The sequence below is a fragment of the Motacilla alba genome, chromosome 27, assembly GCF_015832195.1.
Source record: "Motacilla alba alba isolate MOTALB_02 chromosome 27, Motacilla_alba_V1.0_pri, whole genome shotgun sequence".
Taxonomy (NCBI): domain Eukaryota; kingdom Metazoa; phylum Chordata; class Aves; order Passeriformes; family Motacillidae; genus Motacilla; species Motacilla alba.
In genome coordinates, this window is record NC_052042.1 from 2,055,782 (window position 1) to 2,189,529 (window position 133,748).

Genomic DNA, 133,748 nt, shown 5'->3' on the forward strand with positions numbered 1-133,748 from the left:
ATTAGTGGGGGACATTACATGAAATTGGAAAATAAAAAATTGTCAGTCACTGGAAGGCTTTTGTATGCCAGATGAATCAAGGATGTGGAATTGCTGCTTTGGGCAATATTTGAAATTGGGAACATAGAAACATTTAAGCAATGATTGGCTACTTACACTGATGCCAGCCCTGTCCCACTGGGATGAGTTCTTGCTTTAGGTCTCTTCAGCTGGGATGTGTGGAGGGAACAGGGCAGGACAGAGCCTGCAGCAGCTTTCTGCAGCCTGCTTGAAAAACCTTGCTCTGGCCATGGCAGGATTTTGGCCCAGCTAACCCAGGACACACCCAGGGAGGCAATTCCCAGCTTCACAAGGATTCATGGCCATGCCCTGTCTGCTTCTCCAGTGCAGTATCTCTCCTTCTGAGGGCACATCACTGTCCAGTCAGCCTATACAGCAAGACAATCCCATCCCAAAGACTCTTGATTAAGTGCTTTGCCTTGATGCCAATTCCTGCTTTCTGCAGTTTGGCTTCTAATGTCCAGGAGGAACCATTCCCTAGCAGCAGCCTCCAAGCTGTAAACTTTTGACCTGAGCTAATTACTGAATCCACTTTATAGAAGTAATGAGGTTCTGAGCCTCTGCAATGCCTTGGAGGCTCTAGAGAGTCCGAGCCAAAACCTGAGCTCCCTAATCAGTTCTGACTGTTTTTTTATTCATTTACCGAGTGCCCCGAGGCACTGCCGCTCCTTGAGCTCCCTGGGAGGAGCTGCAGTGCTGCTCTCCCCAGTCTGCAACTGGGCAAAACATCCCAGTCAGGGCTGCAGGAGCACTCAGTACCTCAGTGGTGAGAGGAGGAGACACCAGTGGGGACCAGCGGGCAGAGAGCAGGCCCAGGAGAGTTGTGCTCAAGTGTTTCCTCAAATCTACTATTGGGCAACTAGAATCTCCTCACTCTGCCTCAAAACCTCCAAGAAAGAAACACACAGAACTTTGCTATCTGTGGGTGATCACTTGGATGGCTGTGGGCAGTGTAATGATGAGAAGAGGGGAGGTGTGGACCATTCATGGACACTGGCAGCAGGAGCACAGCAGGAATGGGCAGAGGGAACACTGCAGAGATGTTCCTGTGCTCTGGGCAGCTTGTGAAATCACATCTCCCTTACTTTGCTGAGTTCTTCCCACCCAGTACTGCCAGGTCCTAACCAGCAGTCCAAAACTAAGCCCTGGGAAGTTGTGGATGCCCCCCTGCATCTGTTCAAGGCCAGGTTGGATGGGACTTGGAGCAATCTGGATTTTTTCTTCTGGAAGGTGTCCCTGCCCATGGCAGGGGATTGGAAGTAGATGAGCTTAAAGGTCCCTTCCAACCCAAATAATTCAGTGATTCTATGACTCTGTGATTCTGCCTTTCCCTGGGAATATTCAGGAGGTGTCAGCAGCTGAAGAAGAGCTGGAGACCTGCAATGAACCCCTCAGCCCCAAGCCCACCACTGGTCTCCAGTTGCTCATGGGGCTGATGGTCCCAGCTTCCCCTCTCAAAGGCTTCCCCTTGCCCTTGCGCTTGTCCTGTTTGTCCTTCTCTCTTACATGCTGAGGCACTCCCAGGGCTGACACTGGGGAGAAGGTGACAGTGTCACCCAGGTCAGGACCCTGCTGACCAGCTCCACCTCCAGCCCTCCACTCCAGCAGCCCTGGGGCTGCGTGGTGAGAAGAGCATCCCCACTTCCCAAGATGGGAATGGAGAAGGGAAGGTGTGCTGTCCCTGGCATGACTAGTTTGAGGCATGAACAGTTCTGCAGGCAGATGTCACCTCCTGGTGCCAAGCCAGCTGTGCTGTCATGGTGGCTCCTGCTGAGCCTCCCTGGGCCTCGTCTGTGGGCAGCGGGGGACCCCAGGGTGAGCTCTGCCCCACAGAGGGACCCCAAGGTGAGCTCCACTCCATGCTGGGCAGAGGGGGACCCCACCCTGAATCACCCCCAGCCACGTCCTGCCTGCCCATGGCAGAGCCCAGGCAGACAGAGCTTGCTTTGCCTGCCAAGCCTCTCGGTGCCCAGCCCTGCAGTGTGGGCAGGAGCAGTGTCACAGGGGAGGCAGAGCTGCCAGAATGCAGGAATGGCCCTGCTGCTGCTGCTGCTGCTGCTGCTGCTGCTGCTGCTGCTGCTGCTGCTGCTGCTGCTGCTGCTGTGGATCCCAGGGAGGCAGTGCTGGCAGGAGCAGGGAAAGGGATTTACATTGCAAATCCACGCAAGGCTGAGCTGGAGCACCCGGGGCCAGTGCAATCATTGTTGTGGTCTCGGCAAACCCAGCTCTCCTTGCTGAGGGTGATGTGCTTGGTAATTACATAAGAGTGGCTCATCTCTTTCTGCTGTTCCTCTGTCTCCCTTCAGACAGATGGTTGGAGATTTAAAGTGGGGACTTTGTGAGCATCCTTGTGATCAGCCTGACAACTCAGATAATGGCATTTATCACACAGGTTTGAGGCATCACCTCACCTGACACAGGCAAGAGCAATTAAGCTGCAATGCAAATGATATTTTTATTTTGAGTATCAAAATTCCCCAAAAAATACATGTCACAGTTCTAATTTTAGCTCATAGTCATGCAAATGAAGGCTGTGGCATCTGAAACACTCAAAATTTCAGTGTTTTAAAATAGATGTAGCAGAAAAGTAAAGTGGGGGAAGCAAGAGTGGTTCTCCCATAGCTCGTGCTATGGACACTGGGAAAAAGGTATTGGCAGGTGGAAATGCACCAAAGTCTTTTGCCATCAGTGAAGATGGCCTGAGTTTGCACCACTTGCTGTGAACAGAGAACTTACTTGGTTTGGAGGCTGCGGGGAAGTGATGCAGAAAAATCTGTGAGTGGACAGGTAGGGATAAGCTGTGAGTGCCTGTTACCAACACACATTTATAATATCCTAGAGTAATACAATTATAGTATATAATTTTATAATATTACATATTTTTTATAATTCATCAAACTATCCAGCAGGGGTTAAAACTTTATCTTGGAAAATTCAGATCGACAAGAGTAGGCTCAGGACACATTGGTTTACCAGGGCCTAAAGTGATTATGGGATAATCCAAAACACTTGGAGAGACCAATAAATCTTGTTCCACTTCTCATGTCCCCAGTTGCTGCACCATCATGCTTAGGGCAGTGGGACAGTGTTGGAAAACTTGTTTTGTGGAAAACACAAAAAGTGTTGGAAGGAGCTATAAAGGAAATTAATTTCATTAAAACAGGGAAGAGTGGTAGATGTAATTTTGCAGATTTCATTTGGTGTTGAACCCACCTGCCTTTTAGTGGGGCAGATAAAACCCTACTGCCAGTGAAATCGGTAACTGGAGTGGGAAATGCAACTGGACCTGGGAGGAGTCAGAAATGTGAGGTAAGACGTGCAAGGCTGGCTGCTGGAGGTAGATTTTTTTGTGATTAGACCATTTAGTCTGGTCAGAAAAAGCAGATAAGCTGTAGGGAAAACAAGCCTTTCTCTGAATTTGAAATAGAAGCAGCAAATTGACAGATGGCTCAGGATAGCAGGAGCAGTGCAACGGGGCTAGCTAATCACTGGAGATAAGATCTGCAACACAGGCAGACTCCCAGCCCCGCTGAGGCACCGTCCCTGTCCCTGCAGATGGGAAAATGCCACCACACCAAGGAGTGACCCCATGTCCCAGGGGACACGTGCAGCTCCACCAGTGCCTGGTGCAGCCCTGCTGCCAAGGAGGCTGAGCCAAACTACTGCCAACCTCAGCCTCAATCTTAGGGAATATAAAAGCTCATGAGACACAATCTGCCTCTCCATCCCTTGGCAGGTGTTTTCCAGCCCCAAGGAAATACAATTCACATCACCCACAGGTATCCACAGGTACCCACAGGTACCAAAACCATCTTGTGAGAAGATGGCAAAATTAAATTCCTGAGGAAATGTTTGTAAGATCATCAGCAGGGTCAATGCTAGAGCAGGATCTCCTCTTCAGTGGGGTCTGTTGGATACTGTGTGCAAACTTGGTAAAGAGATCCACTCCAAAGGGATCCCTGTCTCCTACTGTCTGTGCATTCCTGAGTGTCACTACAGTCCAGAACTTCCTGGGCTATCAGAAATCCTGGGACCCCTCTCACAGGGGCACCTGACTTACCTGGGCCTTGGGAAGTGCCTGGAAAGCACCACCCTGCTGTGGTTACACTGAGCAACACCAGGCTGGCTACTATGGACCCACAGTAGCTACCCGGAGAAGATGTGGTGTGGCTGTCCCATCCCCAGAAGTGTCCAAGGCCAGGTTGGACAGGGATTGGAGCAGCCTGGGACAATGGAAGGTGTCCCTGCTCATGGCAGGGGGTGGCACTGGATGGGCTTTAAGGTTCCCTCCCACCCAAACCATCCTGAGATTCCAGGATTCTGTGACTCTGGCACAGGAGCTGCCAGGCAGGACTGAATGGTGAATTTCATCTTTTATGCCTCCATTCTGTCCCCACACCTTCTCCTGGTCTCCATTAACACAAGAGCCTTGGGAAGGTTTTGTTCAGATTACTGGGGAAGGTTTTAGGAAAATTCTTCTATGACAGGCTTGAGAGAACTCTCCCCCTCACCGCTGCAGACAATCCCATTTTCCCTCTTGGGGGACTCGGGCTGGATTGACAGGAGCAGACATCCATCCTGTGGGTGCATGCAGCTCCTGGGGCCTCTTTGTGTCAGGCTGCTTTAACAACAAACAGAGCACAGCCCCTGCAGCATCCCAGCCAGCCCAGAGACACAGGGAGAGGGACCCGGCACGGCCAGCTCCGCATGCCTGGATTACCCCGTGGATGAAACGCAGATGAAAACCATTTTCAGGTGGTTTTTTTTCATTTTAAGGTCCCCCATGTTGACAAAATCTGAATATGAGGCAGATTGACATCCAGATTTGACTTGGGAAACAGTTCAGCATTAACCTATTAAGCTAATGAACTGCAGTTATCCGGATTGGTTTGCCAAAATTAGACCCAGGAAATGGCTGCTTATTCAGTGGGCAAGAGAACATAAAAGATCTGCCCCTAAAATTACCCAAAGCAGCTGATGATGTTGTCTAATTTCAATGGAATTCTTAACCTGACGCATTTCAGAGAGACTGACTGTCAGGGAACTGACCCCTGGAAAAATCAGGATAATGGCACATGGTATTGCTCACAGATTTAAAGATTTTCCTATGTAAGTGTTACATTATGCACATCCAGCCCAGGGTTAATAGTGCCCAGACAGAATCTGCCATAATAAACTTATTATTTATTATTATTAAACAGGGTTGTCCAGTAAATAAATTCAAAATGTTTTCAAAGCCAGAGCTTTTAAGGCCAAAACTCAGAGATTTCTGTGGGATTTGGAATTGAGGGGGGTTGCCATTTCAGTTGAAGGCTCCTAACAGGTTCCTGATGCTGGGCAAAAGGAAGGAGTAGTGGCCGGATTATTGGAATTTCATGTGTGCACTGTCTGGGGAAGGCAATGTAATTTCTTGCCCCTTCTGCCTCCTTGGCTCTGTTGGAGGAGGCTCTTTGCTCCTGTTTCCTGAATTTCATTGATAAGGTCAAACCGGCAGGATCAGCAGGGAAAAGGCACGAGGAACTCAGTCCTGCATGGAGAACTGAGTCGTGTTTAATCATTATTATGATAATATAACATTTATAGTGCAGTGGAGACATGGGGCTACTAACAGAGCCATGCAGTGCCTGCACCAAAAATCCATCAGGGTCAGTATTTCACCTCCAGCAGCCCCATGTGGCTGCCACCAGGGAAAGGATGAAACCATGAGGAAAATACACTTATTTGCCCAGGATATTCCCCAAACCTCCAAGCCATTTGTGTCTCAAAGATCCCTCAGGCTGGGCGATGCTGCAGTGTTCCTCACCACTGGGTGTATTTTGTTTTTATGCCTATTCCCATTTCTGCCATATTTCCCTGCCTCATTGCAGAAGGGAGGGAGGGAGGGAGTGAAATAGCAGAGATGCTCCTTGACTCCTTCCCTTGGCCTGGCCTTCCCCATCCTTTCCATATCCCTTTCCCTGGGGTATTTATGCAGAAGGGAATGATGGTCTGAGCATTTGTGACTCTCGTGGCCACAGATCAGTCTCAGAACTGACTGTGACAGTCGTGCAGAAATGCTCTTAATATCGGAAGATGAGCAAGAAGGTGCAATGTGTCTTTAAAAAGCTCCTTGCCCAAGGGAGACCTGGGTCCAGCACATCACCCAAGTGCCCGAGAAATTTGATAGATGAGTCTCCAACATTCTTGTCATGTCTCCCCTTCTCGTTTTGCCCCTTCCCCAGGCTGGAAGTGCTGAGAAGCGTGCTGTGAGGTCTGCCTTGTGTCCAGGAGCCTGTCAGAGCTGGGACATGCAGCCCATGGCCTGCAGCTGGACTCACAGCAGTCTCCATCAAGCACTCATCCAAACGTCTCTCCCGGGCGGAATGCCCTGGGGTTCGGCGCTCCTTTGTTTTGAAAGTCACAGTTATTTGTATCAGCAAAGCATGCAAAGAGTGTCCCAAAGCAAGAGGGAGGGGGAAGAGAAAGACGGAGGGGGGCAGAGAGCTTCTGTGCTCAGAGAAACAGGGAGAGACGCATTATTGGGGTCTGTTATCAATCAGAGCATGTGTTTTTGGGGAGAACCCCAAGTGAGGCTGTGAGGGGGACATGGGCTGGTGCAGGGAGAGCAAAGGAGGCTCTGTGAGGGTCCAGCTCCCCCTTGGGTGCTGCCAGGCTTCACAGGCAGAGGAGAGCAATGGGAACAGCAGTGGGGTTTGAAAGCTGCTGCTGAATGCACACAGGGTCTGCAGATTGTGTGATAGAGATAATTCCCCAGTTGGGGTTCTGGGAGAGCAGGGAATATGAAATCCTTTTTCTCCAGCAGATTCTACACAGGAATGACCTGGGGACATGAGAGACAGTGATAAGTGACTCTCTCCATCCCCTTTTATCCTGTTTACAATACAGAGGCTTTCCTTGAACAAAACCCTTTTTTTCCTCTCCATGCTCCTGGCTGTTGTGTCTAAATGAGCCAATTTGCTGAAGAACTCCTCCTGGAAGGACTTGAAGTCTAACAAGAACAGACGCTGGGTTGCAGCATGTTGTTTCTGGCAAAAATCAATTTCTTCACAAAAGAACAGAAATCTGCTCTTGTATTTCGCTGCTTGCCATTTCATCAGGGCTCCTGTGATACCTCTCACAGCCTCGGCCAGGAGGGAATCCCAGAGTCTATTTCCATTCAACCTATTTCCAGAAGTGTTAGAAAATGGGGTCTAATGGCTCAGGGAAGGGGGAGTAAAGGATGGAGCGAATGTGTTTGTTACTGCTGCAGTTAATGGTTTTGTTGATATGCTGTTTATCCTTGGGCTGATGTGGTTTCTGGGGCTTGAGTTGCTGTTTGACATCCAGGGGATAATCTCTTGCCAGAGGCCTGGCTGGCTGCATGGCAGGGCAGGGCAGACTAAGTTTGATGCATCATCTGAGACACAAGAGATGGACCCACAGGGACAGAATCTCTCATTAATTAAAGATGTGTTGTTGTTTCCCTCTTTTCTATCTGTGTGGTGCTCAGGGATGCGTTCTCCTGTGACAAGGCTGCATTCTTCAGGTGCTCACCCTGAACTGCAAATGAGCAACAACAGAATGAACCCAACACGTTGGAGACTGTTCCAGCCCCCAGGTTTCCCAATTTGCCCAGTCTCACATCAGGAGGTGTCTGCCTTCAGCTCCCCCACCTCTGAAAATATTTTCTCACTCTTCCTCCAACGTTTGTCATCCTTCAGTAGTCTGAATTTTTGCTGTACAGTTATTTTGGGTTTGCATAGGTCAAGTGCAGGACAAGGCTGAGGGTGCTGGAGAAAGTTTAGGATTTAAATCACTGTATTTTATTCAAAGTATGAGATCATTTTATCTGGATGGAGCCAGCTTAAGACATTATTCTTGTTGATAAAGCAGGTTTTCCTTCACATCACAGGTGGGACAGGCAGCACAAACCCAGAAAAGGGCTCAGCATCAGGGGGCATCCAAAGCCTTAGAAACAAGTATAAAATGACAATATTTAATAGAAGGAAGAAATAGTGGAGAAGGAGAGAGCTGAGTGTTTGTCTGGACCATGAGGACAGAGGCTACCGACTTTTCAATTATTGATTTTGTGGTATAGAGTTGAATGCTTTGCAGAATACAAGCCTTTCCCGATTTTTCCCAATCAAGCTCTTGTTACCATGAAGTTACATTTGTTGACAAGAACTATTTTCCATTAAACTACGGTGACAAGACAGAGTTATAATCCTAATTTGAGCTTTTTAATCAATCAGAGTTTGTACCTGTGCCTCTGATGTCCTGCTGCCCTGACTAACTGGGCTATACTGCCCCACCACGTTGGGGTTTTTTTATAATTCACCTTCTCCTTGCTTTTCCCATAAAGTAAAAGGTGACAGGAGTTCTGGTGGCTCAGCAGACTCTGACCATAAAGATATTGGGTGTTGTAGCCCAGTACATACAAGGAAGAGTTGTGGCTTCAACTGTGGTGGATTATCTGGTCCAAACAATGAAGAGTAAACTGAAAAGCAGTCTCTCATCCAGCCCCAGAGCAAAGCTCTGTAAGATAGGGCAGGAACCTGCAGGTCCACCATGAATGGGTGACATCCTGCAGGGGAGAATTTATTGTATCTCTAAGTGTGGAGAATAAACAGGATTATTAAGAAAGCAAATCAGGATGGACACCCTAAACTGACTGTGACCATGTGTGAACAAACCTGTAAGTGCAGGCAGTTCCCTGGCAATGAAACACTGAGCGGGTCAGCAAGGCACAGCGCAGGACAGGCGTAATGATGATGACAGAGCAGGAAGAGCTGTTTTAGAAGGGATACCTGGAGGTAGGATTCATTCTCCAAGGAAGGAGGTATCAGGTCAGGATCTGCATCTCCAGGTGTGTTGGTCACCTGAACTCCTGGAGGTGACCTCCGGAGGTCCCACCTGTAGAGCTGTGTCCAGCCCCTCCTCAGCATCAGGAGGGTGTGGAGCTGCTCAGGGGAGGAGGCCATGGAGCTGCATGGAGCCACGGTGGGAGACCTCGGGGTGTTCACCTGGAGAAGAAAAGGCTCCAGGGAGCGCTCAGAGCCTTCCACGGCCTATGGGGCTCCAGGAGAGCTGGATAGTGACTGGGGATGAGGGATGGAGGGAAAGGACACGGAATGGCTTCTGTCAGAAGCAGGGTGCGATGAGACATTGGGGAGAAACTGTTCCCTGTGAGGGTGGGCAGGCCCTGGCACACGTTGCTCAGAGCAGCTGGGGCTGCCCCTGGATCCCTGGGAGAGTCCATGGCCAGGCTGAACAGGGCTTGGAGCAGCCTGGGACAGTGGAAGGTGTCCCTGCCCATGGCAGGGGACAGTGGCACTGAATCCATTCCATGCTCCCGTGCGAGGAACGCAGTTCCGCGTCCCCAGACGGCTCTAGCAGCTCACACCCTTTTTCGGTGACCGTGCCGGGGGGCTGCAGCCGCAGTTTCCGAGACTGAGGACGGAGACAACCCCCAGGGGTTCGTGCGGGAAGGGCCGCCCGCGCACAGCCCCTCACAGCCCCACACGGCCCCTCACAGCCCTCACAGCCCCGCCCCGCCCCTCACGGCCCCGCCCCGCCCCTCACGGCCCCGCCCCGCCCCTCACGGCCCCGCCCCGCCCCTCACGGCCCCGCCCCGCGCGCGCCACGCCGGTCCTGCAGCGTCCCCTGGCGGCCGCGCGGGGCGCAGAGGCGGGACCGCGGCCCGCGGGGAGGCGGAAGCGGAATCGGAAGCGGCGGGAGGCGGCGGGGCCGGAAGTGGCGGGAGGTGACGTGTGCGGAGCGGAGCCGGTGCGGGATGGAGGGGCTTTACCAGCAAACCAACAAGTGCGTGAGGGACTGAGGGGTGTGAGGGGCTGTACCGGCACACCAACAGATGCGGGAGGGACTGAGGGGGGCGTGAGGGATTGAGGGGTGTGTGAGGGCTCGGGGCGGTGTGAGGGGCTGTACCAGCAAACCAAGTGTGTGAGGGATTGAAGGATGTCTGTAAGGGATTGAGAGGGGTGGAGGGGTGCGTGAGGGATTGAGAAGGGTGTGAGGGACTGAGGGGCGTGTGAGAGACTGAGGGGCGTGTGAGGGACTGACGGGTATGAGGGACTGAGAGAGGTGTGAGGGACTGAGAGGGGTGTGAGGGACTGAGGGCTGTGTGAGGGACTGAGAGGGGTGTGAGGGATTGAGGGCTGTGTGAGGGACTGAGAGGGGTGTGAGGGATTGAGAGGGCTGTGAGGGACTGAGGGCTCTGAGGGCTGTCCCGTCAAACCAGCGTTTGTCTGGAAGATCGCGGGCAGAGCCCCAAACCGAGTGTGCGTGGCCGGGGCTGTGAGGGGCCGGGCCGGCTGTGCGGGATCCCGGCGCCGACACCCCACGGATCTCAGCGCCCTTGAAAAGCGTTTCCCCGTAAAACCCCATCCCGGAGGGAGCAGAACCGCGTGTGCCACGTCAGCCCCGGGGGCTCGGCCGGCCCGGGGCACCGGGAGCGGGCATGGCCGCTCATTGCTGTCGGTTTATTTAAAGCACGCCCGTTCATGAGGAATTTTGCAGCAGGGTTTGAGGGGTCCGGTGCCTCAGTTTAAAGCACCTCTGGAGGCATGGGGCTGCTTAAGGATAAATTCCACATTTCACAGATAATGCCGGTCTGGAGAGGGAAGAGTGGTGTGGGAATTGCAAAATAAGGCAAAAGTTCTCGTGGTTCTGTTTGTAATCCATGTGGAATAACTCACGGGAAAGGGGCCAAAGGACGCAGTTAAGCCAATATTCCAAATTCCCATGTTAATTTGCATTTTCTGGGGCTCTGTTAAGGGAGGTGGGGTGGTAAGAGACTTGAATTGAATCTTGTTTTGAATCATCATTTCTCTGTCCCTGAATAATGCTACAGAGTGACCCTGTAGGGGAGAGCAGGACATCCTGCTGGAGATCTGGAAATGCAGGAATGTTACAGCAGCTGTTACGGATATGGGCGCAGTTGTTGTCCTGTTCCCATTTCTGTACTGCCTTCTTTTGTGATCGTTGAATGGTTCAGGTTGGAAGGGATCTTAAAGCCCATCTAGTTCCAGAAGAATTTAACAACTATCAACATTTTTTTTCCTTTTCTTTTCCTATGCCACTGCTTGTCCAGCAGTTTTTTCTCTTATAATTACAAGCTTTTGCTTTCAGTTGATGCCTGTGAATTCACACATTGTGAGACTGTGAAAGTCATTCCCGCTGTCATCTCCAGACCAAGCTGAACAGCTGCTTCTTGTAGAAAAGCTGATCTCTGTTTTTCATAACCTTCACCTTGATTTCTGTTTTTAAATAAATTTACTTTGTAGGTGCATATGAGGTGAGAGCACAGCTTGCTTCCTGCTGAGGACCTGGGTTGCTGGCAGGGATGGGCTGTCTGCTCTGACTCTGTGTTGCTGGTTCCTGTGCTGTTCTAAAAAGTGCATTTCAGTAAAAGAAGCTGAAAAGTGAGGTGCTGAGAAATGATTTTGTGTCTGTTAGCTGACTTTTCTGTTCATTTTCTCTTTATGTCCTGACAGGCAGGTCCATGAGGTCCAGTCTTACATGGGGCACCTGGAGACTTCAGACAAAGAGTCAGTGCACTGTAAGTGATGAGTGAGGTTGATTCAGTTTGCATCTTTAACCTTGTATTAAATTTACAGTCACTATTAGAACAAATGTAGCTCCTGAGCCACTGTGATCAGCTGCTGAGACACATCACCAATTCAGAAACATTGAAATCGTGTTGCTGTGTAACTTCAGCAAGGTGGTGTTTTGTAGGAGGACAGAGCACACAAGACAGGACAAGAATTTGCTTCATCTTCCTGTTATAATCCTTTAAGTGACAGAGTGGGCTTGCTGTGGATGCTTCTTTAATGCCGTGGTAGAATGCCAGATTTTTGGTGCTGTTAGATTTTGGAGCTCGTGGTCAGGGTGTCCGCGCAGGCCTCCAGCACAAACAGATCAAAACCCCACACTGATGCACTCATGGAGGTTTTTGAGCACCTGGAGTTAATGAACACCTTGGTGTGGGCAGAACTGCAGGCTGAGAGCATCTCTGGGCTGCTTTGTCAGAAATCATCTCAGAAAGCTGAGATGTGACTGAGCCTGCCCTGCTGTGGTGTTATTCCCTCAGCATCCCCCAACTGGCAGCTTCCCCCTAAGGATGCTCAGTGCAGTTTTGGGGAAGATGCTGTGATGTTGTGTGCAGAACTTCAGCAGGATGCTCCTGACAGTCCTGCTACATCAGAGTCAACCTGGGATTCCACCTGCTTATGGGAAGTGTGTAGAACCACTGGGTCTGAAATTGCCTCAGTAAATTGGACTATAACCCTGTGCTCATAAATGGCTGTAATAGTAAGATGCTCTGATATGTGTGGCAGGACTTTTTACCCCAGTGCACAACTGGCACATGTATTTTGGACCTGTGTTTGAACCCTTAATTCCTGCATGAGTCACTAATGATGGGTTTCATCAGGAACTTCTGAGGTGAAAGGACACTGCACTGACTGGATGCATTTCTGCACATGTTCACTGACTTCTCTTACCTTAAACACATCTCTGAAACAGGACTGGGCTCTGGGAAGGGCTGTGATAAATTTTCTATCAAGAAATAGCAACTTACTAATTCTGGCTGTGGTTTTTGTGGTGGTTGTACTACTCCTTCTGCAATACCAGAATTCCCAGACTTCTGTTCGCTGGAGGTGATTTTAAAAGTCCTGAAAATTAGTATAATTTGCCATTTTGCTTCTATTGCTTGAGACCATTTCAAGAGATAGGATTCTGTAGTTTCCATAGTTTACAGGTGGTTCACCAGTCTACACAGTTAATAAATGAATATGTATCTATTTCTCCCTCTATAAAGTTACTGGTGTGTATTTCAGAATTTATGGAAAGCAGGATTATCCATGGTTGAAGAGCAGGAATAGGGACCAGGAAATCAAACTTGCAGTTTGCCTTCTCCAGCTTTGAGCACAAATAGTCCCTTCCTGCTCAGAATGTGCAGTGCTGTAGTTTGGTGTGACAAAAGTTGCTGTAACTGTCTGCCAGCTCTGCTGTGTTGGATTCAGCTGCAGTAAATGATGGGGATATGGATTGGGACAATTTCATTGATTAGTCTCTGGATGTGAGGCAGTCACTCCTTGGCTGTGTGAGATCCAGGGCCAGAGACAAGGTTGTGTGTGCTCTTTGCTTCTCTGGGTGCTGCTGAGAGCAGTTTTCTGGGTACTCCTGGTGTGTGCAGTAGCTGGCTGGTGGTTGATGATGCTTCTCTGTGTTCTTGTGACAGCAAATCCTGCTGAGGGAGCAGGAAGGGGCTGCAGGGGGAATGTGTGGGCTCCTAATTCATGGAGCTGATGGGCAAAGAGGCTCAGATGTCTGGAACAAGCAGGGGCTTTCCTAGCTGCCTTCTCAGGGGAGGAGGGGAAGATGAGAGTGTCAAATCACTGAGCTAAAGAAGTGACATTTTGTTGTATTTATAGTTCTCAGTTACCTGATTATTTTCATCCAGTAAAGATTTGAATCAGTCAGGTTTTACATATTGCTTTGAATTCTTTTGAGCATTTGCCTTCATCAGATTGCAGTTGTCTAATTCAAGTCAAATCCTGTTTTTACTTCCTTGCAGTGGTAGAAAATGAGATTCAGGCAAGAATAGACAACATATTCAGCAACTTGGAACGTCTGGAAATCCTGTCCAGCAAAGAACCTCCCAACAAGAGGCAGAGTGCCAAACTGTGAGTTCACTGCTTTGCTGTGATTGTGCAGGGTAGTCTTTGTAATTATTTTAATTAAGTTTCTGAAGCCCTTTGGTTTTGATTTGTGTGAAATCTTTAGACTTTGCATAACTGATCTCTGTGCTCTACAATGGCAAAACTGAGGCACAGAGGCAAAATCACTTTCCTGCATTTAACCCCAGGACCATGAGAATCATTAAAGCTGGAAAGGCCCTCAAAGATCACCAAGTCCAGACTGGTGATGCCGCTGGATCCGTGGTTCTGTTCTCAGATGAGCAGAACATGGATTGGATGCTCTCTCTGTCACTTGCTTTTAATGGCATTTTGGAGGTAGAGAGTAAAATTCCTTTGTTTGGTGTCATTTTCTCTGGGCCATTTTCCAAGCTGTTTGTCACTGAAATAAAGAGTTTTCTAAAGTGAGCAATAGTTTGAGCAGGAGGTTGGACCACAGACATCAGGACTTGCTGTTCTTAATTAATTCTGTGACTCAGTTATTGATGTTCAGTCCAAAAAGGTCCTTGTAGATAGTAGGGATGGATTTCATGTCACCTATACTAAAGAAAGAGGCCAGTATCTGAAATAGTAATTGATTTCTTTGTAGAATCCTGGAATGGTTTGGGTTTGAAGGGGCCTTAAAGATCAGCTCCAGCTCCAACCCCTGCTATGGGCAGGGACACCTTCCACTAGACCAGGACAGTCTGGTGATCAAACATTAAATTTTATCAGTCATTTAATCAGGGCCAGTGGAGTTCTGGACATGATTTGTTTCAGCCCAGTGGAGATGTCTGGGGTGTCTCCTGTATTACCCACTAACTTTTGAGCTCCTTTTAATAAAACCTTAAACTTCAGAACACGATGCTAATTAAAGAAACTGGAAAGCATCATCTTTTATGTGAAGGGGGAGGGTCATAAATGGAACCTGTACAAATCCTACCATCTTCCCAAATCTGTGTTACATGAGAAATGGATACAGTTCTTTAACATCTGAAGAGACAATCCATGGGATAGGATGTCCAAGACAGCTCAGGAGTTCTGCTTCACATCCTGTCATTAGCCTGGAGCCTAAATAATTGATTAAAATGAATAATCACCTGTGTAGTAGAACAATGAGACAGGGAGGATGTAGGTGTGGAATTTCAGCCTAGCACTGCATGTCCTGCATCTTTTAGAGACGTAGAACCCATTGTTCCTTGTTATTCATTGCTGTTAATTTGCAATGCTCCTTTGCTGGTACAAAAAGCACCAGAAAAGCAGAGTGTTTTTGTGCTGCTGCTCCTTTGCAGGCGAGTGGACCAGCTGAAGTACGACGTGCAGCACCTGCAGACAGCCCTGAGGAACTTCCAGCACCGCCGCTACCTGCGGGAGCAGCAGGAGCGGCAGCGCGAGGAGCTGCTGGCCCGCACCTTCACCACCAACGTAAATATCCCTGCTGGGGCTCTCTGTGCTCCAGCAGCTCAGTTCCTGCAGGGGGGAGGCAGGCAGCGTGTAAACAGGATTGTTGGAACCTGCTGGGAGTGTGAGTAAAGGTGGAGAGGAAACAGAATAAGTGGGGAGAAAGTACAGCTCTCGTGAGGAAAAGCTGGGCTCTTAAGGAAGCAGGAAAAGGTTCCAGAAGCTGCTGCTCCTGTTTTATCCACTGCGATCCACCTGGATTTACATAGCAGTTGTGAAAGGGTCAGTGAGGTAGGTACCAAAGTGTACATTTCGCTAGGATTTGTGTCACATGTCTGCCAGATCCTGAGATCTGTGTAAAGCCTGACTGTTACACACCCTGCTGGCAGCAGGTGTCAGCAAACTTCAGGGTAGCCAAACACAAATCACACAGCTGGGACTAAGCTCTTGCTTTTTGCCTACATATGAGTCAAAAGTTGGTAATAACATGAATGTAGTCTGGCTGTTCTTGTTAGTTCCTCCACTGGGAAGTCCTCTCAGTGCAGATTGCTGGGGGAATTTTGCTCTCAATAATGTAGGTTACTTTCAGATTTCACTTTTCTGCCACTGAAAAGTTGGTCTTGGGGTTTTTTGTGTGTGCTTTAAAAATTGTCTTTGTTTATTTTTGTTTTGGTTTTTTGTTTTGATTTCTTTTTGGCTTTGTAATGCTATTTTAACATTTTTGTTTGATTTCCCTCTTTACTTCCTTTCTTTGTTAAAGGCATCTCACCTAACATTTTATCAGTCATTGTCAGGACAAGAAAGAAAGAATGTGAGCAATCCTAATTAGCTGGGATTTGGGCAGTTTGATGCATTTCTCAAAGCCTGCCATAAAGATAATGTCTGGTATTTTGTTGACTATTTCAAAATTATAAACAAGGCTTGAAGGAAACACTGCAAGTTGTTTTTAAACACTGTGGTGTTTCCCTGCAAGTAGGGACAAGTTTTCCTACAGGAAAATCTGCTGTTCAGAAACAAAAGGTGTGTGAATGGAACAGTTTTAAAGAGCAGTAACAGGCTTACAGATGCAAAATATAGAGCAAATGGGTAATTTTCTCCTTCAGATGTTAAAAGGTATGGTAGATGAAAAAAACCCCACACAATTACTTTGTATTTCTTTTTCGCTTGCTACAAAAATGTGTCTTTAAAATGATCCTTTAATAGGAAAATGATGATTTATTTATCATTTATCAGCCTCTCTTGGTTACATTTTTCCACAGTTCTATTCATATCCTCCCCTATTCTATTAGAGATGTCAGCTGAGTGTGTGAGTAAATCACTGAAACATCCAGAAAGCATTTGGAACACAGCTGTTCAGTGTTCTGAACAGTTTGCTTAATTCAAGAGTTAAAAGTGGTCTTTATCTTTAAAGCCTTTCCTTGTACCTGGAGAAAATCATAAGCAGCAAAACAGAGCTCTGGTGCCATCCCATCTCCTTGTGGGGGTGGTAACAAATCTACTTCTCTGTTTTTATTGCTGCCTTATAGAGGATAAAAAAAACCACCTTGTACAGAAATGAAATCTGCTGGTTTGAAGGTAGTTAAATATCTGGAATAAGAGCCATTCACATGGAAATCTAAATGCTTCTGCTCATACACTTGTGTGAGCCTTGTGCTGCCTTCACAGGGGCCCAGGTTTGAGTGTTCTGCCCCAGCCCCTTCATCCAGGGCCCCTGAGAGCTCTGTCCCTGGCAGAGCCCCTGCCCAGGCAGGGCAGCACCACACCCTGGGTCCTACAATGGCATTTTCAGATGAACATTTGGGGTTTTTCCCAGAGAGTCTGTTCAGAGCACATTGTGCTGTATCTGTGTGTCACCTGCAGCTGCTGGGCACACCGAGTGCCACTCATTCACATGGCTGTGAATTCTGCCTTTGGTGGTTCTTGTTCTGAGCTCCTAGAGCCGGTGATCAGTGTTCCCAACACTTGCCCTTTCCCAGTCCCCAGTTCCTGCTCTAAGCCATGTGGGGTAGTGAGCCATTTCCTATCCCCTCTGGATGGAGTGGTGTCCAGAAAGTGACCTGGAGGCCTTTGGCAGACAGGGGTGATCCCATCCCTGCCCTCCTGTGCAGATTAGAGTTTTACCCTGTTTTCATTTCAACATTCCCACTTCCTAGTTGAGGGAATGCATCTCTTCTGGAAAAAAACATGAAAAATACTAATTTTTAATAATTTTTTTTTAACTAGGGCCCTGGGTGATGAGTGAGCCAAAGCTCAGGGAGCCAGGCCCATGTCTGTTTGCCCTCTCTGCCAGAAATTTGCACTATTTTGTAAATGTTTAGAATGTCATCTCCAAACATTTTTCAGGCTTTTTGTTGCTCAGAAATGTGGTGTGAAATCTTCCACAAGTCTTTCACTTGCAGTGATCAATGACTAAGCACCTTCTTGGTGTTTAACACCTTGTTAAACACCTCCTGTTAGCTTTGATGTTCTTTCCTGCAGTACCCTTTCCTGCTGAGATTATCAAAATTCTCTGCTTTTGCTCTTTCCATCCTTGAGATCTCATTACAGTTGAGCAGCTGCTCAGCTTTGCCTCTTGGCTTCCTCCCTATTTTCTCTAAATGACTCTTTTCACTCAAATACCGATGTTGTATTTAAAATCATTATTAAAAAATAAAAAGGTGTAAGCACAGTCCTGGCAGTCCTGTCGGGTTCTGGCCGTGTCTGGTGGTGCTGGTTGTGTTTGTGAGTGAGCAGGTAACCGAGTCCCTGCTTTCCCCACAGGACTCTGACACCACCATCCCGATCGACGAAACCTTGCAGTTTAATGAATCCCTGCAGAGTGCCCACCGAGGCATGGATGAGCTTATTGGCAGTGGCACCAACATCCTGGCGGGGCTGAGGGACCAGAGAGTCACATTAAAGGTGGGGGCATCATTTTGTACCAGAAAGACCCCACATTTTTCTGTGTTCATGCTGATCAGGCTAAGTAAAATCAATATATGTGTTGTTTCAGTACATTGCTCTAAGCTGAGGGTGCTGGAAAGCCCCAAATTTCATTTAAACAACTTGAAATCTTTACATTTTACCATCCTGTTAGGAATACCTTTAAGATCTCTTGGGGCTGGCTGGCCTTCACCTGCAGGGCAGCATCTGGAGTGCTGAATGTTATGTTTGTTTTTCTTTGGTTGGTTGTTGTTTGTTTGTTCAGGTCCAGGAGGGGCAGTAAGTGGCTGGCAGGGAGATGTTGGCTCAGGTTAGCATCACTCAGAGCAGCCACAAAGCTGCTGTAGAGCACCTGTGATTAAGATTAGTAATGAAGATAATGCCCTCCACAGTCCCTCCTTCCTTGCTGATAACATCTGCATTTCTGCAAGTCTCTTCATAGCAAATATTTGCCTTTTATTTTACAGGCTGTTCAAAGTGATGGTCAATTCTGAGTGAAAAGCTAAGGATACAAAAAACTTTTTAATAAGAAGTGTGTGGGGAGAAACTGGACTTGTGAAAAATGTAGGGAAATGCCTGTTGTATTCACCTTCTGATGGGGATAACTGCTGTTCTCAGTTTTGTGACACTGCTTGGTTTTGGGATGTATTTGCCAGATTTAGGCATTTTTAATGACATAAATCCCAGGTTTGCTCAGGTCTGTCACACCTGCAGCTCCATGGTGTGGCAGGCAGTGCAGGCCTGGCCTGGACTTAGGGAGCTGAGCTGGCTGTGCACGGGCACTTTGCTGTCCTGGCCCCAGGGTTCCAGGCTGCCTGGTGTTCCCTGAGCCCTGCACCAGACCAGCACAGGTCCAAAGCAGGGCTGCAGCTCCTTCTCTGCTCCCTGCTCTGGTAACCAGGCCCTGCACCCACAGGTCTTACACAGAGACATTAAAGTGGAGTTTGAAGCTGAATTCTTTCCACGATGAGGTGTAGCTTCTGGTTCAGGTCACTTGTTCACTGACATACTCAGTGAGTGTGGATTTGTTTTAAGATGAGATCCATTACTAGAAAAACCTTGAAGAAAACTCAGTGAGTGGTTCAGTGTTCATTGCAGAGGAATGGTGTTGCTGAGCAGCCTGGCCGCTGGACTGGTGGGGAGAGGGAGAGGTTCTGCTGCCAGCTCATGAGGAAAAGGCTGGAAGGACTCATTTCTAGTGCCTGGAGAAGACTGGGGTTGTGAATGCTTTTTGGAAAGAGCACCTTCCTGAAGTTCCTGCATCCCTGAGAGGATTGTAGACATTTGTCCACCGTGTTGAGCACTGGGTTGCTCTGGTGGCTGATCACATTGGCCTTGTTATAGATTAAAAATCGAGCAAGCCAATTTAATAAAAAATTAAAAAATAAAATTTATTTTGCGACCACTATACAGTCCCGATAGCCAGACAATCGAGGGACAGAGCTGGGTGAACACAGGCCTGACCTCTATTGCATCGAGCCCCCACGGTTCAAGCAGAGTCCGTTTTTATACTCTTTTTTTCTAGCCCGAGGCTAAGTTCATTGTTTTCTTTCAGTGTCCTCCATATTCCTGCAAAACCTTGTGCTGGAAGCATGTGTGAGGAATCGTGCATTCAGATGTATCTTCCCGATGGCTCTGATTATCTATACTGGACATCTTTATGGCCCATCATCGCTGGGTGGCTCCTGGTCATTCCAGGGATGATGGTCCCTGGGCTAGGTCCTGTTCGTATTTAAATTCCCTTCCTGCCAGCTGCCCCGTGTGGTTGCTCTCTGTCCCGATCTCGGTGTTTCTCAGGATTTTTATAATTCGGACATATTCTATACACATACAGTTCTAATCAGCACGAATTACTAAATTACTGATAACAGCCTGGAGCATCCAATCATCAGTGTCCCTGTGCTGCACACAGGGAATCGGAGTTGATTCTCCAAGCTGGGAAATCACTGATCCAAGGTGTCTCTCATGAGGCACAGGATGAAGCACATGGATTCTTGGGGGTTCCTGAGAAGAAGGTGCATGCCACCCCAGGAGAGCTCACAGGTGCCATAGAGGAGCCCTGGCAGGACCTGGTGCCCTGCAGGGATGAGGAAAAGCTGTTCCTTGTAGCAGCACCAGTCCTGTGTGGCTGCTTTCGCTGGCTGGCTGGCAGTGACTGCCTGGCTCCAGCTGGGTCTCCCTGGGCCTCCTGGCTCTTCTCCAGCCTTTGCCAGGCACGTGAGCTCTGGGCCAGCCCTGCAGCTGGGAGTTGCTGGGTGTCTGTCCATGGCTGCTGGTACACACAGTCGGTGCTTTTGGGGCCATCACGTTCTTGGGTGTCCAGGGGTATGTTGTTTCTCCCTTGCAGGTGAGGAAAATGTCTGTTCATGTTCCTTTTCCCTTTAACTCAGCTTTTCTTACACTGACACAGACTTTGTAGCCTGAGAGCATCTGGCAGAAGCAGCTGGTATAGAGACAGCTTACGAAGAGAGATGGGTTAATGTGGAATCATGGAACATCCCATGTTGCGAGGGCCTCCCAAGGATCATCCAGTCCAACTCCTGGTCCTGCAGACACCCCAACAATCCCACCCTGTGCATCCCTGGGAGTGGTGTCCAAATGTTCCTGGAGCTCTGGCAGCCTCCAGGAATGACCATTGCCTGGGGAGCCTGGGCAGTGCCCAGCACCCACTGCAGGAAGATTATTTTCCTGATATCCAACCCAACCCTCCCCATGCCCAGCTCCAGCCATTCCCTGGCTCCTGTCCCTGTCCCAGAGCAGAGATTGGAGCTGCCCTCTGGAGGAGCTGCAGCCCCCAGGGAGGTCTGGCCTCAGTCTTGTCTGCTCCACCTGAACAAGGGACCTCAGCTGCTCTTCCTATGGCCCCTCCAGACCCTTCCCCACCTTCGTGTCCCTCCTTTGCACACTAACAGCTTTATTCTCTGTAACTTTGTGTATATTTGGTATAAATAGGCAGGTATGGAATGAGTATTCCTAGATTGTCCCTTTAACTGATCCAGTTGTACAATTTCACTGTTCCATGACTGCAAGAACTGAAGTTTTCTTCTTTTCTATTGTTTGCTTTCATTTTAAAGCTTCATATTTGGTTTCTGTTCTCCCAGCAAGGTTTGGTTTTGTTCTGAAGCACTGTGAAAGGATTCTGCAGAGACAGGGAGGTGCTGAGCCTGAGAGCAGTGTGCAGAGGGTTAATAGGAGCTGTGGGAGCTGGAGAAAATGGATTACATGAGACTAGCAGAGACACAACCTGACTTCAGTGAAGGGCCTGAACTGCCTGGAACCCAGGGCACTGATGATGTAGTTTGACATTGCAAATCTGTGTTTTATGGACTGAGAAACTTCTGCATGTGGGTCTAATATAGTTGGTCTAAATTCTGTCCTTGGAGAGCCTTCCTGATCTTGAGTCAGGTTTATACTCAAAAAAAATTTCCCAATTTTCACATTTTCACTCTTTTGAGACCAAAAATAATGTGGGCTAAAGAAGAGAGGCTGGAGTTTTTATTTCAAAGTCAAAGCATGGGGTTTCAGCACTGTGACAGGAATCTGTGCTGTTTACCTGGCTCAGAGATGAAGGCACTGTTACAGCACCCTGAAGTGGGGTGTTCTCTCAGGGGCAGCCCAGGTGTCACCATGAGGGACTGTCCCTTGTCCCTGGTGTGGCAGGGTCCCTCCTGGCACACGTGGGTGTGAGGAGGGTCCTGCCAGTGTCTGGCTGTGGCTCAGTGCTCTGCCTGCCCACAGGTGGGTCACTGTGTCCAGCTTTCCTCAAGGGTCCTTCTCACCTCCTGTGCCATCAGGACTCCTCAGCCCTGAGTCCTCTCCCTTTTCCCCACTCAGGGCAATGTCCCACCCTGACCTGTGCCTGGAGCACATCTCTGCCTGTATTTCATCCTGTTTCCTCCAGCCACTGCCCCAAAATAAAGCAGGAGGATTCCTGTTGTGTCCCTGCTGCTGATCTGTTGGTGGGATCCATATTCCTAGTAATAGCAGGTGTGCTGCCTGCAGCACCCTGTGCTTTTCTGTGGAAGGATTTCAGGGAATGGCATTAATCACACGTTTATCTGCCTTTTTTCTGCTGTTTACCTTGCTAGTGTCTGGACCTCCTCAGTCTCTGTTGGTATGAGCTGTACTTTAGCAAGGGGAGCTCTGCACGAAACCTTGGCTGCTCAGAGCCCTATTTAGACTGTGACTGGAACGGGACCAGCAGAACTCTTACTCCTCCTGAAGGAGTGCATTTTTCTGAGGCACTTTTTATCTTGTCTCTGTCCGGAGAGATTGTTTTGTGTCTCTAACCACATTCCTGTTCATGTGTATGGATTAATTAGTCCAAACACCCAGTTGTTTCCAGGGTCCCGTGGCCACCTCCTGTGGAATGGCAGGGATGGTTGGCTGAGAGGAGTTCCATGGATTAGAATCCATCACTCCCCACCCATGATGAAATACTCTTGCACTGTGGAATAAGAAGGCTCAGAGCATGAGGGTGATTGTGTCTTTGCTGTGTTGTTGTCTTCAGGGCACCCACAAGAAGATCCTGGACGTTGCCAACATGCTGGGCCTGTCCAACACGGTGATGCGGCTGATCGAGAAGCGCGCCTTCCAGGACAAGTTCCTCATGCTGGGGGGCATGGCCGTCACCTGCCTCATCATGTTCCTTGTTGTGCAGTACCTGACATGAGCTGCTGACCTTCTGCAAAAGGACTGTCTCCAGAACTGAATTTCCTCTGGCTGCTGCTTTGGATGAGTCCTTCCTGTGGACCTCAGAGTTTACAAATCCCACTGGGACATTGTCACGTGGAAGGCACGTCGGGAAATGGATGTGTCTGGAAATGGATTTGTCTGGGGACGCCGTGCTGGAGAGTGGCCCTGTGAAAATAACCCCTGGCCTTTACTGCTCTCCCCTCAAGCCTGCAGGTTTAACGGTCTGGTTAATAGGAAGCAGAAGTGAACATTGTGCCCAGCTGTAGCAAGGCAGGAATGTCCCTTTGTGCACACGGGGGTGGGAGGATGCAGAGGCACAGCCTAGGATGCAGCCAGTCTTTCCTGTGCTGGCCAGCACTGACCTGACCCCCAGAATTTTGCAGTTCAAGAATGGCACAGAGAATTTCACAGTGTTCATGGGCCTGAGTTCAGCCTGTGGAACTGAGTGTGCAAAAAGAGTTGGGAAGTGAAGAGCTCCTCTCTGTGGTTCCATTTGCTTGGAGGAGGAGGACGTGTGGGGGAGAGTCTTAGAACACGGTTATAACCTCAGTTAACTTCACACACAGTATTACCCAGCACACATCTCTCTGGTTTAGGCTGAAATGCTGCTCTGCTCCTCTGAGGGATGTTCTGGTGCCTCTCTGTGCCCTGCTGCTTCTCAGGGGGTGCTGAGTGCCACGCTCCCTCCTGCTTCCACTGGGATGCACGTGAGGCCTGTGGCATCTCCCTGGGCCTCCTGCCAAATCCAGCCTCCAAAACTGACATTGCTAATGCTGCAGCACACAGCTTTGGCAAGCTGTGTTCATTTCCTGGGGTGCTGCTTGGCTTTGGGGCTCTGGAGCTGGAACTTCTGAGTGGGTGGAGCAGGTGAGTCCCCCTGTACTCACTGGAGGTGTGGGATTGGTCACAGAGCTGGAACAGGTTCTTCACACCAGAGGAACGGTGGGATCAGCACAACAGGCCCCGGCACTGAGCATCAGCTTGGTCAGGAGAGTTTCCTCAAGTCTGTGCCTTGGGATGGAGATGTCCCCACCCTTGGGAAGGGCATTCCTGTGGTACCCTTTGCACCTGGAGAGTTCCTGTGAAGGACACTCAGATGTGTCACCTCCCGGGGGTGGTGCTGGCTCACACTCATCTCCTTTGGGGTCATTCCGTGTCCCAGTGAAACACTGGAGCTGTGAGATCCTCGTCTCAGCCTGGCACTGCTTCCCCTGCAGCCTGGGGGTGTCTGATGGAGGGGCCATCCTGGTGTTTGGGGCGTCATCCATGTCAATCACCCTGCAGATCCATTCCCATCCCCATGTGTGGCAAGTCTGGGGCATTCCCTGGTGTCTGACGGTGGCACAGATGGGTCATATCCCGATGATGTGGCCTCGTGCTGGCAATTCCTCCCCTCTTTCCTGTCAGGAATGGTTGTGGGTCTCTGGATTAGTAAGTAATCACAAGTTCTACATTCTGCTTGCTGCACTGAGCTTTGCTTTCATTATGTGCCCTGTTGCAAACTGGGAGAAAGGGTTTTAATAACTGGAAAACTGTTGGAAGGAATTTTAGGGAATATGGGCCATGAAACAGGGCCATGCTGGTGATCAGAGCTGGGGTGGGGCGCAGCCAGACACCCAGAGTGACCAGTGGCCCCTGTTCAAGGGCTTCTCCATGTGTTTGATACTTTTCTGCTATTTCTCCAAGTGTTTCCTGCTCTTGGAGCTCCCCATTTGTACCGGTTTTCCAAGGAAATACTGTAGCGAAGCAAGCGTGGAACTGGTTTTCACTTGAGCCCAAGGAATTAAGGAATTTAAAAGAAAAGAGGGAATCTGCAGTGATGGAGCATCCGTCTGGCTGTGTAATAGAAATCATAAATACAAATTTGCCTGAAATTTATTTTGGCAATGAAATCTGATGGATCCAGCCCTTGAGAGGGCAGCTGAGCACTTGCAAGGGGTCCCTGGAAATCTCAGTTCTGATGAGCTGATGCAGTTCCCCTGGACTTTACCGTGCTGGGGTTTAAGGCTGTCGTCGTTTCGAGTTTCTGCAGTTGTGACCTGCTGTAGCAGGGTTTGTCTTACGCCAGGGTGGGACTCTGGCCAGTCTCTTTCCTTTTGGGCTGTGGTAGGAGCCATAAGATGCTTGGAACTGGATTTTTCTTCTGCTTCTGAGCCTAGCTTGCCATTTTAATAGATGTTTTCCTGTTGATTTATTCTGGAGTCTCCTTGTCCCTGCACAGGCTGATTTCCCCTTGGTGAGCCAAGTGTCCTTGCTACCCGTGACATCCAAAGGTGACACATGGGGCTTGAAGGAGCCGCCTGGGGAGCTGGATTTGGGGACGTGTGACATCAGACCCGTTTGTGGTGCCTGTAAATCCAAAGAGATTCCAAGGGCATCTCAGGTGGTTTGTGTGAAACCCAAAAACCTCCATGGCAGTGGGACATGGCAGGGACTTGAGTGGTTCCTTCAAGCCCCACCTCTCCCCTTTGGATGCAGCGGGAAATGAGCTGGAGCCCTGGTGGGATTGTGGGCCCTGCCAAAGGAAATGAGCTGGAGCCCTGGAGGCTTTGCTGCTGCAGCTTGGTGGCGTTTCCTTCCTCAGCAAACACCTCACTTCTGCTTCCAAACTGTGGCACGAGTTCCAGCTCTGGGGTGAGCTGGCCTCAGGAGGGGACTCTGTGGGAATTCACTTGCCTCTGGAATAAAACTTTTTATTTTACCAGTATTTTATACATAAAGGAGCAAGGGTGGGACGTGATTCATGTGATGTTCTGTGAATAAAGACTTTTTTCAACCAAAATGAAAGGTTTTTTTTTTTTTTTTTTTTTTACATTTTTCCCCAACTTGTTGGGGCCAAAATAAACCAGCAGGACCAGCTCCTGGTTCACTGTGGATACGGGGCTGCTGTGGGGGCTCCCCTTGGGGTCACAGTAGGAAATGGTCCCACTGCACCGGGGTTGGATGTCAGACTGGTGGGATGTGCCAGCTGGGACAGCCCCAGAGCTGGTGGTGAAAGGGAAATGGGTGGGTGGTGGAGCAGGAGTGGGGGGCAGCTGGGGGCACGTCCAGGCCCTGCTGAGCTCTGCCCACTCTGCCTTAGGGCCCGAGAGGGGCCAGACCTTCCTCTACCTGCCAGTGATGCAGGTGAGGGGGCTCTAATTAGGACTTGGAGGGCAAAACATGGTTGTTGATAAAGAGATTGTGGATTTAAAATGTGACATCAAGGGGCTGGATTATCTCCCTCTTGCTCTTCAGTTCTGTTCTGAAGTAATTCCAGTCCCCACGGCTACAAAACACACACTAAATCAGAAAACACCCAGCCAAGAATGCAGAACGGTGTCAGTGCTGTGCGGATGAACTTGATGCCGAGGTGGCACCAGCCCGTGGCAGAGCTGGGATGGGGCTGCGCTGGGTCCTGTCCAGGGTGGGCCCCTGAGGGGCTTGGACACTGTGAGCAGCAGCTGGAAGTGGGATTGATGCTCCAGGAGTGTGTGTGAGTGGGATTGGGCGTGGGAAGAAATCCAGGAAAGCTTTATGCTCTGGTTTCACCTGGGATTGAGTTCATTTCCTCCCCAGCATCTGTTCCCAGGGCTGTGTTTGGGATTCAGTATGGGAGTGATGTTGATAACACAGCAATGGTTTGTGTTTAAATTCAGGACTTTTCAGTTTCCCAGGCTCTGCCAGTGAGCAGAGGCTCAAGAAGCTGGGAGGGAGCAGGGCCAGGACAGGTGACCTGAACTGGCCAAAGGGATGCTCCACACCACAGAGAGTCATTCTGAGTGGATAAACTGGGAATGATGGGCTGGGAGGGATCAGAGGGTGGTGAACAATGTACAGGCCAGCACTTGTCTGTCTGGGGTTGTATGTCTCTCCCTCTCTCCCTCCCTCCCTCATTATTTTTTTATTATTATTAAACTGTTCTTATCTCAACCTGCAAGTTTTAGAGTTTTACCTTTTTCTCCTGCTTGGCCCATCTCCCTGCATGGGGAGGCAGTGAGCTGTGATGTTGAGTTGCTGGCTGGGGTTAAATCTGAGAGGGAAACGTTTTTAAACAAAGAGACTCAACCAGTCAGTGTTTGAGCAGTGAAATGAGGGTAAGGTATGTGCAGAATAGAGGGGGAGATAATGAGTGATAAGAGATGATGATTGGGTGGGACAGAATTAATTTAGAAGGAAGATTGTGTAGATGAGTACCAGAGGATGTTTGTAGTTGGCCCAAAGCCTGCTCTGTGTCTGCCTCTCCTTGTTCACTCTTCCTCAAGTTAACCCTGGAATGTCAGAGCACACAAGGGGATGTGTTAAAGATCAACCTCCTTTAGAAGCCCGTGGTAACAGGGCCCAGGGCTGGAAGTCTCAGCTGGAGGAGGGAAATATCTCTTCGAAGGCCATAAAAGGTGAAGGTGTTGTGGTTTCCCAGCCCCAGTAAAGAGAAAAGCTCTGTCAGCTCCCTGCTCCTGCCTCACTATCTCTCCCCAAGATCTGTGGGTGATGGAGCCCTTCCCTCCCCAGCCCCCTGAGCAAGCCCTGCACCGCAGGGGAATGCTGGCATGGAGATTCCCCAGTCCCAGGGAATCCTGGCATGGAGTTTCCTGGCATGGAGATTCCCCAGTCAGTACTTATTGACTCCAAAGAAAAGCAGTTGCAGGGCATTCGAAGCATTTTTATTCTAAATTGCCAACAAGAACTTCGACATAAATTGGCAGAACTTTAAAAGAATATAAATTTTCCACATTTGAGTCAACATGTATTATTTTCTAGTGGTAGTATACAGATGGTGGAAATCCAGACTTTAGGGGAAAATATGAAGGCATTAATCTCTTTCTAGACAAACATCATGTGTGGCTTCTTAATTCTTTATGGTTGTATATTTAGATCCCATTTTGTACTTTGCAGGTTTAGAAATATACTGCTTGATCTGAACATTTTCAGTCCCAAACATGCATTTTTACTGATTTAAACCATTCCTAGTCTCTTCCTCCCCCAATACAGAACAGGTAACTGAGAGCTCTCAAACATGTTCCAACCATTAGAAAATTGCAAAACTCTAATGGGAGCTGGAAAAGCACCTCAGTGTCCTGCTGAAACCTCCCCTGTTTGGAGTTGTGTGCCATGCAAGAACTTGCAGAGGATTCTCTGTTAAGGTCTGCCTGGGGAAGTCCCTCACACGGAGGAGACAAAGGCAAGGCCTAAGGTGACAAAGGCAAGGCCTAAGGTGTGAAGGTACAAAAGTTAAGGTCAGGGTGCTCTCAAAGCAGTCTCTGCAAATGGCAGCACGGTTTAAAACCCAATCTGAACACCTGCCATATCCTGAGTGGTCAAAGTCAGACTCCAACAAAATAAAACCAAGATGTACATGCACAGTAAAGTACTTCTAAGTTTGCCTGTTACAAAAACCAGAGACTTGACAATTATGATGTTTTTCCGGTTTACAGGGAGGCACCATGACCCAGGGCTGGGCTGGGAAGGTTTCTGTGTACATTTATCAGTTTATTTTTTCAAAAACAGTAACAAAATTCACCGAGTAAAGGTAACTTTTAAAACAAGTGGCTGGGGGAAACATCTGCCAACCAAGGACAGTTCCACATATTCAAACATTACCAGAAACATATTAGGCAATAAAAGCCAGGAGCAGAGAGTCCTGCCATCAGGTCCAGAGCATGTCTGTCTTCTGCAGGAGCTCTTCTGTCCAAACCGGGGGACACTTACTGCTGGGGCAAAACTACATTCCAAGGGGAGGAACTAATACTCCGAATTCTGGAAAGGACAAGATACAATTTTTGCATGAGATGGGCAAACACACAACTTCCCCCACTCCCCCAAGGGACAGCAGCCTCTGCAGGGGCAGCACTTGTCCCCTTAGCAACAACGGACATTTCAGTTTGGTTTGCCAGACTCAGCCCAACACGTGGCAGTTGCACAGTCCCTGGCTGTGCAGGAGCTGTGGCTGCAGTGCCCTGAGAGCACCAGGTTTAGTTGCTCCCAGTGGGAACCTGGACAATCATTCCTCAAAGCATCTTTAAGCCGTTGCTTTGCTGCTAAAGGCAAATAAAACCCTTTGATGCTCCTTCTCTCCCTCCCCCAGATGGAATTTGATACTTTTTCTCCCAGTGGTTTGAGGACCCTGTTTCACCTCAGCTCTGACTTAGCTGGGCCTGACAGTGAACAGAGCACAAAGCAAAGGAACAACTTCGTTTAAGTCAGGGGCAGGGTAAGGGGTGAAAGGGGGTAAACGGGGATGCTGTGGAAGGTGTGTTTAGAGAGACAGAGCCAACGTGGCCAGGAAACAGCTCTGCCTAACCTGGCCCACAGGAATGAAGCAAGGAAAGAACAGAGAGGATGCCTCAAAGGAAGGACACAGAGGATGATCCCAGCAGCAGACTCCCTCAGAAGCTGCTCTCAAGAAGCAGCTGTTCCATACAGCTCCTCCTGTCCATGCAGTGGGAGCCCAAAGTGCTGCTACAGCCAGGGATCTCAGGAGCTGTCCCCAGCTCTGGCCCGGGTGCCTCAGCCCACGCTCAGTACTCACAGGCCTGCAGACACGCTGTACGGGAGGGTGTCAGGGGGCCGCATCCGCGAGGGCAACGAGTTGTTCTGGTCACTGATGGTGCTGGAATCAAGGGACTTTGGTTACTTCTGGCTCACATTTATGCATTTTACTGCAGCAAGGCCCTGGGGGATGGTGCTGTGCCACCGTGCTGGTGGTGCAGAGGAGAGCTGGATGTGCTCTGAACCCTCAAAGGTCTGGTAAAGGGTCTGACAGGTGGAACCAGGCAGTGCTGCTGCCAGCCCCCATGGAGGAGCTCACACAGAACTCAGAGCTGTCAGGGGCAGGATTTGTAAACAAACCTGTTAAATAAACCTTAAAACACCTTGGGCAGCTCTGGTGGTGCCACCACATCCCCTAGCCAGCCAGGGCAGCCCCTTCCTGTTCACAGCGGGGCACTGAGCTCCTTGCTCCCCCTGCCCCAAACTCTGACCACGCTTTGGAAAGGGCACGAGGGGAGGATTCTGCTGACACAGATCCCAACTCCAGCACATCTGCCAGGCCCCAGGAGGCAGGAGCTCGCAAGGGATCACCTTTCTCCCTGCACATTGCCCAGACGTCCATCAGCCCCTGAACACAGGCCATGGGCAGGAAGAGCAGCCTGCCACAGGCACAGAGAGCAGTATCAGTGCTCCTGAGGGTTTCCGGCTCTGGTCCAGGCCATATGAGGAAGCACGACACACTGAACCAGCAGCATCTGTCCTCCCAGGGCTGTACAGCAGCAAAGGCAGCTCCTGTCCAGCCATCGAGGTGAGGCTGGGAGATGGCTGCAGTATTTGTACAAACAAGCACTGATGTAAAGAATTAAACTTGCATTCCCTACCTGTTCATGGCAGAGTTGATCACACCCCACACAAAAGTAGACTCAGATCCCTCCAGCAAGTCTGTGAAAGAAAGCAGATGTTGTGGCTCAGAACTGAGAAACCCCAGAAACCACCATCAGATCAGTGGCTTAAAGAGCTTCCCCCTGCCAGAAGGCAGGGATGGATGGGATATTGGGAAGGAATTGTTCCCTGTGAGGGTGGGCACGCCCTGGCACAGAGTGCCCAGAGCAGCTGTGGCTGCCCCTGGATCCCTGGAAGAGCCCAAGGCCAGGTTAGATGGGGGCTTGGAGCAGCCTGGGACAGTGGAAGGTGTCCCTGCCCATGGAAGGAGATGAACTTTAAGGTGCCATCCAAGCCAAACCATTCAGGGATTCTGTGATCAGGAATATCTCTGTCATATTTTCACATGCTCAAGAGGGAGGGAAAGCTGACCTACGAGGAATGTGTCTGCTTCACTGAGGAACATGTTTCCAGTGCTATCACCACACATAAGGTACAAAAGCTCTTATGGGAGGAAGGGATGCTTGGAAATCTCTTCCCATGCTTGTTCTGGCAGGCATTTTGGATTGCTCTCTATAGCAAGCCAAGCCTGCTGGGTGCAGAGATCCATGTTCATAGGAAGCAGCAGAAGCAAAGTGTCCCACAATGCAGCCCTGAGCACTCCTGGCCTCACACTGTCCCCAGAGGAGCTGGAGGACATGGCCAGGAAGAAGGCAGCACATGGGCAAGTTCCTCACCTGCTTCCCAGTCTTCAGCACATGGAGGTGCCTGCCATGTGCTCCCATTATTCAGCTGCTCCTGCGGGGACTCACAGGACCGGCTCACTTCAGGAAGAGAGAAAACACAGTGACCAGCAGTCCTTAAATCCATTAAACACTTGGCTCAAGCTGTAAAACACCTCTGGGCTTTAGAGCAAGCCCCACCCAAAGACACAGGCTGGGGACAGCTGAAATGCAGCTGTCTTTTGCAATGAAAAAGAGGTTGAAATCTGAATGATGAAATGAATGAATGAAATCTGAATGATAAAATGAATGAAAATGAATGAATGAATGAATGATGAAAAAGAGGTTGAAATCTGAATGAAAATGAAATCTGCTCCCTAGAACTTTGAGCAGGAATGCTGGAGTGAAGAGGAAACCTGCTGACATGGATGCAGGCATCACTGCCTGTGCACCTCTACAGAAGACAGAAAACTGTGTGTCCTGTGGTGTGCAAGAGTTAAAAGGAGATCAGCTCTGCAAGAGGAGCAGCCCATCCTTGTGGCCATTAATGCATCCCACTCCTCCTTCCAGAGGCACTTCCTGCACAGTTTTGGGTAAAACCTTTCCATTCAACAAGCCTGGTAACAAAATGCATGCAAGGCCTACCCAGAGCATCTGCCATATTCTCAAGAAACTGCCCAATAAAGGCAAGCACATGAGATCAACTTTCCCCAAAGCTGCTGTGCCACATGAGACTACAGACAACCATTTGCCTCCCACTTTTGGGTTATTCCACAAGTGTCACCACGATATTTTCTGAAAAATCCCTTTGCCAGGATTTTTTCTCCTGAGAAGCCTCAGAGGAAAAGAAAAATAATAATTATCTGCTGCTGTGGAATGCAACAGGTGCATCTTTGATTGGTCCATGCTGGCTGTTTCTAATTAATGACCAAAGATGAAGCTGGGTCAGACTCTCTGAGAGTCACGAGCTTTTATTATCATTCCTTGCTTTTCCTTTCAAGCCTTCTGATGATTCCTTTCTCTCTATTCTTTTAGTATAGTTTTAACATAGCATTTTTAATATAATGTATATCTTAATATAATAAATCAGCCTTCTGAAAAATGGAGTCCAGATTCTCATCTCCTCCCTTGTCCTGGGACCCCTCGAGTGCCCAGGGTGCACAGCCTCCTGGGAGCACAGGGGTTCTCTTACCCACATCTTGCTCCACGAAGGCTTTGTCGTTGCACTTCATGATGTGGTCGCTGAGGTCGGCCTGAGGAACCAGGTGACGAGCATTGAAGGGGCACGTGGCCAACTTCTTCGCAATTTCAGGGTTGCTCTGGACAAGGGAAAACCAAAATTATGTGCCACATCTGTCAAATTCACTTACCTCTTGTTGATACATAGGAAAAAAAGACTGGGATATTTGTGGTGTTGCTTTGAAAAATATAAAAATGAACAAGAAATTGCAATGTATTGGTTAGACATTTGCTAAATACACAAGGGGAATTGAACATGACTTTTCTTCCAAACACAATTCACAGAAACTGAGCCATCCTGACTGAAGTGGAAAAGACCCTCAGCAAGCTCCCTACAGTTCCCTGCAGTGCTGGTGACATTGACTGCGTGGCTTAAAGCACAAACCATTTTAAAACCAGTAGGGGAGAGACATCAGGCAAATCGAAACCCTTCAGATGTATTTTAACTAAGTGGGCACACAGGCAGAGAAATTCTGTAAGTTTTTTAGAAGAGCCAGGGAGCTGGCAGCATTCCACCTGGATTTCCATTATGGCAGGCAGCAGTTCTAGTGGCAGAGCTCAGCTGTCACTACAGTAAATTACCTCCTGCAACGGACAGAGCATTACTGGGAAAACCCCAGCTCTGCCACTGGAGCAGGGCTTGCCTGGCTCTGCTGGTCAGGGGTTAGACTCACACCCAAGGCTGCTCCAGGCAGTTCCTCCTCCACCACTGCTGATCCCTGGCTTCAGCACACCCAAGGCCCTTGGCACTCCCTGCCTGGTACAGCCAGGGCTGCCATGTCCACAGGTGTCCATCGCTGCTGTCACCTGGCACAAGCGAGCGGCTTCCCTCTGCCAGGGGGCAGGCTCAGGTGGGATATTGGGAAGGAATTCCTGGCTGTGAGGGTGGGCAGGCCCTGGCACAGGGTGCCCAGAGCAGCTGGGGTTGCCCCTGGATCCCTGGCAGTGTCCAAGGCCAGGCTGGACAGGGTTGGGACAGGAACAGCCTGGGATAGTGGAAGGTGTCACTGCCCATGGCAGGGGTGGCACCGGATGGGCTTTAAGGTCCCTTCCAACCCAAACCATCCTGTGATTCCATGATTCCTAAACAGTTCCAGCCAAGAAGATCCAACTTGCTCTGCTTGCAGTGTCCCTGTCTGGGTGAGGGCTGTGTTCTGCACAGAGCAATGGGGGACTGAGCTGGGTAGAAGTGTTAATTGTATTTTATGCACAAGGGATGCAAAGGAAACTCAACAAACTTATCCTAAGCAAGAGGGACAATCTCCACCCAGACCCCTGCCACTGCAAATAGCACATTGTAGCATCTTCAGATGGACCAGTGACAATCCCCAAGCTCTTCTGCTAATTACTGAGACACTGGCTTTATCTGCTTGATGATCACTATCTCACCCCATCCTGAAAGTGGGAAATGGCCTCCCTGTGAGCTGCTGGAAGAGACCAAAGTCTCCTCCCTGAACTAACCATGAAGGATCTCTATCTCCTTCCAACAAAGCCAGACTGTGAATGGGTGAATTCCTTCGTGCCTGGAGCTATCACCAAACAAACCCTGAAGCTGTATGTAACACAAGTTAAACAGGGCCACTTGTCAGGAAAGGCAGGAACACAGGGAGCATTGGCAAGCACAGAGTCACTCAGTCACTGCCTGCCCAGCTCACCTCCTTGCACTTCACCAGGTGATAGGGAAACCGCCGTGCTCTGATCCAATGGTGTTTAACCAAGGGGCACTGGATTAACCTCTCTGGATCCAACATATCTGGTGGAACAGCAGAACAGGGAAGAGCATCTGGTTAGGAAGATGAGAATCACTCACACAGTGCACTGGGGAAAACCCCACAGCACCACATCAGGGCTGTGGTCTGAGGGAGTTAAACCAGTTGCTCTTAGTTTGAAACCATTCATTAAGGCAGGCACCTGCTTTGCATAACCAAATTAATTAAAGTTGAAGTTCTCATAACTGGGACATTAGTTAAAACAGAGGAGAGTCAGCACCAGTGAGTGTAATAACTCTTTAGGTTACCTTATTAGGGAGGCAACCACCCTTACTCCGAGGGAAAGCCAGCAGCACTTCCCAGCTCTCCTGGAGGAGGATCAGTGGGACCATGTCACACCCACCAGCACCTTCAGCAGCTCAATCAAATCTTTTTTCCATCAACAGCTTGTTTTGCTGGAGGCAGAATGCGAGGGAACTGAGTTACATTCTGGAGGCAGCAGGGTGTCTAACATGGTACCTGAGACTCTGAATGAAGCTTTTAATCATGTAATTAGTTAGGAGCTGAGGTGTTACTAAAGCAGCAAAAACACTGAGGAGCAAACATATTGAACATGAAGCACTGTGAATCCATGCATACATAATTGTCTATAAAATAGATTAAAATATAAATATTAATAAATATGCATATTCTCAGTGAGGAAGAGAGGCAGCCAGGAGGAGACACAAGGCCCCAGTCCCGCCTGTGGGGTACACACCAAGCAGCTGGGGCTGCTCCCATCCTTTCTGCTCTGCCACTCCTGCTGCAGGGGCTTTCAGCACATTTAGGATTTGATTATGCAGGAGCTAACCCAGCTCTAGGCACTGGCTGCTGCTGCCTCTGCCCTCCTCTCCCACACACGTGGCTCCATCAGGCCCCAGGCTGGCAGCTGTTAAAATGCTGTTCCAGAAGTCCCAACGAACAGAATTCAGGCTAAGAGCCACTTGGAAAGAGAAAGGAAAGACAGGAGTCTTGTTTCCATCTGGGCTGTGCAGTGCTGCTGCCTCTGAGCACCTCTCACCTCAAGAGCCTACTCGGGGGAATTAGAGCACCTGGCTTTGAGTGGCCCAGCTGCCCCTGGAAGAGCAATCACAAATGGCTTTGTCACCGAAAACGTTGTGAAAAATTAAACACCCTAACATTGTTATTTCAGCATTAGAAAGCAGCATTACTTTATTTTTTTAGCACCGGCTGCGTGGGGGATGCTCCTCCAAACATCCTCTCCTCCCTTCTGAGGGGTTTTTTTTTCTCCTTGAACGCATTCCAACTTTTGGGTCTGGCCAAGATACACCCTTTATCAGGAACACAGCCTTTATTCTCACGGCTAAGATACCCACTAGTGCATGTTAATCACTGATATACGTAAATACAGGACTAAGCACTGTCTGTTTAAGGAATTCACAAGACTAAACACTACTTGTTAGAGATTTTTCCAATGGGTTCTCTCTCTGAGCTGGTGCCACACAAGACCAAGTGTGTTGTCAGCGAAGGGAAAGGGGACAGAGACGAGCAGCAGGGGAAGAGCAGAGCCCTCAGCAGCACAGCAGCAGCTCAGGCAGACAAGCAGCTATAATTTACACACGGCTGAAACCACCAAAGGCACCACAACAACGCCACGTGCAGGGAGATCCTCGCACCTGCCTACACCGCACTGAAACGGATCCCAAAACCGCCTGGAGCGGCTGAGCCGGCAGACACGGCTGGAAGCCACGCTCGAGCCAGACAAAACAAAGTCGCTTTATTCACTCAAATCCTGCAGGCCGACCTCAGCCGCACCAGCTGCACCTGGTGTGGCGACCTGGGCTGGGATCACCGGGGGAGGCCAGCGGGGGCCCGCCCGGCTCGGGCACGGGGCGTGGGGACGGAGCCGGGCTGAGAGGGGACAGACGTGGCCCGGGGAGGGGGACAGGCCCGGCCCGAGGGGAGTGAAAAGCCCGGCCCGAGGGGAGTGAAAAGCCCGGCCCGAGGGGAGTGACAGGCCCGGCCCGAGGGGAGTGACAGGCCCGGCCCGAGGGGGAACAGACCCCAGTGGCGCGGGTGTGGTCCCGGCCCTGCCCGCACCCACGAGCGCTCTCCCCGTCCCTGCCCAACCAAGCCTCGAGCCTCACCCAAATCCTCCTCGAGCTCCATGGCGGGGCCGGCCGGGGTCCGCTCCGGGGCTGCGTCCGGTCTGGGGCGAAGCGTGGAGCCGTCTGTGGGTCCGAGTCCGCCTCAAGGTCGGCTGCGGGGGCGGGTGTGGAGTCGACGGTCGGTCCGAGCCCGCCTCGGGGTCGGCTGTGGGACCGAGCCCGCCTCGGGGTTGGTTGTGGGGGCGGCTGTGGGGCCGGGCCGCTCTCGCCCTTCCCGCCCAGCCGCGGTTGCCGGGGCAACGCCGCGCGCGGGGCCATGGAGGGCGGCCGGGCCCGGAGCCTCCTGGGCCCCTGAAACCCCCCTGAGGTGCTGGGGAATGTTCAGCCGAAATAAACCCACTTAGACAGAATGAGCTAGGCTTAGACTAAGGTTTTTGACTGGGACTGCTGCAGCCTTAGGCGCTGGTTATGAACTGACCCCAGACGGTGAATCAGAATTGTCGGGGTTGGAAGAGACCTTTGATATCATCGAGGCCATCCAGTCCAGCTGTGCTCCCACTGTTGTTATAAATAAGAAGCTTGACTAGGCCAATATTCAAGCAGCAATCAATTTATTAATTAATGTGGTAAAGTATGAGCAAAGCAGCGCTGGGTGCAGTGGGGGAAGTTTTCCCTCCAGCTGCACACCGATGGTTGGGGCGTACAGATATTTATAGGGGTGTATATAAGCTTTTTTCAGCAGTTTCTATTCCAAATTTTTACGTCACAATTCTATACACTGTTGTGAGTTAGTTTTTCTCAGGATGTACCCCAGAAAGGAGTATTCCCCAGATGGTGGGGTCTGACTTCCGAAAGAAGAAAGAGGTCTCCCAGCTGGTGTGGTCCGGACTCCAGATGTGGGCCCACCTTTTAATTGCAAAGACTATAAATCTCATAACACGTGCTACCCTCCCTCCACATGTTCCAGGTGAGAAAAACACCTTCACTCTCCTGTGAAAATTTAAAAAATTTAATAAAAAGGCTGTAGGAGACAGAAATAAAGCAAAGGGTTAAAACCATGGGTGCTTGGCATCCAGCCAAGAGCACCCTTTTATCTCCAAGATATCCTTTAAATACCTTTTAATTACATCAGCCTGATGCATATTCATAAACAATTATGCAGAGTAAACTTTCCCCCCAAACTAGTTTACTCCTTCCAGTAATTGTTTAGCATGGCTGCTTCTTGGATTCACCTTTTCAGAGCATGCACATTCCTTGGTTGTGCTTTTAGTCTTTTTTTATCACCTCCAGTTTTTGGGCCTTGGTCCACTCTGCCTTCAGCCAGTGAGTGCTGATGGTTGGCAGATCTGTGCAGGTGTCCTCATCCTGTGTTCACTGGGTGCTATCCCATCCCAGCAGGGATTTTAACACAAGCACACTGACATCAGCTATTTCACTATGTCTAAGCTTAATTAACAACAGCAATAAAAACTATCTTTATAACAAAGTTACTTTAACACCACACATATAAAATCCATTTTAATATTTGCAAAAAGCCAGTATTATAATATGTATCTATAACACAGGGTTGTCTGGTGGCAACAACAAAGAGGGGAGAAGAAAGGATTATAGGGCATACTAAAAGGGATCCAAAAGCAACCTACAACAACAGAGTCACACATCAAAAGAACTTTAAACCTTAACAAAGCTTGTTTTAAGAGACATAATATCCATTCCTCATCTGCGAGAGCCAATCTCCACACCACATAAGACAAATTATTTTGGCTGGAATAGAGTTAATTCCGTCTGTAATTGCACAGTAGCTGGCACTGTGCTGTGCTTTGACTTTAGTATGGGAAGACACTGATAATGTTGCCCACAAAAATTGCATTAATTTGCTGGTGTATAACAATACCAATAATTACACACTCGAGGGAAATATTGATTATTTACATCAGAGTTGCTCAAGCCTGGCTTCTCAGTGGAATTCCACAAATCAAGGATGCCAAATATTAAAACTTTTTACTATTTATACATTTTAGCCAGCAAAGGAATTAGTGTTCATTGGCTACACATAACATAGCTCTTTAATCAATTAGTATTCTATCTTCTGTTGGCTAATGATTCTCTCATTTCTCATGCTAATTAGTCCACACGCTCAGTCTTTCTCTTCTTCTGGGCCAGTGGTCTGTGTGTTGGTGGCTGTGATCTGCCTCTTACAGAATTATCTTTTACCCACTTGGAGCTGATTTTAGCACAATTGCTGAGTTGAGTTTGTTAGTTTCTTCCTTACCTTGGGAGTTCTGCCAGATATCCTTGAAGGCTGTAAATTCTACATTCCTGGTGTCCAGTGTAGTGTTTTGTCCCCCTTCACAAGCTTTGTTAACCTCTCCCTGGCTCTGGGATCAATGAAGCATGTCCAGCCTACACCTTAACAAGGCAATTCCAGGAACAAATTGTCTAACACCTGGATGTGACTTACACAGTTTGCTGGCTGCTCTCTATTTCACAGATTAAATCTCTCTTCTTGTCGATTAGTCTTGAAAGCATACAAAGATCACACATCAAAGAACATAATTGCTTAAGAAAATTTAACATGCTCCACATTTTGCAACAATAACACACTGATGGTTTGGGTGCTCAGTTTATCCTGTGTCTGGGGCTGTTTTAGTCCCCTGGTGCACCTGAAGCCAGGGCAGATCAGGAAGCTGCACCTCTGTCAGCTCAGAATGTCTCCCTGCACTGACTTGGAGAAAAAAAATAGCAAGGTGTTAGAAGACCCCAGACCAAAACTTGGACCAAGGGGTGTGTTGTGTGCAAGCACATGCAGGGGGGGCAGGTGCCCAAGTCACAGGAATAGCATTGCCTGGGTATTTCTTTGCACCAGCTTGAGCTCACCTGCTGTGCACTGCTCTGTTAAATTATTTGATTTTATAATTCTGATGCTTTGGGAAACCAAGGCTTGGGCCCATCATTCTGCCTCTGCTTCACAGAATCACAGTATTGTCAAGGTTGGAAAATCCCTCTGAGATCATCAGGTCCAACTATTCCCTCAGCAGTGCCAAGGTCCCCAGGTACCACATCTACATGTTCTTTGAACACTTCCAGGGATAGTGACTCCAGCACTGCCATAGGCAGTCTGTTCCAAAGTCTTACCACCCTTTTAGTGAAGAATTTTTCCTGAATAGCCAACCTAAACCCCTCCTGGCATAACTTCAGGCTGTTTTCACTTACTTTGTCCCTTGTTCCCTTGGAGCAGAGCCTGAGCCCCACCTGGCTGTCACCTCCTGTCAGGGAGTTGTGGAGAGTGAGAAGGTCTTTCCAACCCTCCTTTTATCCAGGCTGTCCACCCCCCAGCTCCCTCAGCTTCTCCTCATCAGACTTGTGCTCCAGTTGTTTCTTCTCCTCCCTGGACAATCCACACTCACAGCCCCCCTCTCCTCGGAGCAATCACCCTCTTTTGGATCTGACTTCAAATGAGGAGTCTCATACACATGTGAGCAAAGGCACTGACTTTCAATCCCCTGATTTCCTTTAAGGGAAGAAGATACACTAGAAGGTTTCCCACTGTTCTAGTTAGGAGTACCAGGCCAAGGTTTTTCTGATTTTGCCTAATTTTTTTCTGGATTTGCCTAATTTAATTCCAGCAGGTGATTGAAGGCTTACCAGTGCTCCCTGGTAGGAGCAAGAGTAGAATCATCTTAAGGTACAAGAGACAGTGTGTTTATAGAATTCTAACCATACATCAGGAGAGCAGTGTACACTTCTCTTGAGTGGAAATATGACAAAAGACATTTTCAACCATAGAGAAGCTTACCTCTTCCAGTCTGCAAAAATATGTAAAAAACTGTTTCCAGAAGTCAAAGATGGAGTTAATCTGTCAAAGCATTGTGTCTACCTATACACATGATATGCAGTGGTGTTTCACTCATTCCCAAAGGCTGAAAAGGGCTCAGTACACTGTTCCATCCTTCCTACTGGGAATAATGAAGGCTCTCCATATGCCTCATGCACCCCAAACCTTCCCAGAGAAACACCCTTCCTCCTGTGTGGGTCTGGAGTGTCTACAGGGGCAGGATAGTTAACAATCATTGTGTGAACAATCCCTGCTCAAACATCCCTGAAATACCCTCCCAGAACCACCCCTGGTCAACACGGCTCTGCGTGGGCATCTTGAGATCATACCAGAAGGGGAAAGGATGACACAGAGGCATGGGCTGGGATGCAACAGAAATTTAATGTGTCAGAAGAGATAAACAGGTCAATCCAAAAGAGGAATCCAGTGCAGGAAGCAATAGGGGCAAATGAGAGTTTGTGTCCCATGGCTGTGGCAGAGATCCCAGCAGGTGTCCACCTGCCTGATGCAGAGAGGGAGCAGGGCCAGCAGGTGCTCCCCAGGATGGCTGTGTGGGACTCACAGCCCCGGGGAGCACAAGGGAACAAGGACACAGGAGGGAAAGCAGAGAGTGGCAGGGGACAGAGGCAGGGATGGGCTGTGCTTGCCAAGAGCCCAGGCTGGGCCTGTCCCTCTGCAGGGGCTGCTGGGGTTGCTCAGCCCCTCCGGAAGCCACAAGCTGATGCTGCGTGCCCAGGGCGGCTCCATCCTGGGAGTGCCTGGGTTCCTGCCCCAGGGCCAGCGCCAGCAGCTTCAGCAGGGGAGGCACCTCGTGCCACAGAGGCCACTGCCCAAGCCAGACAGGCCAAAGCCCCCAGAGCTGATGGGCACTCCCTGGGAGCTGAGGATGCTGCCAACAGCAGCAGAGCTGGAGGATCCCACGGCGGTGTTCTGTGGGAAGGAGCTGAGGATGGGCCCGGGCAGGGTCACCAGCACAGCAGGCGGCTCAATGACAACAGTGGAGTCCTGGCACTGCCTGACACAGGGCTCATTGCAGCTGTTGGCCAGCGGGGCGGGGCCGCAGGGCTGGCAGGGCCGGCACGGCGTGTAGCAGGACATGGCTTGGGGCTGCAGATGCACCTGTGAGACAGGGAAGGGGGAAGCAGAGCACAAGGAGTGGGTGAGGATCAGCCTGTCGCCCCAGCATGAGGGACCAAAGGCATGAACTGGAGACAAGCCCAGGAGCTGTACAGAGAGACCCACAGGCTTCTCCTTTCCTCAGAAGGGCCCTGCCAAGAGCTACCCAAGGAAGATCCCTGTCTGGTCCATGGCTCTGGAAACACCTCAGACAGGCCCCAGCCTTTCCCCATGTTACACCTTCTGCCTCCTTCCCTCACCCATGGCAAGCATCCATAAAGGACCAAAAAGCATGTATAGACTGAGAAATCGCATGGGAGGAAGAGAAGGATGAGAAAAACCTTCAGACTCACCTTGTTCTCAAGGAGATGGAGGTGAGAGGAGTGGATGAGAGAGTGAGGAGAAGGTGCTGCTTTTATACTGCTCCTGCACTGCCCCAGGCCCACAGGCACTGCACAAGTACAGTAATTTTCCTACAGACTCATCTCAAAGCAAAACATTCTACCCAGTGGCACAGATTGTGGTTTGGTTTTCATCTCTTCTGCCATTTCACTTCCCCATTTCTGAGATTCCCACTAAGTCATGGAGGCTTCTACCATGTAGTGGGATGAGAAGTACAAGGATTTCTTGTGCAGGAACACAATAGTGTGGGCAGGAATCAAGGCTCAAATTGACCCATGTGGAGTTCTGTACTTCCGTACTGCCTGAGAGATGTTGACCCTTGGGACAGTGCCTTCTCTTCCCCCTCTTTTCACCCCATGATGCGCTTTGGCTGCAGCCTTTGCACCCTGACCTGGAGGACACACAAAGTCCTGCCACACATTGTCAATTCTGCGAACACCCTGAGCTGTGGCAGTGCTGCCAAACAAGTCAGGCTGAGGGCAATGGCCTTTGGCTGCCCGGAGCTGTGGGTCTGGGCTCAGCCCAGTGCTTGAAGATGGTTCTCCAGGGCCAGCATGGAGCTGCCCTTGCTGGAAGGGAATTCAGCCCTGCCTGGCACAAAGCCTGCAGACATCACGCACTCCTGCCTTGACCTCACACCAAAATTAGAGCGTGACTCTCCATGGGTCAGGAGAGTCTCTCCCTGGAAATTTGCCTACTGAAGGCATTCCCTTGCCTTCCTGGGACGCGTCCCAGCTGCCTGCATGTCTGCAGGGCAGGGAAGTGCATCTCTCCTTGGTGCACTTTGAAATCTGGTTTTGCATCCAGGGTGTTTCTGAGCACATCTCCTCCCTGAGCACTGCTTGTTGGATTTTGTAGTGATTTTCTCTATCACCTTTCCAGATATCGAGACAAGTCTGACTGGCCTGTTATTCCCTGACTCCTCTTTCATGCCTCTCTTGAAGACAAGACACTCACTGGCTTTCTTCCAGTTCTCAGGTGCATTCCGTGGTCGCTGTGACTTTCAGAGGGAGTTGAGAAAGGCTTTGTCCCAACACCAGTGAACACATCACATCAATTCACACACACTCATTTCAGACCAGTGTGTTTCAATGTTCCCCCATTGGATTCTGTTCTGCTTGGGGAAATCTTTTCTGTTCCAGTTGTTCCAAGGAGTACCAGGAACTTCAGTTCCCAAGAGCAATTCCTGATGGTAAAGACCAAGGGCATGAACCTTTGAGGATGTCCACCTTTCCTGTACCCTCTGTCCTCAGGGAAGCTGCTGTGTTGAATCCTGGGGCTGCCTGTGTCCAAGGCTTCCTTAAGTGGTGCCCTGTCTGGACAAGACCTTCTTATTGCCCCTCCATGTGCTCTGCCTGATCCATCTCCAGGTGAGCTTTGGCTTTCCGAATACCTGGCAAACATCCCCTGCAGAGCAAAGGGCATCAAGAGGAAGAGAGCAGAAACATTGCCACAGCCTGGCTGCCTGGACATGCTGCAGCTTGTGACCCTTGCAGAGAACAGAGAGAGAGGGAAAAGAGAGAAGCAAGTGAAATGTCCATAAAAAGCTGATTGTTTGGATGCCCTCTGGCATGTGCAGTGCGAGAGAGGGAGCCTTCCTACAAGGGGTACTGCAAAGAGTTGCTTTTCATTGCCCTAAACCAACATTCCCTGCCTTATCCAGCACTTGGGTCATGTGCCCTTGCTGACATGGCTCTGCCTGGGATATCCTTTGCTTCTCATCACAGAACATGAAAGGATCCTGCAATGCAGGGCAGGAATGTTGGAAATGAGGAAATGAAATGGCAGTGTAGATGGAAACAAATGTGAATCCATGCCACTGTGTGGGGTATTTTCCTTTGAAGATGACTGTGTTGAAAAATTACCACCCTTGTGCAGGACTGTGGGCCTGGGGCAATGCAAGAGCTGTATAAAAGGAGGCTCCTCTCCCCACTCTCCCATTCACTCCCCTCACCTCCATCTCCTTGGAACAAGGTGAGTTTGAAGCCTATTCTCCATTTTCTCTTTCTCTGGGATTTCTCAGCAGATACCTGTGACTTTGTCCCATGTGAGATCTTGCAGATGCTCTTTGTGAGAGGAGAATAGGAGTGGGAGGTGTGTGTTGGGTCTTGGCTGAAGTATTGCCCCAGTTTAGGGCTGGTTTGGGAAATCCCTGGGCTTGATCTCTTGGTGGGGTTTGTGTGAGGGGAAGAGCCCACGTGCCTCCAGAAACAGCCTTCAGCTCTCATTCCCAGCTCATTCTGTGGCTCCCTCATGATGAGGTAACAGTTGGATCCTTACAGATTCCCTGTGATTTCCTTCCCTTCCCTCTCTGCCAGGTGCATCTGCAGCCCCAAGCCATGTCCTGCTACACGCCGTGCCGGCCCTGCCAGCCCTGTGGCCCCACCCCGCTGGCCAACAGCTGCAATGAGCCCTGTGTCAGGCAGTGCCAGGACTCCCATGTCTTCATCCAGCCCTCGCCCGTGGTGGTGACCCTGCCCGGGCCCATCCTCAGCTCCTTCCCACAGAACACCGCCGTGGGATCCTCCACCTCTGCTGCTGTTGGCAGCATCCTCAGCTCTCAGGGAGTGCCCATCAACTCTGGGGGCTTTGGCCTCTCAGGCTTGGGCAGTGGCCTCTGTGGCTTCCCGTGCTGAAACTGTTCCACCTGGGAGTCTCCACCTGGATCCCCCTCTCCTCCCTCTTTTGACTCATTAAATTCTGCTGCATCCCAGCCTGTGCCTCTGTGTCATCCTTTGCCCTGCAGACACTCTCCCAAGGCAGAGCTGTTGTCCCAGGGGTGTTTCTGGGCGGGTGTTGTTGGGGCTGGTTTTGCACTGGCTGTCTCCACAGGCTGGCATTGGGAGTGCTCCGTGTGCACGGAGTGACCCTCTGGGTTCTGAGTTTCCCTGTGTGCATGGATCTGAAAAGAATGATAAAATCCCAGAATGGGTTGAGTTGGAAAGGACCTGGGTTGGAATGGGTTGGGTTGCAATGGACTGGACTCATCCAGTTCCATCCCCTGTCATGGGCAGGGACACCTTCCACTATCCCAGATTGCTCCAAGCCCCTGGCCCTGAACACCTCCAGGGATCCAGGGGCAGCCACAGCTTCTCTGGGCACCCTATGCCAGGGCCTCACCACCCTTGCAGTAAAGGATTACTTCTTGATATACAGTCTAAATTTACTCTCTCTGTCAGTGTGAAGCCATTCCCCTTGTCCTGTCACTGCATATTCTTGTAAATAGTCTCTCTCCATCTTAACTCTAGAATCCCTTCAGGCACGGCAAGGCCACAACTCCATCAACCCAAAGCTTTTCCTCTCCAGGCTGAGCACCCCAGTTCTCCCAGCCTTTCTTCACAGCAGAGCTGCTCCATCCCTCTGATAATCCTGGCTTCCTCTGGACTCGCTCCAACAGCTTCACATCCTTCCTGTGCTGGAATCTCTGAGTTGGAGGCAGCCCTGCAGGTGTGGTCTCACCTGTGCATGGCAGAATCCCCTCCCTTGTCCTGCTGCCCAAGCTGGTTTGGATGCAGCCCAGGACACAGTTGGCTTTCTGGGCTGCCAGAGCACAGTTCTGTTTCATGGCAGGCCTATCATCCCACAGGCACCCCAAAGGCCTTCTTGGTAGAATAGAATCGAAGAGAAAAGGATAGAATAAAATAGAATGGAATAGAATAGAATAGAATAGAACAGATTTACCCTGCATAGTGCAGGGACAACCATGCACCTCTGTCCACTTTCAGCTGAACATTTGACACAAGTACTCAGCAGTGACTCAGTTACTGACAAGACAAAGGACCAGCTTCCCATCAGACACCAGGAGGTCCCATCCTAACCATGGGATTCCCAAAAGGAGGGACACTGGCTGCCTTCTCACAGACCTGCGTTCCCATGGAATCACTGAATGGGTTTGGTTGTGTTGCCCAGAAAGTCACATTTGTTACCCACTCCACAACAACTCAATAACCACACGCTCGACAGGGACATTGATTATTTATGTCAGAGTTGCACAAGCCTGGGTGCTTGGTGGAATTCCCCAAATCAAGCATACCCACCAGACTTTTCATGCCATTATTTGTACTCAGAAGTTCAGAGTTAGAAGCTTTCCAAGTACAGCTCCCTATGGAGGTTGGTTGCTGAGTTCCATACTAGCTACACAACCCCAGCTCAATTCTACACATGCTCAGGGAAAGGCTCTTTACCTGGCCACGGGGTCTTTTTGACCCATAGGTGTGACTTTCAGTATTGCAATGAACATAATTCAGCTATAGGATACATGGACCTTGAATATTCTGCCTGGTTAGCAATGTATACATAGGCACACATCAACATCTTGATTTACCACATCCTTAAAAACTTCTTTTTCCACTGATGTCCCTGAGTCAGAGATGCTAACTGCAATCTGCTCCACTGGCACACAACATCTTGATTTATTACTGCTGTGCCTTAGGGATGGGGTTCTCCAATTTAATAGTCCTGATAAAAAAAACCAACAAAATCCACCCCAACACTGGCCTCCCCTTCCCCTCCAGTGAAAGGGACAAAAGTCAAAGATCAAAGGCTGAGATAAGAACAATTTACTGGAAACAGCAATGAGATAAGAAAACAAGCAGTAACAGCTACAATATTGATACCATAAGCTGTGAGACAGAGAAATTATTTACAGGAAAGTGAAACAATTTCAGATGGTTTCTCCCCCCCCCCCCCCAGGCTTCTTCCCACTGGAAGGAACAGCCTTCTTCCTGGAAGCAAGAGAGAATAAATATGGAAAGGACATGAGCTGGAATGATAACATGGAGGTCTTGCCATGCCCCTCCTGCTCACCTGGGCCAAACCATGACAATTACATCTTTAAGGCTTGTTAGTTCCCAGGTGTCCTTGACTAGGGGAGGCAGCTGCTGCCTGCTCCACTGGTTAGGGCTCCTTTCTTACTGAATTAGGCTGGAAAGTACAGAAAGGTCTTTGTCGTGGTTTGACAGTGGTATTCTCCAGTTTAATGCTCCAAATAAAGCCATGTGCTGCTCTCACCCCTTCCCCTCCTTCTCCACTGTGGAGGGCTGGAGAGGAGAATTGGAGTCACAAAAAGCAAAGATCACCGGCTTAGAGGAGTACAATTTACTGGAAGCAGCAATTAGATGTCAGTAGAAAAAATTAGAAAATGGAGTTACCTAGTGCATCATTGAGAACATTTAAATAGAGCCTGTGTTAACACCCTGTGAACAACCATCCTCCATAATCCCTTCCACATCCAGCCCTGAGCAACACCTCTCTTTTTGGGCATGGTGGGAGAGGATCTGCAGGGGAATAAATGAGAGGAAACCATGGAGTGCGATGCAAAAGAACTTTAATGAGTCAAACCAGGAAAATCAGGTCACTACAAGGTGAGGTGCCAATGCAGAGAGCAGCAGGGGCAAACAACAGTCTGTTGTTTTCCAAGGTGTGTTTTCCAAGCAGGTGCCCACAAAGGGGTGGAGCCAGCAGGTGCTCCCCAGGATGGCTGTGTGGGACTCACAGCCCCGGGGAGCACAAGGGAGCAAGGACACAGGAGGGAAAGCAGAGAGTGGCAGGGGACAGAGGCAGGGATGGGCTGTGCTTGCCAAGAGCCCAGGCTGGGCCTGTCCCTCTGCAGGGGCTGCTGGGGTTGCTCAGCCCCTCCGGAAGCCACAAGCCGATGCTGCGTGCCCAGGGCGGCTCCATCCTGGGAGTGCCTGGGTTCCTGCCCCAGGGCCAGCGCCAGCAGCTTCAGCAGGGGAGGCACCTCGTGCCACAGAGGCCACTGCCCAAGCCAGACAGGCCAAAGCCCCCAGAGCTGATGGGCACTCCCTGGGAGCTGAGGATGCTGCCAACAGCAGCAGAGGTGGAGGATCCCACGGCGGTGTTCTGTGGGAAGGAGCTGAGGATGGGCCCGGGCAGGGTCACCAGCACAGCAGGCGGCTCAATGACAACAGTGGAGTCCTGGCACTGCCTGACACAGGGCTCATTGCAGCTGTTGGCCAGCGGGGTGGGGCCACAGGGCTGGCAGGGCCGGCACGGCGTGTAGCAGGACATGGCTTGGGGCTGCAGATGCACCTGTGAGACAGGGAAGGGGGAAGCAGAGCACAAGGAGTGGGTGAGGATCAGCCTGTCACCCCAACAGGAGGATGACCCAGTTTCTCTCAGCTCCCCAAATCACGACAAAGTCCACAGAGATCTGCAACTCGCCAATAGCTCAGGAGATATCTCATCCAAGCCCCAGTGTCTGTCTATGCCTCACCTTCTGCCTCCTTCCCTCACCCATGGCAAGGAGCCGCAGTGCCCAGCTGAAGACAAGTTGTGTGCTTAGAAATGTATTCAGAGGAGGACAAGGAGGAGGAGAAATGCACCAAACTCACCTTATTCCCAAGGAGCTGGAGAGAGGAAGAGTGGATGTGAGAGTGAGGAGAAGGTGCTGCTTTTATACTGCTCCTGCACCGCCCCAGGCTCACAGTAAGTGCAGAGGGCAACAATTTTCCTACAGACTCATCTCCAAAGCAAAATATTCTCTAAAATGCCACAGGGAGTTTTTTGGTTTACATCAATGCTGTAATTTAATTTCCACGTCTCTGACATCCCCACTAGGTCATGAAGATCCCTTTCATGTTAAGGGATGAGAAGCCAAATGATTTTTCTTGCAGGAACACGTGAGTAATGGCTGGGCTCAATGGTCTTGGAGGTCTTTACCAATCCTTCTGATTGTGTGATTCATTAATTCTCTGATCACTGGCAGGAATCAAGTGTCAAACAGAGCCCTGTGCCATTCAGTTGCTCCTCAATATGCGGGGAGGGGTTGGGTGTCTGGACTGTTCCTTGTTCCTCCCTCTCTCCTCACCCACGATGCCCTTTGGCTGCACAATGTGGAGCCTGACCTGGATGACACACAAGCACAGGCCACTTTTCCAATACATGCTGTCAGTACTGAGAGCACGTGTGACCTGTGAGGGAGCTGCCAAGCATCCCTTTTCCCAGGCCAGCATGGAGCTGCCCTTGCTGGAGGGGGACTCAGCCCTGCCTTGGGCAGCCCTGCAGACATCTCACCCTCCTGGCTTGGCCTCACACCAAAAGGCTGACACAGAGCCAAGCCAAAACTAGAGCGTGACTTGCCACTGGTAGGGAGAGTCTCTCCCTGGAAATTTGCCTACTGAAGGCATTCCCCTGCCCTCCTGGGACGCGTCCCAGCTGCCTGCATGTCTGCAGGGCAGGGAAGTGCATCAGTCCTTGGTGTATTTTGAGAGCAGGTTTTGTACCCAGGGCATTTCTGAGCCCATCCCCTCCCTGAGCATCCCCAGGCATGTGGCACTGCAGTTTGCCCAAAGCTCTCCCATGTGGGGAAATGGAGGAGCTTTCCTTCCCTCTCCAATGGTGCCGGGTTGTTCTCTAGGCTGAGGAGGCATTTGGAGCACTGCAAAGTCCCAATGCCCTGCAGAAGCTTTGGACCCCAGGATGTTGAAACCTTTGACCCCATAGCAGTGGGGCATTGTTCTCTGAAACCCCTGCTTTCAGCTCCTGAGCCTCCAGGAGCGCTTCCCTCCACAGCCACGTGTCTTTGACCAGGAAGATGAGTCCTTGTGTCCATTCTGTCCCTCCATCAGCGTCTCCTTCTGTTTTCCTGTGTTTTGCCTTGATTTTTCATGTTTATTGAACCACAGGGTGCCCCTAAGATGCTGCCAGCTTTTCTGATCTCTTTTGCTCTTCATAGGTGTCTGTGAAGGCACATCTGACCTGCCAGATACCTGAGTGAGTGGAAGAGTTGGCATGTTTGAAGTCCAGGCTCTGTACATTGCAACTTGTATCCTCGCTGACCATCTCTTTCTCTCTGTCCTCAGCTGCATTCCCTCACTGCTGGCACCTCCCAAAGGGAGCTCAGAGGTGCTTTCTTGGACAGCAACACTCATGTGCCCATCGCCAGGTCACACACTTACATTGGTCCAGGCTAAATGCTCCCACAACTGCTCCTTCTCCTCTGCTGTGGGGAGGTTTTCCCTACCCCTATTTCTGAGGAATATCAGGAGGTTGATCCTGTGACACTAAAATGAAGATCAAGACCCAAAGCCCTGAAGAACTTTCCCCTTTCCTGTAACCCCTGTCCCCAGGCAGCCTTGGCTCAAGCCTCCCTTTTGCTGTTGCCCTGTGGGGATGATCTTCCTCTTTCCCACCACCAGCTTTCCTGATTCAGCTCCAGGTGGGCTTTGGCTTTCCAAGCCCAGCCCTGGAACACTCAGCCTGCCAAACAATCTGCATCAAGAGGAAGGGAGGGGAAAGCATTTGCCTGGAGAAGCAGTGTCCAGTGGGCGCTGGAGTGAGGGGAGAGGGAGGAGAGAGCAGCAGGCAGGAGGTGCTGCCAGGAGAGGAGCCTTTGGGTGCTCTGCTGCTCTTTGGGGCAGAGCTGGGGCTGTGCCTGCAGAGGCAGCTGCCAACAGTGGCAGGGCACTGCCCGAGCCAACATGCCCTGCCTGCACGGGACCCTGGGGCACGGGGGCACATCCTGTGCCTGCACAGACACGCTCTGACCCCGGGGGTGCTCGGGCCTCGTGTGGCACACGTGAAAGGAGCTGCAGCACAGAGCAAGCATGTCAGAAATGAGGAAATGAATTGGCAGCCTTGATGGAAATCAAACCACAACGTGTGGCGTTAGGGCGGATATTTTGCTTTGCAGGTGAATGTGTTGGAAAATTACTGTCCTTGTGCAGTGCCTGTAGGCCTGGGGCACTGCAGGAGCAGTATAAAAGGGGGACCTTCTCCTCGCTCCCTCAATCGCTCCTCTCACCTCCATCTCCTTGGGATCAAGGTGAGTCTGAAGCCCTTTCTTTCCTTCTTCCTTTACGCTTTCTGAACACATTCTCTGCTTAAAGTCCATGTGGATATTTGAGAATTGCTTGTTGTGGGAGAGGGAAGAGGCAGAAGTTTGGCATGGAGAGAGGTTGGGTTTGGTCTGAGATGTCTCCTGAGTTCTGGCCTAGGTGTGGAAATCCCTGGGCTTGGTCCCTCATAAGGAGATTCTTGGGGACCTGAGCAAACAGTGAGGCTGTCAGGCCTCTCTAAGCAGCCTCCTGCTGCTTTCTCTGTCTCTGCTTTTCTCCATCATGGTGTGCCAACAGACTGCTCTGACATAGCCCTTTCTCAGCTATTCCCTGTCTCACAGGTGCATCTGCAGCCCCAAGCCATGTCCTGCTACACGCCGTGCCGGCCCTGCCAGCCCTGTGGCCCCACCCCGCTGGCCAACAGCTGCAATGAGCCCTGTGTCAGGCAGTGCCAGGACTCCACTGTTGTCATTGAGCCGCCTGCTGTGCTGGTGACCCTGCCCGGGCCCATCCTCAGCTCCTTCCCACAGAACACCGCCGTGGGATCCTCCAGCTCTGCTGCTGTTGGCAGCATCCTCAGCTCCCAGGGAGTGCCCATCAGCTCTGGGGGCTTTGGCCTGTCTGGCTTGGGCAGTGGCCTCTGTGGCACGAGGTGCCTCCCCTGCTGAAGCTGCTGGCGCTGGCCCTGGGGCAGGAACCCAGGCACTCCCAGGATGGAGCCGCCCTGGGCACGCAGCATCGGCTTGTGGCTTCCGGAGGGGCTGAGCAACCCCAGCAGCCCCTGCAGAGGGACAGGCCCAGCCTGGGCTCTTGGCAAGCACAGCCCATCCCTGCCTCTGTCCCCTGCCACTCTCTGCTTTCCCTCCTGTGTCCTTGTTCCCCTGTGCTCCCCAGGGCTGTGAGTCCCACACAGCCATCCTGGGGAGCACCTGCTGGCCCTGCTCCCTCTCTGCATCAGGCAGGTGGACACCTGCTGGGATCTCTGCCACAGCCATGTGATGGAGATTCTCAGCTGACCCTGCTGCTCTCTGCACTGAGGCCTCCACTCACAGTGACCTTGTTCTCATCGTTTGACTCATTATTAAATTTCTATTGCATCCCAGCCCGTGCATCTGTGTCATCCTCTGGTCGGTCTCCCAAGATTCCCAGGGAGGGAGGTGTTGCTCAGGGATGGTTCTGTGTGACAGATTTCGGAAAAGGCATTTGGGTGCTTTTTAAGATGCAAGAGTTGAATGTTCTTTATTACAACACTGGTGCTTTCTCTCCTTCTCCATGTGTCATAACACGTGTGTCTGTGTCAGGAGCCACTGTAGAAGGTGAGGAGTACCCCAGGTTGTTGTTCATGCATCGTTTGAGATTGATTAGGGACAACCAACACTGAGTGATTGGTGTTTGTAAGTACACACAGAGGGTTCATTGTCCTGATTGGACAGGAAAACACATCTGTAGCCATTTTGGCTCTTATTCTCTAAAGCAATACAACAACATGAAAGCAGTGCAAGATGAAAATGCCAGCACATCACCCAGAGACATGCATAAGGCAAAAGGAAGGAAGAGAGATAAGGGGCAAGATTGTGAAGATCTCTCCAGCCATAGGCCATGTGATGAGCCTTGGTTGCTGCACAGTCCTGGACAAAGTGGTCCCAGATTAGACCTGTCAGGTGGTGGGGGAAGTGTCAAGGAAGTGGTGCGGGAAAATCCCTGGGAAAATCCACAGATCATAAAATCTATTTGGATTACATTCACTCAGTTTCAGGTGGGGACACCCAGGTTCTTCCCTTGAAGAGGGGAGCTTCACACTGGGTCATGTAATGCTGTGGATCATGGGACCCTTCAGGAGCCCTTGACACCTTCTAAGACAACACAGCTGCCCATCACAGCCAGCAGAGCTGCTTTGCTTTTGGCCCATTCTGGCCCATCAGCAGAGATGAACTCTGTCAGGCCACACGTGAAAGTCCTGCTGCTTCCCGTGGGGAAGAGAGGGAGCCCCACAACCCAGCAAGGCCTGTGCAAGGGAGGGCAGCTTAGAGTGCCAAGAGGCACCAGCACCCACCTCCTATCTCCTTCAAAGCCCATCATTCACCCTCTGTCTGACTAGATCAGAGGTTGGCCATTACACATCCAGAGCTCACTGCTCCCGCTTCACCAAAGCACCCTGGTCTCCACAAACGGGGGAATGACTGGAGTCATTATCCCTTCAGGCTTCAGGGTGTCACAGTCTGCAGATGGACAGAAAGAACCAATCCTCTTCACTGGCCCTGTCTACTCCAAGGATGATTTTCTGTCTCTGACCAAACCATTCTTGTCTCCATGCTCAGCAGATCCTCTGCCTAAGTCAAGTGCTCTGATCTCCTCACCATCCCGGCCACCCTGCAGTAAGCTCAGTCCCCTTGGTCCTGGTGGTCCTTGCATTACAGCCTGTGCCCAATATGGGGGTGTTGGATTATGCTCTTTTCTGACCCAGAGATGGGGCAACTGAGAGGCATTTTAACAACATTTATTCTATGTTCAGTCTCATGAGAAGGGTGAGAAAATACATATGTTTTAATTGACACTATTATAAACAGAAGGCAACTATTTCCTAATAACATTAGATTGTAAGTGTTTCTTGGCCTGTCAGCTTTTGTCACACCATGCTGTAAATGCCTTAAAGCCAATCACCTAAAATTACCCCTGGTGCATCGTTATACAATGCATCTTTCATAGCTCCATTTCTCTAAACTATTTTGTTTTATTTGCAAGGCCATCCTTTGAAACTTGTTTCTAGCTCCGTTTCTCTCCCAGCAATGTCCATCAACAGATGCACACTATGTGAGCCTTCAGTCAGGCTTTGAGAATTCCTGAATTCAATTCCCACACAGGGGAGGGCAGCAGGTGAGGGCTGAGCAGAGCAGCATCCACAGCTCCTGGTTCCACTCCTGCTTGCACAGCCCAGGCTGCTGCAGCCAGCCCTGGGTGTCTGTGAGCATCAGTGACATGGCCAATGGGATTGGGTGCACCCTCGTGGCACTTTGTCATGTGCTTTATTTGCCATAGGGGTATCTTGTGGCTGTGTTCGAGGGGTCCCAGGACGAGGGAAGAGACGAGAATCTTGAATCCCTGCTTCAGAAGGCTGATTTATTCTATTAGGATATATATTATATTAAAATGCTATACTAAAAGAATAGAGAGAAAGGATTCATCAGAAGGCTGGAAGGGAATGGAAAGGAATGAATAACAAAAACCCGTGACTCTCAGAGTGTTGACACAGCTGGACCATGGTTGGTCATTAAGTAGAAACAATTCATGTGAGACCAATCCAAGATGCACCTGTTGATAAACAAACTCCAGACCATATTCCACAGCCATCAGATAGTTTTTGTTTACATTTCCCTTCTGAGGCTTCTCAGCTTGAATAGGAGAAAAATCCTAGCAAAGGATTTTCATAAAAATATCATGGTGACAGTATCTTGTCAAGGTGATGGTCTTGGAGGTCTTTTCCAACCTTAATGATTTGTGACCCTCAGCAATGACCTGAAGCTGAGGGGAGCAAGAGCTACTCTAGATGGGAGGGTGTAAACCCACAGGGATCTTGACAGACTTGAGGAATGGTCCCACATGGAACTCGGGAACTTCAACAAAGCCAAGTGCAAAGTCCTGACACTGCCTTGGGGCAACCTCAGAAATCAATAGGGACTGTGGGGTGGATGGAAGGGGAGCTGCCCTGCAGAGAATGGTGACATGGATGCATCACCCCTGCTCTGAAGGGCAGCGGGAGCAGTTGAAGTTTTTCAGTCAAGAGAAGAGCAGGATCAGGGAGACCTTATTGCAGCCTTTCAGTACATCAAGGGGTAGTGCAAGGAAGTTGGAGAGAGACATTTTATCAAGCGATTGGACAAGGGGCAGGAGTTTTAAACTGGAATAGGCAAGGTGGAGCTGAGACACTGTCCATGGTGGGAGGGTGGGACTAAAGGATCCTTAGCAATCTATTCCAACAAAACCCATTCTGTGCTCCCATGATAACAGGGGTCTGTGAGAAGGCAGGCAATGCACTCTGCCCCTCCCTTTCAGAAACCATTCAGATCCATGGGATCTGCTGGAGTCTGATGGGAATCCAGTACCTCCATCTGGGCAGTAACACATTCACTGCTCAGTACTTGTGTCACAGTGTTGAGCTGAGAATGGAAAAGGAAAAGAAGTGCAGAATGGATGTTTGTCCCTGGACAATGTAGGGAAATTCTATCCTCATGCAAAGAGGCAGAGAAACTCAGACCCCAGAGGGTCACTCAGTGCACACGGAGCACTCCCAATGCCAGCCTGTGGAGACAGCCAGTGCAAAACCAGCCCCAACAACACCCGCCCAGAAACACCCCTGGGACAACAGCTCTGCCTTGGGAGAGTGTCTGCAGGGCAAAGGATGACACAGAGGCACAGGCTGGGATGCAGCAGAATTTATTGTGTCAAAAGAGGGAGGAGAGGGGGATCCAGAAGTAGACTCCCAGGTGGAACAGTTTCAGCAGGGGAAGCCACAGAGGCCACTGCCCAAGCCTGAGAGGCCAAAGCCCCCAGAGCTGATGGGCACTCCCTGAGAGCTGAGGATGCTGCCAACAGCAGCAGAGGTGGAGGATCCCACGGCGGTGTTCTGTGGGAAGGAGCTGAGGATGGGCCCGGGCAGGGTCACCAGCACAGCAGGCGGCTCAATGACAACAGTGGAGTCCTGGCACTGCCTGACACAGGGCTCATTGCAGCTGTTGGCCAGCGGGGTGGGGCCACAGGGCTGGCAGGGCCGGCACGGCGTGTAGCAGGACATGGCTTGGGGCTGCAGATGCACCTGGCAGAGAGGGAAGGGAAGGAAATCACAGGGAATCTGTAAGGATCCAGCTGTTACCTCATCATGAGGGAGCCACAGAATGAGCTGGGAATGAGAGCTGAAGGCTGTTTCTGGAGGCACGTGGGCTCTTCCCCTCACACAAACCCCACCAAGTGATCAAGCCCAGGGATTTCCCAAACCAGCCCTAAACTGGGGCAATACTTCAGCCAAGACCCAACACACACCTCCCACTCTTATTCTCCTCTCACAAAGAGCATCTTCAAGATCTCATATGGGACAAAGTCACAGGTAAGAAAGCTGAGAAACCCCAGAGAAAGAGAAAAGGGAGAATAGGCTTCAAACTCACCTTGTTCCAAGGAGATGGAGGTGAGGGGAGTGAATGGGAGAGTGGGGAGAGGAGCCTCCTTTTATACAGCTCTTGCATTGCCCCAGGCCCACAGTCCTGCACAAGGGTGGTAATTTTTCAATACAGTCATCTTCAAAGGAAAATATCCCACATAGTGGCATGGATTCACATTTTGTTTCCATCTACACTGCCATTTCATTTCCTCATTTGCAACATTCCTGCCCTGCATTGCAGGATCCTTTCATGTTCTGTGATGACAAGCAAAGGATATCCCAGGCAGAGCCATGTCAGCAAGGGCACATGACCCAAGTGCTGGATAAGGCAGGGAATGTTGGTTTAGGGCAATGAAAAGCAACTCTTTGCAGTACCCCTTGTAGGAAGGCTCCCTCTCTCGCACTGCACATGCCAGAGGGCATCCAAACAATCAGCTTTTTATGGACATTTCACTTGCTTCTCTCTTTTCCCTCTCTCTCTGTTCTCTGCAAGGGTCACAAGCTGCAGCATGTCCAGGCAGCCAGGCTGTGGCAATGCTTCTGCTCTCTTCCTCTTGATGCCCTTTGCTCTGCAGGGGATGTTTGCCAGGCATTCGGAAAGCCAAAGCTCACCTGGAGATGGATCAGGCAGAGCACATGGAGGGGCAATAAGAAGGTCTTGTCCAGACAGGCCACCACTTAAGGAAGCCTTGGACACAGGCAGCCCCAGGATTCAACACAGCAGCTTCCCTGAGGACAGGGGGTACAGGAAAGGTGGACATCCTCAAAGGTTCATGCCCTTGGTCTTTACCATCAGGAATTGCTCTTGGGAACTGAAGTTCCTGGTACTCCTTGGAACAACTGGAACAGAAAAGATTTCCCCAAGCAGAACAGAATCCAGTGGGGGAACATTGAAACACACTGGTCTGAAATGAGTATGTGTGAATTGATGTGATGTGTTCACTGGTTTTGGGACAAAGCCTTTCTCAACTCCCTCTGAAAGTCACAGCGACCACGGAATGCACCTGAGAACTGGAAGAAAGCCAGTGAGTGTCTTGTCTTCAAGAGAGGCATGAAAGAGGAGTCAGGGGACAACAGGCCAGTCAGACTTGTCTCGATATCTGTAAAGGTGATAGAGAAAATCACTACAAAATCCAACAAGCAGTGCTCAGGGAGGAGATGTGCTCAGAAACACCCTGGATGCAAAACCAGATTTCAAAGTGCACCAAGGAGAGATGCACTTCCCTGCCCTGCAGACATGCAGGCAGCTGGGACGCGTCCCAGGAGGGCAAGGGAATGCCTTCAGTAGGCAAATTTCCAGGGAGAGACTCTCCTGACCCATGGAGAGTCACGCTCTAATTTTGGTGTGAGGTCAAGGCAGGAGTGCGTGATGTCTGCAGGCTTTGTGCCAGGCAGGGCTGAATTCCCTTCCAGCAAGGGCAGCTCCATGCTGGCCCTGGAGAACCATCTTCAAGCACTGGGCTGAGCCCAGACCCACCGCTCCGGGCAGCCAAAGGCCATTGCCCTCAGCCTGACTTGTTTGGCAGCACTGCCACAGCTCGGGGTGTTCGCAGAATTGACAATGTGTGGCAGGACTTTGTGTGTGCTCCAGGTCAGGGTGCAAAGGCTGCAGCCAAAGCGCATCATGGGGTGAAAAGAGGGGGAAGAGAAGGCACTGTCCCAGGAGTCAACACATCTCTCAGGCAGTACGGAAGTACAGAACTCCACATGGGTCAACTTGAGCCTTGATTCCTGCCCACACTATTGTGTTCCTGCACAAGAAATCCTTGTACTTCTCATCCCACTACATGGTAGAAGCCTCCATGACTTAGTGGGAATCTCAGAAATGGGGAAGTGAAATGGCAGAAGAGATGAAAACCAAACCACAATCTGTGCCACTGGGTAGAATGTTTTGCTTTGAGATGAGTCTGTAGGAAAATTGCTGTCCTTGTGCAGTGCCTGTGGGCCTGGGGCAGTGCAGGAACAGTATAAAAGCAGCACCTTCTCCTCACTGTCTCATCCACTCCTCTCACCTCCATCTCCTTGAGAACAAGGTGAGTCTGAAGGTTTTTCTCATCCTTCTCTTCCTCCCATGCGATTTCTCAGTCTATACATGCTTTTTGGTCCTTTATGGATGCTTGCCATGGGTGAGGGAAGGAGGCAGAAGGTGTAACATGGGGAAAGGCTGGGGCTTGTCAGAGGTGTTTCCAGAGCCATGGACCAGACAGGGATCTTCCTTGGGTAGCTCTTGGCAGGGCCCTTGTGAGGAAAGGAGAAGCCTGTGGGTCTCTCTGTACAGCTCCTGGGCTTGTCTCCAGTTCATGCCTTTGGTCCCTCATGCTGGGGTGACAGGCTGAACCTCACCCACTCCTTGTGCTCTGCTTCCCCCTTCCCTGTCTCACAGGTGCATCTGCAGCCCCAAGCCATGTCCTGCTACACGCCGTGCCGGCCCTGCCAGCCCTGTGGCCCCACCCCGCTGGCCAACAGCTGCAATGAGCCCTGTGTCAGGCAGTGCCAGGACTCCACTGTTGTCATTGAGCCGCCTGCTGTGCTGGTGACCCTGCCCGGGCCCATCCTCAGCTCCTTCCCACAGAACACCGCCGTGGGATCCTCCAGCTCTGCTGCTGTTGGCAGCATCCTCAGCTCTCAGGGAGTGCCCATCAACTCTGGGGGCTTTGGCCTGTCTGGCTTGGGCAGTGGCCTCTGTGGCACGAGGTGCCTCCCCTGCTGAAGCTGCTGGCGCTGGCCCTGGGGCAGGAACCCAGGCACTCCCAGGATGGAGCCGCCCTGGGCACGCAGCATCGGCTTGTGGCTTCCGGAGGGGCTGAGCAACCCCAGCAGCCCCTGCAGAGGGACAGGGCCAGCCTGGGCTCTTGGCAAGCACAGCCCATCCCTGCCTCTGTCCCCTGCCACTCTCTGCTTTCCCTCCTGTGTCCTTGCTCCCTTGTGCTCCCCGGGGCTGTGAGTCCCACACAGCCATCCTGGGGAGCACCTGCTGGCTCCAGCCCTTTGTGGGCACCTGCTTGGAAAATACACCTTGGAAAACAACAGACTGTTGTTTGCCCCTGCTGCTCTCTGCATTGGCACCTCACCTTGTAGTGACCTGATTTTCCTGGTTTGACTCATTAAAGTTCTTTTGCATCGCACTCCATGGTTTCCTCTCATTTATTCCCCTGCAGATCCTCTCCCACCATGCCCAAAAAGAGAGGTGTTGCTCAGGGCTGGATGTGGAAGGGATTATGGAGGATGGTTGTTCCCAGGGTGTTAACACAGGCTCTATTGAAATATTCTTAATGATGCACTAGGTAACTCCATTTTCTAATTTTCTCTCCTGACATCTAATTGCTGCTTCCAGTAAATTGTACTCCTCTAAGCCGGTGATCTTTGCTTTTTGTGACTCCAATTCTCCTCTCCAGCCCTCCACAGTGGAGAAGGAGGGGAAGGGGTGAGAGCAGCACATGGCTTTATTTGGAGCATTAAACTGGAGAATACCATTGTCAAACCACGACAAAGACCTTTCTGTACTTTCCAGCCTAATTCAGTAAGAAAGGAGCCCTAACCAGTGGAGCAGGCAGCAGCTGCCTCCCCTGGTCAAGGACACCTGGGAACTAACAAGCCTTAAAGATGTAATTGTCATGGTTTGGCCCAGGTGAGCAGGAGGGGCATGGCAAGACCTCCATGTTATCATTCCAGCTCATGTCCTTTCCATATTTATTCTCTCTTGCTTCCAGGAAGAAGGCTGTTCCTTCCAGTGGGAAAAAGCCTGGGGGGAGGGGGTTGAAACCATCTGAAATTGTTTCACTTTCCTGTAAATAATTTCTCTGTCTCACAGCTTATGGTATCAATATTGTAGCTGTTACTGCTTGTTTTCTTATCTCATTGCTGTTGCCAGTAAATTGTTCTTATCTCAGCCTTTGATCTTTGACTTTTGTCCCTTTCACTGGAGGGGAAGGGGAAGCCAGTGTTGGGGTGGATTTTGTTGTTTGTTTTTTTTTTTTAGCAGGACTATTAAATTGGAGAACCCCATCCCTAAGGCACAGCAGTAATAAATCAAGATGTTGTGTGCCAGTGGAGCAGATTGCAGTTAGCATCTCTGACTCAGGGACATCAGTGGAAAAAGAAGTTTTTAAGGATGTGTTAAATCAAGATGTTGATATGTGCCTATGTATACATTGCTAACCAGGCAGAATATTCAAGGTCCATGTGTCCTATAGCTGAATTATGTTCATTGCAATACTGAAAGTCACACCTACGGGTCAAAAAGACCCCGTGGCCAGGTAAAGAGCCTTTCCCTGAGCATGTGTAGAATTGAGCTGGGGTTGTGTAGCTAGTATGGAACTCAGCAACCAACCCCCATAGGGAGCTGTACTTGGAAAGCTTCTAACTCTGAACTTCTGAGTACAAATAATGGCATGAAAAGTCTGGTGGGTATGCTTGATTTGGGGAATTCCACCAAGCACCCAGGCTTGTGCAACTCTGACATAAATAATCAATGTCCCTGTCGAGTGTGTTGAGTTGTTGTGGAGTGGGTAACAAATGTGACTTTCTGGGCAACACAATCAAACCCATTCAGTGATTCCATGGGAACGCAGGTCTGTGGGAAGGCAGCACTGTGTCCCTCCTTTTGGGAATCCCGTGGTTAGGATGGGACCTCCTGGTGTCTGATGGGAAGCTGGTCCTTTGTCTTGTCAGTAACGGAGTCACTGCTGAGTACTTGTGTCAAATGTTCAGCTGAAAGTGGACAGAGGTGCATGGTTGTCCCTGGACTATGCAGGGTAAATCTGTTCTATTCTATTCTATTCTATTCTATTCCATTCTATTCTATTCTATCCTTTTCTCTTCTATTCTATTCTACCAAGAAGGCCTTTGGGGTGCCTGTGGGATGATAGGCCTGCCATGAAACAGAACTGTGCTCTGGCAGCCCAGAAAGCCAACTGTGTCCTGGGCTGCATCCAAACCAGCTTGGGCAGCAGGCCAAGGGAGGGGATTCTGCCATGCACAGGTGAGACCACACCTGCAGGGCTGCCTCCAACTCAGAGATTCCAGCACAGGAAGGATGTGAAGCTGTTGGAGCGAGTCCAGAGGAAGCCAGGATTATCAGAGGGATGGAGCAGCTCTGCTGTGAAGAAAGGCTGGGAGAATTGGGGTTGCTCAGCCTGGAGAGGAAAAGCTTTGGGTTGATGGAGTTGTGGCCTTGCCGTGCCTGAAGGGAATCTAGAGTTAAGATGGAGAGAGACTATTTACAAGAATATGCAGTGACAGGACAAGGGGAATGGCTTCACACTGACAGGGAGAGTAAATTTAGACTGTATATCAAGAAGTAATCCTTTACTGCAAGGGTGGTGAGGCCCTGGCATAGGGTGCCCAGAGAAGCTGTGGATGCCCCTGGAGGTGTTCAGGGCCAGGGGCTTGGAGCAATCTGGGATAGTGGAAGGTGTTCCTGCCCATGACAGGGGATGGAACTGGATGAGTCCAGTCCATTGCAACCCAACCCATTCCAACCCAGGTCCTTTCCAACCCAACCCATTCTGGGATTTTATCATTCTTTTCAGATCCATGCACACAGGGAAACTCAGAACCCAGAGGGTCACTCAGTGCACACGGAGCACTCCCAATGCCAGCCTGTGGAGACAGCCAGTGCAAAACCAGCCCAAACAACACCCGCCCAGAAACACCCCTGGGACAACAGCTCTGCCTTGGGAGAGTGTCTGCAGGGCAAAGGATGACACAGAGGCACAGGCTGGGATGCAGCAGAATTTAATGAGTCAAAAGAGGGAGGAGAGGGGGATCCAGGTGTAGACTCCCGGGTGGAACAGTTTCAGCAGGGGAAGCCACAGAGGCCACTGCCCAAGCCAGACAGGCCAAAGCCCCCAGAGTTGATGGGCACTCCCTGAGAGCTGAGGATGCTGCCAACAGCAGCAGAGCTGGAGGATCCCACGGCGGTGTTCTGTGGGAAGGAGCTGAGGATGGGCCCGGGCAGGGTCACCACCACGGGCGAGGGCTGGATGAAGACGGTGGAGTCCTGGCACTGCCTGACACAGGGCTCATTGCAGCTGTTGGCCAGCGGGGTGGGGCCACAGGGCTGGCAGGGCCGGCACGGCGTGTAGCAGGACATGGCTTGGGGCTGCAGATGCACCTGTGAGACAGAGAAGGGGGAAAATCAAGACATCAGGGATGTTTCAAGGGTAATGTGTCACCCCCCTACACGAGGGAGTGCCTTTTCTTCATCTGTAAAGGACTTCACCAGGAGCCCACAGGCATCTCCTTTCCCTCAGAAGAACACGGCAAGAATTGCAGGCCCAGGGAGGACACCACGTAGCCCCTGGCTCCAGAGACATCTCTACAAAGCCTGAACCTTTTCTTCTCCCCACTGTCTGCATCCTTTCTTCTACCAGAGTAAGCATTCTTGGGGCCCCAGAATACGACAGAGAGACGTATGTGCAGAGACAAACCATGAGAGGAGAAGGAGGAGGATAAGGAAGAGGACAAGAGGAAAGTCTTCAAAACTCACCTTGTTCACAACAAGATGGAGCTGAAGGAGTGGATGAGAGACCGAGGAGAAGGTGCTGCTTTTATACTGCTCCTGCCCTGCCCCAGGCCCACAGGCACTGCACAAGGGCAGTAATTTTCCTACAGACTCGCCTCCCAAGCAAAATATGCTCCCTGATGCCACAGGTTGTGCTTTTGTCTCCCCCAACACTGCTAATTTCATTTCCTCATTTCTGACGTGTCCAATAGGCCTCCAAGGATTATTTCAAGCACTGAGATGAAAGACCCAAGGGTTTTCAGGGCAGTGACACATCAGTACATGCAGAAGATGAGTTGCATGTGCTGGAGGGTCTGTGCAGACAGCTGACACCTATCTGGGCAAATATGCTCTGGTTGTTTTCTACTCTCTTTGCCGGCAGCTGAACATACCCTCCCACCAAGCCTGTCTTCTCCTCGTGTGGCAGTTTTTATAGCAAGGTTGTCCCCTCTCATGGCTGCATTGTGGAGTTACCAATGTGTGCCACCAGCAGTTGTGAGGGAAGACAGCTTTGCTGTCCTGAACGCCGGGATTCCTGGAGATGCTCATGGTGTTGGGTCCCTTTCCACTCTTGTAGGGGTGTGTGGAGGATCAGTAAATACCTTGTTCTCCCCATTTTCCCCGGATCACCATACTCCTTGGCCCCAAGCTGTAGCCGAGGACACTTTTCCAAAACTAGCTGATTGTCCTGAAAGCCCCCTGAGCTGTGGGAGTGATGGCAACAAGTTCACACTGTCTGTTTGAGCTGCCTGGAGCTCTGTACAAGGAACAGCGCAGAGACTGGAGATGGTTTTCCTGAGGCGTGGGTGGAGCTGCCCTTGCTGGAGGGGGATTGAGCAGAGTGTGGGTCATGGGCCTGCTCACAGCACGTCACCAGGCTGACACACGGCCAAGCCAAAATTAGACTGAGACTTCCCACAGGTAGAGAGAGTCTCTCCCTGGAAATTTGCCTACTGAAGGCATTCCCTTGCCCTCCTGGAACGCTCCCCAGCAGCCTGCATGTCTTCAGGGCAGGGAAGCGCAGCCCTGCTTGATGTGGTTTGAGAGCTGAGTTTGCACCCAGGGCCCTTCTTGAACACGTCCCCTCCCCGAGCATCCCCAGGCATGTGGTACCACAGGGTCCTTCCAGCCCTCATTCACTCGGGAGCTGGGCATGTTTCAGCTTCTGCAGTGGTGCTGATTTGTGCTGCAGGCTGAGGCAGCCTTTGTGTCAGGAAAAAGGAGGCATGAGGAAGCGCTAATGCCAGGAGAGGTCATGTCACATGAAGCCCAGGGATGTGTCTGCTTGTGTGGGTTAGCTTTTCTCAGGCAATCCTTGACTTGGAGCTCACCCACTGCAATTACAAACAGCACTTCACTGTCCCAAGGCAACTTCTGCCTGCTCAGGACCCCTCCTGTTTTTCTGCACTCACTGGCATGACACTTTGTGGGGTATCTTCTCATTGTGGCACATGAAAGGATCATGCGAGGCAGAGCAGGAATGTCAGAAATGAGGAAATGAAATGGCAGCGTTGACAGAAACAAAAGCACAACCTGTGGTGTTAGGAAGGATATTTGGCTTTGGTGATGACTCTGTTGGAAAATTGCTGCCCTAGTGCAGTGACAGTGTGCCTGGGGCAGTGCAGGAGCAGTATAAAAGCAGCACCTTCTCCTCACTCTCACATCCACTCCTTCAGCTCCATCTTGTTGAGAACAAGGTGAGTCTGAAGACTTTTCTCACTCTTTCTATTCTCCCTCCTTCTATTTTCTGCACATACCTGCCCCTTTGTTCTATGCCAGGTCATAGGGCTGCTTATAATGGGAGATGGACAGGAACAGAAAGTGTGCACAGGGAGATTTTGGAACTTGACTGAAGTGAGTGATGGAATAGGTGGGATTACCATGGGCTTCGCAGCTCTTGGCAGGGAACTTCTTTGGTTAAATGGAAGGAGAAGCCTGTGGGCATCAATCAACACCAACAACACCTCGAGCTCTTGTTCCTATCTTGGCTTGATAGGGTATCTTCATGGTGCAGTGACAGGTTGCTCTTCAAAAACCCCTCATGACTTTTTCTTGCCCTCTCTCTCAGGTGCATCTGCAGCCCCAAGCCATGTCCTGCTACACGCCGTGCCGGCCCTGCCAGCCCTGTGGCCCCACCCCGCTGGCCAACAGCTGCAATGAGCCCTGTGTCAGGCAGTGCCAGGACTCCACCGTCTTCATCCAGCCCTCGCCCGTGGTGGTGACCCTGCCCGGGCCCATCCTCAGCTCCTTCCCACAGAACACCGCCGTGGGATCCTCCAGCTCTGCTGCTGTTGGCAGCATCCTCAGCTCCCAGGGAGTGCCCATCAGCTCTGGGGGCTTTGGCCTGTCTGGCTTGGGCAGTGGCCTCTGTGGCACGAGGCGCTTCCCCTGCTGAAGCTGCTCCCTGCAGTGTGGCCTCCATCTGGATCCCCCTCTCCTCCCTCTTTTGACTCATTAAATTCTGCTGCATCCCAGCCTGTGCCTCTGTGTCATCCTTTGCCCTGCAGACACTCTCCCAAGGCAGAGCTGTTGTCCCAGGGGTGTTTCTGGGCGGGTGTTGTTGGGGCTGGTTTTGCACTGGCTGTCACCACAGGCTGGCATTGGGAGTGCTCCGTGTGCACTGAGTGACCCTCTGGGTTCTGAGTTTCTCTGCCTCTTTGCATGAGGATAGAATTTCTGTAAGGAGTTCAGTAGCACACACTTTTTTCTTTGTCTCTCAGTCAGCTGAGCACTGCATTGGAAGTACCAAGCAGTGAATGTGTTGCTGCAAGGACACAGGTTCCAGGTTTTGCCAGGCAAACCCTTCCTACCAGTTCTGTTCCACTCTATCAGTTACTCAAAGTTCCACTACAAATCACCCTGAACACTAACTATGATGGGCCATGCCATTTTCCATTTCCCACCACATCATCAACTTCTTCCTTATGTCCCATCAACATCTACCCTACTTCAGTTCAAAGTGTTGCTTCTTGTCCAGTCACTGCAGGCCTTGATATCATGTCTTTCTCCAACTTCCTTATCCGTCTCCTTGGCATGTTGAAATGCTGCAATAAGGGCTCCCCAGAGCCTGTTCTTCTCCTGCCTGAAAAACTCAGGTCCCTCAGCCTTTTTCCATGGTAGGGGCAATGCATCCCTGTGATCATTTCTGCAGCCCTTGTCTGGAGCTGCTGTAACAGGTCCATGCCTTCTTTGGATTAAGGACTCCAGGCTGGATTCAGGGTTCCAGGTGGGGTCTAACCAGAGGTGACCTGCTGGCTGTATTTCTGTTTGTGCAGACCAGGACATGATTGAATTTCTGGATGTCAAGAACACATGGCTGGCTCATGTCCAAATTTTCTACCTCCGGTATTTCTGGTTCCTTCTCTGCAGGGCTGGTCTAAACCATTTCTCTTCCAGTGCTGGCCTTGGGGAAGTCCCTGGGTTTCACATGGGACCATTCTCAAATCTGCCAAGATCCCTCTGAATTGAAACACTTTCCTCAACGCTCAGCTCAGTGTCATTCACAAACTTGTTGAGTGTCCACTCAGTCCCACCATCTATGGCATTGATGAACATACTAACAAACACTGATCCCTGTATTGATTCCTGATGGACACCAGCCATCACTGGTTTCTACCTGGACATTGAGCCCGTGAGTATCAATCCTTGGATGCTCCCAAAATCCTCTTGAAAATCTCTCTCTTTAACTTGCAGGTGAGGAACGAAGCCACGACTCACCAGCTGATCCCCAACCATCAGATCCAGCTTTGCCCAAACCTCCCTCCTGGCCTTGGTGCTCATTCTGCAAGAGGAGCCTGTGGCCACTGCTGACATTGGTTGAGAAGCCTGGGTTGTGGAGGGCCCTGGAAGGACAGAAGTCCCAAAAGTCTCATGGAAGTGGATAGGAGGAGAGAGGAAGAGAAAGGAGAGAAGGAAAGGCACTTTGTCTTGCCTGGCTGCCACCACTCTTTGGGGGCAGGCACAAACCAGGAGAAGCTCAGGGTATAACAGGAGATGGAATGGAGGACCAGTTGTTTTGATCTGATTATTAAGAAGTGCCTCTGCCCAAATTAAGGTACAGATGAGACCAATGCCAAAGTTAATGGTATGAATTTTATTTAATGGTAAATGCGAGGCAGAGACAGAAAGAAATAGGAGATAGAGGAGGCTGAGAGAGAGGAAGAGAGCGAGAGACAGACAGTTTAAGTTGAAAGATATCACCACCCCATGGATCCAACAGCATCAGCATCCTGTTGGTTTTTCCTACTGGTCTTCTCAGTGTTGGTGGTCCCCGAGTTGTTCTTCTGTGGTATCTCCTTTGTACAGTCCACGTTCTGGGTATCCTCAGGGTGTAGATAGTTCTCATAGCTTGGGAAGGAATGTGTGTAAGCAATTGCTTCCTTTCCCACAGTCTGCCACAGTGGGAATTTTTGTCTGGATGTGTTAACAAGGATGCTCCCCAGATCAGGCCTGGAATGATCACCTTTCAGATGCAAATCCCTCTCTCTGGGCTTATCTCAAGTTCCCACTGTAGTGGTTTATCTTATTCTGTGGCCTTGACAGTGTTTAAGGCCACTGTGGTCTTTCAGTCTCTTACACCAGTCTGTACTGGCGCTGACTGGGCTGGAGGTCATTGTCTTCAGAGCAGCCAATATTGTTCTGTGCTTCAAATGTGTGGCTAAACCAGTGCAAAGAACACACCAAAACCTGACCCGCTGCTGCACAGGGCTGGCCCACCATCAAGACCATCTCTCTGTCTCACGCTGCATCACCCACGGTGGAGGCCAGGAGTGGGCAAGCAGCTGGAGCTGATACAACCAGGACAAATGACCTCAACTGACCAAAAGGCTGTCCTGGGTCATGTCGAATCATAGAAACACCTAGGGATGAAAAGACCTTTAAGATTAAGGGGTGCAAACATTAACCCAGCTCTTCCAAGCTCAGCACTAAACCATGGCCCCAAGTGTCACAACTAGATGTGTTTTAAATCCCTCCAGGGATTCCACCACAACACTGGGCAGATATAATATCATGCTTAGCAATAAATCTGTGGACAGTCTTCCCAGAGTAGCCATTCTTTGAACACTGCCTGGCCGTTGGTCTGCTGCTGCCACGTGATTGCCTTGGAACCACTTGGTTTTCTCTTTTTTTCTCCCACTCCCTCATAGAATGTCCCAATCTTGACACCAGGGTATGTCACTCTCTTGCTTTCCCAATTCTCCCCCTTCCCACTGGGTCAGCAGATCATGACAACCACTGCTCAGTGCTTAGTGCTGCTCATAACACCACACAGAGCCACAGGCAGTGCCTGTCCTCTTTGTCCTGCTCCTTCCCTGTCTCTGCCCAGGGCTTCCTAGGAAAGGTTTTGGAGAGATGGTGGCAGGAAAAGACATTGGGAAGGAAAGAGAGGCAGCAGGAGTGGGCTGAGTGACTCAAAGGTCTGTCCAGAAGCAGCTGACAGAGGGCTTAACTGCTGCAGGATATAGAAAAGCATCTTTGGAGTAGACAGGGCCGGTGAAGAGGATTGGTTCATTCTATGGGCTCCAAATATATCAACAAGGATAGAAAGCAACAATGTCATGATAAAGCCGATTTAACTCCCCCATCTTAAAAGGTGCTCAAACACCTTCTCCTGAATCTGTCACACAGAACCATCCATGAGAAACATCCCCCTCCCTGGGAATCTTGGGAGACCAACAGGATGGAAAGGATGACACAGATGCACGGGCTGGGATGCAACAGAAATTTAATAATGAATCAAACGATGAGAACAAGGTCGCTCTGAGTGGAGGCCTCAGTGCAGAGAGCAGCAGGGTCAGCTGAGAATCTCCATCACATGGCTGTGGCAGAGATCCCAGCAGGTGTCCACCTGCCTGATGCAGAGAGGGAGCAGGGCCAGCAGGTGCTCCCCAGGATGGCTGTGTGGGACTCACAGCCCCGGGGAGCACAAGGGAGCAAGGACACAGGAGGGAAAGCAGAGAGTGGCAGGGGACAGAGGCAGGGATGGGCTGTGCTTGCCAAGAGCCCAGGCTGGCCCTGTCCCTCTGCAGGGGCTGCTGGGGTTGCTCAGCCCCTCCGGAAGCCACAAGCTGATGCTGCGTGCCCAGGGCGGCTCCATCCTGGGAGTGCCTGGGTTCCTGCCCCAGGGCCAGCGCCAGCAGCTTCAGCAGGGGAGGCACCTCGTGCCACAGAGGCCACTGCCCAAGCCAGACAGGCCAAAGCCCCCAGAGCTGATGGGCACTCCCTGAGAGCTGAGGATGCTGCCAACAGCAGCAGAGGTGGAGGATCCCACGGCGGTGTTCTGTGGGAAGGAGCTGAGGATGGGGCCGGGCAGGGTCACCACCACGGGCGAGGGCTGGATGAAGACGGTGGAGTCCTGGCACTGCCTGACACAGGGCTCATTGCAGCTGTTGGCCAGCGGGGTGGGGCCACAGGGCTGGCAGGGCCGGCACGGCGTGTAGCAGGACATGGCTTGGGGCTGCAGATGCACCTGTGAGACAGGGAAGGGGGAAAATCAAGACATCAGGGATGTTTCAAGGGTAATGTGTCACCCCCCTACACGAGGGAGTGCCTTTTCTTCATCTTTAAAGACTTCACCAGGAGCCCACAGGCATCTCCTTTCCCTCAGAAGAACACGGCAAGAATTGCAGGCCCAGGGAGGACCCCACGTAGCCCACGGCTCCAGAGACATCTCTGCAAAGCCTGAACCTTTTCTTCTCCCCACTGTCTGCATCCTTTCTTCTACCAGAGTAAGCATTCTTGGGGCCCCAGAATACGACAGAGAGACGTATGTGCAGAGACAAGCCATGAGAGGAGAAGGAGGCGGACAAGGAAGAGGACAAGAGGAAAGTCTTCAAAACTCACCTTGTTCACAACAAGATGGAGCTGAAGGAGTGGATGAGAGACCGAGGAGAAGGTGCTGCTTTTATACTGCTCCTGCCCTGCCCCAGGCCCACAGGCACTGCACAAGGGCAGTAATTTTCCTACAGACTCGCCTCCCAAGCAAAATATGCTCCCTGATGCCACAGGTTGTGCTTTTGTCTCCCCCAACACTGCTAATTTCATTTCCTCATTTCTGACGTGTCCAATAGGCCTCCAAGGATTATTTCAAGCACTGAGATGAAAGACCCAAGGGTTTTCAGGGCAGTGACACATCAGTACATGCAGAAGATGAGTTGCATGTGCTGGAGGGTCTGTGCAGACAGCTGACACCTATCTGGGCAAATATGCTCTGGTTGTTTTCTACTCTCTTTGCCGGCAGCTGAACATACCCTCCCACCAAGCCTGTCTTCTCCTCGTGTGGCAGTTTTTATAGCAAGGTTGTCCCCTCTCATGGCTGCATTGTGGAGTTACCAATGTGTGCCACCAGCAGTTGTGAGGGAAGACAGCTTTGCTCTCCTGAACGCCGGGATTCCTGGAGATGCTCATGGTGTTGGGTCCCTTTCCACTCTTGTAGGAGTGTGTGGAGGATCAGTAAATACCTTGTTCTCCCCATTTTCCCCGGATCACCATACTCCTTGGCCCCAAGCTGTAGCCAAGGACACTTTTCCAAAACTAGCTGATTGTCCTGAAAGCCCCCTGAGCTGTGGGAGTGATGGCAACAAGTTCACACTGTCTGTTTGAGCTGCCTGGAGCTCTGTACAAGGAACAGCGCAGAGACTGGAGATGGTTTTCCTGAGGCGTGGGTGGAGCTGCCCTTGCTGGAGGGGGATTGAGCAGAGTGTGGGTCATGGGCCTGCTCACAGCACGTCACCAGGCTGACACACGGCCAAGCCAAAATTAGACTGAGACTTCTCACAGGTAGAGAGAGTCTCTCCCTGGAAATTTGCCTACTGAAGGCATTCCCTTGCCCTCCTGGAACGCTCCCCAGCAGCCTGCATGTCTTCAGGGCAGGGAAGTGCAGCCCTGCTTGATGTGGTTTGAGAGCTGAGCTTGCACCCAGGGCCCTTCTTGAACACGTCCCCTCCTTGAGCATCCCCAGGCATGTGGTACCACAGGGTCCTTCCAGCCCTCATTCACTCGGGAGCTGGGCATGTTTCAGCTTCTGCAGTGGTGCTGATTTGTGCTGCAGGCTGAGGCAGCCTTTGTATCAGGAAAAAGGAGGCATGAGGAAGCGCTAATGCCAGGAGAGGTCATGTCACGTGAAGCCCAGGGATGTGTCTGCTTGTGTGGGTTAGCTTTTCTCAGGCAATCCTTGACTTGGAGCTCACCCACTGAAATTACAAACAGCACTTCACTGTCCCAAGGCAACTTCTGCCTGCCCAGGACCCCTCCTGTTTTTCTGCACTCACTGGCATGACTCTTCGTGGGGTATCTTCTCATTGTGGCACATGAAAGGATCATGCAAGGCAGAGCAGCAATGTCAGAAATGAGGAAATGAAATGGCAGCGTTGACAGAAATAAAAGCACAACCTGTGGCGTTAGGAAGGATATTTGGCTTTGGCGATGACTCTGTTGGAAAATTGCTGCCCTAGTGCAGTGACAGAGGGCCTGGGGCAGTGCAGGAGCAGTATAAAAGCAGCACCTTCTCCTCACTCTCACATCCACTCCTTCAGCTCCATCTTGTTGAGAACAAGGTGAGTCTGAAGACTTTTCTCACTCTTTCTATTCTCCCTCCTTCTATTTTCTGCACATACCTGCCCCTTTGTTCTATGCCAGGTCATAGGGCTGCTTATAATGGGAGATGGACAGGAACAGAAAGTGTGCACAGGGAGATTTTGGAACTTGACTGAAGTGAGTGATGGAATAGGTGGGATTACCATGGGCTTCGCAGCTCTTGGCAGGGAACTTCTTTGGTTAAATGGAAGGAGAAGCCTGTGGGCATCAATCAACACCAACAACACCTCGAGCTCTTGTTCCTATCTTGGCTTGATAGGGTATCTTCATGGTGCAGTGACAGGTTGCTCTTCAAAAACCCCTCATGACTTTTTCTTGCCCTCTCTCTCAGGTGCATCTGCAGCCCCAAGCCATGTCCTGCTACACGCCGTGCCGGCCCTGCCAGCCCTGTGGCCCCACCCCGCTGGCCAACAGCTGCAATGAGCCCTGTGTCAGGCAGTGCCAGGACTCCACCGTCTTCATCCAGCCCTCGCCCGTGGTGGTGACCCTGCCCGGGCCCATCCTCAGCTCCTTCCCACAGAACACCGCCGTGGGATCCTCCAGCTCTGCTGCTGTTGGCAGCATCCTCAGCTCTCAGGGAGTGCCCATCAGCTCTGGGGGCTTTGGCCTGTCTGGCTTGGGCAGTGGCCTCTGTGGCACGAGGCGCTTCCCCTGCTGAAGCTGCTCCCTGCAGTGTGGCCTCCATCTGGATCCCCCTCTCCTCCCTCTTTTGACTCATTAAATTCTGCTGCATCCCAGCCTGTGCCTCTGTGTCATCCTTTGCCCTGCAGACACTCTCCCAAGGCAGAGCTGTTGTCCCAGGGTTGTTTCTGGGCGTGTGTTGTTGGGGCTGGTTTTGCACTGGCTGTCTCCACAGGCTGGCATTGGGAGTGCTCCGTGTGCACTGAGTGACCCTCTGGGTTCTGAGTTTCTCTGCCTCTTTGCATGAGGATAGAATTTCTGTAAGGAGTTCAGTGGCTAACTTGTACTTTCTTCACACACTTTTTCTTTGTCTCTCAGTCAGCTGAGCACTGCATTGGAAGTAGCAAGCAGTGAATGTGTTGCTGCAAGGACACAGGTTCCAGGTTTTGCCAGGCAAACCCTTCCTACCAGTTCTGTTCCACTCTATCAGTTACTCAAAGTTCCACTACAAATCACCCTGAACACTAACCATGATGGGCCATGCCATTTTCCATTTCCCACCACATCATCAACTTCTTCCTTATGTCCCATCAACATCTACCCTACTTCAGTTCAAAGTGTTGCTTCTTGTCCAGTCACTGCAGGCCTTGATATCATGTCTTTCTCCAACTTCCTTATCCGTCTCCTTGGCATGTTGAAATGCTGCAATAAGGGCTCCCCAGAGCCTGTTCTTCTCCTGCCTGAAAAACTCAGGTCCCTCAGCCTTTTTCCATGGTAGGGGCAATGCATCCCTGTGATCATTTCTGCAGCCCTTGTCTGGAGCTGCTGTAACAGGTCCATGCCTACTTTGGATTAAGGACTCCAGGCTGGATTCAGGGTTCCAGGTGGGGTCTAACCAGAGGTGACCTGCTGGCTGTATTTCTGTTTGTGCAGACCAGGACATGATTGAATTTCTGGATGTCAAGAACACATGGCTGGCTCATGTCCAAATTTTCTACCTCCGGTATTTCTGGTTCCTTCTCTGCAGGGCTGGTCTAAACCATTTCTCTTCCAGTGCTGGCCTTGGGGAAGTCCCTGGGTTTCACATGGGACCATTCTCAAATCTGCCAAGATCCCTCTGAATTTAAACACTTTCCTCAACGCTCAGCTCAGTGTCATTCACAAACTTGTTGAGTGTCCACTCAGTCCCACCATCTATGGCATTGATGAACATACTAACAAACACTGATCCCTGTATTGATTCCTGATGGACACCAGCCATCACTGGTTTCTACCTGGACATTGAGCCCGTGAGTATCAATCCTTGGATGCTCCCAAAATCCTCTTGAAAATCTCTCTCTTTAACTTGCAGGTGAGGAACGAAGCCACGACTCACCAGCTGATCCCCAACCATCAGATCCAGCTTTGCCCAAACCTCCCTCCTGGCCTTGGTGCTCATTCTGCAAGAGGAGCCTGTGGCCGCTGCTGACATTGGTTGAGAAGCCTGGGTTGTGGAGGGCCCTGGAAGGACAGAAGTCCCAAAAGTCTCATGGAAGTGGATAGGAGGAGAGAGGAAGAGAAAGGAGAGAAGGAAAGGCACTTTGTCTTGCCTGGCTGCCACCACTCTTTGGGGGCAGGCACAAACCAGGAAAAGCTCAGGGTATAACAGGAGATGGAATGGACGACCAGTTGTTTTAATCTGATTATTAAGAAGTGCCTCTGCCCAAATTAAGGTACAGATGAGACCAATGCCAAAGTTAATGGTATGAATTTTATTTAATGGTAAATGCGAGGCAGAGACAGAAAGAAATAGGAGATAGAGGAGGCTGAGAGAGAGGAAGAGAGCGAGAGACAGACAGTTTAAGTTGAAAGATATCACCACCCCATGGATCCAACAGCATCAGCATCCTGTTGGTTTTTCCTACTGGTCTTCTCAGTGTTGGTGGTCCCCGAGTTGTTCTTCTGTGGTATCTCCTTTGTACAGTCCACGTTCTGGGTATCCTCAGGGTGTAGATAGTTCTCATAGCTTGGGAAGGAATGTGTGTAAGCAATTGCTTCCTTTCCCACAGTCTGCCACAGTGGGAATTTTTGTCTGGATGTGTTAACAAGGATGCTCCCCAGACCAGGCCTGGAATGATCACCTTTCAGATGCAAATCCCTCTCTCTGGGCTTATCTCAAGTTCCCACTGTAGTGGTTTATCTTATTCTGTGGCCTTGACAGTGTTTAAGGCCACTGTGGTCTTTCAGTCTCTTACACCAGTCTGTACTGGCGCTGACTGGGCTGGAGGTCATTGTCTTCAGAGCAGCCAATATTGTTCTGTGCTTCAAATGTGTGGCTAAACCAGTGCAAAGAACACACCAAAACCTGACCTGCTGCTGCACAGGGCTGGCCCACCATCAAGACCATCTCTCTGTCTCACGCTGCATCACCCACGGTGGAGGCTAGGAGTGGGCAAGCAGCTGGAGCTGATACAACCAGGACAAATGACCTCAACTGACCAAAAGGCTGTCCTGGGTCATGTCGAATCATAGAAACACCTAGGGATGAAAAGACCTTTAAGATTAAGGGGTGCAAACATTAACCCAGCTCTTCCAAGCTCAGCACTAAACCATGGCCCCAAGTGTCACAACTAGATGTCTTTTAAATCCCTCCAGGGATTCCACCACAACACTGGGCAGATATAATATCATGCTTAGCAATAAATCTGTGGACAGTCTTCCCAGAGTAGCCATTCTTTGAACACTGCCTGGCCGTTGGTCTGCTGCTGCCACGTGATTGCCTTGGAACCACTTGGTTTTCTCTTTTTTTTCTCCCACTCCCTCATAGAATGTCCCGATCTTGACACCAGGGTATGTCACTCGCTTGCTTTCCCAATTCTCCCCCTTCCCACTGGGTCAGCAGATCATGACAACCACTGCTCAGTGCTTAGTGCTGCTCATAACACCACACAGAGCCACAGGCAGTGCCTGTCCTCTTTGCCCTGCTCCTTCCCTGTCTCTGCCCAGGGCTTCCTAGGAAAGGTTTTGGAGAGATGGTGGCAGGAAAAGACATTGGGAAGGAAAGAGAGGCAGCAGGAGTGGGCTGAGTGACTCAAAGGTCTGTCCAGAAGCAGCTGACAGAGGGCTTAACTGCTGCAGGATATAGAAAAGCATCTTTGGAGTAGACAGGGCCGGTGAAGAGGATTGGTTCATTCTATGGGCTCCAAATATATCAACAAGGATAGAAAGCAGCAATGTCATGATAAAGCCGATTTAACTCCCCCATCTTAAAAGGTGCTCAAACACCTTCTCCTGAATCTGTCACACAGAACCATCCATGAGAAACACCTCCCTCCCTGGGAATCTTGGGAGACCAACAGGATGGAAAGGATGACACAGATGCACGGGCTGGGATGCAACAGAAATTTAATAATGAGTCAAACGATGAGAACAAGGTCGCTCTGAGTGGAGGCCTCAGTGCAGAGAGCAGCAGGGTTAGCTGAGAATCTCCATCACATGGCTGTGGCAGAGATCCCAGCAGGTGTCCACCTGCCTGATGGAGAGAGGGAGCAGGGCAGGCAGGTGCTCCCCAGGATGGCTGTGTGGGACTCACAGCCCCGGGGAGCACAAGGGAGCAAGGACACAGGAGGGAAAGCAGAGAGTGGCAGGGGACAGAGGCAGGGATGGGCTGTGCTTGCCAAGAGCCCAGGCTGGGCCTGTCCCTCTGCAGGGGCTGCTGGGGTTGCTCAGCCCCTCCGGAAGCCACAAGCCGATGCTGTGTGCCCAGGGCGGCTCCATCCTGGGAGTGCCTGGGTTCCTGCCCCAGGGCCAGCGCCAGCAGCTTCAGCAGGGGAGGCACCTCGTGCCACAGAGGCCACTGCCCAAGCCAGACAGGCCAAAGCCCCCAGAGCTGATGGGCACTCCCTGGGAGCTGAGGATGCTGCCAACAGCAGCAGAGCTGGAGGATCCCACGGCGGTGTTCTGTGGGAAGGAGCTGAGGATGGGCCCGGGCAGGGTCACCACCACGGGCGAGGGCTGGATGAAGACGGTGGAGTCCTGGCACTGCCTGACACAGGGCTCATTGCAGCTGTTGGCCAGCGGGGTGGGGCCACAGGGCTGGCAGGGCCGGCACGGCGTGTAGCAGGACATGGCTTGGGGCTGCAGATGCACCTGGCAGACAGGGAAGAGAGGAGCAGACCGTGAGGGGTGTTTGAAGAGCAGCCCCACCACACCGTGAGGGAGATCCTTCCTCTCAGCCCCTGTGAGCACCACCAAGAAGGCCAAAGCCAGGGACGACCTCTCCCAACCCACAGCCAAGGAGACACCTCCGTCTATGTCCAGACTTTCTCCACGACACATCTGCCCTCTCCCATGCTAAGCAGCCTCAAGACACAGCAGGGAACAAGGACAGAGATATATGATCAGAAATCCCAGAGATTTACGAGGTAGAAGAGAAAGGGAAGGAGGAAGGGCACAAGGAGAAGCCAGAGGAAGACAAGAAAGGGCTCAAATCTCACCTTGTTCACAACAAGATGGAGCTGAAGGAGTGGATGGGAGAGTGAGGAGAAGGTGCTGCTTTTATACTGCTCCTGCACCGCCCCAGGCCCACAGGCACTGCACAGGGGCAGTAATTTTCCTACAGACTCATCTCCAAAGCAGACTGTCCTCCCAAATGCCCCAGGTTGTGTTTTGGTTTCTGTCAACGCTGCCATTTCATTTCCTCATTGCTGACATGGCCATTAGGCCACAGAGGATCTTTTGAAGGGTTGGGATGAGAGGCCTGAGGCTTTCCCGAGCACCACCACGTCAGTACAGGCAGAAGATGTGCCCCCGTGGGCTCCAGAGGTCTGTGCAGGCAGGGCATGTGGCTGTGGGCAAATATGTGGGGTGTGTTTTTACAAACCCCTCTGAGGAAACACGGCCGTGTCTCCCCACCAATGCAATCCCCTCCTGAGTACCCAAAGTCTTCCCTCCATGTGGGCGTGCTGCATGCCTCTCCCTCCCTGCTGCCTCCCTGCTCAGGCCACAACTCACTGGGCATTGCCTCTCTAGGCAGGTTTGGTACATTGCTGGTTTCAAATGGCTTTGCCCAAGGAAATCTTCTCTTTTAGGGAAGACATTTCCTGCTTTATTTGGCACAATTGTCTCCTCTCACTGCCATCTCTGGGGGACCCCAACCTGTGCTGTCAGCAGGCTTGTGGAAGGATGTTGTTGCCCTACCTAATCCTGTGATTCCTGAAGAAGCCCTTTTGGGTTGGGCCCCACTGTCCTCTCTGTCATCGGGGCCTGTTGGCTCCCGGGATATCACCATGTTCCTCTCTCTCTCCTCACCCCACAATGCAATTTCCTGCACGTTTTGTACCATAATCTGCAGGACACACAAGCACAGGCTGCTTTTTCAATACACATTGTCCTGCAAGCATCCCTGACCTGTGAGGGAGCTGCCAAGCATCCCTTTTCCCAGGCCAGCATGGAGCTGCCCTTGCTGGAGGGGGACTCAGCCCTGCCTTGGGCAGCCCTGCAGACATCTCACCCTCCTGGCTTGGCCTCACACCAAAAGGCTGACACAGAGCCAACCCAAAACTAGAGCGTGACTTGCCACTGGTAGGGAGAGTCTCTCCCTGGAAATTTGCCTACTGAAGGCATTCCCCTGCCCTCCTGGGACGCGTCCCAGCTGCCTGCATGTCTGCAGGGCAGGGAAGTGCATCAGTCCTTGGTGTATTTTGAGAGCAGGTTTTGTACCCAGGGCATTTCTGAGCCCATCCCCTCCCTGAGATCCCCAGGCATGTGGCACTGCAGGATCCTGCCAGGCCTCAGGACCCTGCCAGGCCTCAATCCTTTGGGCAACTCCACTTCTTTTCCAGGAAAACCATGTTCAAGCACTGGGCTGTCCCCACAGCCCACAGCTCCAGGCAACCCCAAAGGCCATTGCCCTCAGCCTGACCTGCTTGGCAGCACTGGGGTGTTCTCAGCACTGACAGTGTGTTTTGAAAAACTGGGCAGAACTTTGTGTGCCCTCTGGCTCAGGGTGAAAAGAGAGCAGCCATAGTACATCATGGGTGAGGAGAGGGGGAGAAAGAGAGCAATGTTCCACGAGCCAACACATCCCTCAGGTGGTGAGAGAAGAGGCACCGGAGACCACAGGATTTATTGGGTGATCAAGGCAATTTTGATAGGACAGTGCTTTCCTTCCACAAGCCTGCTGACAGCACAGGTTGGGGTCCCCCAGAGATGGCAGTGAGAGGAGACAATTGTGCCAAATAAAGCAGGAAATGTCTTCCCTAAAAGAGAAGATTTCCTTGGGCAAAGCCATTTGAAACCAGCAATGTACCAAACCTGCCTAGAGAGGCAATGCCCAGTGAGTTGTGGCCTGAGCAGGGAGGCAGCAGGGAGGGAGAGGCATGCAGCACGCCCACATGGAGGGAAGACTTTGGGTACTCAGGAGGGGATTGCATTGGTGGGGAGACACGGCCGTGTTTCCTCAGAGGGGTTTGTAAAAACACACCCCACATATTTGCCCACAGCCACATGCCCTGCCTGCACAGACCTCTGGAGCCCACGGGGGCACATCTTCTGCCTGTACTGACGTGGTGGTGCTCGGGAAAGCCTCAGGCCTCTCATCCCAACCCTTCAAAAGATCCTCTGTGGCTTAATGGCCATGTCAGCAATGAGGAAATGAAATGGCAGCGTTGACAGAAACCAAAACACAACCTGGGGCATTTGGGAGGACAGTCTGCTTTGGAGATGAGTCTGTAGGAAAATTACTGCCCCTGTGCAGTGCCTGTGGGCCTGGGGCGGTGCAGGAGCAGTATAAAAGCAGCACCTTCTCCTCACTCTCCCATCCACTCCTTCAGCTCCATCTTGTTGTGAACAAGGTGAGATTTGAGCCCTTTCTTGTCTTCCTCTGGCTTCTCCTTGTGCCCTTCCTCCTTCCCTTTCTCTTCTACCTCGTAAATCTCTGGGATTTCTGATCATATATCTCTGTCCTTGTTCCCTGCTGTGTCTTGAGGCTGCTTAGCATGGGAGAGGGCAGATGTGTCGTGGAGAAAGTCTGGACATAGACAGAGGTGTCTCCTTGGCTGTGGGTTGGGAGAGGTCGTCCCTGGCTTTGGCCTTCTTGGTGGTGCTCACAGGGGCTGAGGGGAAGGATCTCCCTCACGGTGTGGTGGGGCTGTTCTTCAAACACCCCTCACGGTCTGCTCCTCTCTTCCCTGTCTCACAGGTGCATCTGCAGCCCCAAGCCATGTCCTGCTACACGCCGTGCCGGCCCTGCCAGCCCTGTGGCCCCACCCCGCTGGCCAACAGCTGCAATGAGCCCTGTGTCAGGCAGTGCCAGGACTCCCATGTGTTCATCCAGCCCTCGCCCGTGGTGGTGACCCTGCCCGGGCCCATCCTCAGCTCCTTCCCACAGAACACCGCCGTGGGATCCTCCAGCTCTGCTGCTGTTGGCAGCATCCTCAGCTCTCAGGGAGTGCCCATCAACTCTGGGGGCTTTGGCCTGTCTGGCTTGGGCAGTGGCCTCTGTGGCACGAGGTGCCTCCCCTGCTGAAGCTGCTCCCTGCACTGTGGCCTCCACCTGGATCCCCCTCTCCTCCCTCTTTTGACTCATTAAATTCTGCTGCATCCCAGCCTGTGCCTCTGTGTCATCCTTTGCCCTGCAGACACTCTCCCAAGGCAGAGCTGTTGTCCCAGGGGTGTTTCTGGGCGGGTGTGGTTGGGGCTGATTTTGCACGGGCTGTCTCCACAGGTTGGCATTGGGAGTGCTCCGTGTGCACTGAGTGACCCTCTGGGTTCTGAGTTTCTCTGCCTCTTTGCATGAGGATAGAATTTCCCTAAATTTTCCCGAGGCAAACATCCGCTTTGTTTGCACTTCTTTTCCTTTTCCATTCTCAGCTCAACACTGTGACACAAGTACTGAGCAGTGAATGTGTTACTGCCCAGATGGAGGTACTGGATTCCCATCAGACTCCAGCAGATCCCATGGATCCAAAAGGTTTCTGAAAGGGCAGGACAGAGTGCATTGGTCTGCCCCCTGTTATCATGGGAGCACAGAATAGGTCTGGGTGGAAATAGTCATTATGGTTTATGTAGTCCAACCCTGTTGCCATGGACACGGACATCCCTCACTGCATCACACAAGGTTGGAACAAACCTGACCCTGAACCTTTCCCAGGATGGGACACCTCATCATTCTCTAGGCAATATTTCCCAGTGTCTTATCACACTCATCACTGTTAAATTCTTCCTTATGTCCCATCTGTATTTATCATATTTCAATTTAAAACTCTTGGTCTTTGTCCAATAACTACAGGCCTTGAGAAAACATCTCTCTCCATCTTCTTCATTCATCCCCTTCACATATCAAAAGGTTTCCCCAGAGCCTGCTCTCCTCCTGCCTGAAAAAATTCAACTCCCTCCAGCCTTTCTCCATGGTAGGGGCAATGCATCCATGTGATCATTTCTGCAGCCCTTGTCTGGAGCTGCCCTAACAGGTCCATTCCTACTTTGGATTAAGGACTCCAGACTGGATTCAGGGTACCAGGTGAGGTTTAAGTAGAGCAGATAAGAAGTGGAGAATTCGCTCCTTTGACCTGCTGGCCATGTTTCTGTTTGTGCAGCTGTGGACCTGGTGGAATTTCTGAGCTATGAACACACATTGCTGACTCATGTCCAGTTTTCATTCTCCAGTGTCCCCATGTCTTCCTTAAAGGTCTGCCCTCAGTCCTTTCTTCTCCCAGGCTGTTCTGATATTGTGGATTTCTAGAATGCAACTTTCCTGGGAGAGTTTCTGGGGAGAGGGAGGCAGGGAGAGCCATCAGGTGTGGGCTGAGGGTCTCCAAGGGATGTGCAGGAGCAGCTGAGGGAGGGCAATGGCTGAACTGCTGCAGGATGCAGGTGGGCAGGGTGACACACATCCTCAGAGAGTCCAGATTTGAAGTTGTTGCTGTTGAGACCCTCGCAACACACAGAAGAACACCATGCACTTCAGAAAGCTTCTCCCTGTTTATTTTAACAGCATCCTGTCTTTTATACCGTCTCACAAAATTTATACCTATTCATTGGCTACAATAAATCAACACAATGTTCATTGGCCCAAAGCAGTCTCCACCACTGTTTTCCACCAACATCCAACTGCAAGACCCCCCTGTTTATCTTTTCTTCTCCTTGGTTTCCATGCCAATGACCTTGGTAGAACTCCTTTCAGGGGCAGAGGTGACTCTTACCAGCTTCCCTTCTTCAGCTAACTCTTTCTGGCTAACAGACCAGCTGTCAGCCCCTTCCACGTGAAGTTGGCTTTGTAGCAGCCAACCCTGTCACATGGTTCAGTGTGGAAGATCAGACAGCTACAGAAGCTGAGCTGGGTAGTGCCACCGACCTTTTGGCCCTGGAACAGTGAAAGCTGAGGGAGAGATAAACTCAAGGCAAGATCAGAAGTGAAGACATCATGTCTGGTCACTCTGACCCTCTGATGCTGACCGTTCTGACGAGGGATGATGTAACAAGGACTTAGCTGGTGAAAGAGGTCACAAGGACATTTCTAGTGTAAGAAAGATAATCAAGAAGATTGTGTTTCTAGAGACACTGGGACAAAGGGGTCTGAGTGGAAGATTTTGTATGAATGTAGTGACCTAAAAATACTGGTGGACTTGTGTAATAAACTGGCTTTGCTCTGCTGGCATCAGTTCATGTCTGTGAATCCCCACACTTCAGTCTCTGAAAAGAATAAGGTGCTTTTGTGGTAACACCCTCAGAACTGGTGGAACTGCCAGGAGTGTTCCTGGACATCAAGGATTGTCATCAACATCCTGGGCTATCAGACCATCACTGTCAAAATGGTATTGATGGGAGCAAAGATTCCACTCTGCCCAACACTCCCCAGATGGCATCAAGCATGCTGTTCTGCCTACTGGACTGTAACTCGAAAAGATCTCCAGCAAGGGAAGGGAAATACATGAATATTGACCAGGGTGGTGAGTGAGGTGGGACATTTATTTGTGGATGAGAGGCTGAGGATGCAGGCGTGCTGGCAACAGAGAAAAGAAAGCTTAAAAGCTTAGTTAGGAGAACTAAAAGTATTTTTGGAGCATCTGTGGTCATTCAACAGTGTGAGGCAATTCTTGCAGGTAGAGAGAAGCAGAGTAATTTAGAAAGGTGACACTTAATATGAGTAATCAATCCTGTGTTAACATAATGAATGTGATGTTGACAACCATGGCAACAACACTTCCAACAACGCCATCCTGGAACCACACAGCAACACCTCTCTCGCTGGACATGTTGAGTGAGGATGTGCAGGGGAAAGGATGACACAGAGGCATGGGCTGGGATGCAGCAGAGCTTTAATGAGTCAAAAGGTGAGAAAGAAGTCACTCTGAGTAGTAAATAGAGCACTGATGCTCTGTCCTTGGGATTGTACCATCCTGTGAGTGCCTGGGTTCCTTCCCAGGGCCAGCGCCAGCAGCTTCAGCAGGGGAGGCACCTCGTGCCACAGAGGCCACTGCCCAAGCCAGACAGGCCAAAGCCCCCAGAGTTGATGGGCACTCCCTGAGAGCTGAGGATGCTGCCAACAGCAGCAGAGGTGGAGGATCCCACGGCGGTGTTCTGTGGGAAGGAGCTGAGGATGGGGCCGGGCAGGGTCACCACCACGGGCGAGGGCTGGATGAACACATGGGAGTCCTGGCACTGCCTGACACAGGGCTCATTGCAGCTGTTGGCCAGCGGGGTGGGGCCACAGGGCTGGCAGGGCCGGCACGGCGTGTAGCAGGACATGGCTTGGGGCTGCAGATGCACCTGTGAGACAGGGAAGGGGGAAGCAGAGCACAGGGCTGAGTGAGGGGACTCTGTTCGTCCATCATCTGGAGAAAAGCCAGAAGCACAAAATTGCAGAAGCACAAAAAGTGCAAAATATTGTTTAGAAAGGTCCACCAGCCTCACTTACGACTCAGCCATAAGGAATCCCCCCTAAGAGTGACCAAGCCCTGGGCTCCTCCACAGCTCAGGAGACAGTTCAGCCAAAACACAACCTCCTTCCATGCCCAACTTTTGCCCCTTCCCTCTCCCACAACAAGCAATTCTCAACAACCCACATGGGACTATAGAAGTGGATAGGCTCAGAAAACTCAAAGGAAGAGGGAAAGAAGGGGCTTCAGGCTCACCTTGATCCCAAGTAGAAGGAGGTGAGAGGAGCGATTGAGGGAGCAAGGAGAGGGTCCCCCTTTTATACTGCTCCTGCAGTGCCCCAGGCCCACAGGCACTGCACAAGGACAGTAATTTTCCAACACATTCACCTGCAAAGCAAAATATCCGCCCTAACGCCACACGTTGTGGTTTGGTTTCCATCAAGGCTGCCAATTCATTTCCTCATTTCTGACATGCTTGCTCTGTGCTGCAGCTCCTTTCACGTGTGCCACGCGAGGCCTGAGCACCCCCGGGGTCAGAGCGTGTCTGTGCAGGCACAGGATGTGCCCCCGTGCCCCAGGGTCCCGTGCAGGCAGGGCATGTTGGCTCGGGCAGTGCCCTGCCACTGTTGGCAGCTGCCTCTGCAGGCACAGCCCCAGCTCTGCCCCAAAGAGCAGCAGAGCACCCAAAGGCTCCTCTCCCGGCAGCACCTCCTGCCTGCTGCTCTCTCCTCCCTCTCCCCTCACTCCAGCGCCCACTGGACACCGCTTCTCCAGGCAAATGCTTTCCCCTCCCTTCCTCTTGATGCAGATTGTTTGGCAGGCTGAGTGTTCCAGGGCTGGGCTTGGAAAGCCAAAGCCCACCTGGAGCTGAATCAGGAAAGCTGGTGGTGGGAAAGAGGAAGATCATCCCCACAGGGCAACAGCAAAAGGGAGGCTTGAGCCAAGGCTGCCTGGGGACAGGGGTTACAGGAAAGGGGAAGGTTCTTCAAGGCTTCTGGGCCTTGGTCTTCATTTTAGTGTCACAGGATCAACTTCCTGATATTCTTCAGAAAGTCTGGAGCAGGGAAAGCTTCCCCACAGTAGAGGAGAAGGATCAGCTGTGGGAGCATTTAAATAGACTGGACTGACATGAGGGTGTGCAACCTCGTGAGCCTTGGTGTTAAAGAAAGCACCTCTGAGCTCCCTTTGGGAGGTGCCAGCAGTCAGGGAGTGCAGCTGAGAATCGGCAGAAAGAAGATGGGCATCCTGACTTCTAGAAGGCCCTGACTGAAATCTGGCTTGGCTGCAGGTCTCCAAGGGTTGTGATGAATGGGATGAAATCAGCTGGCAGAATCTGACTCTTGGTGCACCACAGGGCCCAGACTGGTGCCAGCACTGTTTAACCTCCTTGGACAAAGTCCTGCAAGGCTGGAGGGAGAAACTCCTGCCCCCCATAGGCTGGGGCTGTGGGGCAGCCAGAGAGCTTTGCAGTACAGAAAGGGGGTCCTGCAGGGCATCACGACACAGCCCTCTGCCTTTGTGGAACTGGCACCTGACAGCATCCAAGGCTGCTCTAGGAAGGGATTTGTTCTCCAACTGTGGAACGTGACCCCTCTCCTCTGCTCCACAATGCTGAGAAATCAGTGCCACAAAGAGCAGCTGCCCAGTATAAGAGGCACAGCCATACTGGTGCAGGTCCAGCAAAGGGCCTCAGAGCCCATGAAGTGACTGGAGCCCCTGGAACAGGAGGGGCTGCTTGATTGCCCACCCTGGAGGAGAAGGGACATCTGGGCACACTGCTCAGCAATGGCTAAAAGAGCTGTGTGAGGAGTCCAGAACACAGAGCCAGGCTCTCCTGAGTCTTCTCCAGAGAAGGGATAAGAGAAACAGGCACACTGGAAATAGGGAAATTCTGGGGAAACATAAGAAAAGATGTTGTTAGTGTGAGAGCAACAAAGAACTCGCCTGTGGTTGAGGGTTGTTTGTGCTTGTAGAAATCCAGGACTTGGCCCTGAGCATCGTCTAAGAACTGATCATGCTGTGCAGAGGGGTGGTTGGACTAGGTGATCTCCAGAGGTTCCTTCCAGTCTCATAGAATCTGTCATGGGGGAAAAACAAGGATGCACAGCTGCCTCTGAGAAGGAAGAACTGGATGTGAACATTGGAATCAAGGGCAGCCTTGGCTGTCACACCACAGAGAGTGGAGAGGAAGAGCTGGTGTCAGGGAGGAAATGGGCAGCAATGTACAGCCCCCAGACATCAAAAATCTTACACCCAGTCAGGCATCTGGCAGGATGGAGGCACCTGTGAAGAGTAAAAGAAGTTAGAAAAGCTGGCAGCAGTTTAGGCATCCTGTGGTCAAGGATAAAGAAAGGTCCAGGAAAAACACAAGAAACCAAGAGGAGCTCTGAGCATAGGGGATGTGCTCAAGAGGGCCCTGGGTACAAAACAAGGCCACATCAAGGAGTGCTGCACTTCCCTGCCCTGCAGACATGCAGGCTGCTGGGATGCATCCCAGAGGGCAAGGGAATGCCTTCAGTAGGCAAATTTCCAGGGAGGGACTCTCTCTACCTGTGGCGAGTCATGCTCTAATTTTGGGTTGGCTCTGTGCCAGCCTTTTGGTGTAAGGCCAAGCCAGGAGTGTGTGATGTCTGCAGGTTTTGTTCCAGGCCAGGATGAGTTCCCCTCCGGCAAGGGCAGCTCCTGCTATGCAAAGAGAAAACATCTCCAATACTGGGCTGTAGCCAAGCCCAGAGCTCCAAACAGCCACACTACACACCTTGCCCTCAGCAGGATCTTACTGTCTGCCTAAGGTGGAAATCACTGGTACCATTTTTCCCTGGTCCCATGATCCCTTCCTTCCAGAGACACCTCCAGCACATCTTCTGCCTGTGCTGATGTATCCCTGCCTGGGAAACCCTTCAGTCTTTCATCTCAATACTTGAAAGGATCCTTGGATGCCTAATGACCACGCCAGGAATGAGGAAAACAAATGGCAATGTTGATGGAAATAAAAGCACAGCCTGTAGTGTTAGGGAAGATATTTTGCTTTGGAGGTGAGTCTGTAGGAAAATTACTACCCTTGTGCAGTGACTGTGAGCCTGGGGCAGGGCAGGGGCAATATAAGAGAGAGCTCATCCTCACTCTCTCATCCACTCCTCTTGGCTCAGTCGTCTTGGGATCAAGGTGAGTTGGGTCACTTTCCTCCTCTCCTTCCTCTTCCTCCTCCTGTTTTCTGTGCTTACCTGTCACTTGGTCTTATGCTGCATCATGGCAGTGCTCTGTAAGAGGTGGAATGTGGGAGAGGGTGATATGGAGGGAGGCTGGGGCCTTGCTGAAGTGAGTGACAGTCTGGGCAGGAACATTTGGAAATTGGTTCCTCTTGGCAGGGAACCTGTGGGTTAAACCTTCTCACTCTCTACAGCTTCCTGAAGGGTGGTTGTAGTCAGGTGGGGTTGGTCTCTTTCTCCAGGCAGCACTGACAGAACCAGAGGACACAGTCTCAAGCTGCATCAAGGGAAATCTAGGTTGGATATTAGGAAAAAGTTTTCCACACAAAGGGTGATAGAGTTCTGCAACGGTCTGCCTGTGGAGATGGTGGAGTCACCATCCCTAGATGTGTTTAAAACAAGCCTGGGTGTGGCACTGGGTGCCATGGCTTAGTTGAGGTGTTGGGGCTGGGTTGGACTTGATGATCTTTAAGGTCTCTTCCAACCTTGTGATTCTGTGATTCTGTGATTCTGTGACTCTGTGAAACGTGAGGAAAATTCTGTGGGTATCCCTGCATCTCCAGCTCTTGTCTCCATCTTGGCTGGAGTCATGGTGTGGTGACAGGTTGCACTTCAAAGACCTCTCATGGTCTGCTCCTCTCTTCCCTCTCTCTCAGGTGCATCTGCAGCCCCAAGCCATGTCCTGCTACACGCCGTGCCGGCCCTGCCAGCCCTGTGGCCCCACCCCGCTGGCCAACAGCTGCAATGAGCCCTGTGTCAGGCAGTGCCAGGACTCCACCGTCTTCATCCAGCCCTCGCCCGTGGTGGTGACCCTGCCCGGGCCCATCCTCAGCTCCTTCCCACAGAACACCGCCGTGGGATCCTCCACCTCTGCTGCTGTTGGCAACATCCTCAGCTCTCAGGGAGTGCCCATCAACTCTGGGGGCTTTGGCCTGTCTGGCTTGGGCAGTGGCCTCTGTGGCACGAGGCGCTTCCCCTGCTGAAGCTGCTGGTGATGATTCCAGGGTGTGAACCTAAGGACTCAGCAGGATGGTTCTTCACTGGGGATGGAGGATCAGCTTGTTGCTTGCTGAGGGGCTGAGCAACCCCAGCAGTCCCTGCAAAAGGACTGTTGGCAAGCACAGCCCATCCCTGCCTCTGTCCCCTGCCACTCTCTGCTTTCCCTCCTGTGTCCTTGTTCCCTTGTGCTCCCCGGGGCTGTGAGTCCCACACAGCCATCCTGGGGAGCACCTGCTGGCCCTGCTCCCTCTCTGCATCAGGCAGGTGGACACCTGCTGGGGCACAGATTCCCTTTTGTCCCTCGTGCTCTCTGCACTGAGACCTCCAGATGGGCCAACTTTGTTTCTGTGTTTTGTCTCATTAAATTTCTGCTGCATCCCAGCCCATGTGTCTGTGTCATTCTTTCCTCTGCAGGTTCTTTCTCAATATGCCCAGGGAAAAATATGTTTTTAAGAGCTGTTTTTGTGACGGTTTGCTTGGGGTGAATATGCAGTGATGGATAATAGCATTGTATAGGTTCTGCAAGATGGAGTTCAATTTCAGCAAATTAACCCTTCTACAGATCCTTTGCAGTTGGAACTAGAAAGGTGCTGATAACACAGAAATATTTTGGGTTTTTCTGTGCAGTGCTTGCCCAGCATCAACCCTGTCTCTCCACCCTCTTCTGCAAAAGGTCATGAAGGTGGATGTGGTTCAGGAGGCTGTGAGATGACATAGCCAGGCTGCCTGACCCACCCTGATCAAAGGAATATTTGATACCATGTGACATCATGGTCAGCAAAAAAAAAACTGAGAGAAAGGAGGCGGGGAATGGCAGGGGAGCATTTATTAACAGATTGTTTGTCAAGGAAGAAACGGCTAAGTGTACTGTGTTCCTGCTTCCCAGGAGTGGCTGGACATTGACAGTTGATGAAAAGTGGTAATAGAACGATTTTTCCTGTGTTTTTGCATTCTTTCTTTGCTTTTCTTCATTAAACTACCTTTATCTCCACACACAGTATATTTATATTAATTTTATCTTGTCCCACCATACTCTCTGAGGAGAGGGAGTGATTGAACATTTTGATGGGCACCTGAGGGCCAGGAAAGATGACACTGTGCAGGGGATGAGCAAAGAGACCTCTCCATTCTCATCCACGAGTGATGCAGGTTGTTTTGTTGTGCTGGCTCACAAAGTCCTTTTTCATCTTACTGTGAGGTGTTGAAAAAATACTAATTAACTCTACTGACTTAATGTGAGGTTTGAGGTATCTGGTGTCAGGGTGGTGTAAGAAGAGAGAATTTTTTGGTGTGGCAACAGTGAAATTTATCCTGAGGTGGCTGGTGGCAGCTTTTAACACAGCTCTGGAGCTTGACCAGTACGATCAGAGGACAGGGTCCAGACAGGGGCCCAAATCACTTCTGAGAATGTCACCATGCATCTGAACTACTGTTAAGAACACAGTAGTTGAGGCTGACACCCAAATCACACATGAGAACACCAAGGCTGAGGTAGGGACCCAAACAACACCTATGGGAATTGTCCCAGTACTGGAAAAAAAACTGTGGACAAGGAGGTGAATGGGACCATGTCACTGGTGAATTGAGAGAAGGGGAGAAAGGGTCTGATGAGGAATCCAGTCCTTCAGCAAAGAGGATGCACTGTGTGTGGGAGAGCATCTTGCTGGCTCTTAAATTTAGAGAAAATCTCTCTCCCTGTGCTCAGAGGCCAGCACCTCAGCTGGGAGGGGAGAGGGAAGGGTGACCCATGTCACCTGTCCTCTCCCACTGAGGTCGGTGGGAAAGGGGGATCCGGGATCCCCCCCTCTGGTTCTTCATGCCTGAGCAGAGGGAGGATGGAGGAACTGGGGTGGTGAGAGCCTGCCTCTGAGGTGGAAGTTGGTGTATGTGAACTGGGGAGGGGAAGACAGTTGAAAGAAATCTGTCAGTTTTCTTGCAGGAGAAGTGTTTGAGAAGTGTAAAAGAATAATTCCAATTCTTCTGGAAGGTGAATTGCCCATGAAAGGAAGCCAGGTTGAAGGACCTGCATAGGAGATAGGTTTATTGGGAGTGAAATGGCAGGGGGGATGTTGTGGCATCTCTGTGGATGTGATCAATAAGTTAATAATTATGAATCTACCACCTGGTAGTCAGACAAGACCAAACTACCATAAGAATGATTGTTCACTGCCTCTTCTGTGGACATTGTAGGACCAGTGGTGAGGCTGATGGTGTTTCCCTGAGCCAGTAGAGCTGCCCTCCGACCCAGCAGGATGGCTCAGTCCAGGGCCCCCCTAAATGGACAATGACAGAATGGCTGGGCACAAGGGTCTCGGCTTTTCTGGGGTGCTGACAGACAAAATAAACACTAAGGGTCAAGGAAATCTCCCTTTTTTCACATAACAGCATCTCTGATGGAACTCTAGTCAATGAACTGTGTTGAACCATTCTATCCAGCCCTAGATAGGTAGAGAAGTTTGAGAAACAGAGGATCACCCTCTAAGCATAGTCAAAGCAATCCTGTGATAATGGTCCCTGTACAAGCATACCCAATAACCCCCCATGTCATTTTGTGAGGGCAAATATGGGGAAATGATGACAAAAAAGGCAATGGCTCAAATGCAGCAGAACTTTAATGAGTCAAAAGATGAAAACTAAGTAAATCTGAGTTAAAGGAGCACCAGAGGCAGATGTGAGTCTGCACCAAATAACTGTGGTGGAGAGCTCAGAAGATGTCCATCTGCCTGTCCTACAGAGGGAGCAGGGCCAGCAGGTGCTCCCCAGGATGGCTGAGTGGGACTCACAGCCCCGGGGAGCACAAGGGAACAAGGACACAGGAGGGAAAGCAGAGAGTGGCAGGGGACAGAGGCAGGGATGGGCTGTGCTTGCCAAGAGTCCTTTTGCAGGGGCTGCTGGGGTTGCTCAGCTCCTCAGCAAGCAACAAGCTGATCCTCCATCCCCAGTGAAGAACCATCCTGCTGAGTCCTTAGGTTCACACCCTGGAATCATCCCCAGCAGCTTCAGCAGGGGAAGCACCTCCTACCACAGAGGCCACTGCCCAAGCCAGACAGGCCAAAGCCCCCAGAGTTGATGGGCACTCCCTGAGAGCTGAGGATGCTGCCAACAGCAGCAGAGCTGGAGGATCCCACGGCGGTGTTCTGTGGGAAGGAGCTGAGGATGGGCCCGGGCAGGGTCACCACCACGGGCGAGGGCTCGATGACCACATGGGAGTCCTGGCACTGCCTGACACAGGGCTCATTGCAGCTGTTGGCCAGCGGGGTGGGGCCACAGGGCTGGCAGGGCCGGCACGGCGTGTAGCAGGACATGGCTTGGGGCTGCAGATGCACCTGGCAGAGAGGGAAGAGAGGAGCAGAACAGAAACTGTGGATGAAGAGCAGTTTTTTCCCCCACTAAGAGTGAGATAAGTCACAAGTGGGAGAAAAAAGCTGGGAACTTTGCAGTGAGATCCACAGATGTCACATTACTTTCTGCCCAAAAGAACCCCCTGGAGAGCAACTAAGCCCAAAGAGGTTCCTTCCTAGCCCATAGCTCATGAGACACTTAACCAAGTTTCAGCCTCTGGTGATTACAGAACTTCCTCCCATTCCCTCTCCCGTGATAGCAGTTCCAAGACTCCCCGTAGGAGTGGGGCAGGTATGAGCTGAGGTGCATTGGAGGAATATGAAGAGAAAGAGGGAAAAAAAGCTTCAGACTCACCTTGTACTGAAGGAGATGGAGGCAAGAGGAGTGGATGAGAGAGTGAGGACAAGGACCTGCTTTTATACTACTCCTGCACTGCCCCAGGCCCACAGACATTGCGTGCCAAGCAGTAATTTTCCTACAGACTCACCTCAAATCCAAAATGTTCTACCTAGTGGCGCAGGTTGTGTTTTGGTTTCTGTCAACCTGTGCTGCCATTTAATTTCCTCATTTTCAACATTCCTGCTCTGCTTTCATGTGCTGAGATGAGGCACCCAAGGATATCCTGGGTGATGCTGTGTCAGTGAAGGCAGAAGATGTGTTTGAATTGTGGTGGGGTCCCATGAACACAGGGGATGTTGGCTTGGAGCAGTGAATTGCAATTGTATACAGCTCCCATTGTAGCAAGAATTTTCAGCTCTCTTCCTATTATTGAGCTTTTCTCTGGGGAGAATGTTTGCCAGTTTGTCTGAGTATGCAGGACTAGGGACAACCAAAACCTGGCTGGGTTTGAACCAGGCAAATTCTTCCAGACAGATGAGAAGCCCAAAGGCTGACTAGAGCAGCTTAACTGAAGATGAGGGTTACAGGAAAGGTGCAGGTACTCAAGGGAGTCTTGGCCTTGGTTTTTGCTGGCAGGAATTGCTCTCAAGAGATTGGGCTCCTTGGAAAGTCATCAGCAGGAAAGGTTTACCTGCACAAGGTCCTACTGAGGGAACAAAAATCTCCTGCTGCACTACAGGCTGGAGATGATTGGCTGCCAAATTGCTTCGCAGCAGAGAACAGGGGTTCTGGAGGGCACCATGGGACAGGCCCTTGTGGAAATGGCATCTGACAATATCCTGGGCTGCTCAGGAAGGGAGTGTCTTTCAGATGATGGAAGGTGATCTCAGAAGTGTGGAGATAAAGGAGACAATGCCTCTCTCAGTCTTCACCTACAAGATCTCCCAGGCTGCAGCATCCCCTAAAAGAGTTCTGAGAAGGTGGGGGAGCTTTCCCAGCAGTGAATGGGTGTCAAAAAAAAAAAAAAAAAAAAGACTGCCTGACAAGAGTCAACCAGTGAAAGCCTGCTAATGCATTCCGGGACATGGCTTCTATAAAGTGAGTTATTGACTATCTGGAGAACTGGGCCACAGGGGCCCTCTAGCATTCAAGAAGAACAAACAGCAAGATCTGCACTTGGAAATGAAAAATCTCTTCCAGCAGTATGGGCTGGAGCTGAACTATGCTACAGTCGTAGAGCCTCAGCTCTCTTTTCTCTTGTGAGAGATGCCTTGGGGAGAGGCTTGGAGGGTGGAGTGGATGCACAAACCTCATCCTCCCGGCCAAAGAGACCATGCTGTGTTGAGGAGCTCTCCTGAATGCTCTGTGGAGTGATAGAAGGGGTTGCAGAAAACATCTCCCCACTCATTGGGACTCATCAATGGCCCCGTGCATTGAGTATTCTCTTGGCATCTGTGCTTCAGCATCCCTTGTTTACAACGCCCAAAAAGACTTGCTTGGAGAGCAACCCAGCAACCCTTGAGGAAGCAGGAACTTGTCCAACTCCCTAGTAAATGAGAGCTGTCAGTGACAACCCCTGCAGTGCCACGCACCTCAGAACACTGAGGGAGGGGATGTGCTCGTAAGGGCCCTGGGTACAAAACCTGCTCTCAAACCACATCAAGGAATGATGCACTTCCCTGCCCTGCAGATATGCAGGCAGCTGGGATGTGCCCCAGGAGGGCAGGGGAATGCCTTCAGTAGGCAAATTTCCAGGGGGAGACTCTCCCTACCAGTGGCAAGTCACGCTCTAATTTTGGCTTGGCTGTGTGTCAGCCTTTTGGTGTGAGGCCAAGCCAGAAGGGTGTGATGTCTGTAGACCCATGTCCCTTGCAGGGACACAGTTGCCCTCCAGCAAGGGCAGATTCATCCATAACCCAGGAAAGGTGGTGCAAGCACTGGGCTGTACCCGAGTACACAGCTTCAGGCAGCCACAACAGCCATTGCTGACAGCATGACCTTCTTGCCAACACTCCCACAGCTTCAGGGGCTCACAGGACAGTCAACATGTTTTGGAAAAGTCTCTTCTACTGGTCAGGGTTTAAGGCATGCAGCCAAAGCTCATGGCACTGTGAAGAGAATGGGACAAACAAGGTGCTGTGCCAAGCCCCAACACAGCCCTCATGTAGTAAGGGGAGACTCCACCAGAACTGTAATCATGGTCCTTAGGAAGGATGAAATTTTCTTTCTTCATGGTGACTGAAGGCAGTGATATGAGACCCCCAGAGACTGCAATGAGAGGGGATGATTCTTCCAAGTAAATCTGTAAAGGATTGAGGGAGAAGGATAAATCATGTCATTAGGCACAGGAGCATTTGTGTACCCAGGACAGACTCCTGCACTGGCAGGGGGAGAGTCAAACCTTTCTGTAATGGGGTTTGAAAGGAACATCACAAGATTTCCCAGTTCCATGTCAGACATCTGCACAGACCCCTCCTGCACTTGAGAGTACATCTTCTGGTGGTAGGGACATGATCCATCTTGGGAAATCATTGGATCTATCATCCTGAAACTTGAAAGGAGCCTACATAGCATAATGCACACGTCAGAAATGAGGAAATGTACTGGCAATGGTGATGGAAAACAAAACACAACCTGGGGCATTAGGTGGGATATTTTGCTTTGGAGATGAGTCTGTTGGAAAATTACTGTCCTCACGCAGTGACTGTGGGCCTGGGGCAGCACAGGAGCAGTATAAAAGCTGTTCCATCTCCTCACTGTCTCATCCACTCCTCTCCTGCACACAGTCTCCTTGGGAACAAGGTAAGTCTGAAGCTCTTTATTTTTCTTTTATTCCTTCTCATCATTATGCTTCCATGGGATTTTTCAGCGCAAAGCTGTCTCTTTGTTCGATACCTGATTCTGGGGTTGCTTTCTATGGGACAGGGAAAGGTGCAAAAGGGGTGACATAGAGAGAGGTTGGAGCTCAGGTGTCTCCTGTGGTATGGGCTAGGAAGGGATCTCCCAGAGCTTGGTTGCGTTTTTCAGGTCTCTTTTGGGCTTTGGAGAACAAGAAGCCTGTGGGCCTCCCCATGATCCTTCCAGCTCTTTGTGTGAGCTCATGTCTTCTCTCCTTTGTGGTGGTGTTACAGGCTTCTACTCAAGCTTTTCTACCCCCCGTCCTCTCTCACAGGTGCATCTGCAGCCCCAAGCCATGTCCTGCTACACGCCGTGCCGGCCCTGCCAGCCCTGTGGCCCCACCCCGCTGGCCAACAGCTGCAATGAGCCCTGTGTCAGGCAGTGCCAGGACTCCCATGTGGTCATCGAGCCCTCGCCCGTGGTGGTGACCCTGCCCGGGCCCATCCTCAGCTCCTTCCCACAGAACACCGCCGTGGGATCCTCCAGCTCTGCTGCTGTTGGCAGCATCCTCAGCTCTCAGGGAGTGCCCATCAACTCTGGGGGCTTTGGCCTGTCTGGCTTGGGCAGTGGCCTCTGTGGTAGGAGGTGCTTCCCCTGCTGAAGCTGATGGTGATGATTCCAGGGTGTGAACCTAAGGACTCAGCAGGATGGTTCTTCACTGGGGATGGAGCATCAGCTTGTTGCTTGCTGAGGGGCTGAGCAACCCCAGCAGTCCCTGCAAAAGGACTCTTGGCAAGCACAGCCCATCCCTGCCTCTGTCCTCTGCCACTCTCTGCTTTCCCTCCTGTGTCCTTGTTCCCTTGTGCTCCCCGGGGCTGTGAGTCCCACACATCCCACCACGGGAGGACCTGCTGGCCCTGCTCCCTCTGTAGGGCAGGCAGATGGACTTCTAGAGGGTTCTCAGCCTCAGCATGGGGCACAATCTCTTATCTGTCCCTCATGCTCACTGCACCATGACCATCGCTCGAAATGACCTAATTTCCCTCTCTTGACTCATTAAAGTTCTGCTGCATTTGAGCCATCGCCTCTGTGTCATTTTTCCTGCAGATGCTCTCCCAAGACAACCAGGGAAAGAGATGTTGCTCAGTCTTTTTTCTGGGAGATGTCTGAGGATGGCTCTGAAGCGGTTGGTAACACAGGCTTGCATCGAGTTTGCTTAGTCAGACACTGGATTGCTTTCTGCTTTTTAAATCTTGCAAAACTAGCAGGATGATGACATTCCAGATGCCAAAGGGATTTTATTGCTAATGACATCCAGGGCGAGCTTCAATCTCTGTGGATGGAAAGTTCATATAGAGCAGCACTCTTTCTCTAGTGCACCAGGATAACTTGGTCCATATCTGCCAATCCTTTCTATGCCATGAAATTTCCATTTCTTTGTCATTAGAGGGTCCACTACTCACAAAAACTGCATGTCAGAATCCCTTTACTTATGCTGAAACACTCCACATGGAAACAACCCCTCCTTTTTTTCCTGGGGGATAAAGACCTCTGCAAAGACCAAAAATGTTTTTGTCGCGGAAGTGTTGGACTTAGTGAAGCCTTTAACAGTTTCTTTCAGCCCTTGGAACAGGGCAGTGAGACCAGGTCATTGTAGCCTAGTCTACAAGGAAGTGTGGTCTTGGGATACGGAGAGATAAAATTTCCACTGCAGAATCTTTTCAGCCCTTTGTCCGTCCTCTGAAGAGTGGCTGCTATCAGAATGGGGTTATTGACTGGACATGTCTGGCTGTGGAGGTGAAATAGCAACTGCAGCCAGAGCTCAGCCTTCATAGAATCACTGAATACCCTGAGCTGGAAGGCACCCACAGGGATCACCGAGTCCAAATGCTGGCCCTGCAGACACCACAGCCATCCCACCCTGTGCCCGAGAGCATTGTCCAAATGTTCCTTGAGCTCTGGCAGCTTTGGGACTGTGACCATTCCCTGGGGAGCCTGTTCAGTATCTGACCACACTCTAGGGAAAGACTCTTCTCTTGATATCCAGACTAAATCTGCAGCTGAGAAACAGAAGACCCACGCCCACCTTTCTCTCTGGCAGCTGGGGAGAACATGGGGAGAGACAAGGACTACACAGAGGCACAAGCTGGGATGCAGCAAAACTTTAATTAAGAAGAAAAGCAGATCCTCTGAGTGGGCACCATAGTGCAGGGAGCACCAAAAGGATGAAGGAGACTCTGTCCCTTGGCCGTGGTGCAGTTCACACCTTGGATGGGGCTTGGCCAGTGATCACAGCCCAGGGGATCACATGGCAGCAGAGACAGGAAAGAACAGGAAGGAAACAGGCAAATTAGACACAGGCCATGGTTGGAGAGCCAGACACAGCTCTTCCTAAATGCCATGGATACTCAATGCCTCTAAATGACCATGTTCAGTCCATTTCCATCTTCTGGGTTCCAGGGGGTCCTTCTGTGGGGCTGTCACCAGCAGCTTCAGCAGATCCTGTTGTGGTGGCGCCTGGTGATGCAGGAGAGGTCAAAGCCCCCGGAGCTGATGGGCACTCCCTGAGAGCTGAGGATGCTGCCAACAGCAGCAGAGCTGGAGGATCCCACGGTGGTGTTCTGTGGGAAGGAGCTGAGGATGGGGCCGGGCAGGGTCACCAGCACAGGGGAGGGTTCAATGATGATGGTGGAGCTCTGGCACTGCCTGACACAGGGCTCATTGCAGCTGTTGGCCAGCGGGGTGGGGCCACAGGGCTGGTAGCAGGGAGTGCAGGGCTGGTAGCAAGGGGTGCAGGGCTGGTAGCAGGGGTTGTAGGGCTGGTAGCAGGGGTTGCAGGGCTGGTAGCAAGGGGTGCAAGGCTGGCAGCTGGACATGGCTCTGAGTCACAGGTGCACCTGGGAGAGAAGAAAGAGACAAGATGGAGTTGGTTGAGGAGCCACCTCTCCACTCACCACAAGGGAGCCAAGACACAGCCTGGCCTGGGAGATGCAGCCAGCGCAGGGAGCACCACATGACTCTTTGCCTGCTCCCCACCACTGGGCAAGGACAGACAGGCCCACAAAAGCACTTTCTTAGTCAAGACAACAAGAGTTCCCCCAGCCCAGACACAGCCTCTCTCCACACCAAATCCTCTCTCCACCTCCCCTCCCCAAACAGGCAGCCTCAAGCCCAGTAGAGGACAGAGCTTCCAACTCACTTGCTTCCAAAGGAGAAGAAGGACGGTGGAGTGGATGAGAGAGTGGAAAGCTGGGGTGCCTTTTATACTGGTCCTGCACTGCCCTAGGTCCAGAGGAAGTCTCTCTGGAAACAATAATTTTCTGAGAAGCTCATTTCAAGTGCAAAACACTCCAATTAATGATATGGGCTGTGTTTTGTTTTCCTGTATGGCCGCATTTTCATTGCCTTCTTTGGCCACACACATTTCTCCCTGAAGGCTCCTTTTTAGAGCTGATCATGGAAGCCCATGGACTTGTGGCAAAGGAGCTCACTGGTGCCAGCAGAAGATGAGTCTTGAGTGCCAGAGGCATTGCCTGCAGTCAGGGAACATTGGCTTGGGGCACTCCCGTGGGCTTGTTTGCAGCCCCATGGGCAGGAAGGGCCCTGCTGCTCCAAGCCCTGGAATGCTTGCTCAGAAGCTGAAGGGTTACTGGACGTGTTGATGTGCCACATCCCCTTCCTCCCACCCTCCAAAATCTTTGATTGACACTGGCCATTGTCCTTGCAGGTTGGTCATCAGCACTGCTGCTCTTGTCTCTCTTCCTGTTAATGCTGCTCTTTGGAGTCCTTGGTGCACTTGTTGGGCCTCATCCACTTCATGGACTCTCTCTGTTAGTCCCCTACAAACAAAAACAACCTCATCATGTCCTGTCCCAGGATGTTCCAGCCTTGCCTACCCAAGATGTTTCTCTGAGTCTCCTTTGCCACACAAGCCCACAGCTGCTCAAGTGGAGGCAGCGCTCTTTGGTCAGTGGTGCTTTCACCACATCCAGGCCTCTTCTGCTTCTCACATTGTGCCTGAAGTTAGTGGGGCACAAGAAATAGGGAGGGGACACAGCTGGTACAGCAAAGGCAATGGCCAGTGTCAATCAGAGATTTTGGAGGGTGGGAGGAAGGGGATGTGGCACATCAACACGTCCAGTTGTCCTTCAGCTTCTGAGCAAGCATTCCAGGGCTTGGAGCAGCAGGGCCCTTCCTGCCCATGGGGCTGCAAACAAGCCCACGGGAGTGCCCCAAGCCAATGTTCCCTGACTGCAGGCAATGCCTCTGGCACTCAAGACTCATCTTCTGCTGGCACCAGTGAGCTCCTTTGCCACAAGTCCATGGGCTTCCATGATCAGCTCTAAAAAGGAGCCTTCGGGGAGAAACGTGTGTGGCCAAAGAAGGCAATGAAAATGCGGCCACACAGGAAAACAAAACACAGCCCATATCATTAATTGGAGTGTTTTGCACTTGAAATGAGCTTCTCAGAAAATTATTGTTTCCAGAGAGACTTCCTCTGGACCTAGGGCAGTGCAGGACCAGTATAAAAGGCACCCCAGCTTTCCACTCTCTCATCCACTCCACCGTCCTTCTTCTCCTTTGGAAGCAAGTGAGTTGGAAGCTCTGTCCTCTACTGGGCTTGAGGCTGCCTGTTTGGGGAGGGGAGGTGGAGAGAGGATTTGGTGTGGAGAGAGGCTGTGTCTGGGCTGGGGGAACTCTTGTTGTCTTGACTAAGAAAGTGCTTTTGTGGGCCTGTCTGTCCTTGCCCAGTGGTGGGGAGCAGGCAAAGAGTCATGTGGTGCTCCCTGCGCTGGCTGCATCTCCCAGGCCAGGCTGTGTCTTGGCTCCCTTGTGGTGAGTGGAGAGGTGGCTCCTCAACCAGCCCCATCTTGTCTCTTTCTTCTCTCCCAGGTGCACCTGTGACTCAGAGCCATGTCCAGCTGCCAGCCCTGCACCCCTTGCTACCAGCCCTGCAACCCCTGCTACCAGCCCTGCACCCCTTGCTACCAGCCCTGCACCCCCTGCTACCAGCCCTGCACCCCCTGCTACCAGCCCTGTGGCCCCTGCCCGCTGGCCAACAGCTGCAATGAGCCCTGTGTCAGGCAGTGCCAGAGCTCCACCATCATCATTGAACCCTCCCCTGTGCTGGTGACCCTGCCCGGCCCCATCCTCAGCTCCTTCCCACAGAACACCACCGTGGGATCCTCCAGCTCTGCTGCTGTTGGCAGCATCCTCAGCTCTCAGGGAGTGCCCATCAGCTCCGGGGGCTTTGACCTCTCCTGCATCACCAGGCGCCACCACAACAGGATCTGCTGAAGCTGCTGGTGACAGCCCCACAGAAGGACCCCCTGGAACCCAGAAGATGGAAATGGACTGAACATGGTCATTTAGAGGCATTGAGTATCCATGGCATTTAGGAAGAGCTGTGCCTGGCTCTCAAGCCATGGCCTGTGTCTAATTTGCCTGTTTCCTTTCTGTTCTTTCCTGTCTCTGCTGCCATGTGATCCTCTGGGCTGTGATCACTGGCCAAGCCCCATCCAAGGTGTGAACTGCACCATGGCCAAGGGACAGAGTCTCCTTCATCCTTTTGGTGCTCTCTCCACTATGGTGCCCACTGAAAGGACTTCCTTTCCCTCTTCCAACTCATTAAAGTTTTGCTGCATCCCAGCTTGTGCCTCTGTGTGGTCCTTCTCTCTCCCTATGTTGCCTCCAGCTGCCAGTGAGAAAGGTGCTGCTTTGGGGGGATGTGGCAGGCACAGATGAGAGCCCTGGGTCTTCCTCGAGTGATGGAAGGGTGAGACACTGTGGCAGGATATTCTGCCCTGTTAATGTGGTCATGCAACTCTGAGAATGCCTTATTTGCCAGGCTCATTTATCAGTACTGGACTGAGGCGGTGGGGCTCTCTGTCTGGCTCACCAAACCCCAGTCATCATCCTTACATTGCTATAATGACAGACACATGACTGAGAGTCAATCACTCTATAATGTAGAAGTCCAGTCCAGTTTTAGACAATAGGTTGAACCCCAGTGGTCACATAAGGGTGTTTTTGCTTGATGGATGCACTCAGGTGGATGATAAATTCCTTTGAATGCATGGCATGGACAAATTTGCATGCAATGCTGTGCTGATGAGCCCAAATGAGTTTGTACATTTCTGGCACTCATCACTACAGGATGTGATGGCTATTCCCACAGCCTGGCCCTGCAGGCTGGGTTGCCTCTTGCATTCTCCATGTTAAAAAGCTTAGAAGAGCATTAGGAGAAATGCCAAGAAATCCTGCCCAGCTTGTGCATGGAAACCCTGAGTGGATCTGCTTCCAGTGCTGTGTGGTGGGTGCCTGTCTCATGGAGTCAAGAGCTTCAGCTGCACAGAGCAAGGAAGGCCGGGCAGATGGAGACCATGGCCAACCAGGTCAGGGGGAGGAAGGCTGGAAGCCGGTGGGTTTTGGCAATAGAAAAAGGCTTCTGCTCCCCTGTGGACTTTAACTTCAGAGCAGGTCTGTCACCTGCAAACAGGTGACAAAAAGGCACATTTGGGAATTTGCCAGGGGGACCTGTGCTCAAACAATTTTTCCTCCTTGAAGGAGAAAATGCCTGTGACATCTTCAGGAGACTCCCTCTCTGAGGAATCTGAAGCAGCAGTCTCCTAACCTGACCTGATGTCTCAAGAGATTTCTTGTTGCAGAAGAAGGCTGCTGAGCTTGCCCTGCCTTTGGAGCAATACCATTTGCTGCTCTTTGATGTGGGCTCCAGGGATAATGTTCCAAAAGGCTTTCTAGAGTGACTACAGAGCTCTGGGATGAAGTAAGGGTGTGAGGGCCCAAGTTGGAAAAGACTGAGTAGAAAAGAACTCATCCTGTGGGTGAAAACCTGATTGCAGGCTTTGTGTTGCAGGTGGAGGTTTGGTTTTGATTGCCAGGGAAATGTCTGTGATGAATGAGGGGTACTGAGCAAGGATGGGAAATATTTGACAAAGCCACGCAAATAATCTTTAAATCTCATAAGAAACCAACAGCATCCTTTACCTACCTCTTTAGTCATCCTTCCCTTGGGTGTTATATGGGTATTGAATCTGTGCTGTTCACTGCAATCCTGAGGATATATTATACAGAAATGGATCCCCTTGGCACAGATGGGTCCATCTAGAGTTCCCAGAGGAACAGTTTTTGTTCAGTAGCATCAGATTCAGAGCTCTTGCTGCCTGGGTTGCCTGCAATGCTTTTAAAACATGTGATCCCCCTAAAGGTATGACATGGCCCTGCCCCTAATGAAGTGTGGAATGTTTCTCACCACTCATTAAGAACTGGAAGGCAAATCCTTCCCATGTGTTTAATTAGGGAGCTTTTCTAGTTTTGTTGCCTTGTTTATTTATACTGGCACAGGAGATGGTAAACAGGAGGATTTTAATCAGCTCTCAAGGCAGTGGCATTTTTTTTTTCTGTATTCTTTTGTCTGAGCCTTTGTCCTTGTTTCTGGTAAAATCAAAATATTCTGGTGATGCAAATTTAGTGGATCAAGGTGCCTGTGTGGGAGATGCAGTATTTAGCTATGGTGAGAATCCTCTGAGCCCAGATATCTAGTGGAATTTTCAGCCACCTTAAACTCCACTTCTCCAGCATGTATCTCCCCAGTTTGGCTATAAGGATTATTCGAGAGGGCAAAAGCTTTTTGTAGTGGAGCCATGTGGAGGGGTTGCCTGTGGGGGTCACACACAGAGCAAAGGGGAACTGGAGATGGTCTGGTTCTGGCAACTAAGACCAGTGCTTGGGCAGCTGGCGTCACTAGGAGCAGGTGAAGCCTTGGTTTTGGGACAGAGCAAGGTGTGCCAGCATCCCGTGAGATGGACAAAACCTCTGTCTCTGCCTGGAGGAGCATGGGAGGAAGGTCACATGCATCACAGAAACCTGTGAACCTGAACTGGTATTTGGAGCCCAGCAATGCCTTCAGGAGTTCATTTTCTGCACCCAAGAAAACATAGATACCCAGGGAATGATAGTTGGACCATTGCCTGGAGCTGAAGGCCGAGGATTAACCATAAATTTTCAAGTACAGATGAAAACACTCCTAAATGTTGGCATTAGTAGTGACACCACAAGTCATTTGAAGACGGAAGATGGACACCTGGAACAAAACATTAGATCCATTTGGAGGTGTTGGATTCACAGGGATGGAGACTGCACTGCACAGAGTGAGTGTGTTACCAATCCTTACTTGTGAATCCCCTCAGCCCTGCATGTCAGGCCAGCAGCTGGGCCCTGCTGAGTGCTGAGGGACTGTGAGGTTTGGATCTCATCTCCTTGTTCCCAGGTGTGCTGGCCACAGGCCCTCGGCAAGGCAATGAAGGAAGGACAGGAAGAGATGAGTTGTGGGCTGTTCCCAGGTGGTGTTGTTTCCCATCCCCACTCCTTTAGAGCTAAAGTCTCCATGATGGCCTTTAGCTGGCAACCAGCCAGGGATGTTCTTCGTCACCTCCCGGAGAAAAGGGAGGAAAATAAAATCCATTGCAGGGAGCCCCACACATTGCTTTCTCCACTTTTTTCCTGAGCAGACTGGAGGAGTTGCCCCAGAAGAACAGACGACTCAGAGGCCAAGGCTTGAATGCAACACAGTTTTAATAGGTTTAAAGAAGAAAAGGAGATGGCTCACAGAGAGCACCAGGAGCAGCCACTAAGATGGAGCTCCCATGTGGTGTTCTTTGCACTGCTCTGCAGAGGAAGGAAGGACGGCTGGTCCACACTTGACTGCCTTGTGGAGTGAGAGACAGAAAAGGAGAGGAGAAGAGAACAAGGAAGCGATGGTCCAAAGTTCCAACTACAGTGTCCAGAAGCTCTGTCTCTGCCCAGAACAAGGTTCAGATGTCGTGGGCGTTCTTGCCGGAAGACATTGCCAGCAGCATCTTTAGCAGGGACGGCATCTGCTGCCACCATAGCAGTTGGTGATGCAGGAGATGTCAAAGCCCCCAGAGCTGATGGGCACTCCGCCACAGCTGAGGATGTTGCCAACAGCAGCAGAGCTGGAGGATCCCACGGCGGTGTTCTGTGGGAAGGAGCTGAGGATGGGCCCGGGCAGGGTCACCAGCACAGCAGGCGGCTCAATGACAACGTGGGAGCTCTGGCACTGCCTGACACAGCACTCATTGCAGCTGTTGGCCAGCGGGCAGGGGCCGCAGGGCTGGCAGCAAGGGTCGCAGGACTTGGGGCAGCAGGACATGGCTGGGGCTCACAGGTGCACCTGGCACAGAGGGCAGCGAGAAGCACAAAGTGAGGACACATGACAAGCAGCACTGCACCCAAACACCTTGGAAGCATAACAACTCCTGTCCCACATTGCACTGCCCAGCTCAAAGCCCAGGAGCCACCTCAGCCAAGTGCCAGCCTCTCTCTGTCTGCACAAGACCTTCTCTCCCCTGCCCTCTCCCAGCACAAGCAGCTCCCAGCCCTGTGCTCTGACAGCCCCTCTCAGCTGAGACCTCCAGCCAGGCAAGAGCTGCTCTTGAAGCAGCAGCAGAAGAAGAGGCTTTCCACTCACCTGATTCCTGAGGAGGAGGAGGAGGTGAGAGAAGTGGATGAGAGAGCAGAGACTTGGGCTGCCTTTTATAGCAGTCCTGCCCTGCCTCAGGCCCAGAGGCAGCTTTGTGGAAGTCCTAATTTTCTGACCAGCTCATGTCAAATGTGCACCATCCCAGGTAATTGTAGGGGCTGTGTCCTGTTTTCCTGCACTGCGTCCTTTTCATTTCCTGGTAATTTCGCTTGCTTTCCTATATGAAAGGCTACTTCTGTAAGTGCCGACAGGAAAAGCCCCAGGATTTCCGGGCAGAAAGACGTCATCATGGGCAGAAGTCTCTGATCAAGTGCCAGCAGCATCCTTTGTGGGCAGGTGATGTTCTCTTGTGTTATTTCTGAGTGGTTTTTTTGTGGCAAAATTGTCAGGAAAAGGGCTCTGGTCTTGTTCTTCTTGGTCACATGCCCAAGAACTGCAACGTGAGGGGACATGACAGGTTTGGCATGTTGTTTCTTTCTTCCACTCATATCATACTTTCCAACTGCTCTCTGTGTCTCTCCAGGCCAGTCTAGAGAGGATGTGTTCCCCTCTCTCCCTCAGCCTGAGAGGCAGATGGACACCCTGCAGGAATGCAGGGTGCATCTGAGTGGCTGCTCCTGGTTCCTTCTGTGAGCCACCTCCTTTTCTTCCTTAGAGTCCCCAAATTCTTTGTACATACCCAACTGGGACTCTTTTTCATCCTCTTTTTTTTGTGGCAACACTTCCAGTCTGCTCAGGAAAAATGGTAGAAAAGCCCTAAGTGAGATTCCCTGTAGCGGATTTTACTTTGTGTCCTTTCCCTTGTGGCTGATGAAGACATCCCTGGCTACTCTGCAGCCAATGGCCATCAGGGAGATCCTGGATGCAAAGAGTGGCAGCAGTGAATATGAGAAACAATCTTCACTTTGGGGGTAACAGCCCACAACCTCATCCCTTCCTTCTTCTCTCCATTACCTGGTCCATGAACAGCACATGTTGTCAAAGACATGACACCTTTATGACATCTGTATAATCCTTCAGTACTTGCAGGGCCCAGCTGCTGCCCAGACATGCAGGGCTTGAGGTTGTTCACAAGCTGGGATCAGTGTCTGCCACAATCAGGCTGTGCAGAGAAAAGCAATGTGTAACATTTGTCAAATGCTCCTCTAAATGTTAACATCTAACACAGCTACAACCTCCCTTAAAATGCAATAGCACAGAACAAATTTCTTACACCTGGGGGCACACAAAGTTACCTATAGGATGGGTTTTGCTGTGTGGCTGACTGGCCTACTCATATGTTCTGGCCAATATTTCTTGAGGACCCAGTGCCATTGGCAGATTAACTCCTCTTCTATTTCACCAAGAGGATGTGAAGCACAAAAGAGAAAACTGTTCAGCTTATCAGTTGACAGAGAACTTGTTATTCCCAAGTTAGCCTGTATAGTGAGAGTGAACTGGTTGCTGCTGCCTTTTGAACACCTGGAGTTGGGGTAGCTGTGAACTATCACACCATAAAGAGAACCATGTGTGCTTTAGTTAAAGATATAAATTACACTTCACAAGCATTAACAGCTCTAAGTACAGAAATTACACAAGTCAGAGAGGCTGCCCTTGGAAAGTGAGTAGCAATTGGCTACTTGGTTTTGAGACATAATCAGGGATGTGAAGAATTTAAAGGGATGTGTTGGTTCAGTCTTTCCAATAACTCCTGACTAATAGAAAAGAAAGAAACAACTAAAGAAACCAGCCACAAGTGCTACAGACAGAGAAGGACTGGATTTCTCTTGGCTGGTTTCATGGCAACACACTTTTAAACTTAGGATGGTTAAAACAATCTCTTGCACATATCATGATGTGATGTGGTGTGGTTGTGACAACGGGGCTTTGAGCAGCCTGGTCTGGGGGACGTGTCCCTGCAGCAGGTGGGATAAGATTGTCTAACCTAAACCCTTTGATGACTCTGTGACCTGTGGGTTGTCCATGGCAGACCCTGTCTTCACCACAGTCCATCTTCCTTTGTCTGTCTTGCAGTCCCCCTTGGGCATGGGTTTGGTCAAAGGTCTCCGTTGGGAAGGCATTGATGGGCAGATTACATCTATCCATACATGGCAGAAATGTGAATTAACGGTGAAACCCTAAGTCTCCTGCACAAACTCAGCCTAAAGTCATTTACCACAGCATATCCTGAGTATGGCTGATACCAGTTCTAACTTCTGAAATATCTCAGCACTGCATCTTAGGACAGAGATGGGCACTGCATGGGCTGAGGGCCCCTATGAGATTGAGATGTGTTCCTCATCTGCCTGTGCTGCTGTGTGCAGGCCACGGACCTTAGACTGGGTAATGGAGGGGAGGAGAAGGTAGGGATGAGGTTGTGGGCTGTTTCCACACATTGCTGTTTCCCAGCTGTTGGGAGGAGAAGGTTAAAACTAAAAGACTTGGAGAGCAGGGTGATAGATTTGCACAAAGTGACCGTGTAGGTGGGCAGAATATCCATGTGAGAGAGTTCACATATTTACTGCTGATTATCCTCTCTTTTGAGAGATAGTATAAAAGCTATCAGAACCTTAAGAGGCATCTCTCACAGACAGGCTTGAGCCTTCTGCTGGGAGAGTGAGACATCAAAAAAGTCAAAGCTCATGAATGCACAGGATTGTGATAAACAGCATGTGCATAAGGCCCCTTGAGATACTGGGACAGGCAGTGACCCGCCAGGATTGGACTGACCCTGATGGTGCCACTGTTGCTCTCTTATGTGTCTCTGCAGCCTGGCAGTGCCTTGGCACCCTTGAGTAAATGAGGTAATGAAATAAATCTACTCTTTGCATTTCAGCTGTGGTTTGGTGACTTGGATGCATCAATTCGCACACCAACCACTCCTGCTACGCTTTGGGGCCTCTCTGTTCCTGATGGCCATTGACTGCGCACTACCCAGCTAGGTTTTCCTCAGCTCCAAGACAGAAGGGCACAAAGTAAAATCAACTGCAGGGACACCCACCCTCTACTTTTCTACCTTTTATCTTGAGCAGACAGGAAGACTTTCTGTGGAAAGAAGGAGAACGTGGAGGACAAGGCTTGGATGCAAAACAAATTTATTGAGTCAAAAGAAGAAAAGGAGGCGGCTCAAAGAGAGCACCAGTAGAAGCCACTAAGATGCAGTAGAGCAGCTGCAGATGCAGAGTGTGCATCTGCCCACACTGCAGAGCATGGCAGGGCAACATGTTCCCCACTAGACTGGTCTGGGGAGACATGGACAGCAAACAGAGGAGAATGAAAAGTAGAAGGGAACTGAAGATACAAATACAATGTCCCAAAGCCCTATCTTCTGCCCAGAACTAGGCTCTGAGGTTGTGGAGGTTCTTGCCCGAGGACGTTGCCAGCAGCTTTAGCAGGGACGGCATCTGCTGCCACCATAGCAGTTGGTGATGCAGGAGATGTCAAAGCCCCCAGAGCTGATGGGCACTCCGCCACAGCTGAGGATGTTGCCAACAGCAGCAGAGCTGGAGGATCCCACGGCGGTGTTCTGTGGGAAGGAGCTGAGGATGGGCCCGGGCAGGGTCACCAGCACAGCAGGCGGCTCAATGACAACGTGGGAGCTCTGGCACTGCCTGACACAGCACTCATTGCAGCTGTTGGCCAGCGGGCAGGGGCCGCAGGGCTGGCAGCAAGGGTCGCAGGACTTGGGGCAGCAGGACATGGCTGGGGCTCACAGGTGCACCTGGCACAGAGGGCAGGGAGAAACACAAAGTGAGGACACAAGACAAGCAGCACTGCACCCAAACACCTTGGAAGCACGACAACTCCTGTCCCACATTGCAGTGCCCGGCTCTAAGCCCAGGAGCCACCTCAGCCAAGTGCCAGCCTCTGTCTGTCTGCACAAGACCTTCTCTCCCCTGCCCTCTCCCAGCACAAGCAGCTCCCGGCCTGGTGCTATGACAGCCCCTCTCAGCTGAGACCTCCAGGCAGGCAAGAGCTGCTCTTGAAGCAGCAGCAGCAAGAGGAGGAGACGAGGCTTCGCACTCACCTGATTCCTGAGGAGGAGGAGGAGGTGAGAGAAGTGCATGAGAGAGCAGAGACTTGGGCTGCCTTTTATAGCAGTCCTGCCTTGCCTCAGGCCCAGAGGCAGCTTTGTGGAAGTCCTAATTTTCTGACCAGCTCATGTCAAATGTGCGCCATCAAATCTAATGGTGGTGGATTATATTCTGGTTTCCTGTAATGCCTCATTTTCATTTCCTGGCACATGCCACATGCTTTCTTATATGAATTCTTCTGTAAGTGCTGAGATGTGAGGCCCAAGAATTTCTGGGATCATAAAAACAGGCAGAATGCTCAAGTCCTGGGCTGGTGGCATTCCATGCAGGTATGTAATGTAAAGCTGTGTAATATCTATGGATTTGTTCATACAAAATTACCGCAAAGCCATAATGGCAAAGTAGAGTTCTCCTGTCTTGGCATCCATGCCAACCTTGAAGGACTGCAACCTATAGGAAAGGTTTATCCCGGAAAAGAGAAAAATATGAGGAGGCAGAAAAGAACAGTTGTGCTCTGACCAAAACGCCTCCTTTCCACACCCCACAGTGCCATGGAGGGCTGGAGGGAACAGAAGATTCATTAATGAAGAATGGAATTAGAATCTTTAAGTAATAGGTGTGGATGAACTGAATAATGGAATCAAAGAACCACAGAATGTTAAGGGTGAGAAGGGACCTTAAAGATCATCTAGTCCAAACCCCCCCTGCCATGGACAAGGACACTGAAGTTAATTCAAGGGTTGTTTTGGGGTAGAGGGAGTTGTGGTTTTTTTTCTTCTTCTGTTTCTCAATATCCTGTTTTATTTTTTCATTGTCATTTAATAAAGAAATTTTCCCCAACTCAACTCTATTTTTTTCTTTTCCCAACTATCCATCTCTCACTGACTCTCTCTGCTGGCCAGTCCACTCTGTATGTTTCCCAGACAGGCCTTTCAGAAGATCTCAACTGTGTTTGTAGTCCCAGATTTCTGAGGTTCGAGCAGTAAAGGGTGTTCCCTATGAGCTCCATGCTTCAGGAGAGGCGGGGAGAGAGGGATAGATGAAAAGTAGAATTCTCCTGCGTTGGCATCCAGGCAGGAGGACCTTGCACCCTTTGGTGAAAGGCTGAGCTCTGCAGGAAGGGGCCTCAGTTCTCCCCTGGCATCTCAATTTTCCCCATGCACCCAGAGATGGGAAAAAGATCCTCTTGCTGTGAGGGGCTGGGATTATTGCCTCAGGGAAGAGGAAACGGTGGAGAAAAGAGCTTCTGCCATGGAACTGTCCCAGGATGGGATTGCAATTGTAGTGAGAGAGCAAGGATTGCTCTGATTGGTGCTCTCTTTCCAGGACCATGGCAGGAACTGGTGGTGGCTTGTCCGTGTCATGTTGCCAGCCCATGTAAATAGCCTTTCCTCTCCCAGAGGTGCTCTGTGTGATGAGAGTTGGGAATGTGCTGTCTGTAAGATGCCTCAGCCCTGAAAATGTGTGCAATGAACATCCAGGGCTGCATGGGGCACTGCAAGGCTGTGCTGGAAGAGCAGTATCTGTCTTCTCTGAGAGAAAGAGGTATTTCCTTCTCAGAAAAATAAAGTAAGGAGAAAGTGTTGTGGGTTGAGATAAAGACAGAGGGATTTCTTACCAGTTACCAAGAGAAAAAACAAGGCTTGATTTGGGGAACATTCACTGTGCACTTTACAAACAAAACAAAGCAAGACTGTGCAAAAAACCACTAAAATAACTTCACTCCATCTCCAACTCTTTTTCAGTGATGCAATCGTTCTTCCTCATCCCTGGTTCTCTTCTATTTCCTCTATATTTAAGCAGCACAGTACATGAGGGGTAGAGAATGAGGGGTTACAATCAGAACACAACAGTTATTTCTTGGGCAAAGATCGACTTCAACAGAACTGATTATGAAAAAGCAGCAGGATTTCAGCAGTTAGCCTAAAAAAAAAAAATCATATCTTCCTACCTTTCCAGACACAGTTGCTAGACATGCAATTATTTTGGGGAGGGTATGGAGGTCCTGGTCCTTGAACATTAAAGGAGTTTGACTCAAAGATGTTTGACTTCCCCTGTACCACACAAGACAGTCTGTTCTACACCTCACAACAGAGCAAAACCCAGGTCCCAGTCCATTCAGTTCAACACCCATTTGCTGTGAGATGCAACCACTTCCTCACTTAGCACCAGGGACATGAGCTGTACAAGTGCATCCAGCATCGGTCTGGAGAGGAGGAACCTGTGTCCCATCCCAGTCACCAGCAATATTCCAGCATAAGAGGATCCATTCAGGGACTTCAATTCAGCGCTCTGCCTGGAACAACTCAAAAATATGTGTGCTCATATGAGGACAGGAAGAAGTCAACAACTGGGGTCTCTGCTGACACAGCAGGTCGGCTCACATGGCAGTCCTTGGGCAAGAAGCACAAAAGTGGTGCCCATTTCCTGGCAACTTTGACACAAACAAACCCACAAGAATGACACAGGGGCACATCAGCTGACCACATGGAATGCCAACAGCCCTTGATCTGAGCATTCTGCAGCTGCTGATGTATTTATGTCCTGGAAATCCTTGGGCTTGTCCTCCTGGCACTTACAAAAGCCCTCAAGGAGGAAATAATATGGCATGTGCCAGGAAATGAAAAGGCAGCAATGCAGGAAACCAGGACACAGCCCCTACCATTAACTGGGATGGTGCACATTTGACATGAGCTGGTCAGAAAATTAGGACTTCCACAAAGCTGCCTCTGGGCCTGAGGCAGGGCAGGACTGCTATAAAAGGCAGCCCAAGTCTCTGCTCTCTCATCCACTTCTCTCACCTCCTCCTCCTCCACAGGAATCAGGTGAGTGGGAAGCCTCTTCTCCTCCTGCTGCTGCTGTTTCAAGGCCAGCTCTTGCCTGGCTGGAGGTCTCAGCTGAGAGGGGCTGTCAGAGCGCAGGGCTGGGAGCTGCTTGTGCTGGGAGAGGGCAGGGTGGAGAAGGTCCTGTGCAGACAGAGAGAGGCTGGCACTTGGCTGAGGTGGCTCCTGGGCTTAGAGCTGGGCACTGCAATGTGGGCCAGGAGTTGTTATGCTTCCAAGGTGTTTGGGTGCATTGCTGCTTGTCATGTGTCCTCACTTTGTGCTTCTCCCTGCCCTCTGTGCCAGGTGCACCTGTGAGCCCCAGCCATGTCCTGCTGCCCCAAGTCCTGCGACCCTTGCTGCCAGCCCTGCGGCCCCTGCCCGCTGGCCAGCAGCTGCAATGAGTGCTGTGTCAGGCAGTGCCAGAGCTCCCACGTTGTCATTGAGCCGCCTGCTGTGCTGGTGACCCTGCCCGGGCCCATCCTCAGCTCCTTCCCACAGAACACCGCCGTGGGATCCTCCACCTCTGCTGCTGTTGGCAACATCCTCAGCTGTGGCGGAGTGCCCATCAGCTCTGGGGGCTTTGACATCTCCTGCATCACCAACTGCTATGGTGGCAGCAGATGCCGTCCCTGCTAAAGCTGCTGGCAACATCCTCGGGCACAGATAAAGAGCTCTGAACCTGGTTCTGGCCACAGATAGGGCTTTGGGACATAGTATTTAGAGCTGCAGGCTTCTCTTTCCTTCTTCTACTCTCCCTTCTCTTTTATTCACTGTCTGTGTCTTCCCAGCCCAGTCAAGTGTGGACATGTTGCCCTGCCGTGCTCTGCAGGGTGGGCAGATGCACACTCTGCATGAGCTCCACTGCATCTTAGTGGCTGCTCCTCTTGGCCTCTGTGAGCCACCTCCTTTGCCACTTTACACTCAATAAACTTGTTTTGCATCCAAGCCTTGTCCTCCATATCTTCCTTTTTTTCCTATGGAAACCATTCCAGTCTGCTCCAGGTAAAAGTTGGAGAGGCAGAGCTTGTGACTCCCTGTAGTGGGTTTTCCTTTCTGCCTTTTCCATTGGAGTCGATGAAGAACATCCCTGGCTTCTCCTCAGCCAATGGCAAACAGGGAAAGGATTGCACCAAAGGGTGGCAGGAATGGGGAAGGGAAACGTCTGGGACTTGCCAACTGCCTCATCTCTTCCTTCTCCTCCCCTGCATTACCCAGTCTAAGGTCCATGAGCAGCACATGTGGTCAAAGGCAGATGAGACAGGTACCTCACAGAGTCCTTCAGCACCAGGGAGGACCCAGCTGCTTCCAGACATGCAGGGCTGAGGTGATGCAGAATTCGGTATCAGCATCTGCCAATCAAGTTGAGCAGACTGTGGGGTGGCACCTTTCCTTCATTAAGGAGAGGGAAATACTCAGCATTTAAATACTCAAGGTCAAAAGGAGCGAAGGAATTGGCTTAGGGACTGGGTTCCGATGTGGACAGTGGCCTTTCCAGGAATGTAAGCCTCTGGGGAAAGGAAGGCTGCAGGTTGCGTGGAAACACTGATAGCAAAGAGCTGAACTTGGCAGGAGTCAGAGCAGGCAGCTGCAGCACCTGCAGATGAAAGGCTGCATCTGCCAAAGGCCAAACCATTTTGCCAGTAAGCTTGCTTTAAATGAAAACCCTTCAAGAGGAGAGACAGTGGGTGGTTTCCCTGTGTGGTGATGCCAGCTAAAGCTGGAGTTCCCTGCTACACCCTGAGGCCATGAGGCCCTGAAACCAAGGCCAAATGTTTGAATGCCTGATAAGAACAGCAAAACAGAACAGCATTTTACTCTTACCAAATTAATGGAACACTGTGGCCTTGGAGAATTAGGTGTGTTATAAATAACTGGATAGTTGATGGCTTTTGCTGTTATGTATCAGCTTTTGAAGATTATTATTAATCAAAGCAATTTTGATGTAGTATAATTTGTAATCACTTTTAACTGGTTTTGGATATAATATAATTCGTCAGCTTTTGCGGCCACTGCTCTGGCCATATGTTGTTTGTATATATTAGTGTGATAAACACATCATAGTTTTGGCTTTTGCAAAATATTAAAATAGAGACTATGTAATATTAACTTTTGCAGAATGCTTTTGTCTTTGTAGCTAGCTGACAATAGTGAGAAAACTCTAAGTTTGTGGAAATAGCTAAAACTGTCTGTATGATTAGATAACATTGATGGAGCCACATAGATAACACTGAAAGAAGGGATGTTAAAAAGACTCCTGCCACTGACCCTGTGGCGATCAATAATTCCCCATTTGTTGCCGTGAGGAAACAGCATACGTGTTGTGAGAAAATGGCATATACATTGTGAGGAAATGACATACACGACTCCCAAAAATCAAATCTACACTATTGCATGATGGGTCAAGGGTGAAACAAAGCTAAAGAATTCCCAGAACATGTAAAAGAACTCACAGGAATGTTTGAATATGTAGAATCTGCATGAATATGCATCTAACTAATGTAATGAAAAAGTATATATGAAAATTGTTTTAAGCTAACAGTGTGCTTCTGACAGTTTGCCAGGCACCCCATCCCTGGATTTTGTCTTTTTTATCCCTTATTAAACTTTAAAAAAAATTAAAAAATGAGGCTTGTTTCTCACAATAAGGCGGACAAAACAGAAGTCATGCAAAACAATGGTATTGTGCATTACTCAAAAGCTGAGATCAAGGAACTACCCCCAGAAAATTTTGGGACACCAGACATTGATGATCACTGAAGAAGACCCCAAAAGACCAAATAAGGACTTGCAATAATGGGTTTGACTAAGTAAAATAAAGTAATGCATATATATAAAGTAAGCAGGGATTGAAAATGAATATGTAATCAGTGTGTATGATAAAAATTCTGTTTACCCTACACGTGATGCACTTGATTAGAGGAAGGATCCTCTGAGTGCCCAGTGCTGCAATAAGGAATGCCTGCTTTCTAATACTTAAAACTCTGTTAGAAGATTTATATCTGAATGATTTTGTTATCATGCCAGCACTGCATCTTTAACTGCTGATCTGCTAAATTCTGTACACCAGGAAACACAAACTCAGAGAGCCTCCAACACTTATGGATGGCAACCAGGGATGTAAAAGAAGGAGGTTTTTATTCCATGCTGGGAACACGACATGTCAATTCACACTTGCCTGGAAGTGAAGACAATACACCTTTATCAGACTCCCAAAGGGGTATGAATATTGCCCAATGATTGCACAGACTGTGCTGGCTGAACTTCTACTTTTTCACTCCTTCTGGACATGAAATTATTTTAATCACAGAAGACCCCTACCTGAAAAGTGCAAAAGCTGCTTTGTGTGTCCTTGGGCAAGAACTTCCAAGACCTCAGAACACGATGCTGGCCGGAAGACAGAGCTGTAGGACATGGTATTTAGAGCTTCAAGCCTGTTGGAGGTTAGGACTCTTCCTTTTGTTTTCTTTTTCTCAGGGAATTTTCTCTCATTTTGCTGCTAGGAGACAATAACAACCAGGTACTTAAAGAGAGACCAAGTTGCCCTAGGAAGTCTGCGGCTGGCTACTCTCTTATCTGAGGGTTTCTTTCATTGGGACAGAGATACCTTAAGAATTGGGGCTGGGGATCAAAAGGGGGCTGGGTGCAGCTCCTGTGTCTTGCTCTCTTGGCGTTTGGAGGGGAAGGAGGCTGTGGGCGCTGTGGGAAGAATTCACCAACACTGTCACGTTCTCCCTCCTGCTGCCTTCTCCTACGGTGAGTGGAGCTCTGCTCTTAAGAGTGGCCATTGCACTGGGACCTAATTAACACCCTACCTCATCAAACAGGGGACCCTTCACCATCTGCTCAAGTTCCTCAGGGGAAGCCCAGGATCCCCAAGCCACCTTCCCCTTCAAGGGAGCCTCTTTGCCATGTTCGGGAGCCAGGCTGCGGCAACCCAGCTCTGCCACTTCTCTGCCACAGCTCTGGGTTCTTCCCTGCACAGTAACCCCACACCCCCTGCCCGCTGGGACACCCCGCAGCTCCTGCTACAGTGTGGAATTTCTGATACATTTCATTTGCCGCTCCAGGGTCTGCTCGTCCCTGCCATTCCAGCGTGTTGCTTCTGACGTTCCTGCTACCGCTCTTTTTGCCATCCAGAGGGAAAACAGGGCCAGCTGCTACAGTGGGATTACAAAGGAGCCCCTTCTCCATCTCTGCATGCTGTGCTGCCATCACCCACACGCTGAGAGGCAGCCGAGCCGCGCCACAGCGCCCCCTTCAGCCGCGGGGGAACCATCGCACCCGCCCTGCCCGGCCGGGAGCCAGCAGCGCCCCTGCTGGCTGTGACCGGAACTGCACCAAAGCAGAAAGTGTAAACAGCAGGAAGAGACTTTGTATTGGGTTTTCTGGGCTCTTTTGTTGGTTGTTGCAGCTGTTTTTGTTTGTTTGTTTGCCCTGTTAGATACATACATACTGGTAAAGAACTGTTAGTCCTTTTCCCTATATTTGCCTTAAAGCTCCTTAATTATAAAGTTATAATAATTCGGAGGAAAGAGGACCATATTTTCCATTCCTGAGGGAAGTTCCTGCCTTTCTTTGCAGACACCTGTCTTTCAAATGGAGACAAAGCCATTATCCCCTTCTTCAATTTTCAATTAGGGAATGAAAATCTGCAGAGGTGGGAAGATATTCTTGGCATTTTCCCCTGAACATATAGCAAGAAATGGAGGATAAAGGAGGCAGAGGCTGCATTTCAGTTCTGTGGGTATTTCTCTGCAAGCACCATTCAGTTGTAGATTGGCTTCTTCTGGCAGAGATACCCAGCTACTCTGTGCTGCTGAAGGACACACCAAGGGCAGGGTTGAGTGAGGGAATCTTCATGTGCCCTCATGCTGAGGTTCATATACATACAAATGCACACACACACAGAGACTGACTTGTGTGCTCATGCATGGCTGCATGGAGTCAAGCAAAACTCTACATATTCATAGAAGGCCATAAAAATACCAGCAACTCAGAACTCCGCTGAGGACATGTTGGGAGCAACTCTGGCGGGAGAGGACTCAGTATACCAGGGAAAGACCAGGTCAACAGACACACTGCTGGTGTTCACAGGTCACCAACAGAGACTGCACAGTAAGAGGATGAGGCAAATGAGACCAGCTGAATTTTCCTGAGAGCAATGTTCGTGTAGCAATGGGGGCAGTGCAGCAATGACTGACTGTCACAGAGTCAGGGAGAAAAACAAAAGGATGCTTAATGTCCCCTCACATAGCAGTCCAGCGCATGGAGGAATGGGAGCAGTATACATTCCTGAAATTTCTAGTACGAAAACTCACACAGAGTTTTTGGCACAGGTTCACATCAACTGACCACATGAAATGCCACCATCTGAGCATTCTTCTTGAGCTGACATATCTACATACTGAATATATTTGGGCCACTCATCCCAGCACTTACAGAGGACTTCAGATAGGAATTCAGATGGAAAAAGACAGGAAATGAAAAGGCAACAATTCAGGAAACCAGGATACAGCCCCTACCATTAACCGGGATGGTGCACAATTGACATGAGCTGGTCAGAAAATTAGGACTTCCACAAAGCTGCCTCTGGGCCTGAGGCAAGGCAGGACTGCTATAAAAGGCAGCCCAAGTCTCTGCTCTCTCATGCACTTCTCTCACCTCCTCCTCCTCCTCAGGAATCAGGTGAGTGGAAAGCCTCTCCTCCTCCTCCTGCTGCTGCTGCTGCTTCAAGACAGCTCTTGCCTGGCTGGAGGTCTCAGCTGAGAGGGGCTGTCGTAGTGCAGGGCTGGGAGCTGCTTGTGCTGGGAGAGGGCAGGGTGGAGAAGGTCTTGTGCAGACAGAGAGAGGCTGGCACTTGGCTGAGGTGGCTCCTGGGCTTTGAGCTGGGCACTGCAATGTGGGCCAGGAGGTGCCTTGGCTGCAGGGTGTTTGGGTGCAGTGCTGCTTGTCATGTGTCCTCACTTTGTGCTTCTCCCTGCCCTCTGTGCCAGGTGCACCTGTGAGCCCCAGCCATGTCCTGCTGCCCCAAGTCCTGCGACCCTTGCTGCCAGCCCTGCGGCCCCTGCCCTCTGGCCAGCAGCTGCAATGAGTGCTGTGTCAGGCAGTGCCAGAGCTCCCACGTTGTCATTCAGCCTCCTGCTGTGCTGGTGACCCTGCCTGGCCCCATCCTCAGCTCCTCCCCACAGAACACCGCCGTGGGATCCTCCACCTCTGCTGCTGTTGGCAGCATCCTCAGCTGTGAAGGAGTGCCCATCAGCTCTGGGGGCTTTGACATCTCCTGCATCACCAACTGCTATGGTGGCAGCAGATGCTGCCGTCCCTGCTAAAGATCCTGCTGCCAACATCCTTGCCCAACAATCTCCAAGACCTCGGAACATGGTGCTGGAATGAAGACAGAATTTTGGAACATTGAATTTAGACCTTTTTGCTATTAATTCCATCTTCTCCTCTCTCCTATATTTCCTTTCCATTCCTTTCACCACCACCCAATGCCAGCCTAGTGGAACTGTCTTCCCCCCCTCCCTTCTGCCCTCTTTCTGCTGGCTAGGTCTCTGGACACCCCCATTGCATCTTTGCGCTTGCTCCTGGTGCTGTCCCCTACATACCTGCTTTTCTTCTTTAGTCTCAATAAAGTTTTTTGCATTCAAACATCAGCCTCTGATTTCTCCTTCATTCTCTGACAACTCTTCCAGTCGCCTCAGGAGTACAGTGGAAAAGCAGAGAGTGGGACTCACTATTATGGATTTTCCTTGTGTCTTTTCCCTTGAAGCTGACAAAGACATCTTTGACATCAGGGGTGATGAGGCACTGGAACAAGTTGCTCAGAGAAATTGTAGATTTCTCACTCCTGGAAATGCTCGTGGCAGGATTGGTCAGGACTTTGAGCCACTTGGTTTGTTGGATGCCTCTTTTGTGGGGTTGCTGTGGACTTGAAAATGAAATAAATGTTATTTAGGCTCCCTTGAGTTGACACAGTTGCACAGAAGGAACACCCAAAAACCAGGTGGAAAGAGTAAATTTATTTCCATACCTCACTCCATGGAGGAGGTCGAAGAAATGCTTGGGCAGATATGCACAATTAGGAACCTTGTCCATCTCAGTCTCAGTCCTTGTTGGCAAGGCTCCTCTTTGACCAGTGCTCAAGCATGTCTGTGAGAGGGCCTCCATGTCTTTCTAAACACCAGTGATGTTTCTACACAGATTGTTCTTCTTCAAACTCAGGAAAAAACAGCAATCGGTGTCTGTTATTGTTTTTTTTTGGACACAGTTGGAGCTGTTAGACGTGGTGGGAGCTGCAGGAATGTTGTCCCAGTGCCCATTTCTGCATCCTTCTTCCCCAGCTGCCAATCTTTGCCACTTCAACACAAGAGGGAGGATCCATTACGGTGTGAAAAACAATGGGATGAATAAAATTTCTAACAACCACACAGTGGTCAAGGCTTAAGGCTGGGATGAATGTAACTTTCAATAACCTAAACAAAAATTATATTAGTGATCCTGCAGCAAAGGGGGAATTTTCCTGACTTCTCCCTTGAAAGAGGAGCTGTGGTTTTGGCCTTTTGGTCCCAAATGATGAGTCGCTGCTTTCCTGGACACAGTTGCTCAGAACACCATTTTTGGGGGGTATGGACGTCCTGGTGCTTAAACACTAAAGAGAGTTCACAGCTCTTTGACTGTCCCCGTGCCACCCAGAACATCTATCCTACATCTCTGAGCAAGGCAATCTCTGTACCCTGACTCCTGCAAATCCACCCATGCATTTGTTGTAAGGTCTTGGCCCCCACCTCACTCAGCACCAGTCTGAGTGGTAGCATTGGCCTGGACAGGATGAGACTGGGTCCCATCCCAGCGGACAAGTCCAGGAGGTAAGGGCTGACGTGTATGTCTCAAACACAGAGAGCTGGATGCCCCTGGGGCCAGCCAAGGCTTGTGGGTGTGTTGGGTCTGGCAGAGATGCAGTTCATGTTCCCCACGGCAGCTCTGGCAGGGCTGTGCTGTGCACTGGCTGTTACAAAGGTGCTGGCAACAGCCCAGTCCTTTGGCTCCTGCTGAGCGCTGCTCACACAGCACCAGCACTGTCTCGCCAACATTCCCTTCCCCATCAGGAGCTGGGGGGTGGCAAGATCCTGGGAGTGGACAAAACTCAGACAGTTGACCCAAACTGAGTAAAAGGGATATTCAGTGCCATGTGACATGAGCTCAGACACAACAGCGAAGGAGAAACAAGGGTAGGCATTTGTAATTTGCAATGTTTACCTTCAAGCAACACCACTACATGTGCTCAAGCCCTGCTTCCTGGGAAGGGGCCAGATAGAACTTTCTGACTGGAAGTAGAGCATAAGAAGTGGGGTTTTCTTCCAGCTGACTACTGCATGCACAACCTTTTGATTATGTCTTAGCACAAATTCAAATCCTAATAGTCCAGTTGTTTTCCTTCTCATTTTCCCATGCCTGTTCACCTCAGAATGGAGAATCATAGAGTGGCTGCAGGGCACCAGCTGTCCAGCCAAGGTCAAACCAGCACGGCTGGAAATACCAACCAAGGATTGATGGTAAGAATGTGGGGTGAGAAAGACCAGCATGTGGCTGGAGAAGGGGCCCTAGGGAGGTAGGATAGCACTTTTCTGGGAGAAGTGTCCTTCCTGTGGGTCCCACACAAAACAGGGGAAGAGCAGGAATGAGGCAGAGAAACAGGCATGGACTGTTCACCAAGTAGGCTAACCCCGTAGGGAGGAATCAAGATGCAACACGTGCCTGCATGGAATGCCACCAGACCATGATCCAAGCATCCTGCCTACTCTGACGTGTTTATATCGGAAATTCTTGTCCCTCTCATCCTGGCCCTAACAAGAGAGTTCAGATAGGAATGCACAGGGCAGAAGGCAGGAAATGAAAATGCAGCAATGCAGGAAACCAGGATACAGCCCCTACCATTAACTGGATGGTGCATGATTGACATGAGCTGGTCAGAAAATTAGGACTTCCACAAAGCTGCCTCTGGGCCTGAGGCAGGGCAGGACTGCTATAAAAGGCAGCCCAAGTCTCTGTTCTCTCATCCACTTCTCTCATCTCCTCCTCAGGAATCAGGTGAGTGGAAAGCCTCTTCTTCTGCTGCTGCTTCAAGAGCGGCTCTTGCCTGGCTGGAGGTCTCAGCTGAGAGGGGCTGTCGTAGCGCAGGGCTGGGAGCTGCTTGTGCTGGGAGAGGGCAGGGGAGAGAAGGTCTTGTGCAGACAGAGAGAGGCTGGGACATGGCTGAGGTGGCTCCTGGGCTTTGAGCTGGGCACTGCAATGTGAGCCAGGAGGTGCCTTGGCTGCAGGGTGTTTGGGTGCATTGCTGATTCTCATGTGTCCTCACTTTGTGCTTCTCCCTGCCCTCTGTGCCAGGTGCACCTGTGAGCCCCAGCCATGTCCTGCTGCAAGCCCTGCGACCCTTGCTGCCAGCCTTGCGGCCCCTGCCCTCTGGCCAGCAGCTGCAATGAGTGCTGTGTCAGGCAGTGCCAGAGCTCCCACGTGGTCATTCAGCCTCCTGCTGTGCTGGTGACCCTGCCCGGCCCCATCCTCAGCTCCTCCCCACAGAACACTGCCGTGGGATCCTCCACCTCTGCTGCTGTTGGCAGCATCCTCAGCTGTGAGGGCGTGCCCATCAGCTCTGGGGGCTTTGACATCTCCTGCATCACCAACTGCTATGGTGGCAGCAGATGCTGTCGTCCCTGCTAAAGATGCTGCTGGCAACGTCCTCAGGCAAGAACCTTCACGACCTGAGAACATGGTCCTGGCATGACAACAGAATTTTGGGACATCGGGTTTAGAGTATTTGCCATTAGTTCCTTCTTCTCCTCTCTGCTCTTTCTTCCCTTCGATTTCTGTCAGCACCACCCAATGCCACCTTAGTGGGCCCTGTTGCCCTCATTCCCTTCCTCCTCTTATGCCAGCCAGGCAGATGGACACCCCCACTTCATCTTAATGGCTTCTCCTAATGCTGTGTCTGAGAACTGTCTCCATTTATTCTTTATACTTAATAAAGTTCTTTTTGCATTGGAACCTGGGCCTCTGATTTCTCTTTCCTTCTGTAACAACTCTTCCAGTCTCCTCAGCAGAAAGGTGGAAAAGCAGTAAGCTGGACTCTCTGCTATGTATTTTCCTTGGAGCTGACAAAGACAACCCTGACAGTCATAGTGATGAGGCAAGGAACAGAGAAGTTACTTCTCATTCCTTTAAATCTTTAAGGCAAGGTTACTTGGGACTCTGAACTACTTGGTTTGGTGGGGGCCATTTTTGCCCATGTTTTTTTAGCGTGCTGGAGTGTTGCAAACAAAGTTCCCTTTCATCCCAAGAGTATCAGTCAACACAGTCAGGCTCCTGGAACAACCACAAAACCATGGTGGAAAGACAAAGAGCAAATTTATTGCCTTGCCTCTCTCTGCAGAGGACGTCAGATCAACACTCAGGCAGGGATGCACATTGTCCCACTTTAGATCAGTCCCACGGGTTGCACAGGCAGGAATTTCAGTAGCCTGAGGCACAGTCCTTGATAGCAGGGCTCCTCTTTGCACCAGATCACCCTGTGCTTTTTGTGATTTTCCCTCTCCCAAAACAAGGAGCTCACGAATTTCCATGAGAGGGCCTTCAAGTCTCTCCAAACACTAGCCTTGTTACTTCTCCAAACAGACAGACGATAAACAGCAGGTGCAGAGCAAAATGATCTCTGCACAGGGTGGGCAAGTGAGGCCATTCCCACACCCTTCTTTTGCTTCTTCAGAAAGGCATCAGAGTATTTTGTCTAAAGATGCATCTTTGTGCCAGTCTGAGCAGTGAGCCAGGACTGTCTAAGGAATGTGTCAAATCCCAGTCCAGCAGCCACTGCAACACTTCTGCATGTCTCAGAGATGACCAAGTTGTTGGAGAACCTGTGCTATGAGTGGAGCCTTTCCTCTCTGGAAAGCAAAAGGTTTTGGAAAACTCCATCCAGTTTTCCAGCAGTTCAAGGATTCCAACAAAAAGGATCAGTCCTCTTTCATTCCAAGGATTCCCATGGAAAATGGTGGGTGTCCTGGTTTAGGGCAAATTTGGGAGAAAACCTCTAAAGGGGTTCCTCTAGAAAGTGGATTCAAGTGGCCCCTCCCCCAGCTGGTTCAGGAAAATATTTCCTTGGCAACAAGTGGAAAAAACCTGTTTATTAAACAGGCAAAGCATTCACCAGCACAAAAAAAAAAAAAAAAAAAAGAACAATATTAAACAATAAAACCTCTTACTGCTGCAAAGGGATGACAAACTCAGAAAGTCCCTTTCCTGAGCTGTAACTCAGCTCACTCAGTCTCTTATCAGTCCCTCCAGTGCTGGAAATGCCATGGCTCAGGCAAGCCCGCTGGGCCACAGGTGCAAGCTGCCACTTTTGGGTGTGCAGCCCAGAGCAGGTTTAAACAGTTCCAAGAAAAAGAAAAACCAAACTCCAGGGAACTTCTCTGCCTCAACTAACTAAAAACTAACTAAAAGCAAAGGAGAGCTCTGTCCTGCCATCTGTCCCCCTGCAGACAACACAGTCCAGGAGCTGGAATGTGGAGGAGTGAGTGCAGTTTCTGAAAACAAACTGTGCACTTCTTTGTCCCCTCGTCGCTCTCAGAACAAGTTTTAAAGGTGCAAAAGTTATTTCTGAGGTAAACAGACAAATGGGGATACAATTCAGTATAACAGTAACCCCAGGAGAGTGGGTCATTTCCAAGGAGTTCCCTTGTTCAAGAACAGAATGCTCCAGGGCAGGTCCCCAGTAGGGGAAGAATTCCTGTCAGCAGGACCTGCTCCATTTTGGCTGTTTCTCCATTGCAGTGGACATTCTTGCCAGGAATCTTTTCTGGTGCATGCTCCTCATGGGGTCACAGTTTCCTTCATGGTACATTCACCTGTAAAGGGCACCGTAAGAGCAGCTGACCCCAATCACCCTATCTCTGTGTGGGTGCTGCCAAGCCCAGCCTATGAAACACCTCAGTCCTGTGTGTCTGGACAGCAGCTGGGCAGAACAGGAGGTGTGGTGGAGGTGTCAGGAAGGAGGAGGTTGTGGGCTGAAATCAAGCATTGCTGATTCCTACGCACCCCCTTTCACCCCCCATTTCTGTCAAGTTTGGGAACCATCTTCCTCTTCTGGTAGTTGTGGCAGAGTAGTGAGGGATATGTTTGTGAGCTCCAAGAGAAAAGGCACAAAGTAAAATCCACACTAGGGAGTCCCAAGCTCTGCTTCCTCCGCCTTTTCCCCTCAGCTCACGGGAGAAGTTGACACAGATGGAAAGATAATCAGAGACAAATGGCTTGGATGCAAAATGACTTTATTCACTCTAAGCAAGAAAAAGGATGTGGTTCCAGAGAGCACCAGGAACAGCCACTAAGGTGAAGTGGGGGTATCCATCTGCTAGTCTCCAGAGCAAGGAAGGGAGAGAAGCCAACAAGTCCCACTGTGGGATCGGGATCCCACAGGCTGGTATTGAGTGCTATTGACTGGAAAGGAATGCAAGAGAGAGAAGAGAGGAGAAGAAGGAAACAAAAGTCAGAGGCCCTACATAAAGTGCCAAAGTTCTATCTTCATTTCAGATCCAAGTTCCGTGGTCCTGGAGGTTCTTGCCTGAGGATATTGCCAGCATGTTTAGCAGGGACGGCATCTGCTGCCACCATAGCAGTTGGTGATGCAGGAGATGTCAAAGCCCCCAGAGCTGATGGGCACTCCCTCACAGCTGAGGATGTTGCCAACAGCAGCAGAGGTGGAGGATCCCACGGCGGTGTTCTGTGGGAAGGAGCTGAGGATGGGGCCAGGCAGGGTCACCAGCACAGCAGGCGGCTCAATGACAACGTGGGAGCTCTGGCACTGCCTGACACAGCACTCATTGCAGCTGCTGGCCAGCGGGCAGGGGCCGCAGGGCTGGCAGCAAGGGTCGCAGGGCTGGCAGCAGGACATGGCTCGAGCTCACAGGTGCACCTGGCACAGAGGGCAGGGAGAAGCACAAAGTGAGGACACATGACAAGCAGCACTGCACCCAAACACCCTGCAGCCAAGGCACCTCCTGGCCCACATTGCAGTGCCCAGCTCAAAGCCCAGGAGCCATGTCCCAGCCTCTCTCTGTCTGCACAAGACCTTCTCTCCCCTGCCCTCTCCCAGCACAAGCAGCTCCCAGCCCTGCGCTCTGACAGCCCCTCTCAGCTGAGACCTCTAGGCAGGCAAGAGCTGCTCTTGAAGCTGCAGCAGGAGGAGGAGAAGAGGCTTCGCACTCACCTGATTCCTGAGGAGGAGGAGGAGGTGAGAGAAGTGGAGGAGAGAGCAGAGACTTGGGCTGCCTTTTATAGCAGTCCTGCCCTGCCTCAGGCCCAGAGGCAGCTTTGTGGAAGTCCTAATTTTCTGACCAGCTCATGTCAATTGTGCACCATCCCAGGTAATTGTAGGGGCTGTGTCCTGGTTTCCTGCACTGCAGCCTCTATTTCCTGCCTTCTGCCCTGTGCATTCCTATCTGAAGACACCTTCAAGTGTGCGGAGGAGAGATCCAAGAATTTCCAGGTTGTAAACACATCAGAGTCGGCAGAATGCTCGGATCATGGCCTGGTGGCATTCCATGCAGGCACATGACCTGAACCTGTGTCATTCCTGTGGCTTTCTTTGTGGCAAAGCACTCAGGGCATCACTCTCGTTCTTCCTGTGTCCCTGCCCATCTCTCCCGCATCCCTTTTGTGCCATCCCATGAGTTTCCACGTGCAGCCTGTTTTCCTGGCCCATTTTGGGAATCCATAGGGAACATAAGGTATTCTTTGTGGTCTTGCTTTTCCTTTTTAGGTCTCCCTTTGGTCAGCACTCCATGCCTGCTTCTGCAGCTCATTCCTGCTCTTGCCCTGGGCTGGACTCCAAGCTGTGCTCGCTGGCCCTTGTCTGGATAGATGGTGCCCAGCAAGCTGCTCTGTCAATGCCCTTTCTCTGGTACTAAGACAAGATAAAACCAAACTGATAACAACGTGAAGCTTGATAGAAGGCAGTTTGCTAAAGCAAAAGGGAAAGATTATGCATGCACAAGTACACTGGGAAAGAAAATCTATTTATGGCCTCCTTCCCCCAGGAAGTGATGGCTGGCAATTTCCCAGGAAGCAGGGCTTCCTCCTGTGTCATGGTTGCTCATGAGGGCTCGCTTTGGACCTCAGGCTGCAGAAATGGGCTCTGTGACAGGAGTCCAGTGGCTCCAGGCAGCTCAGACTGAGTCAAGTCCAGCGTCTCCAAAGGGGACTCAGCACTGCCCAGCACTGAGCACATTTGTCACACTGCTGATGCCTCTGTGAAAGCAGATGTCATTAGACATGGTTTGGGCAGGAAGGCAATTTCAAGGCCGTTTCTTTCTAATCCTCCCGCGCTCCACACGTGGGCACTGATGCCACCCACTGAACCAGCTTGCTCCAAGCTGTGTCCAGCCTGGTCTCGCACCCTTCCAGGGCTGAGGCATCCAAAACCATTCTGGGCAATTTAATACAATGCCTCACCATTCTCAGAGTGAGGAGCACCTTAGTCAGCTCTAAGGGCAAGGAAACAAATATAATTGAACTGAACAAAACTGCTCAAAGAAAGTTGCAGGGATTGCAGCGCTATGCTTCCTCCACCCTTTTCCCAATTGAGCAAACTGGAAGAGTTGTCACAGAAAGAAGTGGAAATCAGAGGCCAAGTTTAGAATGCAAAAGAAAGTTTATTGAGTCAAAAGAAGAAAATATTGAGGCTCACAGAGGTCACCCAAGGTCAGCCACTAAGATGCAGCGGCATGTCTGACATCCTGGATGGCCGGGGAAAGGAAGCCAGCAGGTCCCACTAGGCTGGCATGGAGTGGTGGTGACAGGAAAGGAAGGGAAGAGAAAATTGAGAGGAGGAGAAGAAGGAAACATTTTCCCGAAGTTCTAAATCTGATGTGTTAAGTTCTGACTTCATTCCATCTCCCGTTCCGAGCTCTAGGAGGTTCTTGCCAGAGGACATTGCCAGCAGCATCTTTAGCAGGGACGACAGCATCTGCTGCCACCATAGCAGCTGGTGATGCAGGAGATGTCAAAGCCCCCAGAGCTGATGGGCACGCCCTCACAGCTGAGGATGCTGCCAACAGCAGCAGAGGTGGAGGATCCCACGGCAGTGTTCTGTGGGGAGGAGCTGAGGATGGGGCCGGGCAGGGTCACCAGCACAGCAGGCGGCTCAATGACAACGTGGGAGCTCTGGCACTGCCTGACACAGCACTCATTGCAGCTGCTGGCCAGCGGGCAGGGGCCGCAGGACCGGCAGCAAGGGTCGCAGGGCTGGCACTGCTGGCACTTCTCAGAGCAGGACATGTCTCGAGCCTGGCGCTGCACCTGGCACAGAGGGCTGGGAGGAAGCAGAGCACATGCACACCTGAGACGCAGCCCGCAAGGCTCCCCCAGCAGCACAAGGCCCCTGCTGCCTGCCAAGCTGCATGCTCTGCAGGCCCAACCTGGGCATCCTTTGCCTGAGCCCAGCACGCTCCTTCCCAGCTCAGCCAGCCCCAGCTCTGCTCCTGCCTAACCTGCATGAAAATCAGCCCCTCAGCCCAGCCTCAGCCTCTGGCCAGAACACACGCCCTCCCCTCTGCCCACACCGCCACCATTGCAGAACACCCCCAGAGGAGCAAGGGGCAGGAACAAGGGCCAGAATTGTCAATGCTGTCTTGGAGAGGCTGGAGGAGAAAGGGGCTTCCAACTCACCTGGTTCCCAAGGGGCAGCAGGTGACAGAAGTGGTTGAGAGAGCCACCAGCTAGGCTGCCTTTTATCCTGGCCCCACAGTGCCTCAGGGCCCACAGTTTGTGCTGCGTAAGTGACGATATTCCTGCATGATCCCAAATGAATGGAAAGATCTCTGGGAATGCTGTGGCAGGAGTTGGATTTTCCCTCTACACTGACTTTGCATTTCCTGGCTTACCTCATTGCCATTGCCTCAGGGACACTTCTTCTGAGTGCTGGTATGCAAGATTCCATGATTCCTGGGAGCAAGGATGTGCCAGTGTGGTCATAAGACATGAACTATCTGCAGAAGGGATCACAAGGAAGCAGGTAATGCCAGCCTGAGGCATTCTTGGGGATCTTTTCTGTTCCTGCTGACTGGAAGTGCCTCATGTGCTGCCAGCCCTCCAGTCTTTGGCTCATCACCCAACGGCTCTCGTTCATGCCTTGCCCTTGAGGTAAAAGCTCGTTGCCTTCCTCCTCAGCCTTCCCAGTGCATGAGACTCCTGTAGCACTGCTGCCTGAGCTTCTGTCCTGCTTGGTGTTGCCAGAATCTGCTCTGGCTGGGAGCTCCCCAGAATCTCCTCAGTCCCATCCCTTCGTCAGGCCTCTGCCCCTGGAGCTCCCCCTCAATACCGTGCCTGGCAGTGTGGCTGTGGCCCAGTGTGTGCCAGTGTCTGCACACGCCTGTGCCCGTGCCCTGGTGGGAGCAGCCCCTGAGAGCCTCTGGCCTGCACGGGGATGGTTGTGCACAGGGCAGGGCACTTGTGCGCAACCCGCCTGCCCGTGTGCCTGTGCCCGTGTGCTGGGCTCTGTGCGTCTGGGCTCATCTCTGAGCACACCTGGGCAGGCTGGCAGTGTGTCAGTGCCCTGGCTCAGTGTCCCCAGCTGGGCCTGAGCTGAGCTCTCAGCCCAGCCGTTGCCCGCCCTGTAGGGCCTTCCCTGGCCAGCAGTGCCGGCCACTCAGCCACACTCAGCCCCCAGTTCCTTCTCTGCAGGAACCTGGAGAGAGCCACAGCACCCACATCTCTCAAGGACAGTCCCAAACCCAGGCCATGCCTTTGATGCCACCTCCAGGCAGCCTTGGTGCCCTCAGCTGTTTCTCAGAGTCCTTGCTCCTGCCTCATGGAGTTGGTTTGGTGTGATATGGTTCTTATGGCATTGTGGAGATGGGGGAGTCCTGTGGCTAAAGTGGGTTTTGTCCTGTGCCAGAAGCTGTGGGAAATGATGCCATCAAAAAGAACGAGTCAAGTGGAGGAAAACATTTGGCTACGTGTGGGAGGTGGAGGCCCGAAGATGGGAGAGTTTATCTTCTCCCACATTCAGAAGGGGAAACATTGGCGGCCGCCAACATGGTGGGAGGATGGTTTTGGTTTTTGTTCTGTGCCCAAGCTCAGTTGATCCTGTGACACAATTCAGCTCTGCCTGTGCGCTTAGAGCAGGGCAGAAGGCTAATGTGAGGGAGGTGTTTGAGGAGAAAAGGTTGTGGACTATCCCAAGGCATGACTGTTTCCCATTTCCCACTCCTGTCATCATTTGACATCATCTTCCCCTGAGGATCACTGTTTTGGGGAAGCCAGGGATGTGTTTGGGAGCTCCAAGAGAAAAGGCACAAAGTCAAGGCCCCCACGGAGTGTCCACCCACGCCTTCCTGCACCTTTTGAGGTGAGGTGAATGGAAGAGGTGCCACACATGGAAGGAGAAAGCAGAGGGCCAGGTTTGGATGCAAAACAACTTTATTGAATCTAAGGAGGGAAGGAGGTAGCTGAAAGAGGACACCAGGAGCAGCCAGTGGGGTGCAGTGGGGGTGTCCATTTGCCTGGCCAGCAGAGGGATGGAGGGAGGCAAACAGGTCCCACTAGGCTGGCATTGGGTGGTGCTGACAGGAAGGGAAGGCAAGGGAAGAGAGCGGAAGAAACCAGCAGTGAACCAAGGGCACAAATCCATTGTTCCAAAGATCCATCTTCAATGCAGCTCCACGTTCTGAGGTTGTGGAGGTTCTTGCCCAAGGATGTTACTAGCAGCTTTAGCAGGGACGGCAACTGCTGCCACCATAGCAGTTGGTGATGCAGGAGATGTCAAAGCCCCCAGAGCTGATGGGCACTCCGCCACAGCTGAGGATGTTGCCAACAGCAGCAGAGGTGGAGGATCCCACGGCGGTGTTCTGTGGGAAGGAGCTGAGGATGGGCCCGGGCAGGGTCACCAGCACAGCAGGAGGCTGAATGACAACGTGGGAGCTCTGGCACTGCCTGACACAGCACTCATTGCAGCTGCTGGCCAGCGGGCAGGGGCCGCAGGGCTGGCAGCAAGGGTCGCAGGACTTGGGGCAGCAGGACATGGCTGGGGCTCACAGGTGCACCTGGCACAGAGGGCAGGGAGAAGCACAAAGTGAGGAGACATGAGAAGCAGCACTGCACCCAAACACCCTGCAGCCAAGGCACCTCCTGGCCCCCATTGCATTGCCCAGCTCAAAGCCCAGGAGTCACCTCAGCCAAGTGCCAGCCTCTCTCTGTCTGCACAAGACCTTCTCTCCCCTGCCCTCTCCCAGCACAAGCAGCTCCCAGCCCTGCGCTACGACAGCCCCTCTCAGCTGAGACCTCCAGCCAGGCAAGAGCTGGCCTTGAAGCAGCAGCAGAAGAAGAGTCTTCCCACTCACCTGATTCCTGAGGAGGAGGAGGAGGTGAGAGAAGTGGATGAGAGAGCAGAGACTTGGGCTGCCTTTTATAGCAGTCCTGCCTTGCCTCAGGCCCAGAGGCAGCTTCGTGGATGTCCTAATTTTGTGTCCAGCTCATGTCAATTGTGCACCATCCCGGTTAATGGTAGGGGCTGTGTCCTGGTTTCCTGCACTGCAGCCTCTATTTCCTGCCTTCTGCCCTGTGCATTCCTATCTGAAGACACCTTCAAGTGTGCGGAGGAGAGATCCAAGAATTTCCAGGTTGTAAACACATCAGAGTAGGTAGAATGCTCGGATCATGGCCTGGTGGCATTCCATGCAGGCACATGACCTGAACCTGTGTCATTCCTGTGGCTTTCTTTGTGGCAAAGCACTCAGGGCATCACTCTCGTTCTTCCTGTGTCCCTGCCCATCTCTCCCGCATCCCTTTTGTGCCATCCCATGAGTTTCCACGTGCAGCCTGTTTTCCCGGCCCATTTTGGGAATCCATAGGGAACATAAGGTATTCTTTGTGGTCTTGCTTCTCCTCTATTCGGTCTCCCTTTGGTCAGCACTCCATGCCTGCTTCTGCAGCTCGTTGCTGCTCTTGCCCTGGGCTGGACTCCAAGCTGTGCTCGCTGGCCCTCGGCTGGATGGATGGTGCCCAGCAAGCTGCTCTGTCAATCCCTTTTCTCTGGCACTAAGACAAGATAAAACCAAACTGATAACAACATGAAGCTTGATAGGAGGCAGTTTGCTAAAGCAAAAGGGAAAGATTCTGCATGCAGAAGTACACTGGGAAAGAAAATCAATTTATGGCCTCCTTCCCCCAGGAAGTGATGGCTGGCAATTTCCCAGGATGCAGGGCTTCCTCCTGTGTCATGGTTGCTCATGAGGGCTCGTTTTGGAACTCAGGCTGCAGAAATGGGCTCTGTGACAAGAGTCCAGTGGCTCCAGGCAGCTCAGACTGAGTCAAGTCCAGCGTCTCCAAAGGGGACTCAGCACTGCCCAACACTGAGCACATTTGTCACACTGCTGATGCCTCTGTGAAAGCAGATGTCATTAGACATGATTTGGGCAGGAAGGCAATTTCAAGACCGTTTCTTTCTTGTCCTCCCGCGCTCCACACATGGGCACTGATGCCACCCACTGAACCAGCTTGCTCCAAGCTGTGTCCAGCCTGGTCTCGCAGCCTTCCGGGCTTGGGGCATCAAAACCATTCTGGGCAATTTAATACAATGCCTCACCACTCTCAGAGTGAGGAGCACCTTAGTCAGCTCTAAGGGCAAGGAAACAAATATAATTGAACTGAACAAAACTGCTCAAAGAAAGTTGCAGGGTTTGCAGCGCTATGCTTCCTCCACCCGTTTCCCAATTGAGCAAACTGGAAGAGTTGTCACAGAAAGAAGCGGAAAGCAGAGGCCAAGTTTTGAATGCAAAAGAAAGTTTATTGAGTCAAAAGAAGAAAATATTGAGGCTCACAGAGGTCACCCAAGGTCAGCCACTAAGATGCAGCGGCATGTCTGACATCCTGGATGGCCGGGGAAAGGAAGCCAGCAGGTCCCACTAGGCTGGCATGGAGTGGTGGTGACAGGAAAGGAAGGGAATAGAAAATTGAGAGGAGGAGAAGAAGGAACCAATTTCCCGAAGTTCTAAATCTGATGTGTTAAGTTCTGACTTCATTCCATCTCCCGTTCCGAGCTCTTGGAGGTTCTTGCCAGAGGATGTGGCCAGCAGCATCTTTAGCAGGGACGACAGCATCTGCTGCCACCATAGCAGCTGGTGATGCAGGAGATGTCAAAGCCCCCAGAGCTGATGGGCACTCCCTCACAGCTGAGGATGCTGCCAACAGCAGCAGAGGTGGAGGATCCCACGGCGGTGTTCTGTGGGGAGGAGCTGAGGATGGGCCCGGGCAGGGTCACCAGCACAGCAGGAGGCTGAATGACAACGTGGGAGCTCTGGCACTGCCTGACACAGCACTCATTGCAGCTGCTGGCCAGCGGGCAGGGGCCGCAGGACCGGCAGCAAGGGTCGCAGGGCTGGCACTGCTGGCACTTCTCAGAGCAGGACATGTCTTGAGCCTGGCGCTGCACCTGGCACAGAGGGCTGGGAGGAAGCAGAGCACATGCACACCTGAGACACAGCCCGCAAGGCTCCCCCAGCAGCAAGAGGCACCTGCTGCCTGCCAAGCTGCAGGCTCTGCAGGCCCAACCTGGGCATCCTTTGCCTGAGCCCAGCACGCTCCTTCCCAGCTCAGCCAGCCCCAGCTCTCCTCCTGCCTAACCTGCATGAAAATCAGCCCCTCAGCCCAGCCTCAGCCTCTGGCCAGAACACACGCCCTCCCCTCTGCCCACACCGCCACCATTGCAGAACACCCCCAGAGGAGCAAGGAGCAGGAACAAGGGCCAGACTTGTCAATGCTGTCTTGGAGAGGGTGGAGGAGAAAGGGGCTTCCAACTCACCTGGTTCCCAAGGAGATGCAGGTGACAGAAGTGGTTGAGAGAGCCACCAGCTAGGCTGCCTTTTATCCTGGCCCCACAGTGCCTCAGGGCCCACAGTTTGTGCTGCATAAGTGACGATATTCCTGCACGATCCCAAATGAATGGAAAGATCTCTGGGAATGCTGTGGCAGGAGTTGGATTTTCCCTCTACACTGACTTTGCATTTCCTGGCTTAGCTCATTGCCATTGCCTCAGGGACACTTCTTCTGAGTGCTGGTATGCAAGATTCCATGATTCCTGGGAGCAAGGATGTGCCAGTGTGGTCATAAGACATGAACTATCTGCAGAAGGGATCACAAGGAAGCAGGTAATGCCAGCCTGAGGCATTCTTGGGGATCTTTTCTGTTCCTGCTGACTGGAAGTGCCTCATGTGCTGCCAGCCCTCCAGTCTTTGGCTCATCACCCAACGGCTCTCGTTCATGCCTTGCCCTTGAGGTAAAAGCTCGTTGCCTTCCTCCTCAGCCTTCCCAGTGCATGAGACTCCTGTAGCACTGCTGCCTGAGCTTCTGTCCTGCTTGGTGTTGCCAGAATCTGCTCTGGCTGGGAGCTCCCCAGCATCTCCTCAGTCCCATCCCTTCGTCAGGCCTCTGCCCCGGGAGCTCCCCCTCAATACCGTGCCTGGCAGTGTGGCTGTGGCCCAGTGTGTGCCAGTGTCTGCACACGCCTGTGCCCGTGCCCTGGTGGGAGCAGCCCCTGAGAGCCTCTGGCCTGCACGGGGATGGTTGTGCACAGGGCAGGGCACTTGTGCGCAACCCGCCTGCCCGTGTGCCTGTGCCCGTGTGCTGGGCTCTGTGCGTCTGGGCTCATCTCTGAGCACATCTGGGCAGGCTGGCAGTGTGTCAGTGCCCTGGCTGAGTGTCCCCAGCTGGGCCTGAGCTGAGCTCTCAGCCCAGCCATTGCCCGCCCTGTAGGGCCTTCCCTGGCCAGCAGTGCTGGCCACTCAGCCGCACTCAGCCCCCAGTTCCTTCTCTGCAGGAACCTGGAGAGAGCCACGGCACCCACATCTCTCAAGGACAGTCCCAAACCCAGGCCATGCCTTTGATGCCACCTCCAGGCAGCCTTGGGGCCCTCAGCTGTTTTGCAGAGTCCTTGCTCCTGCCTCATGGAGTTGGTTTGGTGTAATATGGTTCTCATGGCTTTGTGGTGATGGGGGAGTCCTGTGGCTAAAGTGGGTTTTGTCCTGAGCCAGAAGCTGTGGGAAATGATGCCATCAAAAAGAACGTGTCAAGTGGAGGAAAACATTTGGCTACGTGTGGGAGGTGGAGGACCGAAGATGGGAGAGTTTATCTTCTCTCACATTCAGAATGGGAAACTGACACAGTCTCCTACATGGTGGGAGGATGGTTTTGGTTTTTGTTCTGTCCCCAAGCTCAGTTGATCCTGTGACACAATTCAGCTCAGCCTGTGCACTTAGAGCAGGGCAGAATGCTAGTGTGAGGGAGGTGTTTGAAGAGAGGAGGTTGTGGACTATCCCAAGGCTCTGCTCTTTCCATTTCCCACTCCTGTAACCATTTGACATCATCTCCCCTGAGGATCACTGTTTTGGGGAAGCCAGGGATGTGTTTGGGAGCTCCAAGAGAAAAGGCACAAAGTCAAGGCCCCCACGGAGTGTCCACCCACAGCTTACTCTACCTTTTGAGGTGAGGTGAATGGAAGAGGTGCCACACATGGAAGGAGAAAGCAGAGGACCAGGTTTGGATGCAAAACAACTTTATTGAGTCTAAGGAGGGAAGGAGGTAGCTGAAAGAGGACACCAGGAGCAGCCAGTGGGGTGCAGTGGGGGTGTCCATTTGCCTGGCCAGCAGAGGGATGGAGGGAGGCAAACAGGTCCCACTAGGCTGGCATTGGGTGGTGCTGACAGGAAGGGAAGGCAAGGGAAGAGAGCGGAAGAAACCAGCAGTGAACCAAGGGCACAAATCCATTGTTCCAAAGATCCATCTTCAGTGCAGCTCCACGTTCTGAGGTTGTGGATGTTCTTGCCCGAGGATGTTGCCAGCTGCTTTAGCAGGGACGGCATCTGCTGCCACCATAGCAGTTGGTGATGCAGGAGATGTCAAAGCCCCCAGAGCTGATGGGCACTCCGCCACAGCTGAGGATGTTGCCAACAGCAGCAGAGGTGGAGGATCCCACGGCGGTGTTCTGTGGGAAGGAGCTGAGGATGGGGCCGGGCAGGGTCACCAGCACAGCAGGAGGCTCAATGACAACGTGGGAGCTCTGGCACTGCCTGACACAGCACTCATTGCAGCTGTTGGCCAGCGGGCAGGGGCCGCAGGGCTGGCAGCAAGGGTCGCAGGGCTTGCAGCAGGACATGGCTGGGGCTCACAGGTGCACCTGGCACAGAGGGCAGGGAGAAGCACAAAGTGAGGACACATGAGAAGCAGCAATGCACGAAACACCCTGCAGCCAAGGCACCTCCTGGCTCACATTGCAGTGCCCAGCTCAAAGCCCAGGAGCCACCTCAGCCAAGTGCCAGCCTCTCTCTGTCTGCACAAGACCTTCTCTCCCCTGCCCTCTCCCAGCACAAGCAGCTCCCCGCCCTGCGCTATGACAGCCCCTCTCAGCTGAGACTTCCAGACAGGCAAGAGCTGCTCTTGAAACAGCTGCAGCAGAGGAGAGGAGAAGAAGCTTCGCACTCACCTGATTCCTGAGGAGGAGGAGGAGGTGAGAGAAGTGGATGAGAGAGCAGAGACTTGGGCTGCCTTTTATAGCAGTCCTGCCTTGCCTCAGGCCCAGAGGCAGCTTTGTGGAAGTCCTAATTTTCTGACCAGCTCATGTCAAATGTGCACCATCCCGGTTAATGGGAGGGGCTGTGTCCTTGTTTCCTGCACTGCAGCCTCTATTTCCTGCCTTCTGCCCTGTGCATTCCTGTCTGAAGACACCTTCAAGTGTGCAGAGGAGACATCCAAGTATTTCCAGGATGTAAACACATCAGAGTAGGTAGAATGCTCGGATCATGGTCTGGTGGCATTCCATGCAGGCACATGATGTGAACCTGTGTCATACCTGTGGCTTTCTTTGTGGCAAAGCACTCAGGGCATCACTCTCGTTCTTCCTGTGTCCCTGCTCATCTTTCCCGCATCCCTTTTGTGACATCCCATGAGTTTTCACGTGCAGCCTGTTTTCCCGGCCCATTTTAGGAATCCATAGGGAACATAAGGTATTCTTTGTGGTCTTGCTTTTCCTATTTAGGTCTCCCTTTGGTCAGCACTCCATGCCTGCTTCTGCAGCTCGTTGCTGCTTTTGCCCTGGGCTGGACTCCAAGCTGTGCTCGCTGGCCCTCGGCTGGATGGATGGTGCCCAGCAAGATGCTCTGTCAATCCCTTTTCTCTGGCACTAAGACAAGATAAAACCAAGCTGATAACAACATGAAGCTTGATAGGAGGCAGTTTGCTAAAGCAAAAGGGAAAGATTCTGCATGCAGAAGTACACTGGGAAAGAAAATCAATTTATGGCCTCCTTCCCCCAGGAAGTGATGGCTGGCAATTTCCCAGGAAGCAGGGCTTCCTCCTGTGTCATGGTTGCTCATGAGGGCTCGCTTTGGACCTCAGGCTGCAGAAATGGGCTCTGTGACAAGAGTCCAGTGGCTCCAGGCAGCTCAGACTGAGTCAAGTCCAGCGTCTCCAAAGGGGACTCAGCACTGCCCAACACTGAGCACATTTGTCACACTGCTGATGCCTCTGTGAAAGCAGATGTCATTAGACATGGTTTGGGCAGGAAGGCAATTTCAGGACCGTTTCTTTCTTGTCCTCCCGCGCTCCACACGTGGGCACTGATGCCACCCACTGAACCAGCTTGCTCCAAGCTGTGTCCAGCCTGGTCTCGCAGCCTTCCGGGCTTGAGGCATCCAAAACCGTTCTGGGCAATTTAATACAATGCCTCACCACTCTCAGAGTGAGGAGCACCTTAGTCAGCTCTAAGGGCAAGGAAACAAATATAATTGAACTGAACAAAACTGCTCAACGAAAGTTGCAGGGATTGCAGCGCTATGCTTCCTCCACCCTTTTTCCAATT

At 51.2% G+C, this 133,748-nt stretch overlaps 20 protein-coding genes and 6 pseudogenes across 22 annotated transcripts; 12 read left to right on the plus strand and 14 right to left on the minus strand.

The window, feature by feature from the left end:
* Positions 1-9,765: 9,765 nt before the first annotated feature.
* Positions 9,766-25,536, plus strand: GOSR2 (golgi SNAP receptor complex member 2). 3 transcript variants are annotated; one of them, XM_038163169.1, is made up of 6 exons: positions 9,766-9,861; positions 11,553-11,617; positions 13,637-13,745; positions 15,029-15,161; positions 17,898-18,038; positions 22,570-25,536. In XM_038163169.1, exons 1-6 carry the CDS (start codon positions 9,833-9,835, stop codon positions 22,729-22,731), a joined length of 639 nt encoding a protein of 212 aa, XP_038019097.1. In that variant the 5' UTR covers positions 9,766-9,832; the 3' UTR covers positions 22,732-25,536. The 3 variants fall into 3 exon arrangements, with proteins under 3 accessions (XP_038019097.1, XP_038019099.1, XP_038019098.1); XM_038163170.1 differs by lacking the exon at positions 9,766-9,861 and adding an exon at positions 9,979-9,994 and having other exon boundaries at positions 11,549-11,617; XM_038163171.1 differs by lacking the exon at positions 17,898-18,038.
* A 1,850-nt stretch (positions 25,537-27,386) lies between these two features.
* Positions 27,387-36,132, minus strand: LOC119712109 (gametocyte-specific factor 1-like). Its single transcript, XM_038163004.1, has 7 exons — positions 35,922-36,132; positions 33,721-33,818; positions 32,019-32,145; positions 30,842-30,928; positions 30,104-30,164; positions 29,263-29,343; positions 27,387-28,490 (listed from the first exon to the last, which is right to left on the minus strand). Exons 1-7 carry the CDS (start codon positions 35,941-35,943, stop codon positions 28,439-28,441), a joined length of 528 nt encoding a protein of 175 aa, XP_038018932.1. The 5' UTR covers positions 35,944-36,132; the 3' UTR covers positions 27,387-28,438.
* A 4,377-nt stretch (positions 36,133-40,509) lies between these two features.
* On the minus strand, positions 40,510-41,259 carry LOC119712123 (feather keratin 1-like). The gene is made up of 2 exons (XM_038163033.1): positions 41,187-41,259; positions 40,510-40,817 (listed from the first exon to the last, which is right to left on the minus strand). Exon 2 carries the CDS (start codon positions 40,813-40,815, stop codon positions 40,510-40,512), a length of 306 nt encoding a protein of 101 aa, XP_038018961.1. The 5' UTR covers positions 40,816-40,817; positions 41,187-41,259.
* Positions 41,260-43,574: 2,315 nt separating this feature from the next.
* Positions 43,575-43,871, plus strand: LOC119712247 (feather keratin 1-like). The gene has a single exon (XM_038163278.1). The coding sequence runs from the start codon at positions 43,575-43,577 to the stop codon at positions 43,869-43,871; it is 297 nt and encodes a 98-aa protein (XP_038019206.1).
* Positions 43,872-46,840: 2,969 nt separating this feature from the next.
* LOC119712009 (feather keratin 1-like) lies at positions 46,841-49,038 on the minus strand. Its single transcript, XM_038162809.1, has 3 exons — positions 48,955-49,038; positions 47,589-47,738; positions 46,841-47,286 (listed from the first exon to the last, which is right to left on the minus strand). The coding sequence occupies exons 1-3, from the start codon at positions 49,036-49,038 to the stop codon at positions 46,960-46,962; spliced, it is 561 nt and encodes a 186-aa protein (XP_038018737.1). The 3' UTR covers positions 46,841-46,959.
* A 1,269-nt stretch (positions 49,039-50,307) lies between these two features.
* LOC119712244 (feather keratin 1-like) lies at positions 50,308-50,820 on the plus strand. The gene has a single exon (XM_038163273.1). It carries the CDS (start codon positions 50,396-50,398, stop codon positions 50,699-50,701), a length of 306 nt encoding a protein of 101 aa, XP_038019201.1. The 5' UTR covers positions 50,308-50,395; the 3' UTR covers positions 50,702-50,820.
* On the plus strand, positions 50,308-58,089 carry LOC119712245 (feather keratin 1-like). The gene is made up of 2 exons (XM_038163276.1): positions 50,308-50,374; positions 57,566-58,089. The coding sequence occupies exon 2, from the start codon at positions 57,587-57,589 to the stop codon at positions 57,890-57,892; it is 306 nt and encodes a 101-aa protein (XP_038019204.1). The 5' UTR covers positions 50,308-50,374; positions 57,566-57,586; the 3' UTR covers positions 57,893-58,089.
* Positions 54,526-54,822, minus strand: LOC119712010 (feather keratin Cos1-1/Cos1-3/Cos2-1-like). The gene has a single exon (XM_038162810.1). The coding sequence runs from the start codon at positions 54,820-54,822 to the stop codon at positions 54,526-54,528; it is 297 nt and encodes a 98-aa protein (XP_038018738.1).
* LOC119712246 (feather keratin 1-like) lies at positions 57,543-64,082 on the plus strand. The gene is made up of 2 exons (XM_038163277.1): positions 57,543-57,565; positions 63,756-64,082. Exon 2 carries the CDS (start codon positions 63,777-63,779, stop codon positions 64,080-64,082), a length of 306 nt encoding a protein of 101 aa, XP_038019205.1. The 5' UTR covers positions 57,543-57,565; positions 63,756-63,776.
* Positions 60,965-61,681, minus strand: LOC119712248 (feather keratin Cos1-2-like). The gene is made up of 2 exons (XM_038163279.1): positions 61,673-61,681; positions 60,965-61,297 (listed from the first exon to the last, which is right to left on the minus strand). Exon 2 carries the CDS (start codon positions 61,274-61,276, stop codon positions 60,980-60,982), a length of 297 nt encoding a protein of 98 aa, XP_038019207.1. The 5' UTR covers positions 61,277-61,297; positions 61,673-61,681; the 3' UTR covers positions 60,965-60,979.
* A 3,747-nt stretch (positions 64,083-67,829) lies between the features above and the next one.
* Positions 67,830-68,539, minus strand: LOC119712293 (feather keratin 1-like). The gene is made up of 2 exons (XM_038163323.1): positions 68,531-68,539; positions 67,830-68,156 (listed from the first exon to the last, which is right to left on the minus strand). The coding sequence occupies exon 2, from the start codon at positions 68,133-68,135 to the stop codon at positions 67,830-67,832; it is 306 nt and encodes a 101-aa protein (XP_038019251.1). The 5' UTR covers positions 68,136-68,156; positions 68,531-68,539.
* A 2,078-nt stretch (positions 68,540-70,617) lies between these two features.
* On the plus strand, positions 70,618-70,940 carry LOC119712294 (feather keratin 1-like). Its single transcript, XM_038163324.1, has one exon. It carries the CDS (start codon positions 70,635-70,637, stop codon positions 70,938-70,940), a length of 306 nt encoding a protein of 101 aa, XP_038019252.1. The 5' UTR covers positions 70,618-70,634.
* A 3,764-nt stretch (positions 70,941-74,704) lies between these two features.
* Positions 74,705-75,387, minus strand: LOC119712074 (feather keratin 1-like). Its single transcript, XM_038162941.1, has 2 exons — positions 75,379-75,387; positions 74,705-75,031 (listed from the first exon to the last, which is right to left on the minus strand). Exon 2 carries the CDS (start codon positions 75,008-75,010, stop codon positions 74,705-74,707), a length of 306 nt encoding a protein of 101 aa, XP_038018869.1. The 5' UTR covers positions 75,011-75,031; positions 75,379-75,387.
* A 1,529-nt stretch (positions 75,388-76,916) lies between these two features.
* Positions 76,917-78,410, plus strand: LOC119712011 (feather keratin 1-like). Its single transcript, XM_038162811.1, has 3 exons — positions 76,917-76,920; positions 77,640-77,729; positions 78,073-78,410. Exons 1-3 carry the CDS (start codon positions 76,917-76,919, stop codon positions 78,408-78,410), a joined length of 432 nt encoding a protein of 143 aa, XP_038018739.1.
* A 2,915-nt stretch (positions 78,411-81,325) lies between these two features.
* Positions 81,326-83,760, minus strand: LOC119712012 (feather keratin 1-like). The gene is made up of 3 exons (XM_038162812.1): positions 83,707-83,760; positions 82,018-82,149; positions 81,326-81,652 (listed from the first exon to the last, which is right to left on the minus strand). Exons 1-3 carry the CDS (start codon positions 83,758-83,760, stop codon positions 81,326-81,328), a joined length of 513 nt encoding a protein of 170 aa, XP_038018740.1.
* A 1,870-nt stretch (positions 83,761-85,630) lies between these two features.
* On the plus strand, positions 85,631-86,099 carry LOC119712080 (feather keratin 1-like). Its single transcript, XM_038162954.1, has one exon. The coding sequence runs from the start codon at positions 85,649-85,651 to the stop codon at positions 85,952-85,954; it is 306 nt and encodes a 101-aa protein (XP_038018882.1). The 5' UTR covers positions 85,631-85,648; the 3' UTR covers positions 85,955-86,099.
* Positions 86,100-88,845: 2,746 nt separating this feature from the next.
* On the minus strand, positions 88,846-89,765 carry LOC119712071 (feather keratin 1-like). Its single transcript, XM_038162938.1, has 2 exons — positions 89,667-89,765; positions 88,846-89,296 (listed from the first exon to the last, which is right to left on the minus strand). The coding sequence occupies exons 1-2, from the start codon at positions 89,763-89,765 to the stop codon at positions 88,970-88,972; spliced, it is 426 nt and encodes a 141-aa protein (XP_038018866.1). The 3' UTR covers positions 88,846-88,969.
* Positions 89,766-92,318: 2,553 nt separating this feature from the next.
* LOC119712014 (feather keratin 1-like) lies at positions 92,319-93,150 on the plus strand. The gene is made up of 2 exons (XM_038162813.1): positions 92,319-92,453; positions 92,824-93,150. The coding sequence occupies exons 1-2, from the start codon at positions 92,319-92,321 to the stop codon at positions 93,148-93,150; spliced, it is 462 nt and encodes a 153-aa protein (XP_038018741.1).
* Positions 93,151-101,076: 7,926 nt separating this feature from the next.
* On the minus strand, positions 101,077-102,113 carry LOC119712119 (feather keratin Cos2-2-like). Its single transcript, XM_038163027.1, has 2 exons — positions 102,001-102,113; positions 101,077-101,703 (listed from the first exon to the last, which is right to left on the minus strand). The coding sequence occupies exon 2, from the start codon at positions 101,680-101,682 to the stop codon at positions 101,371-101,373; it is 312 nt and encodes a 103-aa protein (XP_038018955.1). The 5' UTR covers positions 101,683-101,703; positions 102,001-102,113; the 3' UTR covers positions 101,077-101,370.
* Positions 102,114-105,090: 2,977 nt separating this feature from the next.
* LOC119712015 lies at positions 105,091-106,453 on the minus strand (annotated as a pseudogene).
* A 2,261-nt stretch (positions 106,454-108,714) lies between these two features.
* Positions 108,715-109,788, plus strand: LOC119712131 (annotated as a pseudogene).
* Positions 109,789-114,399: 4,611 nt separating this feature from the next.
* On the plus strand, positions 114,400-115,179 carry LOC119712167 (annotated as a pseudogene).
* Positions 115,180-117,810: 2,631 nt separating this feature from the next.
* On the plus strand, positions 117,811-118,651 carry LOC119712148 (annotated as a pseudogene).
* A 2,553-nt stretch (positions 118,652-121,204) lies between these two features.
* On the minus strand, positions 121,205-122,244 carry LOC119712157 (annotated as a pseudogene).
* A 1,514-nt stretch (positions 122,245-123,758) lies between these two features.
* Positions 123,759-124,206, minus strand: LOC119712149 (feather keratin Cos2-2-like). The gene has a single exon (XM_038163061.1). It carries the CDS (start codon positions 124,175-124,177, stop codon positions 123,848-123,850), a length of 330 nt encoding a protein of 109 aa, XP_038018989.1. The 5' UTR covers positions 124,178-124,206; the 3' UTR covers positions 123,759-123,847.
* Positions 124,207-131,472: 7,266 nt separating this feature from the next.
* LOC119712152 lies at positions 131,473-132,513 on the minus strand (annotated as a pseudogene).
* Positions 132,514-133,748: the final 1,235 nt, after the last annotated feature.

What these genes read in the sequence shown, in the direction of transcription:
- GOSR2 (XM_038163169.1), top strand. Translation starts at nt 9,833, where the DNA reads ATGGAGGGGCTTTACCAGCAAACCAACAA. An exon ending in AAGAGGCAGAGTGCCAAACT is followed by an intron (nt 13,746 to 15,028) that starts GTGAGTTCACTG and finishes GCTCCTTTGCAG; the next exon opens with GCGAGTGGACCAGCTGAAGT. An exon ending in CCCGCACCTTCACCACCAAC is followed by an intron (nt 15,162 to 17,897) that starts GTAAATATCCCT and finishes CTTTCCCCACAG; the next exon opens with GACTCTGACACCACCATCCC.
- LOC119712109 (XM_038163004.1), bottom strand. Translation starts at nt 35,943, where the DNA reads ATGGAGCTCGAGGAGGATTTGG. An exon ending in GGAGCTCGAGGAGGATTTGG is followed by an intron (nt 33,819 to 35,921) that starts GTGAGGCTCGAG and finishes CTGTTCCACCAG; the next exon opens with ATATGTTGGATCCAGAGAGG. An exon ending in TGCTGAAGACTGGGAAGCAG is followed by an intron (nt 30,165 to 30,841) that starts GTGAGGAACTTG and finishes TTTCTTTCACAG; the next exon opens with ACTTGCTGGAGGGATCTGAG.
- LOC119712123 (XM_038163033.1), bottom strand. Translation starts at nt 40,815, where the DNA reads ATGTCCTGCTACACGCCGTGCCGGCCCTGCCAGCCCTGCGGCCCCGCC.
- LOC119712247 (XM_038163278.1), top strand. Translation starts at nt 43,575, where the DNA reads ATGTCCTGCTACACGCCGTGCCGGCCCTGCCAGCCCTGTGGCCCCACC.
- LOC119712009 (XM_038162809.1), bottom strand. Translation starts at nt 49,038, where the DNA reads ATGGTCAGCGAGGATACAAGTTGCAATGTACAGAGCCTGGACTTCAAA. An exon ending in CTCACTCAGGTATCTGGCAG is followed by an intron (nt 47,739 to 48,954) that starts GTCAGATGTGCC and finishes GTGGCATTTTAG; the next exon opens with AGAATATTTTGCTTTGGAGA. An exon ending in TCCAGCTCCTTGGGAATAAG is followed by an intron (nt 47,287 to 47,588) that starts GTGAGTTTGGTG and finishes CCTGTCTCACAG; the next exon opens with GTGCATCTGCAGCCCCAAGC.
- LOC119712244 (XM_038163273.1), top strand. Translation starts at nt 50,396, where the DNA reads ATGTCCTGCTACACGCCGTGCCGGCCCTGCCAGCCCTGTGGCCCCACC.
- LOC119712010 (XM_038162810.1), bottom strand. Translation starts at nt 54,822, where the DNA reads ATGTCCTGCTACACGCCGTGCCGGCCCTGCCAGCCCTGTGGCCCCACC.
- LOC119712245 (XM_038163276.1), top strand. Translation starts at nt 57,587, where the DNA reads ATGTCCTGCTACACGCCGTGCCGGCCCTGCCAGCCCTGTGGCCCCACC.
- LOC119712248 (XM_038163279.1), bottom strand. Translation starts at nt 61,276, where the DNA reads ATGTCCTGCTACACGCCGTGCCGGCCCTGCCAGCCCTGTGGCCCCACC.
- LOC119712246 (XM_038163277.1), top strand. Translation starts at nt 63,777, where the DNA reads ATGTCCTGCTACACGCCGTGCCGGCCCTGCCAGCCCTGTGGCCCCACC.
- LOC119712293 (XM_038163323.1), bottom strand. Translation starts at nt 68,135, where the DNA reads ATGTCCTGCTACACGCCGTGCCGGCCCTGCCAGCCCTGTGGCCCCACC.
- LOC119712294 (XM_038163324.1), top strand. Translation starts at nt 70,635, where the DNA reads ATGTCCTGCTACACGCCGTGCCGGCCCTGCCAGCCCTGTGGCCCCACC.
- LOC119712074 (XM_038162941.1), bottom strand. Translation starts at nt 75,010, where the DNA reads ATGTCCTGCTACACGCCGTGCCGGCCCTGCCAGCCCTGTGGCCCCACC.
- LOC119712011 (XM_038162811.1), top strand. An exon ending in CTTCAGCTCCATCTTGTTGT is followed by an intron (nt 77,730 to 78,072) that starts GAACAAGGTGAG and finishes CTCCTCTCTTCC; the next exon opens with CTGTCTCACAGGTGCATCTG.
- LOC119712012 (XM_038162812.1), bottom strand. Translation starts at nt 83,760, where the DNA reads ATGCTCAGGGCCAAGTCCTGGATTTCTACAAGCACAAACAACCCTCAA. An exon ending in CAAACAACCCTCAACCACAG is followed by an intron (nt 82,150 to 83,706) that starts GCGAGTTCTTTG and finishes TTTGCTTTGCAG; the next exon opens with GTGAATGTGTTGGAAAATTA. An exon ending in TCCTTCTACTTGGGATCAAG is followed by an intron (nt 81,653 to 82,017) that starts GTGAGCCTGAAG and finishes CCTGTCTCACAG; the next exon opens with GTGCATCTGCAGCCCCAAGC.
- LOC119712080 (XM_038162954.1), top strand. Translation starts at nt 85,649, where the DNA reads ATGTCCTGCTACACGCCGTGCCGGCCCTGCCAGCCCTGTGGCCCCACC.
- LOC119712071 (XM_038162938.1), bottom strand. Translation starts at nt 89,765, where the DNA reads ATGTCTGTGGGCCTGGGGCAGTGCAGGAGTAGTATAAAAGCAGGTCCT. An exon ending in TCCATCTCCTTCAGTACAAG is followed by an intron (nt 89,297 to 89,666) that starts GTGAGTCTGAAG and finishes CCTCTCTGCCAG; the next exon opens with GTGCATCTGCAGCCCCAAGC.
- LOC119712014 (XM_038162813.1), top strand. Translation starts at nt 92,319, where the DNA reads ATGAGTCTGTTGGAAAATTACTGTCCTCACGCAGTGACTGTGGGCCTG. An exon ending in ACAGTCTCCTTGGGAACAAG is followed by an intron (nt 92,454 to 92,823) that starts GTAAGTCTGAAG and finishes CCTCTCTCACAG; the next exon opens with GTGCATCTGCAGCCCCAAGC.
- LOC119712119 (XM_038163027.1), bottom strand. Translation starts at nt 101,682, where the DNA reads ATGTCCTGCTGCCCCAAGTCCTGCGACCCTTGCTGCCAGCCCTGCGGC.
- LOC119712149 (XM_038163061.1), bottom strand. Translation starts at nt 124,177, where the DNA reads ATGTCCTGCTCTGAGAAGTGCCAGCAGTGCCAGCCCTGCGACCCTTGC.